Here is a 141,556-nt window from a genome sequence, read left to right on the forward strand (position 1 = left end):
CGACAGGTAACGCCAGAGATGCTCTTAGTTTGTTCAAGAGCTTTCAGTTCAATGCATCGTTTTTAACAAGTACACTTAGTAGCTCTGTTACTTTATGTCAAGGCTAACGATGGTTTTACAGAAGGGTAACCAAAAAGCTAATATAAACAGATAATTTCATTTTTTTTCCTCAAAACTAGCGCTGAACAGAACACAGGACGGCCATCAGTCAGAAGTTACTGACCTGGCATCTTTCTTAACAGTCTTTCTTAATAGTCATGTAAGGGCCAAATTTTGTTCTGTGTCTGTCTGTAAGCAACTAGGGCAGCGCTGATTCGTGTGCAGTTTAACTTGGTTTGCATAGGAGACCGTGCTCAAACTCACTGAAGATAAAGGAGTTGTTCTTGACTCCAATCTGCACTCTCTTAATTTGCACCCTTTGCCTTTTAGTTAAAATAAAATTACATTCACATTCACATCTTACATGAATACCTCTGATCTAAAGACCTTTCAGAGTTGGTAATTGTGCATGTTTTGCTTATTGTTTGATTTCTTAAGTTTCAGCTCTATATAATGACTCATACTGTACAAAATAGATATGTAATTTCCTTTATACTGCCTTAAGAAAACAAAGTTTCAAGAATTGTGCTTCATCTGTTACAGACAAGTCCACTAGTGGTGTTGTGCTTGTATGGCATATTAATTGGATTCTTAGTGGAAAAAAAAAGATAATCTGCTTCTCTCAGAAACAGCATGAAAGAAGTACACTTTATCAAGAAATATTTCATTATTTGTGGCCTTGCAAATTCTGCAGTTACCAGTTCTAAGTACCTCTAAAAACAGCAACTTTCACAAGATGAAAGTGGCAATCTCTGACATGGGCAGTGGTTTCAAGTCTTTTGAGCAGCTTCTCCTTTCCCATGAAGAGCTCATGACAGAGATGGATGTGAGAAGAGAGTGAGGGTATTTGTTACAACCTTAGTCATGATTGTCATCATGCTAACAACATGTTTAGTTATTTTTACTCTCTTTGGCTCTGTTCTTTTTTCAAGGTGAGCAAATTAGGCTTCAGAACAGTTGTGCCAATAACACAAGGGAGGGTTTTGCCACTTTGCTGACTTTGACACCAATACATCCACAGCACTCTGCAGCTGTGCTATACTCAGCCAAGACTTCCACTTACTGTGCCCAGTGCCACCCTGCCCTTGCAGTGTTTGTTGAAGCTCCACATTGCATGAAGCAGGAGAGCGTCACTTTGCATTACTGAAGTTTTACAACTGGTGTAACTCTTAGGGAGGAAAGCAAGATGCAAAATCTCTTCTTCCTAACAGAGTGTTGTGAACTTCCTTCCAGTAACCTCAGAATCCTGAATCCTGGCAGCTGAGGGTGCAATTATCCTCTTGGGTCATCAGTGTCCAAGTACAGTTACTCTTGTCCTGACCCTCCCTTGCTGTTTTTGCTTTTCTAGTGTAACCTATCTGAGGGAAAAATGCTGAGTCAGAGTGTATGCTGCTGCTGGCAGCTGTGAGGAGGTGCAGAGCGTTTGAGTGAGAGGGAAAGGATTCTTTGGAGGGTCACAAACCTTTTGGCCCAGTAGCAGCTGCTAGCTCCCCGCAGCCATTCCTGGCAGCAGCTGCTGGGGTGGAGCAGCATGCCCAGCCGGGAAGAGGTCATAGCTCTGGCAGCTCTTGGCTCAGGGAATTTCTTTCCTTCTTTGTCCTCCTCTTCATGTAGTTGCTAAAACCCCAGAACTCTAGACTGAGTACATGCCAGAAGGGCAGGATTTCAGAAAACCAGTGTGATAGCATCTATTTAAAGGTTTCCTTACTCAGTTTTATCATTCTATAAGGAGTTAATGTTCTTTTATACTAATTTGGTTTTGCCAGCTTTCCAAAGGAAAAGAGAGAATCTGCTTACTGCTAAAGAGCTTCTGGAAATAGAAGTTGGTAGAGGTAATGTCAGTCAGAAATCTCTGGGAGGTCCTGCAGAGAAGGTGCCCCAGCACTCCTCTGTGTGCACCAGGGCTGTTATGCACTGTATTTGTGTATACATTTGAAGGGTACAAATAGTCCCCAAAAGGCTTCTCAGAGGCTTCTTTCTGGTCCAGGGCTCCTCTTGCAGAAATTGTCCACAGAAGTTACGGGGGCTTAGAAGAGGCTGAAGAAGCAGTGCAGGAGCATGCAGAGGAACATTTATCACTGTTTTGTCCTCGCAGAATAGACCTTTACTGGCCTGCTACAACCTGAAGAGAAAAATGCCCCTGTGCTCCTGTGCTGTGCTCCTTCCACTGCACAGACTGGCTGAGGGTGTGATTTACTGGTGGCACAGGCAATGTCTTAATCTCCTGCTTTCCACCCTAAGTATGAGGACTGGCAGAAGAGGAATTGCATCTACCAGCAGTGTAAACGCACTATAGAAATGCTCCCATTCATCTCCCCCAGCTGGAAATGAGGGTTTGGCAACTAAGGGTGGAACTCAGGTCAGTTCTGCCCAGAAGAGTTCCAGGAAATTTGACAGGAAATTTCTGTGCTTGTCTGGCATACAGCCAAAATAGGGTTTACATCAGAACTGTGTTCTGAGGCAGTGAATCATTCAATTCACTGTAATGCTGTGAAGCTTTAAAAGTGTTTTCAAGATAACCACTCATGAAGTTTTTGACATGACTTTTTGATATCAGAATGCTGTGGGGTATTTTAGTTTATTTTATTTTGTTACTTATTTTGAAAGTCTTCTTTGGGTTTATGTGCATCATAGTGCCAAGCAGATCACTAAAGGCACTTGGTCCTTCCTTAGCTGAATGCCAGAGATGGTCTTTGCTGGCCAAAGTGGAGCCACCCTCCTACACTCAAAGACTGGGAGCTCACTGGCGTGGCTGAGACTGATATTGCTGCTCACAGGGCTGTGGGACATCTCTGCCATTTTTTGCCAGACTTTCATCCTAGGGTAGGAGATTTACAAATACTCTTCTTAAAAACCTTGTAGTCATGCTTAGAATAGAGAACAGGACATAGTAGGGTATCATAAAGCTTTGGGTATTGTGTAGTTGATCCATTTCTCCATTACCATTGCTGTAATAATGTCAAAGGAGCAAAGGAATCTGACATCTGTAGCAGTAATAAAATTGCAATGTGACTTCTGGACAAGTGACCTACAGCAGAAGAACACATGTCATGTATGGTGGAGCCAGTACTCTGTCTGCAACCCCAGCCAAATCTGACTCCAGTGTACAAGAGTCTGTTGTTCCACATTTTAAAAGTACACGTGGAGTTAATATTACAAGCAACAGGCAATATGTTGAAATAAAGACATGGGAGGTGAGCCATTCCCCAAGGGAGAGTCAGTCAAGTAACTCTATAATAAATATGGTGTTTTTTGCAACAAAGAAGAGACAGGAAGTTAGATTATGTAACTGATAGTGGGAGTTTTTCTTTATGGTGCTGCAGACTTTTCAGCTTACAGATGTTTTGCTTTGGGAGACCTGTCTAAATCTCGTGTGGCTGTAGATGTCATTCTTATATTTTTTAAAAAGTACTGAAAATATCTGCGTGTAGATAGCTAAAAAAAACACCTTCCCCTTCTCAGCAGTTTGTACATTTTCACAGACTCCAGCTGATTAAATTCTAAGTAGAAATGTCACCATTAAAATTGTCACTTGACAAATTTAATTAAAAACCTATCATACATAAGCTATTAAGAATCTTAAGAATGTTTGTTCTTAACACTTGCTAAATATTGGCACCATCTAATATAAATTGTAATTTATCAATGAATATATTGATAATTTTGTTATAAGGGAAATGTTGCTTTTATGGGCACCAATATGTGCTACATTATTCACAAAGAGACCAGACCATTCCTCCTCAATGAAACAAATAATTGAAAACATAGCAAAACATCATATTCTAGCCTTGAAGACCTGTTAATCCTTTCTGTGCTGGAGAGACTGAATGGTTGAGTCAGAGGAGAGAAGTTTTCTACTAGGATTTAAATGAAATATTTACTTTGCTTGTTTCATTAAAAAAGTAAGTTGAGTTAATTATGGTAAAATTAGATACAGCTTTATTATTTTAAGGTCTTAGGATTTTTGTTTGGATCCAGTTGGAGTTAGACAACCTCTATATAGAACTCTGTACCACTAGATGTCATGTGTGTTTCACAGAGATAATGCTGGAAGAATTTATCTTTCAGGAAGGGTTGCAAAATAGGTTTCCTTTGGCTCTGGTTGCTTGTCATCCTGCAGATAGTAGACATGAGACAGGTCATTGTGCAAATGCTTATTATTAGGCAGAGTGTTCATTCTAAAGACTACTGAATCACAGTCTTGGTTCCAGTGGTTTTCTTGTAACATGTTAAGTACTTTGTGGTAGCTGAATTACAGGCCTGGCTCCCACACGTGGTGGAACTGACAGCTAAATTCTGTGGTGCTTTAGGCCAGCACAGGTGGACATGAATGACACCGTCTGTCTACATCATGGTTTTATTCATATCAGTGTGAACAAGCACTCATTAGTGACATCCCTCAGAGTTACTGTCCTTCGGTGTATGTGTCGTGTGTTGTATGCTGTTACAGGACTGCAGTATTCCTGAGCTGTCGGAATAACCTTTCCCTGGTATTTCTTTGTCTTTTCAGGAGGCTGCTCTTTGCAGACAACTTCCTATGGACCCAGAAAACATGGTCCCAGTTCAGACAGCTGTGAACACCCCTGCCATGACACAGGACATGAGGCCTATTGCAAACAATGGATCTGATCCTTTCTTGAACAGGCAAGTTCATTTTTCTTCATTAGGCAATTGCTTCTGTTGCCTTCTCTAGGCTGTTACAGGTGTCTCTCTAAATTAGTCCCTATGTCATTTCTTTTTTTACTTTCTGTAAACAGGCGGGCTGAGTGGCTGGCCTGAAATCTTTCAGTTATGCTTCAAGAAGGAATCTTTTAAAAAAAGCAATAAATTGTAACAGGTGGTTTTAATTCTATTGTTAGTGTGTGTAGAAGACTAGGTAGAATAGGTATGTTACCCAAGCATAAATACACCCAACTTTTTAGGCTGTCAGAACTGATTTCAGCTAGAGAGTTATATATGCATGTGTGTATTTCAAAATTTAAGTGTGACCTCGCTTAAATGACTTTGTTGTTTGGGCTGATGTGGCCCAGATATTATGTTGGCTGATCAGTGGCCAACAGTTACAGGATGAGGCTTAATGACTCAGTATTTATTTCTGATATGTAACCTCGTGTGTTCTCTTCTAACCCTGTGCTCAGGAACTGTGTCTATCAGAGCATCTTTACTGAGTGTTTTTCATGTTTCAATTTGTAGTGGGCCATACCACTCCAGGGAACAGAGTACAGACAGTGGCTTGGGATTAGGATGCTACAGTATACCAACAACACCTGAAGATTTCCTCAGCAACGTAGATGAGATGGATACAGGTAGAATACTCAGATTTAGCTTAAAGTATAATCCATGTATTATGGCCTGTAATGTTTTATAATTGCAAAACTGAACGATAATCTCCAGCTTTCCTAATCAAGAGAACAGACTGACATTGTGGGAGAAAGTTCCTAGAAGGTGCTTAGTGCCCAGAAGGTTCTCAGCTTTAACTTAGATCCAGATTCTGCCCTTTTACCTCAGACTGATATTAACCAGAATAAATAATACCTGGAAAATGCAAGCCTTTGTTTCTATTTTCGTATTATTGTCCATGGTAGGGGTACTAAAAAGCTTGATATGGGTTACATGTACACATCAATACATTTTCTAACTCTGGGAAATCAGTCTTGCTTGTAAGTCTCTTACGTTGGCAAAGTTGCATTTGCCTTCAAACAGAATATATTTAGCTAGCTTACATTTTGATACATATTTATTTTATGTTAGTGTCCTCATGGTGTTTAAAATACTGAAATAATTTCCTAGGAAATCAAGGGTTTTTTCAGGGAGTGAAATTCTCAGCACTTCCTCACCTAAACTTTCTATTGAAGTACTTAGAAATTCGGTATTATGCAGAGAATGAAAGATTTATCTATTAAAGGTTTTCATGCTTGTCCTTATTAATTTATGGGGGGGGGAAAGAGTAATATTACAGCTCTAAATTGCTGTAAAGCACTTTTTTCAGTTATTTCCTACAGGCAGCATTGCCCCTGGTGCAGGGATCAGGATGGAGGTGTACATGAGGGTCCTTTGCTGCTTCCCAGGCAGACCAGGAAACAAACTTGAAACTGTTATGCTTCCTGCGTGGCAGACCAGAGCTGGATGCTTTGAGCACTGCTGGAAAGGACCTTTTGTGCTTTTGAGATCAAAGCAAGGATGTGAAATGTATTCTTAGGAGGATATGTACTCTATACCTAAAGCAGTTTTGAGATAACATTTGTGTTGAGTAGGAGTGCTCATGGGAAAGGGGGAATGCATTTTTGTATAATTCTGTTGTTTTAAATCACCCACAATAAGACTTTGGTACTTCAAAAGTTCTTCTTTACGTTTCCTAGGAGAAGCTATGGCACAGACACCAATGAGCATAAACCCACAGCAAACACGTTTCCCCGATTTCCTCGACTGTCTCCCAGGGACGAACGTTGACCTTGGGACTCTGGAGTCAGAAGACTTGATCCCTATTCTCAACGACGTGGAGTCAGTGCTTAACAAAAACGAGCCCTTCCTCACCTGGCTGTAATCAAGCAATGCTTGCTGGGCCTGCAGTGCAGTTCAGATCTCTTTTTCCTCTTGGGGTAGGCATAGAATATCTGAATATCCCCAAGAGATACAACATACTGCCGTTTTGACTTTTGTTACATCATCTTGATGGTCAGTTTAATATCTGTCTGAATCTGAGTGATACTAATTTAAGTATGAAATACATTTATATATATATATATATATATAAAATACATACATGGATATATATTTCTTTAAAAAAACCCATACCACTTTACACATCTGTGAAGTTTTTTACCTTTTCAAACCAGGCAGAAACACTTCACTTTTAGGACAGAAAGTTGCTGATGTTTGTACATATCCCTGACTGATCTCCTGGGTACTGATTGACATTGCAGACCCTTCGTGGATCAGAAAAGGTAACTCCTAGGTCACTTGGTTCAAAAGAAGTGCAAAGCATCAGGGAATGAGAGCATTTTTATTATTATGTTTATGACAATACTATCAGAAGCTTTTTTAATATCAACTTACTTAAGCCTTAAAAAGCTTTTTTAGCTCTTAGTGACTAACTGTTCTATATAGAATACAGTTCAAATATGATCCATATCAAGCATAATAATTCCCATTATATATTTGTGAAGGCACAAACAATACTATAGCAGTTTCTTTTTTTCAGTAAATTACTGTATAGTTTTCAGAAAATAATTACTTCTAGTCTCAAAGTACCAGAATTGTTTAGCAACATTTTTACACTACAATATTGTTACAAAATAAACCAGGCTGGTACTGACTGTTGCTTTTTAAAAACAAAGAAATGTATTATAAACAAGCATTTTTAAAAAAATTCCTAGATTTTTTAGTTTATTATATTAAGCACTACAGTTTTGTAACTTAACACATGAACAAGCAAGTTTTTATATATATAAAATCTGTGGCAAGTATCTTAAGTGCAAAAATATTCTTTTAAAATCAGTTCTGGAAAATGTGGCACAACTTGTTAATGTCACACATAGAGGGAGAAAAACCTTCCTCATACTGTTCTCAGTGATGTCTTTAACTGACAGTGTAAAAATACATGTAGTTCTATACATGAAAAAGAACCAGGAACTTTATCAGGGCACTGCTAAAGCAGCATTGGGACTCACCTGGTAAAGCTGCTTGGTTTTTATGTCTTTCACTTACCATAACTGGTGCACGGGACACGAGGCATGTGCTGTGTGGTTGTGCCTGTTATATATCCTACAAAACTTCCTTGTCAGAGGTTTGGGACTGAGAAGACATCAAGAACATTAAGTCTGCAGTTCCCCTGAAATGCAAATGAAGTCCTGAATATTCTTAAATGTTTTAAAATTATCTTATTTATAATTAATGGATATAAGCATTTTGTATTGAAGAAGAGGTGATTTTATGAAAGGCATTATAACTTTTCTCTAAGCTTAATCCAGGCTATGTAAAGAGAAGAAGAGATGTAACACTAAGTGTAAATGTGTGTTTGCCAGGTCTGATAACACTTAGCAAGATCTTACTGATGCATCAGAATATTGACCCTTAAAGACCTTTTTCCATCTGGTTGGGTGAAGGTAGGTGAAAAGGTCAGCGAGGAAGTGGTGGGAATACAGAGTAGATTTGGAAGAAGAATGGTGAGGTAATAAGTGTAGATCCTTGCTGGGAAGGATGGCTGCAGACAGGGATGCATAGCAAATGAATCTCTGCTGTTCAGTGAAAAACGTAAGAGAAGCACTCAGTAAAGTAAATGGCCGTGTCTGTGATGAACTTCTAAGTGTACATGGTGTCACAGGATGGAAAATAAAAAGCACACATCTGAAATATTGAAAAAAGAGATATTAGGCAAAGACCTACAGCTGTGAGGTTTTACGACATAGTAAAAAGTAGCTTTTAAAAAATGTTCTCGTTTTGTTTTTTTTTTTTTTTTAATAGAAAAAGAGATGCAACAGCAGAGTTGTGTCTGCACAGAATTTAATTGCTGAATGGGCATTGTGTTTCTTTTATTCTTTTGGGGGTTATTAGTTGTTTTTTTTTATTCTTGCTTTTTTGTATGCTAGTTTTGCTAACTGTTGAGATAGCATAAACTTCTTTTCAATAAACAGGGGACCGGGCAGGGCTGACCAATATTACTGTAATTAGTTTTAATCTCCCTCTTTTAAGGATTTCTTCAGGTTGTCAGCCTAAATGAAAAACAGATGGTCCTAAGGCTTTGTTGTTTAGTACCATGACTGATGTTGGTAAAGAATTGGAGATTCTCTGGCCAGCTCTCGAGGCCGTGTCACCAGCACTGCTCCTGTGGCAAAAGGAGCACCAGCCACTGGTGCTGGAAGGAGCCCCAGCAGCTGCGGGCCTGCGTGCTGGTGTGACAGGCTGGTAGTGCCTTTCAGCAGGTTACCTTTGGAGAGTGCAGTTTGTTCATTTGCTGGCAGCTCTGCACCACTGGATGTGTCAGTTTGCCATAACAGGAGACGTTCTGAGCAGGTTGGCTAGCAGCTCTGTGAGGTAGCTGGTGCTGATTCCTGCCCAGCCACGTGCATTGTTGTCAGCCAAAGGCTGTTCTGTGCATGGGGAAAACTAATGCAACCTTCTAGTGAAATCACATCAGGTATTTATCAGAATTGTGAAGCTGCAAGCTTGATTCCTTTTTTATTTGTATTTCTGGTGGTTGAGTGCCTTGGTGCAAAGACCTTAAAAGGATGAAGCAATCATAAACTGTGTTTGTTACTTCCATAGTAAACCAGCAGCAGATCTTAAACAGGAAGGTACTGTGTGGAGCAGTGCTTCAGGCTGAAACAGCTGCCAGAATCTTAGGTTAGATCTTTACTCAGTCATGAAACAAATCTTGGTTAAATTAAAAGTGATCCTTCACACTCAGCTTTTAATTTTTGTTACGGAGATAATGTATCCGATGAAGTGCAATGACAATAAAATCTATTTTTCAAAGTTATCTTTAAAAAAAGTGTCTGGCTTTAAACAGGCTTATGGCAGAATTTTTCAGTATTCAAAGCATATGTAATATGAAAGTAAATTTATTGTTGACAATCTTTCACTGTACTATTTCAGGTTTTGAGCATTTACTGTACTAAATTGTACACTGTCTATTGTAGTATAAACACAACCAATGTGCCAGCTGGACAATTTTGCTGTGACCATCCCTGAGGGGGCATATGTAAGTCTTGGTGATACAGAAGTAATGGGCCGTGGTTAATTACAGTTTGTATTCTGGTAATACTGTTAGAATGTAACTTGGGGAGGGATTGGGTTTGACTTTTTGTCAACAAGTGCTGTCTGGGGGAAGGGAAGGATTTAAATCTCAATTTTAATTACAGAAAAATGTGGGTGGTTGTCCAAATAAACTTGTTTCCTAATACATACATCCATGTACATGCTACTTCTTTACCTATTTTATTTACTTTTTTCATTTTTTATAGGACTTGTGTGAGCATTTCTTTTTAATTTTTAGAACCTTGCAATAGATTGTACTAGAGGCAATGAGATCAAACTGTTGTATCCTGGGTTTGATTCTGTTTTGGGTTTTTTTTAATTATTCCTTTGATATTTTACATAAAAAAATACAAATTAACTTAAAAGATTTTGAATGCATATTGGTTTTTTAAAATAATTTCTTTAGGGGAGGGGGTGGATTTGAAGGTTTTAGTATGGGCTTCCCAGGGAACTGTAAAACACTGCTTAGAATAACGGTGTGGACAAACTATTCTGTGAAAAAGGCATGCATTTTGAATTAAAATATTCAATTTTATACTGTATAGTCAATTATTCATATATGTATATACCTATTCAGTATATTTCAATTCAATATACTTTTGAATTAAAATATGGGGGCAAAGACCCTGCCCATGTCAGGGTAAGGGAAGAAGCCAACCTTCCCACCCTCTGACAGCTGGAATGGCTCCAGGGTTTGACATTGTTTGCCTTGCTCCTGGTTATTCCATGAGTGATGTACAACCCATGCAGAGGGAGCTAAAGCCAAACTGGAGGCAGGTGACGAACATTCAAGACTGGAATGCTGGTTCTGGCTCATTTACCCTTTTTCAGCACACCTGGAGGCCAAGGTGTGAATGCGGTCTGGGTCACAAGATGAAACGTGTGCGCCTTGTGTCAGCATCACTTATGTACTGGCTCCTGTTAGAAAGCCATCGTGTAGCTGGGTGTCTCTTAGAAACACCAGCTCATTGATTATGGTTTTAGGTGTCATAGCTTGCTGCCTGTTATTTCTTATACCATCTCCCACAAAGATTTGTGTTCTCTGCTTATTGGTATATCAAAGCTGTGCGCTGTGCAGCTACCCATCCCCTTGTTGAACGCTGATGAGAAACATTCCTTGTTCCCAAAGGCTTCATAAAAATCAAACAGGACAAATGTGAGATGAGGTGTAGGACAGCTGCTCTCCACAGATGAAAGAACAGATATGAGGTGGTTGCACAGTGTGTGTTGAAATAAAGGGTGCTCTCAAGTTCCTGGGCAATGCAGTAGAACGGGTGGGACAGGCAGCTGTTTCTGAAGTTTTTTTTTCTAATTTATCATCTTGTACAACATAATTCTCAGTACCTATATCAAACTGTTTAACATTTCTGCACATTGCTTAAGAGCTTCCAGTGCTTTCAAGTACTTCTAGATTCTTCGGATATCTCCTAGTGTAAATACACAGCACATGGACATGCATTTTCTGAAAGCGCAGACCACAGAATCATGATTTCAGGAGGAAAATTTTCAGAACGGATATGGCCAATATTGAGAAGCATTGAGACATCCAGCCTGGCAAGCTGGTATGTGAAAATTTGTTTCAGAATTTTTTAAAAGAAGCATATTAGTTTACTTGAATCCCTCAAATGTCTCCAATCCCTCCTATTTTCTCCTTGATTCCTTCGGGAAGTAGCTTTTTCTCTTAAAGTTTTAAAAGTTCTTTCTACAAGGTATTTTTGCCTTTGAGCTAGTTCTCTATTGTCTTTCCTCTCTCTTTCACAGTACTGTGCCAAATACAGCTAAATTGAACTTCTACAAAAAGATTAATAAACAGCATTTGTGCTTATATGTAGATTGGAAGCTTTGAGGATTTACAAGGTACTTAACTGACCTGAATAGAAATTGTAAACCAAATTTGCATTTTGCCTGAGAATATCCTCTTTTTAAATAGAAACTGTTTTACAAAAATAATTATGAATGTGAGAGTTGTATTTCACTTATTTTATTCCATGATGGGGATTTCAGGAAGGCTGGAAAGGGAGTCAGGGCTTCATAACATTGGTGCGAGGAGGAGCCCTTCATTCTCATCTTCTTAGCCAGAGCCAGTGCGCCTGATGGCTGCTTTGTGGAGCAGCTGCAGAAGGGATTCTCCCAGGATGAGGAGAGTTGTCTGAAATATTCCTATTTGTTAGACAGTTCCTTCTCCCTGGAAGAATAAAAACATGGAGGTAATTTCCTGGCTGCTGTTGCTGTGACTTTCAAAGGCTTGTATTATTTCCTAATGACAACAATGTATGGTTTTGGCAGCACGTTAGAAAACGTGATGGTGGAGCTGGAGGAAGGGCAGTTTCGTTTTTCTGACTGCCATCTAGAGGTGTGTGTGTAACTCATCAGTACACAGAACAGCAAAGGAGAGCCCTCAGTTGCTCACCCCACAGCATCCGCAGCATTTGCAGTCCCCGCAGATGGTTCCAAAGAGGCCGTTCACCACCTGGATGCCACAGAGCACTGCCTGGATCCCACTCATCACCAGCAGCAAGGAGAAGAGGGTCAGGTGCCATGGGACGATATTATCCGGTGATGTACACTTTTCCCACAACGTGTGGTCACCAAGGTAGTCCCTACATGAGAACAAAGCAGTTAGGAAGAAGACTGTGTTAGCTGACAGAGGAGTCTCTCACCACGGAGAGGTTGTCACTGCTGCCTCGTGGCCGAGCCTCTGCTCACTTCGGGGAATTTCCATTGTCACACTGCTGCTACTTGTCTAGAAATTGACTTCAGTTTAGCTTCTAGATAAGTTGAAGCAAGTGATTTGGAAAAAACAAGACATCAGAAAGGAGCAATTGGCGACAAGTGTGTGTTTGATACAATTGAACCATTTTTAGTGTTTTGGGAAGAAAATATCTTAGCCAAGCATGTGCCAAATGGGTTTTATCTGTTCAGGGTTTTGTCAGGGGCATTTTTGCTTCTTTTACTTGATTACAGCATTTTTTGTGTATGGGGGTGGGTGGGGGACTGTGATCAGGTCACGTAATCCAGTATCTCAAAATAGAGTTGAGAACAAGGGAGTACATTGTAGTCAAAACAACTGAATTATCAAAACAAATAATGAAATGATGCATGTCACCTATTGCCCACTGAGCTGAAAATAACAGCGCTTGCTGTTCTAGATGCCTCATCTAAAGTAAAGGTAATAACTTCCATAATTTTTACCTTCACATTTTGATTTAATTGTAAACTCCTTAACCGCTGTCTATATTTCATCTGCATATTCTTAGTGCTGACTTGTTTGTGTTCTTGTCAAGTGACTTCTGGGCTGCAATCAAAACTGTGTTTGAAACAGAGCATATTTCCAAAGACTCAGAATGACACCAAGGGAGTTGGTTTCTTGCCCTCACTGGCCCATGAAAAAATAATCCTCTACCTGTACTCTTCTTGTTTTCTTTCTTTTTTTTTTTTTTTCTCTTGTCTTTTTTCTTTTTTTTTTCAAGTAATTTTTTTTTTTTTTTTTATATTATGTAAGAAATGCCGCCAGGTCACTTTGACTGAGGCAGACTGCATTAAAGGTTCTGAGGTAATGAAGAGTTTATTGCAGCCCTTGCCATTCTGTTCTGATCACACCTGCTCTCTCAGTAGCACGTTGAGCCGTGTTTGTTGAACTTGTCTTGACTTCAGTCTGAGCAGTGGGATAGCTGGGGTTAAATGATAAATATACATGACAGTGAACATGTTTGAGTTGCAGAGCATGAGGAGCAAACAGCTTCCAAATGCCATAGTCAAAATGAAATTATATATAGATTATATTTATTAATATTATATATATTATTAGTAGTAATTATTTGAATACCATTAAATTTCAGTATAATCATAGAATCACAGAATGGTTTGGGTTGGAAGGGCCTGAAAGATCATCTCATTCCAATCCCCCTGCCAAGGTCCAGGACCCCTTCCACCGTCCTAGGCTGTTCCACACCCTGTCCAGCCTGGCCTCGAACCCTTCCAGGGATGGCCATCCACAACTTCTCTGGGCAGCTCGTGCCACTGCTTCACCACCCTCACAGGGAAGAATTTTTTTCCTAATAATTGATCTAAACCTATTCTTAGTTTAAAGCCATTATCTTGTCCTGTCATTACATGCTCTTATAAAAAGTCCCTCTCATCTTTCTTGTGGGCTCCCATCAGGTACTGGAAAGCCACAATCAGGTCACCCTGAAGCTTCTCCTCTCAAGGCTGAAGAATCCCAATTCTCACAGCCTTTCTTCAGAGAAAAGGTGTTCCATCCCTCTGATCATCTTGGTAGCCTCCTCCATCTGTGTCATTAATGAAAATATGAAATAACACCAGTCCCAGTGGGGATCCCTTAAGGACACCTCTTGTCACTGATGTCCAAGGATCCTGAGCCACTGACCACCACCCTCTGGATGTGACCATCCAAACACTTTCTTCTCCATCTGACAGTTCACCCATCAAATCCATCTCTCTCCAATTTAGAGAGCAGGATATTGTGGGGGACTGTGTCCAGATAAATGACTTCTGTAGTCCTTCCATTATCCACTGATGGAGTCACCCCATCATAGAAGGCCCCTGGGTTGGTCAGGCAGGGCTTGCCCTTGGCAAAGACATTCTGCTGGACCCAAATCACTTCCCTGTCCTCCATGTGCATCATCAGACCTTCTAGGAGGAGCTGCTCCATGATCTCCCCAGTCACAGAGGTGAGACTGACAGGTCGATGGCTCCCAGGGTCCACCTTTCTGCCCTTTTTAAAGAATGGGTGTATTGTTTCCTCTTTTCCAGACACCTGGGGCTCCACCTGACTGCCAGGACTTTTCAAATATGGAGAGTGGCTTAGCAATCACATCAGCCAATTCCTTCAGGACTCTGAGAGGTGTCTCAAGGTGTCATTGCTATTCATCAAAGTGGAATTTATCCCCATATGTTGCTTATCATCCCAAGAATAACCTAGGGAGAGGCTGTGCATTTCTCTTTATTGGCCCCCTTGAAACTCAGCAGTTTTTATTGTACTTGCTATTCTTTACATCCATGCTCTTGAACCTTCTGAAGTTTTGCTGTGTGCTGCAAGCACTTGTAAGAGCTTGTATAATTTAGACAAGCGATAGCATTCCCATTTTTATACAATGGATTTGGAATTTGAATCATCTAACAAACTTAAAACACATATATCTTTTTTTTCTGATTGTCTTGTCTTACCCAGCCTGGAAAGGGTAGATCCAATTTCCTTGACTTTGACATTTAGGGCCTTTGTTTAGGGCTACTGCTGACAAAATAAAGCAGTAGCCAGCTCCCAGAACTCCAACAGCAGCAAATATTATAGAAGAAAACATCTGATATAGAAGAGAAAAAGAAAATTATTTTGGTTCCCTAAGATCAGCTGTTCCCTGAAATGTTCTCTAAATTCAGCTGTTAATAGTCAAAATAGTCAACACCTGAACAGCTGAAGTCTATTAGTTTTCATTGCATAGTAAACGTGTAATGCATACTTGTATTGGTATTTTTAAGCTTTAGCAGCATTGGCCCTGTGTGTCTGAGGAGGAGGAGGAGGTAGGGGCTGGCAGCAGATGGCACTGCTCCCCTCTGGGGCCTCCTGCTCCCCCGTGGCCAGACCTTCTTCTCAGGACACTGCAAGCAAGACTAAAGGACCACTCAAGGCATTAAAAAAATCTACAGTATCCTTTACAGGTTAGCTTTGGCATCTTGGTTATATTTGGACCAAATAATTACAGTTTTCCTTCCCAAGTCTCCCTTTGGGTTTCATATTAGTATACTTTATTTCCTCACAGGTAGTTATCAGTGTAAGCTTTAGCAGTCCAATTGGAATGGATGAGAAATTATGTCTTTATTTTTCTGGTTTTCTATTACAGAATTTTCCATATATACTAATATATAAGCAAATCATGCAAGAACTAATAAATTCGCACAGAGAACTAAATTTTAATTGTGATAGTTACTAGAAGTATCTTGATATCCTTTTGCCATCCTGATAACAAAAACCAATGAGGCCATACTGCTGTGGTGCCTGTGGTAAAACATCTTACCACAGGCACCATACATAATACATAATACAGGCATAATACAATTTTTACAGCCTGCTATTTCTACTTCCTGGCACTCAAAAAACGGCAGGGCTGTTTGTCCCACACTCAAGACAGCCTCTGTCTAGACTCACAGTAACTGTGAGAGGAAAATACATATATCAGTAACAATTTAGCTTTTACTTTTTTTGCCATGTTTCCTTTCGCTTACCGCAAACCTCTTTCCACAGCTCCGATTACCACAGCATCCACAGCAATCATTATTCTGAAGGCCCAGAAATACCAAGGCAGGGAAGATCATCTGTGAGTGATAGAAATATAGTTTGAATTAGGATGAATTCAAATTGCATCTTCTTTTAAATATAGTAATTCTATGGTTTTTTGGTTTTTTTTATTTCTTATCATTAGGTTAAGTTACTTATTGCCAAACCTTTGGATGGCTTATAACTTATTTGTTTATCAAAGAGGAATTTGCAGTCCTGAGGAAATTCAGCAATGCAAGTCATGGCTGCAGGTGGGGGAAGGTAGAAATGTCTGAATTTAGACACTTACCAATATACCCGATCCCACGATCCCTCCAAAGTACCAAACTTCATCTGTAATGTGTGCACTCTCTTCGACTTTTCCTCCAGGGAAAAACAACAAAATGTTAGCAAGGGTGCAGAGCACGGCCAGGGGGATGAGAGTACCTCCCAGGCACTTGGCACAGCCACCAGTGCACATGCTTCTTTATAGGAATTGTAAGCACAATTGAAGATAAAATAAAATCTCTCAGATGTTCTCAGAAGTGATTTATAAAAAGAAGTTTCTCGTTGTTCTTTGCAAAATCCAGTTTCTGTGATGGTGTTAGAGAAGTTGAGCTTGTAGAATGTTCCTGCAGTCAGTCGAAAATGCACAGTGCTGGTTTCTTATATGTCCTTGCAGCTGTGATGTCAATTTTCTGAACGTCCGTAAACGAAATTATGTTCAGGGCAGCCTCTCATTTTACTATGACAACCCACAAAATCTGTTAATATTTTACTAAGGTGGCTGACACATTTCATAATCTGGGCTCAGGTCATGGGTTGATACCCATCTTACTTCTGGATCATCGTTTTTACAACACATGGTCTTTCTTCATACTAGAAAACACTTATTTTGCAAGGACTGACAAAAAAATGCATAATGAATCAGCTGATATGAATAACATATTCATAGTCCAAGTTTTTACATGACGTGAGACACTTCTGTAATTGGAACAGTAGAGAAACTGGCTAATACAAAGATGAGCCATTTTAGACCAATAAAGATAGACATCCACAAACCCAAGAAAGTTCTTGGTTTGCATCAAGATGAGAAGCACTTATTTATTGAAGTTAGATAGTTGGACTGTGCCTCAGGGCATGCGTTTCTTCTCTGTTTTTGGAATTAAAAGATTGATTTTGTATTTATTTTGTAGTTTCATTCTCTACATGATGGAAGACTGCAGGAAAGAATGAATTAGAAATGCTCTAATATTTAATAGCTGTCTTCACCAAATACTAAGTTATATGATGAAGATGAACAGAACCCTGACAGTATTTTCCATAGACTGTGTTTTGAAATTATGGCATATGCCATGTTTTATGATAACTCACACATTTTTTTACTTTCATATGAGAATACTTAATATCACAAAAACTTAAGCTTATTCAATAAAGTATGGCAAGAAATGATTGTCACTACTGCCAATCATATGCATTTGTTATTATATTAGGAAGACCAGAGGATGATTTTTTTGTGAGGACCAGTCCTAGGAATTGCAGGGTCTGTAGTGCTGAGCAGACTCATGATTTCTGAGGAAATGACACTAGTTTACTTTATAAAAGGTTTTATTCATTAAGAAAATTTTTTGAGGGGCTTCTGAAGTTGGCACATAATGCAACAGGAATTAAGTGAACAGGTTCTGGTATGAAGCGCAGATCTAGCAGAACAGCCTGGACAGTGACAGTGGTTGTTCTGGTGGACTGGAAGATCCCCATGAATCTCAGTGCATTCCATGCTGTTGGCACAGGAGCCTGCAGCTGATGATTTACCAAACAGTTTCTGGAGGTTGTACTGGTTTTGTTTTTCTTGGGTCATCATGGTTCCCCGTAGTGCTTTTGCTAGAGCAGCAGGTGCTGTTGGTGCAGTTTGAAAGCATGGCCCTTTGCAGCCCACACTGCTCAGCCAGAGCAGCTGTCTCTGCCAGGCACTGGGAGCTGCCAGTGTGTTGCCAGCCGTGTCTGGGTGTGGTGTGCCTGACCTTGCTGTTCCTCTGCAGAGAGCAGACAATGCCCACGGTGTTGCCACGGGTTTGTTGGTTGGTCCCTGAAGGAGAGAGGAGCCTCTGGTCCTGTCCGTGTGACAGCAACATACATATGGCCCCTGAGGATAGCATTTTGAAGGCTCATAAATTCAACTTTCCATCTCAAGAAGTAAGCTATTGTGCAATCAAAGAGCAAGCAGCAAAGAAGAAAAGTCCTGAGGGCACAGCTACATGTGGTATTCAACAGGATGTCAGTTGGGCCAGCGTAAGCAGTTTTCAAATTGCTCTTAACACATGTGACACAATGCATGCTTGGTGTTGTGCAGTCCCATTGAGGGCTGGGGAGAGGCTGGCAAACTGTGCACCAAGTTTCTTTCCTTCAAGAGAGTGCAAAGGAGAATGAGCTGAAAAATGTGTCCCTTCATGTGACCCAAATCTTCATTGCAGTGAAGGATCACATTAGCACAAGCAGTTCTTTGGAGAACTCCAAAAAGCCCTCCAGCTGTGACAGCTGTGTAGTAAAGGGGTGCATCCAGTGGGATGTACTGAGGGGGCAGACCCTGCTCCTCTTGCTGGAGATTCAGCCACTCCTTCCCTATGCAATGCATGTCAGTGAGAAGCTGCAAATGGGGCTATGTATGTACAAAAGTAAAAGCCATCATTGCACCCATATACACAGCTTTGGCATGGGAGAAATTCAGTCCCTTTCCTATTCCCAGGCTCCTCTGTCAGACCTGGGGCTGGCTGTATGTGAGGGACCTGGGAGCAGGGAGGGGAAGATGCCTAAGGAAAAGCCAAGTCTCATGGGTTTCCTCATGACAGGCTTTCCTGTCCCAGCCCCAGCTGCTTGTCTCTCCCAGGCTGTGAGGACAGACTGTTGGTGCACACAGTAGTTCCCTCATATCTTTTTGACCTTTGTCAAAGCTCAGATAAGAGCTTATGGCAAACATAGCTTGGACTGGGTGGTGTCCTCAGTGACACATGGACATCACATCACCATGAATACAGAAAAGCCAAGTATGCTGGTGACAAGTGTCTAGGAGAAGTGGGCTGGAGGGCACATTAGAACTATTGTATTCAACTGTACTGAACTCAACTTTATACTTTGCTGTTCTGTAGTCATGTTCTGTTTTACATGTCTCTGTTTTACACGTCCCCACTACCCATTTGCCAGCTTTCCCACAAACGCCCTTTTTGACACGGAGCGTGTTCTGTAAGGGTTTTAATAAAATTCCATTCCCTCATTCTCCTGAAGGCATTCTCTGAACACAAATCCAAAAGTAACTGTCAACCAGTAGCAAATGGGCATGTGGGCTCTAAGCAATCTCTGATGCTTCTCTAATTTATATTACTTTAAAGTAAGTAAAAATTATATAACTATATATATGTACTACCTCTCTTTTTCTACTGTTACATTTCTTGAATCTTGTGATATTTATTATTGTTCATTTGTATGAAAAGTGTGTTGTTATGTATTAATGAAATTGCCTTTTTTGTAATCCACAATGTCTGTAAGAGAAAAGAAAGGAACTTCAGAATTGCGGTGGACCATCTAAGCACCACTGAAGTACTTTTAATAATGAGGACAAAAATCCCACCTAAGGTACTTTCAAAAATGAGAGAACACAGGAATTGTTTCCTTTAGGGCTACCTGTTATTTATTTCTCTGTAGGGCTGTGTGATCTTTATTATCTTGTTACAAGTTTTTGCCAAGTTACACAAATTATTATTTACAGTGGTTATGCAGCATTTGCAGTTATATATTCTTCTTGTCACTATGCCTGCTGAAGTGCACAACTGTCCATCAGGTACCATCATCGTCTTGCTGTTATTTAGTTTTTCTTCTTCCTCTTAACTTTACAAAAGCAAGCAAACAAGCAGGAGATACCTGGGAAACTATGCCAGTTGCTTCAAATTTTAGAAACAGATGAATCTGCCTCCTATTTTTACCAGATGCATTTTGCAGGGAAGTGTAACAGGATGCTGTCACTGGGCTTGGTTTTCTGCAACTTCTTTCTCAAAGTGACCATTTGTCACTTATATGTCTTCAGAGCCCAGTGCTCATCCCGATTCAGTGTGCTTCTGAAGAGTGCAGCAATATACAGTGTCTCCATGTGTATTTTCCTCACAAAAACCCAGTGCTTTTCAAGCTTTGGTCTGCTTCTAGTTTCATTTTCTAGCAGTCAGTGTACCTGATGTTTCAAAAGAAAATTTCAGTTGTAAGTAATATTTGTACAAGGACTCTAAATCTTTGAAAATATGAGAAATTTAAATTACTGTTGCTTGAGTGAAATATTGGCTTCAACTTGAAATACATAGTTCCCATCATGTTCAGGGAGGGCAGATTTTAATTCTTATATTGCTGGTTTTGACAGGCTTTTTATGTCTGTATTTTGAAATTATTCTATCTCTGTGTCTTTTGCAACAACAAACATCTTTAAGTTTTCACATCACACCCCTGGACCTGGAATTTCCTCCTTTTCTTTTATAAGCACTCAGATGCTTATAGTGTGTGACAGGGCCATTCAGCTGGCTTTGTTCTCTCCCACTCTCCTTTTAAGGGCTCTTACAGACAGCCCAGGGCTTTGTCAGCCTTTCTGGTGCAAATACCCGATGGAATGGCAGGAGCTGCTGTGGCTACTGTGGCTGTGGTTGCTGCCTCCCCTGTTTCCAAACCATCAGTGCTGGTGCAGGTGGAGATTGCTTCTGCATTTACTGGGGTGCAAACATCACGTGTACACATCACCTTAAGGGAAGGTAGGTGCCAGAGATAAAGCCTGTGCACTCTTATCCCTGGCTAGATACCAGTGTAATTGAGATGAAAATCCTTTCATGAATTCATTAACTCACCAGAGCTAGGAACTTTATGTGGCCCCAAATGCAAAACAGGAAGAGTGCTGCAAATTTCACCCTGGAAGAGAATGCTTACCTCTCATCTTTCTTTCTAGTTTTGGAGGAGATGGGAGTAGAAGAGAACCAGCTCTTTCTTCCTACAGCTTGTTTGTGTTGCTGATGAGCAGCTTTCCCCATGTGCTGGTTCCTGTGGTAATGAGGAGATGGGAGCTCCACATCTGTCAAACTCAGTCTCTCTGTCCAGTTTCATCCTTGCTGCTTTGTTTCATATTCTCCTCTTGTGTTGTCCAGCTGAATTGTTCATGTGCTCCCTGACAATGACATGATTGTGGCTAATTGGCTCTTTGCCCTCTTGCTTCTCCAGAATTCTGTAAGGGATATGTCTGCCTTAAGGCTTGTGTGGGGAGGCAGAATGAAGAAGGAAAGGAAGGAAGGCTGTCTTTTCTGTGGGAGTAGAACTGTTTCCATTTTGGGTCAAATCTGAAAGGCTTGTTGCAGTTTTGAGTGTGTTCAAATTTAAGGATTGCTGTGGGTCATTCCAAGCTGTATGTCTCATGTACTTAGATGCAATTCAGTACAGCTTTTGGCTGACAGTAAGAATGTTATATGCACCATTCTCTTTAATCCACCTGATGAGAGACTGGGGTGTGTAATGCCTCCTATTTATCTTACTCATAACTACAAACATGCCTCCAGCTGGCTAGTCCACCCTCTGTGCTGATTTCACCTGGACATTTGTTAAGAGTGGGGTCATAGTCCAGGTTTACAATTTATTTCCTCTTCAGTTTTCCTTGTTATCCTCAGGCTGTATTTCTATTACAGAAAGAGATTTTTAAGACTGAGTAGTATGTTTTTCCATGCTGCTCTCCTCTGATAGCAAGAATCAAGAAATTCTAAAGGAAGCAGCGGGTTGGGTTATCTGTGAAATGCCTAGAACTCACAGCTGTGACTTTTTCTTTATTTTTACAAAATAAATAAAGCATTTAGTTTTTAGTTAATACATTAAGAACCTAGTTGCATACCTTGGATGTATCCATGGCTCCCTCAAACTTCTGTGGGAAGCCTTGCTGTAGAAGAAATGAGGAATTGGCTTACCCAAATCCTTCTTCACCCACAATATAAATGCTATTATTTTACCCAATATGCTCAAGTTGCTGGTGGCTTGACCTTGGAGTTCCTGGTTATCAGCAATAGGCTCCACAGGCTCATGGAGGGCAATGTGAGACTACAGGTTTGTGGCCTTGCCTGCAGTAGGCACTGCAGTAGTGGAGATCTGAGGATGAGCATTTGCTTTTGCACCATTGTAGTAATTAATTGATTTCTCAGTTGACAAATAAATTTAAAAACTGAGACAGACTGTGCAACGTTAAGTCTAATTTCCAACACATTTTTGTGGAAGTTTGTGTTCTTTTTATGAACTGGTTGAGAAAATGTGTGAAAACTTGGAGATTTTGTGAATTGTATGCTGTCTACTGACAGCCCCAAAGACAGCTCTCCAAAGAAAAGCCCACAGAGCAAAGACATGCCATGCTATTCCTGTTATCAGACTGTTAGTGCTTTTTTTTAGCTTGGATTTCTTAGTTAGATTTTCAGAGGGAAGATGGGACAACCTCTACACCTTCTCCCAGCATCTTTGTCCCTTCGGTTCCTTCTGTGCTGTTGCAGCTTTGAGAAGCTTGTCCTGTCCCTGTGTCTGCAGAATTCACAGCAGTGGCGTGCTTGCTCCATGCTGCTCCCCCACCTCCACTGCATCTCTTTGCAATCATGAAGTCTGCATTAGGTACAGCAGCCAAGTGGTGGCTCTGTAAATAGACATCCAGATGGTCTAAGGCAGCTGTTTTGTATTAGACACTGCTTGTGCCTGGTGATTATGGATTAGTTGCTATTAAATTTGCTAGGCTAGGAGGAGAGTTATACTGCTGGTTACAGTATCTACATTAAGCTTCAAATGAACCTTAGCAATGGAAATCTTGCCTCTGGGCATGCCCTGTCCCTTCTTACAGCATAATTCTTGTCATTGTTGCTATGCAGTGTCTTTTTGGGTTCTGTTGTTGAGTTGTTACTAAACAAAAGGACATTCTACCTCTCCCTTCATTTGATTACACCTTCCCTTTTTTTTTTTTTTTTTTTTTTTTTGCAGACCAAGTTTGTCCCAGCTTGAAACCAAATTAGATATTACTCCCTCACTGAAGGTCCATATGGTTTGTAGATGTAGTACGTCGTGCACAGAGTTGAAATGGGTTAACTTCACAGATGTGTTTTTTATTACACTCTATAGTTTAAAGTTTCTTTTATTTTCTGAGACTTACATGGACGATTCTGTTTTGTCAACATAATGAAAACAGGCATGATACGTGTTTCCAAAAGAATTGGACAGTCTTGATTTCAGAAGTGAAAATAAACTTTAAAGCTGTATTTTAAATCAGATATTTTTTTGTTTCAAAATGAGTAAAAATCTTTATTGTCAAGAACAAGTTATATTTGGTGGCTTTTACGTGGGTTCTCAAAGTTGACACAAGTAATTAATTCATTTTCACCACTTCAGTTTAAACTCTACCATGAACTATAAAAAAGTGGTGCAAGACTGTCTACTGATACCTTTCTCCCTAAAGCAGGGAATCTACAGAAGAGAACAGCAGGTTTTTCTTGTTGCGTCACTGAAATAATACCAGCTACACTCATTGAGAGGAAAAATTGCTTTACTATAATAGCTTAATTAATGGGAGTCTTTCAGCAGCTTTTGTTATATTGGCTTTATTTCCATGGCAACTCTTTCTGCTTCACGGACAGCTTTGTGTCAGCAAGGCTGAGCAGAGAGGAAGGTGGGCCTTTCTGTGCAGTTGTAAGTGGGCAACTACAATAAATTTCCATATCCCGAACAGATTGTTGTGTAGGAAATGTCATGTTACAGATTGCTGAGAATCAAATGTCAGCAAAAAATAAACAGGTAATTGAGAGTGAGCCTGTTGATAATGCAGGTTCATCCAGGCTAAAAGCTCATACAGGATCTCAGCTGCAGGAAACATAATGCAATGGTCTCTCTCTCTCTTTCTCTCTCTCTCTCTCTCTCTCTCTCTTACTCCCTTTCTCTCTTGAATTTTAAATGTGTTTAGGAGTGTGATAGAGCCAGGTAACTATTAGTCTAGTCTGGAAAATAACCTCTTGCTTCTGTTTCAGTTTGATGCTTCTGCATCAAATTTGATGTTGGCTACCATGTAGTTGGAAAACCCAGAGAGACATTTACCAGAATGCAGTTTATTTTTGAGATTTGTCATGTAGGAGTTAGTGGTTTATTTTGTTTTCTAAAGGCACAAAAGTAATCCAGTTTGAATGCAAAACACTGGGTTTTGTGAAATTGTTAGAACTGCAAACTCAGGGTTGGTTACAAAATTTTTTCTTTTCATTTCTTTTCAAGCAGCAAAATAAAATTTGGATCCTTTTCACATGTGTATTTTCTCACAAAACTATAATGTAGCATGTTTTACAACAATTTATGTGCTTAGTCGTGATTTATTAAACTTTCTTTCTTTTTAGTAAATGGTTAAAACTGTGGTCGGAGTTGACTCACCTCGAGTAGATTAGTTATCACTTGTGTTAATATTTAATGGTACGGTACCAGGCTGTACCCTGTTCCTTTCAGAACACTCCCATATTGTTTTGAGAGATAATGGGTATCCTGCATTTATACCAGGGATCTGGGATGAAGTGTGCTGTATGATCTCAAAGGTGCAGTGCTTCTGCTGTGTTTATCTTTATGTAAGAGCTGCCATGGATTCTAACAGTGCAAACATTCAGATTCCAATAGCCTAATTCTGGTCTTACAGTGATTAGCAAGAAATTAGGAATATTTTAGATTTTTTAAAAAAGAGATCATTCTAGTTAATTATCTGTATTTCATTGTGAAAAATATGCTGAGCATTTGAAGCTGGCCTGAGGTCAAGGGACTATGCAGACTTTAGAGTTCACATTTTCTATTTTTCCTGTCTGTCCCTTAAGCTGTCTTTTCTACCATCTCCTCCTGTCACCATGGCCAGAGATCCGTTGCACCCCTGAGATGTGGTGCCTTCTGCTGCCACTTCCCCGTGGCCATGGCTCTGCCTCCCCAGCTGTCTCCTGGTCATCCCCGTGTCCATCACACAGCACCATCACCTCTGCAAGTGAGACGCTCTGATGCAAGGAGTACTGCAGCAGGTGCCTCTGTTCTACAGAAACAGGGATCTGAAAAGATGCCATGACAATACACAAGCTCATCCTCTCTGGCACTTTGTTCAGACTCTCGAATTTACTCCCTTTGTTGTGCCTTTGGTACTTCACCAAGAGCACAGAAAGCCCATTTTTGGTAGTGAGGAGTGCCTTGGCGACTGCAGGGCTCCTGTCCTGGCCCAGGCAGCAGAGCTGGGCCTCCTTGTGGCTGGGAGCACAGCAGTGTCCCTGAGCTCCCATCAGCACCCAGAGGAGCAGGCACGGTGCTGGCATGGCGCCGCTGCCCCTGCAGATGGGCTGATCTGGCTGAACACAAGTGGTGTGAAAATTTGTCACTTGTAATTTCCACCACTGGGCTAGTTTTCATCCTCATTAGTTCTCTGATCCAGTCCAAGCAAGACCACAGGAATGCCAGGACCAAGATCAGGGAATGAGTGTGAACAGGATCTCAGAAGAATACAGGGAGTTTGCTGTTGGGGGCTGCACAGGTGGGCTGGATTGCATCCAGCTGTTATTGACAAGAGAAGTCCCTGGTTAGATTAAGTGCAAATAGTTTGATTAAACTCTTTTTGAGGTGTCCCTCTGTTTCAGTTTTCCCTCTTGGACTTCTAGCAGTCTGGAGTGATTTTAGGACTCCAGAATAAACTTACATATGTGGTACTAAGGGTCTGGTTTAATAGCATTTCTTTTCCAGTTCAATGTGTAGGATATTGCTATATGTTTGTCAGCTTCTTGGTAGCCAATTCTCACACCATTTAGAGGAGCTGGGAATAACACTACCTTTCTAGTGTGGAGACCAAAATTTTTTTTCCTGGTGAATATGTTTCAAAACCTTAATATACCTTTACAGCCTGGTTGTAGCAAAGTAGGTTCTTTTAGATCCTCACCACTACATGTCATAGTACCACTCCAGGTTGCACTTAAGTAGCCTCTCAGGATTCACCTTGGCTCCTCTGATGGTTGTTACTGTATGATCTTGTGCAAGGGCTTCAGCTCTTGTCACGCCCTAGCCTTTTTTCAGTAAACCTATTGTATACTATTGAAACATGCATATCGATACTAGCTTAAAACTACCTGACTTGCTACATGAATTGTCATCCTAATACAATGAGGTCTTTATTCCCAGCTTCATCTTTGTATTTTGCTGTTTTTACTGACTTATTAGTCTCTTTAATTACAATGTAGAGCTCATCCTGTGAATTTGACAACAGCTTTGAAAGTGTTAAGCCCTTTTATACGTTCTTTTGCATGGGATAAAATTGCCATTTCTCTAGCATTGAAGAGCAGAAGAAGCTCTGGCTGAATAGCTATTTCAGAGCCAGGTTTATGCCCACAGGTAGAACAAGTTTCTCCCAGACACAGTAGATATGCACTTTGGTTTTGTCAAAACTCCTGTCTTTTCTTAGTTTTTGTCTGTCTTTAAATGAAAGTCACTAAGGGACATGGGCTTTTCTATTTCTGATTTCTATTTAGGCAACAAAGTAAGTGACCTGAATTTCAAGATGCTGAAAATCACAATACACTAGTTGAAATCCCCTTGGATTTGGTGTGTAAACTGCAACCAATTTGCAGCATGAATAACAATTCAGCAGGACCATACAAGCTGTATGTGTTTCCAGGAAACACATGTAGCCCTCGTGCAGAGATCTTCCTCTGCAATTAGTGGTGTTGGTGCCTTGGTGCTTAGCCTGGCCCTGAGCTCCTTCAGCGTTTCTGCGCAGTCCCTGCGCTGTGCTGCTCACACAGGAGCATTCTGTTCTCTCCCTGAAAACACTGCCCTTTTTGCCTGATGCTCTTTGGGACAAGCTCAGGTGGTGATTTTCTGTCTGAAGCTTTGACTTGACAGATGGCAGATGTATCTGCTCTGCCTTCTCGCTTGTGGAGCCTGTGGAAATCACTGAGGAATTCCCATACCTGTTCAGCCATGTTATGCTGGAAGCAGTCACTAAGAATGCACTGTGCTTTTTAGATTTAAATGGTGAGAAATCTGCTGCTGACTTGATGGTGTGTACTGAGTGGGTATTTTCCTCCTGTTCCACTTGAAAACAAGAAATCTGAATAGTGCTGGTAGGAATGATACTTCCTTAGTGGTGGTGCATTTAGGTCATATTTGTAATGATGTGGAAACAGTGTTTTCAGAACTTCTGTTAGTCTTTAGAAAGTAACGAATATGGGAGTGTTAAGACAAAGGCTTTTTAAAAAGTAATCTGTTTTCTTGACTGTTCCAATCATTATCCCTGATAACAGGCATTTCTGCTAAATGCATAGCGGGTGTTACAACGTAGTAAGAATATTAGGAAAAAACTCCACAGAAAATAAAGACCATTATGTTTAGTTCTACATAATATTCTAGGGCATTTGATACACAGAGAGTTTGTTCCCAAGTTATTTTTCAGTTGGAATGCTTCTACCCCAAAGGTGTAGATATGATTGAATGTCTAGGTATGCCTGGTAAGTACTATACTTAGAAAAGCAGAGTTGCATTTTTAAATTTTTTGTTAGATATTTATTTCTGAATAGATATTTCAGTTTTGCCTGCTTATTCTTCCTAATATTCCTCATACTTGTGAAAACTTGTGCATTTCTGTTTTATAGTGAGGCTATATAATGATAGTTGGGTTGCAAAGGGTGTAGGAAAAGGGGAGGCTTTTATTAGAAGTTATGAGCTGCATTTTCTCAGCAGGCAGGTCAGCACACTCTGCGCACCTGCCTCTTAGATGCAGTACCCTGTGACACCAAGGGAGAGCATTCCATCTAATCTGGGGCTCGCTGGAAAAAGTTCTGAGTCACTCCTTCAGTGGCACACACATTGCCTATTAAGAGGTATTTTTAGAAAGAAGCAGAAGTCCACAGCATGGCTCACAGAGACTGTTTTGAAATACCTGGCTGCATCCACACCCATGCTTGTAGCCTTTACTTGAGGAAATTTTTTAATTACATCCATGACAGTTGTGTCCAGGTTGAGCAACAGAGGACAGACTCTTAAACATAATGGGCTACCTGTTGGGCAAGTGAATCAACTATTTTCAAAGAGGGAACATTCATGTGCTGAGCAGTACTAAAACCAAAACATCCAGGTACATAGCATCTTTGAAAGCAGACATAAAACTTCCCAAGATTTTTGTAGACTTAGCAAGATAATTTGGGTGAGCTTGAGGTCAGGATGATGTATGCTGGAAGAGGAATGGAAGTGCTTGGTCTGCCATGACATGGTTTGTAGTGACACCTGCAAAGGCACCTCAGAACTAATTTCCAGCAGGTGTGGGGATAACTGTGTCAGAGCCTTGCGGCAGGGAGAGGGAATTCCTTCCATTGGGATGGATTCAGCTGGCTGCTTGAGTTTGTTGTAGGCCAGGAGGAGTGAGTAATGCCTTGATCCTGTCAAAGAAATGAGGTAGATTTTGGAGGCTGGGGCAAATCAGTGAGGGCAGAGGCACATTTTAAAAGTGGAGTGAACATCACTGCTTTCAGAGGACAGATGTAGGAAAAGTTAGGATGCCCAATTCTTGACAACAGATCATTAAAACACCTCCTGAACATGAGGAAAGTCACGGGCCTTACTAGACCACATATTTTTGTCAAACGCTTTATCGGTAGGCAGGTCATGCTGGCTGTGCTGCCTTCTTGTGTGCCATCTCAAGTAGCAACAGGTTTTGAGTGGCGCCCAGTACAGCAGAGCAGGAGCAGCAACAGCCCAGGAGCTGTGTCCCAGGGCTCAGGACTAGACTAACAGTTTCCCACAAAGTAAAAGTTCAGGTGTGAATGTATTTGGCAGGATTTACAGGGCACCTGGCTTCTACTGATGTCCTCTTGTGAGCAAGCAGACTGGAACGCCAGGCTTTTTATTTTGTTTAGAGATCATACACTGAAGGTAAAAAAGGGCTTTTCATAACTGTACATATTTCTTATAAACTGTTTTGACTGTTACATATAAGCAAATTTCAAATGCGTTACGAAAACCACTCTTCAGTAACTCATCTGCAAGTGAAATCTATTCTGTGTGAAGGAACAAGATTTCCCCTCATGTAGGAATAATGAGAGTATTAGAACTTTCTTACATTGGACCGGGCAAATTGGGTTGCTACTGCAGAACAATGTGCTAATTCATAATGCTTACAGCTTATTCTAAAAGATTGATTTGGAGAAGTGGGGAAAGACTATCTTGCTTTTGGGAGTTTGTATTATGAAGAAATACATTCACTCTGCTGGCTTTAATATAAATTTCTAATAATGATTTTTTTGTTTTGTTTTGTTTAAAGCAGGAAGAAAAAGCTTTTTTTCCTCTCTGTAGTGTGTGAATGTTTGGGAAATGCCTCCAAATGGAGAAAGAATCATAGCTTTGACTCTAACATTTTGGAGAGTTCCAATGTTAAAGGTATGTCTTTTATATCCAGTAGGAAATTTCAGAGGCATGTATTTGTTTTTCAAGTCTGAGCAACTCTAAAAGTATGATTCAGATACAGAAGAATGAATCCATAAAAATTTTCAGCCATTGTTCAAAATGTTCAAAAGATGTTTTCCTTGACACAGGTGAAAGGCAAGGCTCCAGATCAGGTAAACACTACAATGAATAGTTTTCTACTTCTAATGAAAATGTGTGATTTCATTGGAGAGAGGTTCTTAGTATGAGACCATTTTGAATTTTGTGTTGAAAATACTATGTTTTGCAAGCTACAAAATAAACTTTAAAGAAAATTTCCAGTATGATTTAACTGATTTTTATAAAGAACTTTATACCTTTTCAGAATTTCTCATTGCTGCACAATGCTGTGAGCAATACGATGAAATTAGTACCTCGAGCTATGTGAATAATGTCTGGATACACAGTGTTTTTTACTGCTCTTCACTGTGCAGTAGCACGGGCCACGTTACAAGGTTTGGTAAATCTATTGCAATTGTAGCTTTGCTGCTGCTCCTTTCAGGTGCTGGGGCTGTGGACCTCAGCTTCACTTCACTCGGTCTGTGCTGACAGACAAGGTACCTGGAAAAACAGCCTGCCCAGATCTGATGCTAAGGGGTCTTCTCAGCTGGTTATTTCAGAGATATTTTCTCTTCCCTTGCATACTCTGTAGTATGAGGAGAAAATCTGTCACTGGGGATTCTAACCATATCTGTACGTATGATGGTTGTCAGACTTCCCTCACAAGTATTTGAAGTATGTCGCCGTTAAATAATTCAGCCAAAAAGTTGTTCATGTTTTATAACACTAGTCCTGGGATTTTTATAGCATTAGTCCATGTGCTACTTAAAAAAATTAAAAGTAGTTAGAAAAAAGAAAATAACTATTGTTAAAGTAGTAAAGCAGTAAAGACCTATTAGAAACAAATAATCTGTGTATTGTAAATCAGCTGAAAAAGTAAAGAAAGGGAAGAGATGCACTGATATCAACCTAATTTTAAGCAAAAGCTGGAAAGTGTTCAACTAATAAAAACTGCTGTGTGATGACTGCATATTTTCCTCTTGCCTTACAGTAACATAAAAAATTTTTCTTGGACAGTTAGAGAATAGTAAAAATGATAAAGAGTTGGTTTAAACCTTAGATCTCAGCCATGATGATCAGAGAAGCGAATGAATGCTAGGCACAGCTTGGAGCTCCCAAGTCTCTGTGTTTTGTTCAGGAGCTGGTCTCTGTCACATGGGGCAGCACGTGCAGTGCCAGCAGCACCCCAGCCAACATTTCTTCCTTGGGTGAAGGGGAGAAGAGGGAGACTGTCTTCAAGCAGAGAGGATTGCAGCTCTCCCCAGAGCTCCTCTGCTTTCTGCGGGAGATGTGCAGGCCCAGAGTTTCTGCTCCCAGCTGAGAGCTCAGCACAGCAGGGGCTGCACCAGTGTGTGTGGAGCAGAGCATGGAAGAAGGACCCCACAGTGAAGCTCTCCAAACACCCACCACACCATTCTGCTTCCCAACGAGCTGGCTGTCAGCAGTGATCGTTTTATTTAAGGGTTTTGTTTCGTTAGTGTGTTTGAAGGGCAGAAATGAAATATTGGAGGCTGATGGGGTTTGCAGTCAGGTTAAATTCAATAAGGTCCATGCTTAGTAAGGTCTTGTAGCTAAAAAATCATCTTAATGCTTTGCATGATGACAGCTTTATAAAATGAACTAAGGAAAATCCATGATCACAGTGATTACTTATGCAGCGGTAGAAATTACCATGTGTGTAAGTAATGTGTGTAAGGCTGTGTTAGTCTGGGTTTGTATACTTTAGATAGATGTGTTTACTTTAGTTTATTGTCAGGATTGTATTTGAACCCAACCAATTATTAGTTATAAAGTTGAAATGTCTTACGGATATAGGCATTATGTAGCTATTAGAGGACTTTGGCTCCATACAACTATTAGAGGACCTTGGCTTCATGTAGTATTTTGTCTTTCATATGATAACACCTATAATTTCCAAGTATCTATCTAAACCTTGGTGTGTCTCGATTGTCTCAGATTATCATAGAAGTATGGAATCAGTTTATTAAAGCCCTCTGGGACCGTTGAGTCCAGTGATTCCCCCAGCACTGCCAAGGCCACCCTAACTGTTTCACCCAAGTGCCACATCTACACAGCTTTTTAATTCTGCTGGGGATGGGGTCTCTCCCATAGGGCTGGTCCAATCTTTTGGCTAAGAAATTTTTCCAAATATCTCATCTAAAGCTCCCTTGGCATACATGAGGCCGCCGCCTTATGGCTCATACTACCAATTTGGAATTTCTCTCCTTAAAGTTCTCCAGTGCTGTACTAGTGTGAGACATCTAGCCTAATACAGTCCTTTGCTTTGAGAAAGTGAGTATGGATTAGGACCCTAATTCTGTCATTTGCCTGTTTGAATATATCCTTTGGTTCCAGTAGGACAGTTCACAGTACGGGGGTAAGTTTTGTCTTATAGGTATACAGTAGTTAATAATTAACTGACACAGAACTTCTGTGTGTGCTAAGTTTTATTTTCTGTGTTTCAAGCAGTAGGAAATCTAGCTTTAAAAATGTATTGCCGTTAGAATTGAGATGAATTGCTTTACTGTGGTGGATTCCCAAGCTAATGCCTTGAGGCCTGCACTCTGTTCAAACGCAACTGCGTGGGCTTTGGAACAGGACTGGTTCCAGATAGCTAAGAACTTAGACCAAAAGTGAGAAATACTTACCAGCAAAACATGTTCTAGTGTCTGTGAAGACTGTTTGAGAAGATGATCAGAGGGTCCAAACTATACTACTCTTACATGACAGGATAGTTAATTTTCAAATTTATAAAATATGTATTTTCTATTGATGTTAAGCTTTGCCTGACTCAAGGAACTTGTTTTTGTTTCACACAAAGCCTTCTTAATGCAAAAGGAGAACAGGAATGCAGTTCCAGCCTCTTCTGCCTGTTTTCTCATCCTGCAGAGCAGATGTGAAATTCCAGGAGAGGACAGACTGTCAGATGTGTGTTGGCAGAGTTCAGGAGGTGAGGGTGTTGCACACCTTCACTAGCCTCAGCAGGTCAGCCTTTTGTCCACAGCTCACAGCCTAAGCTCCACCTTGTGCCATAGCTCCATGCAGAGCTATGCAAATGCAATGCTGGTTGAGTTACCCTTGCAGTGCTGCGGCCATAGCTGAGCCTTTTTTCTTTAAGGCAAGGAAAGACAGAAGTCTCTCATGACTTCTAAGGTACTGGAACTCCTTATCATCAAAATAAAATGACTCCATTACGAGTGCAAAGTTATATGGCCCTGACAACTTTGTACCCTCTAACCAATGGTGGTTACTTTTCTTTTTCCTCTTTGTAAGTAAAATTTACAATGTTAAGGATGATCTTTGAGACCTTTGCAAGATGAGCTTGTAAATTTTAGGTCTTCATTTTATTTTGACAGAAAAGTAGAAATGTCTTATGTTTTTCAGATTACTGTTTTATAATCTTAAATAATTAAAAACAAAATCCAGATTCTGTCTTGGCAACATTCCTTCATTCATTCATGATCCTAGTGTTATCAGGATTGAGTTACTAGCCATAAAATTTAATAGAACCTTGTTGTTAGCATTACTTAGGAATGTACTGTTCAGACACTTGTCGTGGTTTAACCCAGCCAGCTCAGAGCTGCATGCTGACTCTACCCTCAATGGGATGGGGGTTAAAAGTGAGAAAACTGATTGGGGAGGGCTTGAGATAAAGAGTTTAATAATTAAAATAATAATAATAATAATAAAATTTTAATGAAAATGTACTGTAAACTAATTTCTGTTGGGATAATCTTTTTATTCATTGCACATTAATCATAGGCTGGATTAATCAGCAACCTACTTTAAAAGTCTGCACATGAAGAATGCTGCAATGGCTTTGTAATTGTAAAGATTTCACAGGACACATCTTAATTTTCCTTGAGCCCTTTGTATGTCTCTAAGTAGTGCTCCTTTAGTAACCCTATGTCTTCATCTTAGAGCAGAGTGTAATTAATTAAAATCCTGGGAGTCAATGGAGTATAAGACATAAAAGCCCAGGATGTTTTTCCTGACAGGCAAGTACTATTGTTGACATGGTTGCAGTTTCCTCTGCCTGACGGTGCCTGCCTTTTTGGAGGGAAGTTCCATCTGATTCAGTGCTGATGCTGGGGAAGGACTGTGGTATTTTGATTTTTTGAGGGTTTTTTTTTTTTCTTCTCACCTTTAGAGGAAACTTCTGGTTTGTTTTGTTTCCTTTGTCTTTGGGCTTATGGAGAGCAGAGAGCAGGACTACTTTACTGTAAAAGAAGAAAGTTGGTTTATTTTCTTTTTTAACTTGACATTTATAAGTTATACATATACATATATATATATATATATAAATATTTATATTTGGAAGAACTCTCTTTTGGAACTAACACCTGAACCAAATGCCACCTGTCCTGTCGAAACCTCAGGGTGTGACTCAGTGGGCAGGGTCCCTTAGTTCAGGTCCTCTTTCCTCTTCCCTTAAGAGTGCCTTGTGCCTGGCTCCTGTGCCACCAGGAGCTGTTACTGAGCAGTGTTGTCTTCCACCAAAGGCAGATGCCTCTCACCTGAAGATGGTATTTCAGGTGCTGTTGGGGGAGACTTGAGAGCTAGAGGTCACCGAAGGCAAAGGCCCACGAATGGCCCAGCAGAACCTGCCTGGTCACAGCCTGGTTATCACTAGAGGGAGCTGGTGGAATTCTCGGGGTAGTCCATCTTCTGAGCCCTGGCAGAAAGTCCCCTGGGCAGGATCTGACCCCGGGAGCCGGAGGAGATGGCTGCAGGACAGAATGCTGCTCTGGAATAAACACATCTGTATTTCTGCAACATTCAATTCCATGTTTTGGTACACAAATGACACAGCTACTTTTACCTGTAATGATAGTAGAAAGGAATAGAAAAGTCCTAATTCAGGAAATTAGTATTTCCCCATCCTCCAAGCCAATTGCAGTTCATTAGAAAGGCACCATATCTGTGAGTTTGAAAACCCTTGTGAATGGAGCAGCTGCAGGAGAGTGCTGTATCTAGTACCACATGGTAGATGTGTCTTGTAGATTTACAGAGCACACAGTCTCAGTTGTGTTGTTCCAGTAGGTTACCTTAAAAAAGACTAAGAATTAATTAAATCATAATCAGTATTAAATGTTATTTTCTTCTGCTTTTTTCTGTTAAATGTTGCTTGGATGAAAAAGGATCCTCTGTACATTAATTTGTTTTTTAGACATGTTTTTAATTGTTTCTTTTAAATTATTTTTTTAAATAATGTTTTGGGAGTTTTCCGAAAAATTCCATCCTACTAAAAATGTGTTTTATCTTTGTATAACATTTTTGAGACCCCTTGGAGGAACATGACTGTTGGATAGTTGGGTTTATCATTGACAGCCATTTTAAGGAACATCTTGTAGCAAAGATTCTGTGTGCTGATTGTATATTGTTGAATGGATTTCAGAATTCCAATCTGAATGATGATAGCAAAGATTGATGGAAGGGTGGGATTGCAGTTTAGGAAATCATCTTTTAGGAGTCTTGTGATCATGTCAGAATTGCTTTTCTGGTTATGATGTCTGATTCAACTGCTGCTGATGCTGAAAGATATGCAAGTAAAGACAACATGCTGGAATATCAGTCATGCTAATGTGAAACACTTGTTAAATTTAAACATTCATTTCCCGTCCTGCTGCTATGGAATCAATATGTAGACTTTTCCCACTCAAAACAACAGTTGTAGTATTGTTGAGCAGGTATAATTAAAACATTTAATTGGCATGAACCTACTAAGGGCCAATTCCAGATGCAAGACTGCATGATCAATGTATGAAGCATATGCTAAGGAAAAACACAGGCAAATAATTTGGTGCTTTTCAATTTTCTTTCCTTTTTTTGAGCTTATAGATCTAAAATACGTGGTATGATAGAAGTCGTCTTTTTGGTTTTTTTCTTCTGGATTTGAAGCTGACTACCAACAGGATCACTTCATGAAAAACACAAAGGTAATTAATGACTGGCTTTTGCACCACAAGACCCAAAGCCATAACACTGGTAATTTTTGTTCCATGTTTCCAATGTCTGTTTTTTGTGGTTGCTGCAGGAGAGGGGAGGCACCAGTGACACACTGCGAGCTGTAAGACCTTCTGTTCCTTGTGCTATGCTATGCAGACTTTGTATGCTGGGCTGATGGCAGTTTTCTGATCCATGCAGCCATTACAAACACAAAATGTAGAAGAGAGGATGCTTATATTACAGTGATGCTAACGCCTGTTTACCTATTGCAAGAACATCACAGTTTTAGGGATAGACTAGAAATCTAAAATGTAAACCTGTGGGTAAATAGTACAGTCAAAGGGAGACAAACTTTTGCTGGCCATTTTGCATGGCCAAGGTTTCACCTACAGGCTGTTGCAGAAGTAGAAAAAGGATTTTTGTCCTATGTCCTACTTTTATCATAATAACATTGTTGGAAGAATTAATGAATGTAGGCTACAGCATGGTTTTGTATGTCACCAGAAAACAGTGTTTGAAGTGGTTTATTTGATTGTGGTATTGCAAGTCCAGGGTCAGTAATAGTTGTTCTTAAGTAAGTTTTATGGGTTCTTCTTTAAAGAGAGGGATTTCTGTACACTCATATAGTGGTAGCTAGCTCTGCCCTGATTGTAAGCTTTCCAGCCTCCAAACTGGTAGGTTAAATGGAAAATCTACTTTTGTTGCATAGTTGCTGACTCCTTCTTAGGTCAGCATTATTACTAATAAACGAAACGTTCCCTGTATGTGTCAGTGTGTGCTGTGTGAAGTGTGAGCGCTCGCTCCACACTGACTTGTACGGTTCAGATCAGGTTTCTGTCTCAAAGTGGTGACAGAGACAGCAACCAAGCACCTGTATGTGTGTTACAGCTGTGTTAGGAGCAATTGCTCTCGTAACAGTAGGTAGTTGCTTGTGCTCATAAGTAGCTCATTAGTTCATCTGAGGAGTTGCGATCTAATTAATAAAAGTTAATCTGGAGACTTTCTTCTGTCTGTGGCCAGGAGACCATAGGCACCGAGGGCTTCATGATGAGCAGTTTCCTCTTGTGACTGTCCAGGTCAAGTTTGTCAACCAATGTAGGCTTGAGAGGTGGTGAGGACAGTTAACAGCTGCATCACAGTGTTTTTGTGGGTGATTACTGGAAAACATGGGTAATGCACCATTTGAATGTTGAGAAGTGGATGGCAGCATGGATGGGTCAAAGGGAGCTGGAGTTGTCCTAAGGTCAGCAGGAGCTCTGTCTGCCCAGCTGGCCAAGACCCTGCCCTTAGTTTAGCCAACAGGTGACCACACATTCCCACTATGTTCCCAACAATTGTCTGAGCCAGCACTGGCCTCCATGAGCAGCAACCTATTAAACAGTAAAAGACCAAAGGAGAACAGCTTGCAGGAGAATACAAGTGGGAATGAATAACCTGTGTAAATGCATACGTTGTGCTGCCCAGTCTTTCCAAATGAGTCTGTGAAGCCCATGCCATTATTTCCTTTGCTGTCTCACCTGCAGATCCCATGCAGTTACCACATCCTGTCAGTGCTTCTATGAGAGTCACTTTCCTCCATTAACCTTTTTCTGATGGTGGGTGGGACCACCAGAAATTCTGCAAAGAAAAGTTATATTCTGGTTAAACTTTCTGGTAGAAGCTGCACCTTAGGGTGTCCAAATGGCAGTGGCATTGGTGAAGCCCCCTTGATTCACACCTGACCAGAACTTTCAATGTAAAAAAATTGTATTTGCATCAAATACCATGTTTGTTTTATTTCTTTCTTTCTTCACACTGTTTTCAAGGTCATTGAAGATATTTTAAATTGATTTTAAATACAGGGTATTCTTGATGACGTAATTTTTTAAAAATGAAGTATTTAGAAAACCATTATTTAAGTTGTAAATAGAACAAATTTACAAGTTTTCAAATATATGATTAGGGCTAGGGTTTTAAATCCATGTCCCACAGGCAATATGTTGGTGTGGTTGTTGAGGTGGGGGGAAGGGTGTTGGGTGGTGAGTTTTGGGGAAGGAGTGGTTTGGGCTTTTAGCCCAACAAAATAAAGGAAGTTTTCAGTGGAGCGTCTGTCTTCTTCTGCAGAGGAAACTTGCAGAATAATGTTTAGGGTTGTTTTAGTCATTAGAGGTGAAGCACACAATAATGGCCAGCCTATGTTTGTACAATTGGAGGATATTTCTCATCGTGAAGGAAATCTCCAAGGTCAGCAACTACAATACCCGGAGAAGTTACATCACAAAGCCACAGCTGCACAAGCCTGCTCTCTTCCCTTGCTTCACCCCCCAGCCTTTATTTTTGCACCTTCCTTCTCAGCATAAGTGTTGCACACATCTCTTGCAAGAATACCATGATTTTGACTTGGACTTGTGTCTACCATGTTATTTAGCTATTAAACACACCCCACTCCACCTTCAAAAACGAAACCTGAATGGTTTTTTTAAAGTTTCATTATAGTCTTCTAATACCCTGTACATTCCCAAACTCCATTTGCCTAGCTTCTGGTTTTGCAATGAGAATTGCATTGTACTGTGATGATGGCAGCAGCAGCAGCGCCTGGATTTGGGCTGTGCATTTTAGTTACCTCTTGTCATGTGATGGCAGTAGGCATGGCAGCTCACACCTTTATGTTGAGCTGTGTCTGAAGAAAAAGTCTCTGGGCTATTTTAGAAAAATTTGCCGGAGGGAGAAAAGGCTAGGTCTTAATTTTTATAGTGCACTTTGTGTTTCCATTTACTATGGAAATTAGTGTTACTGGTACATAAAACACCATTTGGAAACTTTGGATATAATCTGTTTCTTTCTTGGCATTTTTCTTTTTGTGTGTGTCTCTATACATGATATTTCAGTGCAAGGACTCTCTTTTATAATCTTTGTTTAAGCAGTATTTTTCACGAGTGTTTGCTTGGTTTAGCTGTTACCAAACCATTTACTAATTGACTGCTAATCTAAAATCAGCTTGTCTTATAATGGAAAGAACAAGGACAATCCTAAGAAGCTTACCTGTTCCTTTTATTTGTTTTCCAACCTCCTGGTGAGGTTTTCTGTTGCTCCAATCAACAGGACAGCAAAGTGAGAGGTTGCTCTACATACGTCTCATTGCTGTAGACCTTTTTCTGTTTATACCCAAAACTCTGACTCAGTGCTGTTGAAGTCAGCCAGGTCTCTCCCTGGCTTCAGGTTGTTCTGAATCAGCCTATAAACCTAAAATTCAAAGCTGCTTCTAACAAAGAAAACAAAACATTTTTCCTTCAGTTCCTAACAGAACTTGTGTTGTGGTTTAAGCCTGTTGTTCACGTCTAATCATGCTCACCAGTGATTATTCCAAGCATCATATGTTTGTGTGCAATCACCTAGTATTCAGTATTTCCTTCATTGCGTTTGGTTCATCTACAATTAATGCATTTTAAAAGGGCGGTGGTGTTCTGCCATCCCTGCCCTCTCACTCTGCAATTGGGAATGGTGGTTAGGAAGGGCTGTAAGCGTCATCGAGGTAGTTAGGTAACCCCTGGTATTTAAGGAGGCGAGAATAAACACTGATCTTCTTTTAGGTGTGGACAGGTGTGAGATAGGTTGAATCGGACAAGTCGAAGGAGGATTTTTAAAGTTGAAAATATGTGTTTTGGAAGGTGTGCTAGATGTGTTGGTTATAAGCTGCTCATCCTTGCCCTCCTCTGCATTGTGGCCAACACTTTACTTTATTTTCCCAATGGTGAAACAAGATTTGCTTCAGAGCATCACCTCAGCAGATACGTGGAGTGCCTTCATGGCATTCTAGGTGGAGGCTTTCTGGTAAGTAATAACCTAGTGTCTTCTTTCAAGTTTATTTTGGAGGTACTTGGTACTGCTCTTTCTCTACTGGTTACCTGAATTTATTCATCAAATATCTTTGTCAACAGGTGTCTCTGTAGTTGTATAAAAAACCAGAGCTATATTATCCAATACCTATAATTAATTATTATTGATTGTGTTATCTACAACATTATGCCACTTTAAAGCTGAAAAAATCATAGGGTCAGGGGCACAAAATCCAAATGTAAAAGTAAAACCAAGCCTCTCAGCAGGTCACAGTTTGCATAAAGGGTTACCTCTTAAATTTCTGTTATATTATTGAACTACTTTCCTTTTAAATGTCCCTAAATAATGAACATTTAGACCCAATTCCTTAATTCCTATTATCTGACATGCTGACAGGTATTTCTCTGCCTTAGCTGTTTATTCAGAGGAATTGAGTGCTAGTTGTCAAAGCTTTGCATTTGAGTAACAGGATGCAAGGACTGAGTGTGTTCATTACAGGGTGTCATTAATCTGAAGCTCTTATTTTCTATCTTTTCAGTTTTGTGGACCACACTGCAGCATACTTAAGACCCCTAACTCCAGGCTTCCTTTTTCACCTTCTTTTAGAAGTCCTCTTAGAAATAGGTTATAGGTCCCTCCCAATTCTTAAAACTCTATGATTTTATGATCTCAAGGTGTCTGCAAATCACAGGTTGAAAACAACTGCATGCTAAGGTGTTTTGTGTTGTGAGAGGTTCTTAAAGCTGTATTACAGTTCCATTGGGACCTAGAGTGGGATTTGCAAAGACTGGGCTTTACTTGCAGAATAATACAAATGGAACCAATGGAACTTCTCCTGCAGTGCACTTGTACAACCTCCTCTGGACTTGAAGCACTGGGGTCAGCATCAGGTTTGAGTAAGGGTTAACAAGTGTGTGTCTGTTCAACAGGATAGTTATTATTCTAGTTTCATGTTAAGTAAGTCTGTGGCATTTGCAAATAACTCTCTACCCTTTCTTTATTTTTTTTTTTAGAGTACTCTTGGGTGTAGAGTCTTAAGTGGGCACTGTTAAGTGCTATTATTGCTGGTGGGAGGATCCTCTTTTTAATCAGCTCCTTCTTATTCATTCAGCTCCTTCAGTTCATTCTTGATTTTATGCTAAAAACTCTGGATGGTTTATGCTTTTCATGGATAGCTTCCACTTTGTTACTTTGCATTTCTGTCACTGGGAACTGGTTCTGAAATCTTGGAAAAAAGTAGATGTCTATAATGAGGTGTTTGTCTGAATTGAGCAAAATTTTACTAGACTTTCTACTCTAGTCAGACTGGTTTCTCACACAGGTAATGATGATTGCTCTTAAGTACAAGTATATTGGCAGCAGCTGTTTATCAACAACTTTATTTTGTAGTCCTCATTGGGATGAAGTTAATGCCCTTTTTTCTTTTTTTTTTTTTTTTGCAAAGCATTTTATTTGCAAATACAGCCTTTAATGAAAAGAGAAATTTTAAAAGCTGAAATACTTTAAATGTAGCAATACCCCCACAGTCTCTTTCTGTGCTTAAGTGCAATATTGCCACAGTGGCAATAGAAATATACCTGTCCTGGTGTTGGTGTTGTCAGTAGTGAGATGCCTACAGTGTTAAATAGGAGTAAAGCTGAATGACCTGTACAGCTGACTGCCAAGAAGCAACATAAATGAATGCAGTTTGAAGACTGTGTTATATCTGCCCTGTCTGCGCAGCCAAAAGGAACAGTGTGGGATTTTTGCTCCATACCCAGGTACTCATTGCAGCTGCCGTGTTCATTGGGCTGCACAATGACGACAGCTGTGGCCATGAGGGCTGTGGAAAGAGCTGTGCGGTAAGTGAGCCTGTACATCCCAGTCCCAGGTAATCCCAAAGACGAGGCAATGGCTGTGCTGAAAGCTCATGTTTATGTCTGCTCTGCAGATGCTGTCCTCAGTTCTGGCAGCCTTGGTTGGGATCCTTGGCTCTGGATACTGTATAATCATTTCAGCACTGGGCTTGTCCCAAGGACCGTATTGTCTTACCCACCTAGAAAGAAACTGGATCTATCCTTTCACTGACTCCTCTGGGGGGTAAGTCATCTGTTCATGAGGATTTTATCTCTTCCCAATGTACACATGGGCTTTATTCCAGTACCTTTCAGCAATGTTCAGTAACCATATACCAAAATCTACTCATAACTATCTATCCATAACAAATCTATCCTTCCCAATTAGAACTTAACAAATGGCATCAATTACCCTTGCTGCTAGAGTATAAAACCAAAGCCATAAAAAAAAAAAAAAAGGTGATTAAATCTATACATCATATATTGTCCATGTCCATGAACATCTCTAACAAAATATAAAGTTTTAGGACTTTGAAGGATTTACAAACTAGGAATAGTGGTTGTTAAGATATTTGTCTCATCATTTGTGTAAGAGTCTGTTTCATCAGTCTTGCTTCTGAAGCTGCTTTGCACCAGCATAAAGTGGCACAATGCCCACATAAGTGACAATGGCGTAGAATCTCATAAATGAAACTTGAGAAGATTTAAAAGAATCTTTGTACACTGCAGGGCAGAGAGGGCAAGAAGCTACTAATCATCCCTAATTAAGGTTCTCCTGCAAAAAAAGTCTCAGTGTGCTATTCTCCATTAATGCACATAAATCCTGATGTGGTTCATATCATCACATGCATTTAAAGTGTCTGTATGGCTGGCAGCCTCAAGGGTGTATCTAGCAACAGCTTATGGCTGATGCCAGACCAGAGGCAGTTGGAGTACTAAGAAACCACATAAAACTCTTTGCAACAGAGTTTGAGTTTTATATTTCACTTCTATCTCTTGTATATCTTGTATTTCACTTGTGTCATTCCTCCTTCTCCATCCTCCTGACTGTGACTGAGTGTAGAAGAACCAGTTTGAGTCCTTGCTGAAGGCAAGTGCTGATGTTCTCAAGATGTGAGTGAGCAGTAACAGCTGAAATGCTGCAGTACCTCACCAAATTTGTTCTGTTTGGCTTATCCAAGTAAGCATATGTGGGCCCAAAGACAGCAACACAGGAGAGAAAGTGAGCCATTTGCCTCAGATCAGTGACTGCTGTCTTTAGAAAGAACGCCCAATCCTGCAAAGCTCTTGTGATTGCTTTGAGAAAAACCTTTGCTCTTTCAGCTTTCTTGAGTTTGTGCCTCACTTAACTAACAATAGGAAATTCTGCCTTTATAGCTTAGATTATTTTTTTAAAAAGAAATTAAGACTTAGCAGAAATGTGTGGTTGATATTTCAACATCTTCCGAAACCAGAGAAACCTTGCATGGAGTAAACCATTGCTTTTTCTATTCCCTTAAGAATCTATTTCTAAGAGAACCTAGCCTATTAGGACTCCATAGAGTGAATATCCTCAATACAGTTACAGACTAGAAATAATTTGGTTATAGTATATGGTAAGTATCCTCCTCTGACACAATGTTAATATGCTTTTAATTGCTGTGTACAGGTACTTGTTTGAATATAACAAGTGGTCTGAATGTCAGGAACCTCAAAACATCGTGCAGTGGAACGTTACCCTCTTTTCCATCCTCCTTGTTTTGGGAGGAATAGAATTCATTCTGTGCTTCATACAGATAATCAATGGCATTCTTGGAGGACTGTGTGGGTTGTGCTGCAGTCATGAGGAGGTAAGTAGTTTGCAGATATACCCATGCTTCTCAGATGAACAAGTCACTTATTACTTATACTACTGTGGAGTTTTATCAGCAGTTACTTTATAGGTATTCTTAAGCAACAATTCCCTGTACAGCTGTTCCTATAGCCCTGTTGTGATTAGATTTGTCATGTAGTGTTTGATCACATGCTTTCAGCTGACTCCTCAGCTGTCACAGTAATGTCAATCTGCCTGAGATCTGGGAGCTAGAGGGTTTTTGTCTGTTCAATGACACGTGTGATCATCATCACACTGCATCGGTGATATAACTGAGATACAGATCTCCTGGTGTTGGTGGTCTTTGCCTAAACCATTGTGCCATTGTGTGGTGCTTGTTTAACGATATTGTATTAGCCTTGGCTTTTGTCCACAGCAGCTCAGAAACTACTGACCATATGCTGCATATAATGAAAACTGCAGCATCCTGGCCTTGCATAGTGGAAGTAAGATAAGAGAAAGAATTAAATTGCAAATAGCTAACAAAATCTGCAGACAGATCTGGAAGGTTTTTGAAGGTGGATTTTTTTTTTTTTTTTGAGTGAGGAAAGGAAATTTTCTCCAAATTCTTTAAAGCCTTGTTAAATAGTTTGGACATATTCCAAAATCAGTATCAGAGTGCTAGTGTTGGAATAACCATGGTTTAAAGTATGAACCAGATTTAATTTATATCACACACTATAGATAAGCATGCGTTTCACATTTTTAATTGACACAGTTGAGTGCTGTGGCTCTTTCAAAACTATTGCTGCTTTCTTCCTCCTGTCTTCCTTGCTCTAACTCCAGTATAGAAGAGCTATGCTACAGTTTTCTAAATGTGCTCAGGTTAATTTTTTGCATTTTTAGTTGGATACAATATCAGCATTCTTTCCGTTAATATGTTTCTTTCTTTTTGTTCCCCCCACAGACATATGTTTGCTAGAACCCTGACAATGTATTGACATCGGTGCATGTGTGTGCTGTCATGAATATACTGTGGATTTTTTTTTTTAATATTCCAGGCAAACTGAAATACAAATTGTTGTCAAACTGTGCAAACTGTTGCCATGAATTTAACTGACCTGGGGCCTTTGTTGTTGGAGTCATATGCAGGTTTTCCGCTAACCTGCCTGAACTGAAATGCAAAATGTATCCTGAATATCTTTTGTGCATTTCATCTTGGTGCAGGCAACTGCCTTAACACGTGTCACTAAAGTGGCTTTATTTATTTTTCTCTTTCTACTGACACAACAGCTCTGTACTTTGTCCTGTTTTCCCAATAAAGTTGCTTTTTCATTCCAATCTTGGAATGAACACAAACCAAATCCAGCCTGGCCTGGATACAAGGTTTTGGTCAGCTGGACCAAAACCAAAACAGCAGTAAAATGTGGATGATTGAGGGCTTTTCAGGATTTTTCTGAACTTCCCCTATATTTCACAAATAAAGATTTGTATTAAAAATACCCAGGAGGCGTCAGTGATTCCTTCCCTGCCCATGTTGAAACACTGCTTGCCTGGTCTTGGAGTAAAGGACAGCAGTGGCATGAGAACATGGATTTAATGCAGTCAGATTATAACCTGTTTTTCCTCTCCAGCAGGCTCTGCCAGAGTGGGAACTGCTTCCTTGCTTGGTTTGGCTCATTTAACTGAAACAGGTGTTTGTTCCTCAATAAGGGTTCAACAACAGCTCTGGGTCAGGTACAACAGCACACATGGAGACTTGATCCTGGGTCAGGGCTGGCAGTTCTCAGCCAGGGAGCTGAGGGGGTCCCTGCCCATCTGGGCCCAGCTGAGCCCCTCCTGCCCTCCCAAGGGGGATCACCTCCTGATTGCTCCATTACAGGCCTGAGATGAAACAAGATGTGGGTATGACTCTTGTTTTTTGCCTCAGCCACCCTCAGGCTTCACAGTGTTCAAGGAATACAGTCCAAATTCAGGTCAGTAAAGATAGATTAATCTGAAAAACCTGATTTTACCAGTTAACAGCCTGCAGGCATTACTGTAAGGTCCTGGGTAAGAACCTCTGAATGCAGCTTGTCCCACATTAGAGTGAATGTTTCATCACAAGTACATCTGAATAATGTGCTGGCAACAGAATTGCTGGCAAAGCCAGCATGGTAGGTAGCATTGCTGCTGGCAATGGCATTTTTCAAGGGAAAACCAAAATGCGATGTTCCTTTTCAAAGGAATGAGGCTCACTTTCGGAATTTAGCTGTTCATATTGTCTTTGAAAACAAGCAAGTTATTTTCTATTCATGGGAGAAAAAGAAGTTCCAATGGGTGTCAGTGCATCCTTACACTATTGGTAACTAGGAGGGTGCTCCTTAAAGATAGCCAGAAACTTCAGGTGTGTCTCAGGCTGTCTGCACAGTTACGTCTGCCCTGTACAAATGTACACCTGAAAAAAAAGAAGTGAACTGCGAAAGCAAAATTGTCCATGTACATCTACACCAGCAGAAGAATTCTCAGATGAAAAGAGTTTGTATCTAGAATCTCAGGATACCTGAATTTTGCAAGAGTATTTATTCATACCTAAATACATAGAAGTAGTTGAAGGACTTTAATGCCATTTCTTTGTGGTGTCTATCCTTGTCCTGCCCTGCTAGGGGAGGGAGGAAGGAGATTATGTGCATGCACATATGAATACACAGAAAATTCCTTGCAGCTGTGTGATACAGTGTCTTTGTGTGTGAAGATACAGTTTTGAAAAAAGATATCTGCAAGTTTAAATGGGGTGTGGAAGGAGAGAAAGTGGAAAAGAAAGTCCTCAATGAAATAATGCATAATTACCATGCAATTTTAGGATTTTCACCTGTGTTCTTGCATAATGGTTATATGTTTTTCTGGTACACACAATTACTTAAAGAACTGAAACAATTTTGCATTATATAGAATTTCTATGTATAGAATGATTAGGCTAGGGTTTAGACTTGAAACTTCAGCACAAATGCATGCAGCACCAATAGATTCCTGTAGCCCTAATGCACAGCATTACTACTCACTATTTATATTGTCATGTAAAAAATGGCCAGCTGGATTATTTTGTTGTCTGGTGCATAAGACAGTGTTTGGAGAGATTTGTCAGTTACATTGTGAAGAAGTGATTGGCTTAGGTTGTATTCATATCATCTGGCAGAGAAGTCACACAGAGTAAACATGACTTTTCGGGAACAGGCTTGGAATCAGTTCATGAATAATGCCAGCAATGGAAAAAGCAGTGCTTGCAACACTTGGCAAGATGCTTGAAAAATTGGCTTACAGGTTTGCTTAATTCTTAGTATAAAATAGTTGTTTCCTGTTCTAGTGGCATTGTGTGCCAGAAAAATAACCACACTGAGCTTTGCAGAGCTCAGTATAAAAACAAAGTCATGAAGCAGACTGCAGTACTGCAGAACAAATGCTGCTTCAGTCATCATTTCTCAAGTTAGCTTCTTCTAATCAGAACAGGTTATAATGGAAATGGCATCAAATTTGACTATAAAATAAGATGCTTGCTACTAATTTTGGCCTTTGCTTTTAAGAAAATATTTCAGCCAATTATATGATCTTTGGGTTCTGTACTAAAAAAATCAGTCATGGGGATTGGATGTGCGTGATTTTAATGCAGCTGTTTTCTCTGCTCTCTGTGGCATCCTGTCAAGGACATGAGTTCTGTCTCTGCCTATGAGTCTGGAAAGGCAGGTTTGCTACTAATTCTGATTAGAGGAAGACCTGAAAAAAGTATCCATGGTGGTGAGAGAGTAAAACAGGAAATATGAGAAGATCAAGAATGAGGACTTCAAAATGAAGCCTCTTAGGAAAAAAGGAGAGTCACAGCAGAGAACAGGTAGAAGAATGGTGCAATTGTGTGAGTACCACCCTGCCCATTTTCTTGTGTGATCTCATGTTAAGTGATAGTATGGAATTAGTTACAACATGCAATCCAAACAGCTCTCATGAGAGGATGAGAGAAGCCTCATGTGTGAAGAGCCTGAAACAGCTCACAAGGAAAATATGTTGGGATGTCATTGCTTCTAAAAATAGCCTTCCTGCTTTTGATAGAGACCCCTTTTTTTTTTGTTTTGTGGTGATTTTTTGTGGGTTTTTTCTTTTTTTTTTTTTTTTTTTTTTTTGTTCTTTGGCTGCAACTTTGCTATTGAGTAAAGCATAAGGTCATTCTTGAGTTACTTTTCTGGTGACGCACAGGGGCATAAGACTGAAGTCTTGAGTTGTGCTGCAAGTGCTCAAACTGCCCTGGCTCTTTGTTACTGGGATAGTGTTTAGATGCTCAGGGGTTGGGGAATGAGGACATTGGCTATGGGAAAGCTGTCTGACTTTGGCTTTGTGCAGTGCAAACAGCAGGCATTTCAAAACAACAGCCAGACCCTTTGTCCTGCACAAGAAGTCACATCTACATAGGTCAGGCTTGTAGCTGTGCAAGCTCAGCTGTAAGCACAGAATGAAACAATTGGAGAAATAGCAGGATTTAATTTGCAAAGCACTGGAGCCACATAATGCTGTGGGAAAGAGTAATTGATTAAAAGTGTGAAAATAAATCTGCCTTAAAGTTTCTAACCAGTGTTATTTGGGCTTCTGTAGTGTCTGCAAGATGGCCCAGACTCAGCCTGCTGCCCCAAGTCAGGAACTCATTGGTTCCCCCTCAGGGTCCTCTTAATAAATCCCTGTAGTATAAGGCAAAGTGTGGTCTTCTGTACAGAGACTGGGCATATTTATCTTCTTTCAACCCCCTTCCCCATGCTTCAGTAAGGTTGAAAAACCTTGCTTCTGTCACAAATTATGTTGCAGTTTGTGTTGTGGGGAGGAGGACATTTTTGAGCAGTCACTCGGAAATGAGAGCTTTGAAGTTCCTTCCTGAGTCTGACTCCTAGATATATTTCATTTGGAAGATCACAAAGGAGGATCTTTTAAAAGAAGGGAAATGACTACATAAAGACGTGTTTAACACAGGACAGTGAGTTTACACAGTGATATTCATCTTTTGTTCTGCTAACTGTTAAGCACTTCTGTTCCTGGAATCACACCCCAGTCACTGGTTCCTGTGAATATGAAATGCTGAATCAAGCTGGGGAGGTCAAAACATTTCTTATATTGAAGGTCTTGTAAACTTTTGTTCGCTTAGAAGAGCAAAACTTCCAGAGTTCTTGAGAGATGGCTTTGGAGGCATGTGGAAGCTGTTTGAGTTGCCTGCTGGTACCTCTTGCCCTTTGGAGTATAGTTGTGAACATCCTCCTGTACTTCCCAAACGGGAAAGCTCCGCATCCTGCCGGTTACCAGCTCCCCAACCATGAGTGGTATTTTGAAGGCATCTGTTTCTCAGGTGTGATGGTAAGTGCTCAGTCTATGGATTTTCAATGAATTGCGTTCTACCGCAAATAATATTGGATTACTCTTCAGTAATGTAATTGCTTTAGCAAAAGAACATATGGCTTGCTTCAACAAAAACCACTGTAGGCAGAAAACTCAGTCAAACTGAAAAAAAAGTTAGTATACTGAATGACAAGTTATGTATGTTATTAAGTGCAAATGATATTACAGGGTGTGTTGGGGCTTCTTTTCTGCTGTCTTTTTGTTTATGTAATTTATGCTTGTATTATGGAGGCAAACAGTATGTTGATTTAACCACCTGTGGAAGTTGAATTAGAGCTCTTTTACCCAAATGAAAAAAAAGAGCTTCTAATAATGGTTCAAATGCTTTTAAGAGCTGTAAGCAGTCCACTATTTAGAAGACGGAATAGCATTCACAATGTATCAGGTACTCCTGTTGTCAGACTAAATTTAGAGAATTGTCTCATTGTGATTAGCATAGTAGGATTTTCCCTGCTACATTTGTAATATGCTCATCTGCTGTAGTAAACGACCGTGGAGTTGCCAGCTGTTCATGCTCTTTATCATGTTCATAAAGAGCTGTAACCTCAGGAACAGAAAGCAGTTATGTGATCAAAGTTCATTGCACACAGTCAGTACTTCAAAGGGTTCATATGAAGGTGCTGAACTGTTATTAAAACATTAGACATTCTTTTGAAATTGTGTATTCTCTTTAAGCAGAAGAAAAACCTTCCGTTCTAGCAGAAGAAAAAATTACCAGACAGATGATTCAAACAGAAAAACAGTTGAAAATGGATTAAAAACATTAACTGCAACAATGGCACTGATATTTTGAAGAATTTTTTAGCCTTAAGATTATTAACAATTTATTAAAAATGCATGTATCATTCTTTTACAAACCAGTCAGCAGCATATGATAGTGCTGTGATTCAGGAATATTCTCTTCTCATACTTCCCTTTTCAAACCTATGCCTCTCTGAATGGCAGTTTGTGGTTCTGGAGCCCAGATCCTATTCATCAAAGTAATTCTAGGATCAGGCTTAAATAATCCAATAGTCTGTATAAATTAGTGTGGATACTTGGCAAATGAAAGTCCAGGTGAATGTAATCAAAAGTTTGTGTTATTGACTTTTTTCTAGTTGGTAAGGAAGGCAGTACTCTGATTTGTGTGCCTGTGTCAGCAAGAAGGTGTTGAACTGATGTGTTTGCATCAATAAAATATCCTTCGTTTCACTGGTATTGATTCTTTTGTTTGTGACCTTGGTTTTATAGTTTCAGCTTCACTGGTGTAGCTGTGCCCAAGGTCATAGCACTTTACTGTGATGGTAGAGGCTGTACTCTTTGTCTTTCAAGTACAAGACACAAGTGCACCAGCAGTCTACTAAAACCACTCCTGTTCCATGTATGCCTTGGGTAATTGTGCTGTCCTATGGATCAGCTTTAAAATATCAAGACAGCAGAAGAGATGCAGTTCCTTCTGCAGATGCCCTCTGCAGTCCCTGCAGATGCCTTCCAAAGGTGAAGGAGGCTTTGGCTTAGTATCTGCAGTTATCTCACTGACCTTATGATGCTCTCTTACAGATCCTTCTTTTGGCAGCAATTCTAATAACACTGGAGTGTAGTGTGTTCTATCGGTGCTGCCAGAGTGAGAGCTGTAACAAAACCTACAGGGTGAGGCTGTGTTTTATTTCTGTGCATCACATTAGTATTTGTTTCCAACGCCCTCCTGCTCCAGCACATCCTGCTGCCCTCTCCACTGCTCTGTTTTCACTTCCTTTCACAGAGGATTCTAAATTGGGTTGCAAGGTCACTGAAAGTGTAGCTTCTTTCATCTGAAGCATAAGCAGGATGAAAGAAAATTAGACACACACTTCCCCCAAATCCTTGTAAAATAAAATGAGAACATAGAATGAGGCACACCAGCTAAATAGCTTTATCTCTTTGCCTGTATTATTTGGAAGGTTTTTTTTTTTCAGAAAGTACTGAACATGCTCTGTCTGGGATGCAGACATATTTAATACACAGCTGCATTCCTCTGGTATTTTGTGAAACAACTTTACAAAAATGCAAGTTTAAAACCCCACCCCAATAATATATAACTTGTAGTTGTAGAACTGTCTTAAGCTCTGTCTTAATCTTTATTTTGTATGTGTATTCTTACTATTCTTTACCTGCTATTTTTCTTTCTGAGTTTTGAAGACTGGGAAAATCAAATGTGAAAATCAGCCCCAAGGAAGTAGCTAGACAGGCTGAATGATCATATTTGCTGTTGACACTATCTCCACAAGGTAATACTTCTCTCTCTCTCTTTACTTCAGAGTTTTATTTCTATTGTGCTAGCCCTGCTTGGAATTGCTTTCTCGGGATACAGTTGCATCATTTCTACCCTGCATTTGATTCAAGGCCCTTTCTGCAATTCATCAAGTGGATGGAATTATATTTTCAAAGACACTGCTGGGGGGTAAGAAACATTGGTGTAACTCTTCTGGAAGAAATTGTTAACCAACTCAGTAGTCAGAAACGTTCTTCTTACTTCAGTCTGGTGTTTCTCTAATAGGTACCTCACAGATTACCCTGCCTGGTCTAAGTGCACAGAACCTGCTAACATAGTGGAGTGGAATATTATTTTACTCTCGATTTTGATAGCACTCAGTGGATTGCAGTTGATCATCTGCATTCTCAAAGTAGCCGCTGAGTTGAAACGAACACTCTGTGGGACCTATTCTGTTTTTGTGCAGGTAACAAAACATCTGAGGTTTATTTATTCAGCATCTCCTTGTCACTGTAGCTTCAGCAATTTCTCTCAGTTGGGGACCTACCCTTTTGATTTATGCATTCTCTATGCTACGGCATATTGTTTCCAGAGAATATGTACTGATAATTCATTTGTTTGTTTTGATTCATCCACTAATTTCTTGTGGTATACAGAGGTTGGTGGCTGCTCTCTCTGACCTTTAAGACTAGGACTGAGAAGAAACAAAAGTGGTCAGGAAATTAACACAGATGCCAAGTCCATTACTGTTACATCAGCAGAAGCTGCTGAACACCTTTGTTCTAACGTTCTGTTTTACAGACATTTTACTATGTGTGGCTTTCATAGCAATGATGAGAAAGAAAAGCACTTTTTTTTTTTTACTTGCAGGCTGGGATTCTCTGAAAATGGCAAGGAAATTGTTGCTGCTTCTCCCCCTTCCCCAGAAAAAGAGAGAAATGGCCTCTCCATAATCCATAGCGGCAGATCTGAGTGCTACAGAAAAAACGATACCCTTGTCTTAAATCTCTGTCTGTCAAACTTCTCTGTTTTGGATGAAGTATATTTGAACTGTCTGGCATCTACATTTTTCTTCACCTGTCCTGTTGTGCCTGGCAGGGACACTTTATTTCTTTACCCTCCAACTTGTTGTGACAGTAGGGATATTTTAATATAATGGAACTGCTTTTGTGTTGAAATCACCTTATTGTTTTTTCTTAATAAGCTGCTGTAGAACTGCTTTGTACTCCCCTGTCATTGCTTAGACCATATGACTATTTGCTGTTTCAAAAGGGCCTGGTTCAAAGCCTAGTACATCAAGAGGGGTTGTTAGTGCACTGAGTGAAGCCATGATTTCTAAAAGAATGAATTTTAATTACAGACAGACCATGATGGCAATCATGGAAGGAGGTAGGCAGAACATACCCTCCTCCTTCCATCTTAGAAGTTCATAACTGCAAAAAGCAATTACTGAAAAAAGTCTATCAAGTCTTTCTGTGGTAAAAAAGGCACCTGGGCCTGATTGACATTTAGACACACAGGTCTGAACTCAGCTGTGCTAATTGGTACATATTAATAGCTGCACTGGGTTTCTTTTCACTTTACACTTAGAGGCAAATGTTTTCTTTTAGTCAAGTATGATGTGACTTGAGGGAACATATGAAGGAACCTTGTGAGCCCCCAGTGCTAACTTATTAATATTCTTCCAAGTGTCCTGACCTTGCTACAATGAAAGGCTAACATTCTTGACAATAATGATCCGATGAAACAGAATAATCTGTTTTAAATTAGCAGCTAAAAGGTATTTATACTTTCTCAGAGAATTATTTTTTCATTCTCAGTGAAAATTCAGGGATTCACAATGAAGTGGACACCTGGCTCATTTGCAGTTGCATGGGCAGCATTTGGCATTTGGCTGTATTTAGCACTCATGTTAGCTTTTGGTGGGTTTTTTGGGGGTTTTTTTTTTTTGGTTTTTTTAAAATTTTTTCTTCTGAACACTTAGAGGAAAGAGAAATATGTACTTCAGACTTGCAGTAATGCAGGTATGCCTATTACATCAGAACTAGTGCAACTCAGGTACATTGTCATCAAATACTAAACTCTGTTAGAAATGCAAACCATACAATAAGTGTACAATAAGCTTAAGTACAATAAGCTTTGGGTAAATTATTTAGAAAAAGTTAGAATATATCAGTCATTTCATTCTGTTTCAAGAAAATATTGAGTTTTTGCCTTCATATCCCTTTGTCAGGTGGTTTTGAATAGCTGATTTCTTCCTGTAGGATTTCAAGAATGCATCTAAAATTTTAATTGCTTAATTTCTTTTAAGTTGCAAGAAGTACAAAGTAATTAATAATATTTTAGAATGGGGCTAGTCTTTTGGGAGATGATTCAAAGTGGCATGGGATATCAGGGGTGCATGATACAAAGGCATGATAAAATGAGGACTGTGTGTCATTGCACACTTGTTTTTCTCTAGGCTTAAATATGTGACATATAATTTATCTTAAATTATAATTCTTCATTTTTATGGATTTGTGGATGTTTTTTTGTAGACCGAAGGAAAAGAAAACTTAAAAATCAACCTGTGCTCCTACCAAACATCTCAGAGAATCTTGCTGATTTCTTGCCTACAAACTCTGGATCTGTCTTTATAATTTTTTGTGTGATTGTGCCTGGTGAATTTACATTTCCATTACATCTCTTAATTTTGTAATTTGCATTACATCTCTTAATTTTGGGGCTTGAATTAAATAAAGAGACATGTAATGTAGTTCTTGTTTGGCTTCCTGATCCTGCAACCCTTTTTACCCAAAATCCAGAATCTGGCATCTCCATTACCGTAGCCAGCTTCAACTGCTTCTTGGTGGTTCTGCTTTTAAAGATGCAGTTTATTGATTTTGTTTATTGACATTGTTAAGAATACTAAAGGCTAACAGTGGGCTGTGTTTCCAAATTTAACAGCCAGTTTCACACAGGCCTTTTGGATGTAGGGCAAGGTTAACCTTGATCTAATCAATTTAAGTCCTGATTCAATTCTAAGTATTTTGTCTTTATAAAGTGGTGCTATGAGCTGTGTCTGGTAGCAGAACCAAGATTCCTGCAAGAATTTTAATTAACTGGCTCAAAATCTAGGCATAACCAACGACCCCGGTAGTGGTGTTGGAGGCAACGTGACCGTCCAGCCGCAGAACACAGACCTCACTCAGCAGCAGGCAGAAGTGGCCCTCGGGCCAGGACAAGGCTTGCAGCATGTTGGAATGTGGAGAAACCCTTCATTGCGCACGAGTTCCTGGACATAAGATGCTGAAATCCCCAAGTAAAACACCCCAGGCACAGGAGGAAGAAAGCTGCGGATATGAGTTTATGATCTCCTGGCAGAGAGGAATCAGTGCTGAATCTGCAGTAGGAATTCAAGCATTATTTGTCCCCCACAGCCAGTGCATTTTGCCTGAGTATCAGGATTCTGTGTCTGGGACAGTAATGCCATTCATTTAAAAGACTGCAGGTGGAAATCACAGTAGATATTCAGTTTTGTAGGAAAATACTGTGGAGCCCTATCCACACCTTTGCATTTTAGGGTATATTAATATTTGTGTAGGTAAAAGTGACTTGCAAAACTAGAATTTTCTGATTGTTCCCATTATGGATAGAGGGATTTTCCACATAGAGCAGCAGAGGAAAAATGAAGCTGCACCAGCTCTTTAAATGGTGTTTAACTGCAGAGGTTTACAGGCAGTCAGAGCAGCAGCATGGGCAGCAGGCAACAGACACACATCATTCAAATGCCAGAATTGTGAAATGGTGGGGGTTTGATTCAGCCTCGCTGTGCGATCTTATGAATTATATATATATATATATATATATGATATCTATCGTATGCATATCGTGTGAATATGAATATATATGTGACCTTTTGTCAGAATATTCCATTTGAGGGTTTATTTATTTTTTTCTTTCAAGGAAAATTTTTGAAGTAAAATATTTGCTTTATCTTTTCGGTGCAATTTTGGGGATTTCAAAATCAGAGTATTTCAGCATCCTTAATATGAGAAATGAGGTACTATGGTTTAAAACAATTAAGCAGTATTAATGATACCAAACTGCAGGCCCATAATTTAACCAATTAAATAGGGTCTTTTTATTTAGGTCCTGAGAGAAGTTCCTGCTTTTCAGACACCTTCTGAAGATAATACAGGCTTCAGAAGCTGAAATACTTTTGAGCTCCTTAAGAAAAAGATAAGAGGAGTGTGTTCAGGCATAATTTTAGATGGTCTGAAAGTTGGGGGGAGGTGCGATTAAAAGCAGGAGTGGAAAATATTGCCTGTCAGAAGTTTTTGTTATATTTTTACATAAAAAACCCTTCACTTCTTTTGCAATTCAAGGAAGAGCAATTTAGAATATTCAGGGGTGTAAGGCAAAGTGAAGCGTATATTTTTACCCTCAAATAAATGTGGAGATTTCAAGGGTATTGCTGGCGTTGTTTTTTCTCTTCCTCAATCAAATTGAAATCTGAACAAAAATATATAAAAAACCTACATACTCATGAACAACTTATTTGTGAAGGATTAACTTTGAATTAAAGTATTTTAATAGGAGGTAAAGGTTTTCTCATTTTTACCTCACTTAATTTACAAATGGGGTATGTGGAACCCCAATAGGCTGATCTTTACACTGCTCTACTTATCTTCATCTGTGACAAAGGAAAAAAAAATCCCTACAGAAATAATTTTGATCATGTGACATCAACCTGTGAAACTCCAGAGTTTCATCATAGATTCAGGCAGATTTCAAAATCTCACCTTTGGCGTTGTCATTTAGAGAGAAGTAGACTCCTTCATTTAATCCAGATGTGTAGAAATATGAAGAAATTAAATATTTTGACAGTGACTGAAAGGAATAGTGATTAAAATTTGTGAATTATCTTATACCGTAGTCCTGGTGAACAAGACTTAGATTTTTGTCATTAAAGGAAAACTGCTATATTTTAGTTATATTCTGAATCTCAGTCTTCTATCCAAAATCATCATAATTTTTCTGCCCAGTATTAAAATAGCTGCAAAGGATATCCTGCTTATTACAGATAATTTCAAGCTGCCATAAAATGGAAAATTGTAATTTTAGTTTAGAATGAGTGCAATTGTGTCAGTGCTCAGAGCACAGATGACATTTTTTAAGAATTCCCAAGTCTGTAAATCCATTTAAATCTGCTTTCAATTCAGGGACAAGATTTGCACTCTACGACAATCTGAATGCTATTTTGTGTGATTGTAGGTTGGCAGAAATAGAAAAAATTTCTTTGCTTTTCTGAACTGATGAAGTTACCAGAACCCTTTGTTTGCTCTTGACACACACAGACATTGTGCAATTGTTTTTATTGTTTCCACAAAAGCAAACAGGAGCAGGGAGGGAGAGGTAAGGATGTGGGGAGAAGGAGAGATAGGAACATATAAAAGGAAATTGCGTGTGCCCATCCTGTGTTTTTATTTCATGTTTTCCACAGGGTCCATGAATGCAAAATGAAGCTATTCCTCCTAATCTGCTTGCTGGTTTCTTGCTGTTGCCATGTTGGGGCAGTGAACCGGGAGTACTTTATTGGCATTACAGAGACTGTCTGGAACTATGCACCGGGCAATGCCAGTGCCATCTCTGGGCAGCTTTTTGCAGAAGAAGAGTAAGTAAAGCAGTATTGAGTTCTATTTTACAACTTCATCTGGTTTAGACACCAGGCTGTACTGAAAACCTGGTGAAGGCAGTGAAATGAGTCTTGGTGTCAGAGGATTTTCTGTCAAACATGTATGGGAATTTTGAATTTTTTCCTGGCTTGCTTAAGAATTGCATTCCAATGTTCTGCTAATTCAAAGCATTGGAATATGCAGTAGTGTGAATTTGTTGTAATGAAATATTTACTAAATAGAGACTAGAAGAAGCCCCTGAATGTCTAATGGTGTTTAATTTTGAATGTCTAAGGTGCTAGTGCTGAAGAGATGATTTTTGTTTTTAAATGTAGAATTGACAAATTTAAAAGCAAATTACAAATTTAAAACTTTCCTACTGAGCACAGGTTTTCTTTTTAGTTATTCAGTGTCAGCAGGGATGGTTTTCACTGGTGCAGAAGCACAGCTGGGTACTTTCACCCACAGTGGAGGAGTTGGGTTGCTCGTTACAAGGCAAAGAGGGTCCTGTGTAGAGTGAGAGCAGTAAGTAGGCTGAAGATATGTAGGGTGAGGAGGGGGGAAGCATTCTGGAGGTCTGAATAATCCATAAAGAAAATCCAGATATAAAAGGCATCAGAAAAATATTTGAGAGAGGAAAACTGTTCCTTTCTTCTCTTTTTTCAGTGCCTTTAAAATTATACAGGACTGTATCAAAGCAAAAATGATGAGAGAAATCAGAAATTAGAAAATCAGAAATCTCAAAAATTAAGTTCTCATTTAGTCTTTGGATGTGAGATTACAAGATTTCCTGTGGTTTGTTTTCTTTACTGAGAGCCTCAGCCATAACCTGCCACTCAATGAGGTGTGAGATGAAGCAGTTACCTTTTCATTTTTTCCACTCACATACTTTGTGAGGTGTAAGACACTGCCAGGGATTCAGCAAGCTAGTAATTCTGACTGGGGGTGGAAACAGGGTGTCCTGTCTGAGAATTGCAGAGCTGTGTTGTAATACTACAGGCCCCTGCTGTTCACTGCACTTTCACTGCTTTCCCCTGGTCTGTGGTGACGTGCAGCATGCTACAGTAATTTCAGGTTTTCAGTGGTTGTATGCTTGCAGTGGAGCCAGTCCCTTGTATTGTACTTTTCAGTTTCAGCTTCTCTGGTTCCCCTTCTCCTCCTGGACACTTTTTGAGGGTGTGCTTGTGTAGAGATTGATGTTTATAGGGGCAGGGGAAAACACAGTGCAGAAGGAATACTCTACAACTAAATGGTAGCTGTTTAAATGGTCCAGAAAGAGCTGTACCATACAGGTTCAATTTAAGCTGCAGCTCAAGAGTCTCATGCACTCAGAATTATAGTAACTGAGCCTTTTCTCTCCAAGTGGAGCTCTGGACTGGCATTTTAATTACACTTCAGACCTGCACTTGCCAAGGCACCTAGAATTCCTTCCCCCATTGCTCAAACAATACTCCACCTTGTAGAAAATGCTTTGCATTTTTGAGCGGTTTTAACTTATTTCACCACAAGGCTTGCATGTAGTTGTGCACAGTGCTGCAGAGACCTGGTCTTTATTTGAGACTATTAATTAAAAGCCACATGACAGATGCATTTGTGTATTTTCTTTACAGGCAGGCTGAAGTCTTTCTCAAAAGAGGACCACACAGGATAGGAAACACTTACAAGAAGGCTATCTACGTTCAGTATACTAATCACTTATATGATGTGATAGTCGACAAACCTTCCTGGCTGGGTTTTTTAGGTCCTATAATTAAGGGAGAAGTTGGAGATTCCATTACTATTCACTTGAAAAACTTTGCTTCCAGAAACTACACGCTGCATCCGCATGGTGTAAGATACACAAAAGAAAATGAAGGTAAGCTTGATTCCATTCTGGACCAGAATTTATCAAAAGTTAATCATTCCTCCAAGTGTAAGTGGTACTCTTCCGTCAGAGAGAAGACTGGTCAAGTAAAAAGTGATTTAAATTAGGACACAATCAATTTAAAATAGGAGCTAAGTTTGATAATTTCTCAAGAGTAAAATACAAAGCCAAAAATGGAATTTGTGAAGGAGGCAATTTTAGATCAACGTTTTACCTGAAATAAGAATATTTGTGTTTCAACCAAAATAAGGGTATAAAGGTATAAAAGAGACTCAGGTATGGAGGATACATAAAAATTTGGTGCTGTGAGGAAGACGTTGTTAACAATAATAATGTACTGCTCCAGATTCTTACCACTAAATTTATGTATATGGTATATAAAATACACAAGAATTTCTTAAAATGGGTAAATAGATACTGCTTAGTAATTTGTTTTCATTACAACTAGTATGTGCCTTGATAGAGACACACTCTGGTGGATCAAAACAGTGTATTATGTAGCAGTATGTACACTTTTCAGAATTTTTTCTGTTGCTATCATTCCAGCAACACCTATATTCCTTCAGGGCATATGCAATTTTTTAGAAAGTTTCCAGGATTAATATTAACAAATGTTTTACAAATATTTGAATTATTATCTTTTTACAAGAAGCACATAGTTCCCTCCAAATAAATTATGGACTAACTTTAATGGGCCATTAGTCAAAGTACTCCTATGGACTTCAAAAGCCAATGAAAAGATTCCTAAAGAGAAAGAAAACATCCACTTATCTGATTTAAAAGTAGTGGGTTTTTAACCTGTATTCAGATGTTGAGTCCATTTTGCTGCAGCACGGAATCAGCTTTCAGCATGGCAGGTACTGTCCTGACCCCGTATTGTGAATGCGTTGTGCTGATGCTGGCTGTGTGGAATTCTTCAGGTGCTTTTTATCCTGACACCACCAAAGATTTGCAAAAGCGAGATGATGCTGTGGAGCCTGGAGGCCAGTACACTTACACGTGGGATGTGACAGAAGATCAAGGTCCAGCTGAAGCAGATGCAGACTGCATAACCAGGGCTTACCACTCCCACATAGATGCTCCAAGAGATGTTGCCTCAGGGCTTGTTGGGCCTTTAATAATTTGCAGGAAAGGTAAACGATAAATAAATAAGTGAGTAAATAAATACATATGCAAGGTGATTGATAATTATCATTGATAAATATCAGTGAAATAACTTCCTGGAAGAGGAGAAGATTACAATTGATTTTGAAATAACTGATTTTGGTCTTCTCAAACAGCTGCCTTCAGCAGTGTAGGAAGTAGTCTGATTTCGTGTATGAGAGAGAATATAATTTGCAGAATACTTTGTTCACAAATCCATATGAGTGAGACATGCTATGCTAGCAATGTGCAAGGAATTGTAAATACTAATATAAGAAAGAGATTAACATGCAATATTTATTCTCAGTAATTTTATAGAATCTATCAAAAGGGATTTTTTGTTTCTCAAGTGTGTCTATAAGTTTATGTACACAGTCATGCTCAAGGAAAGTGTCAAAACATGAACTAAACAGGGTCCAGCCCTACTGAGACTAGAGTTAAAACTGACAAAAAATATTAATGTTGGTTACCAAGATTTTGAATATACTCCTTTATTTTTCAGATACAATGAATAGGGACACTGATCAACACTTTGATGCTGAATTTATCCTTATGTTTTCTGTGGTGGATGAAAATCTCAGTTGGTACTTAGAGGACAATATCAGAACATACTGTTTTGAGCCTTCCAAAGTGAACAAAGATGATGAGGACTTCCAGGAAAGCAATAAAATGCACTGTGAGAGAACATTATATCAATGTTGTTTGTCACTGATCTCATGAAGTAATATTTTTCTGTCTTGTCTCTTTTAAAGATGAATTGTAGAATTTTATTTTTTTTTTTTAATCAGGGATATTTCTTAGAGGATTCAGATAGATTCATTTAAATAAAAATATTAAAATGTAAAAGAGATGCCAAGTATTGTGCAATCAAATCTTTGGAGTTGTGGTATAAAATTCTTAGGGGCCATGAAGCTCTTCGTAGTGTAATTTTCTCAGGCATTCTAAACAGAGTTGTGTTATTTTGTACTGTTTCTTAGTCCTGAGCTCTGTACTATAATTTCATCGTTTAGAAAAACAGTTCTTACTCTTAGTGTAAACAAATAAGATATCTCTGGCTCTGAATGCTGTATTCCAGAATCATAGCTATGTAGAGGAAGCATGTGTCTGATACTGGCAGTGATTTTCAAAGGTGTGGAGGTTTCTTTTGAAGCTCTTTCTATTTTGAAGAATAGAGCAATGGTTGTATGATACCTGCATTTGAAGAAAACATCCTAAGGTCTGCGAAGTTAACTGTAATAAATAACAAATTTATTTTAGCAATCAATGGATACATGTATGGATACCTCCCAAACCTCACAATGTGTGTGGAAGATAAGATAAAATGGCATCTTTTTGGCATGGGTAATGAAGCTGATATCCATTCAGCCTACTTTCATGGACAGACTTTAATAGAAAGGCATCATCGAGTTGACACCATCAGCCTCTTCCCAGCCACATTCATTGATGCTGTCATGGTACCAAGGAGCCCTGGGGAATGGCTGCTCAGCTGCCAAGTGAATGACCACATTGAAGGTACAGTACAAGTTTCAGTGATCAGATTTTTTTTAGCTTCAGTTAAGAGTTTACTGAGTCCCTTGTGCAGGGCTCTTGACCTGGTGATATGCCAGGCAATATTCTCCTCTAGGTAAAAAAACTCTCAGAGTAATTGAAATGCCTACAAGTGCATTAGATGGGTTTGAGCCTGCAGCCACGGCAATCAAGGGGTTCTTTTCCCTAATGGACATCATCATCAGCTGACAGCAATTAGCCCAGCTGCATTTTTGCAAGCCTCACCTTTTGGCAAAAACCAGCATGATGTTTGCCTCCTGCTGGAGATAACTAACCACAATTTTCTGTTGGCCAACAAAAAAGTTGAGGCTTTGACAAGGGGCACAGAACAGGCAGGCTAACGTGGCTGCTGACAGGTACATGTTCTGGAAAGTGCATTCATGAATAACCAGAGATGTTCTTTTCTCTTCCCTGTATTATCCTGTATTTTCAGTTTTAATAGCCATATTAAATACTTAGAAGTTAATTCCAGGCTTTTGAATGATCTATATTCCTGTAAGTGAGAGAAGTGATATTTCACAGAAGTGGGAAAGAATGCAGAAGTGAAAATCATTCTCCAAGATTTGAAAACTCCAAAACAAAAAGTGTGTAATCTACAGATTCAATTACACAGAGGTTCCAAGCTCTATCAGATCACACAATATCCTGATATGGCTGCGGCATTCTGGTCAAGACTGAAGCCCTAAATATTGGCCTGATTTATAGCTGTAAAAGAGCTCTCTTCACTATATTATTTGTGCCTCCAGCAAGCAGATTTGCTAACTGCTTCCCTTAGGATGCAGACTTGGGAGTTCCACAAGTAAGTTGTTGATTATATTTAGATAGAGGATGGTCAGTCTGAACACCTTGGCCGAATGGTTCATGGACAGCGCTGTGTCCACTCTACCCTAATCTTCTTTGCCATGCCAGAGCAAGAATGCATGCATTTACAAGCAGAATGCCCTTTACCACGCCTGTCTGCCTGCTGTGGATACCAGGGCTGTGTTTCTACATCCTAGCTCAGCTGACACACCTTCTTTTATAGCATTTATCTTCCACTTTGTGATACCCATCAATGCTGGGGGAATTGTCCAGGGAACAGAAGAGCTGTTGGATGCAGGGAAAGAGAAAACAAAATGCAGTTCCTTCTCCCTAGGTTTCTCTACCTCTTTTTTTCCCAGGTGGTATGCAGGCCCTTTTTAAAGTAGAAGATTGCAAGAAATCCACACCCAGTCACAGTGAGAGTACAAAGATAAGACAGTACTTCCTTGCGGCTGAAGAGATCATCTGGAATTATGGCCCATCTGCAGTGAACCATTTTACAGGACAAGAATTAATTGTCGACAGGTAAATGCCACTAATTAAAGAAGTTTTATTTTCCAAAAAGAATTTATTTAAGCATGCTTAATAAGGTAAAGCATATGGTAGAACTGTTTTTCAAGCATAATTGCTCATGGTCCTCATCTGTGCTTAAATATTAGCGCTAGAATAATATCAGACCACATTAGGTCATTTGTTTTCCTTGTAACCTTACCTTAAATTTTTCTGCTATGTTCGTCATTTCATTGAGATTAATTATTATATCATATATAGGCTGTGACCCCTGATTATTCAAGATGGTTGATTATTCTGACTAAGGGAACAAAGCAGGAGATCATGACCACTGCCTTAGATGATGAAACTCATGCTAATGGCATCTCATGTAGGAAACAGATTGCATGAGATAGCTTTGCCCTTTACACTGTGTTTACATATTTACCACCTGGATACACTGAATACATTGATTCCTCAAGTTTTTCATCTGCTTGCTCTTCCACAAGCAATGAGGCACAGTTCAATGTTTGAACAGTGCTTGGAAAACACTGAAAGGTCCTTTCTTAAAAGAGTAGAAGGGTTAACTGAATCTTCTCACTTTGTATATAGATGTTACATATTCTTACTGTTTATATCTGCTCCTGTTGAATATTTGTAACTTCTAATTAAAAGAAGAGCAAATTCAAGGTTATGAAATGTTGACTAGAAATCATCATTGAGTCTCTAAGCATACTGGCTTTGTAAGGGCAGCTCAGCACAGTGGCTTTTTCTTAATGAGAAGTTAGTGAAGGATAATGGATTCCTGCACATCTTCTATGTCACTGCATATGGGTGTGTAACCATACCACTGAAAAGAAACCCAAAAGACAAACTCAGCATGCCATAGCTCTGAAAACAGGGTTGAGGTCCGACTGCTTTTTACAACTGAGAATTTTGACTTGAAGTGTTTGCATCTATTGCAATTTCTTTTACACAGTGAATCTCACATCTTTTTTGAACAAAGTGAGACAAGAATTGGTGGCTCCTACAAAAAAGCAATTTACAAAGAATACACAGATGATTCTTTCACTGAACATAAAAAAAGGCTTGCAGAGGAAGAACACCTTGGACTCCTAGGTAAGAGAGTCTAAAATTTTTTTGTGTCAAAGATTTATGAGAGTAAACAATCACTTCTACTGGTTAGTGAGCACTGCCTGCACCTCCAAGGAGAAGCCCTTCGCTCTCCCTTCCTCCAGCAGTCGCCAGTGCCTGTGGTTTCCCCCAAGCTGTAAAGAAGCTCTTGAATGCAACACTGTCATGGTACCCAGCTTCCCTGAAGGAGCATGCCATGGTCTCCAGAGATCAGGCACCTAATTACAAGGCCAGGCGAGGCAGATCTGGTTCTATTGATACCCTTGCTGCTCCTGGCACGGGTTGGTGCTAATGTCTGTAATTCGCTTTCCAAAGGGAGGGACCTGTCCTGACAGTCACTGGGCCTCCACGTGAACTGGAACAGCTGCTGCTGGGCTGTTGTGTGATTCAGGTCACGTGCCAGGGACCTGGTCTGCAGTCACAGAGGCCCAGGGGCATTCCTCATGCAAGGGAAAAAGCTGCCAGCCACTGAATGCCATAAATTCGGGGTGACCGTTTGATAGAAATATCCCATAATTAGACCGTGTACACTTTTCCAGGACCTGTGATCAGGGCTGAAGTGGGTGAGCGCATCAGGGTGACCTTCCGGAACAACGCCAGCCGCCCGTTCAGCATCCAGCCCCACGGCGTGAGCTACCGCAGGAGCGGCGCCGGGGCGCGCTTCGGCACCGGTGAGCCGCCACGGGGTGCCTGAGCACTCACTGTCTCACCTGCCCGTGTGCTACAGGTGAGAAAAGAAAGAATCTGCGCTTGGCGTAATTCCCAGTGCTGATTTCTGTAATAGGTACCGAATCTCCAGCCTCTCATGTGAGTCCCGGCACCACATTTACGTATGAATGGGATGTGCCAGAAGATGTGGGTCCCACAGAGCAAGACCCAGACTGTTTAACCTGGCTTTATTACTCAGCTGTGGATGCAGTCAGAGACACCAGTTCTGGCCTTGTGGGTCCTCTCCTAGTGTGCAGGAAAGGAGCTCTTCTTTCCTCTGGGAAACAGGTCAGTCAAAGAAGAAAAATGGAAACATTTGCATTGTCACCGCTGAATCTGCTTTCTCTTCTCAGACTGCACCACCTCCGGTCCACATTACAGTTTCACTGATGTCCTAAGGGGAATAAACAACATGAAGAAAGTGGGGTTGGTTTTCAATCTGGCTCCAGACAGACAATCACTGCTATGTGAAAACACCATTGTCATGAGCAGCTGCTGGCATTCAAGTCTCAGCTATGATGAGAATCTCTAGGAAAATGTAGAGATTTTAAAGATCAAATACAAACTCACTTCCAGAGGAGCTCCCTGCTGATAGAATGAACATTGGCAGCAGATACTTAGTTACCAGATACAGCAATTACAGAGCTTTGAGATAATCAGAATGAAGTATCAATGTATGCATTTACTCTATTTTGTGACTTGTACTCATAAATTGTTACAACATAGGATTTTTTCCCCTGACAATTTCTGTTCATTCATTTCTATTTTCCCTTCTACTATTTCTTCTCAACAGAAAAATGTGAACGTGGAGTTCTTTCTACTTGCCACAGTATTTGATGAGAATCTGAGCTGGTATTTGGATGATAATATTTTGATGTTTACACTAAGTCCTGATAAAATTGACAAAGATGACGACGATTTCCAAGAGTCTAACAAAATGCACTGTAAGAAAATTATAAGTTAGTGAAATAATTATTTCTGCAGTAAGGTTTTTACTTCAATGGTTTCATGTTTCAGGCAGGAAAGCTGTATAGTGCAGAGACATTTCATTCCTTTCCATAGGGAAAAAAACCCCAAACATTTCTGTGCAATTCAGTTTCAACCAAATGTGGTAGTTCAAAGTATAATGCCAGCTGTTCAAGGTGTTGTGTGGCAGTTGAGGATTTAGCATGGTTATGTGCCACTTTGAGCAGATAGAAGGAGGAATTAGGTCTTCATCCTGTATGCAGCACTATGAGTATAACCAGTCAGCAAGACAAAACTGACGTCTGCTTTGCAGATGGCTCAGTTGAAAGGAGGTTTTCATAGAGTTACAGAGAAATTGAGGGTGAGTGGGACCTCTGGAGATCATCTGGTCCAACACCCTGCTCAAGTAGGGCCACCCAGAGCCACTTGCCCAAGACCATGTCCTTATGACTTTTGAATACCTTCAAGGATGGAGACTCCACTGTCTCTCTGGGCAGCCTCTGCCAGTGCTTGGGCAGCTTCACAGTGTTTGCTGATGTTTGGAGGGAATCACACCGTGTGTCACTTGGTGTCTGTTAGTGTCAGCAGGGCTTCTGTCCCTATCACTGGGTACCACTGGGAAGAGCCTGGCTCCATCCTCTTGGCACTCTCCCTGAAGGTGTTTGTAGAGGTGGGTAAGATCCCCCAAGCTGCCCCTTCTTCAGGCTGAAGGGTCATCACAGCTCCCTCAGCTTTTCCCTGTAGGAAGAGATGGTTTCTTGTCCCTTCATCATCCTTGTGGCCCCTTGTTGCCCTCTCTCCATTGTGTTCATGCCTTCCATACAGGGAGCCAGAACTCAGCACAGCCCTGCAGGTGTGGCCTCAGCAGCGCTGAGCACAGGGCAGGGATCCCCTCCCTCCACCTGCCAGCTGGACTTTGCCTCAGAATGGCTCTTTGCTTCTTTAATAGGGCAGAACTGAGTTTCACACTGATTGTATTTTAGTACTGCAGAAATGTTTTTCAAGTTTCAAGTGAAAAAGACGTTTTTACCCTCAGGCCCTAACCCTGCCAGTAAGTCCTAATCTTTAAGCATATTTGTTTTATGCATTTTGAACAAATTTCCCCTCAGGGCCATTCCTGTTTATAGACTCTTGGCACTGAGCATTCAGTGGTACCTGAGAAGCCCAGGATTTGAAAGTTTTGCAAAGGACTATCTAGAAAGGGTTAGTAACTCAAACCAAAAAACCCTTCTGATTGCCTCCACTGTACAGCTGGAGGGTGTTGCAGGGTACAAAACAGGATCCTTTATGCATCCTGTATATGTGACAAGTAGAAAGCAGGGAAATTTCCAGTTGGCCAAGATAGCAATGTGCTGTGGACATCGAAAAGGGAAACAGTTGGAAATTAAACACTGGGGTTTGTAAGTTGTTTTGCTTGAATTGATTCTTTAGTTTTGTTGATGTGATGAACTATTTTATCATTGATATTTCTGTCAGTCTAAGGCATGACATTACATCTGAAGTGTTTATTAATTAATCTCTATTGCAGAATTAAGCAATATATTAATCAAGGTAGCTTTTGCTTTCTCAAATCTTCTATAGCCATTAATGGTTATATGTATGGAAATCAGCCTGGTCTTGAGATGTGTAAAGGAAGTGTGGTCTCCTGGCATTTGATGGGCTTGGGTTCAGAAGTTGATGTCCATGGGATATACTTCTCAGAAAACACATTTGTAACTAAAGGAACAAGAAGGGATACAGCAAATCTGTTTCCACATACAGTTCTTACAGCTATTATGAAGCCTGATTCTGAAGGTAATTGTCTTATTTAAAAATCCTGTTACTAATGCAGAAACTGTTACCTATGAATGCTTTGTGCATAGAGACAAGCTTTAAGTAGCTGGTCTATTGATCCTGGTGCTAAAACTGTGTACAGCTATGTTTGAAGGGCAGAAAACTGTAAGGACTTATGTTCTTAATGCCAAATCCTTGATTTTCCTAGCTCCTTTGTATGCTGAATTTTATTACTACAAGTAGCCATACTGCACAAAGATTTTGGACCTTATATGAGCTATAATCTGTGTCTCGGTCTCCTCAAGTCTTTGTTTCTTATATGACCCCTAGGAGTTTTTGAAGTGTCCTGCCTGACAGCGGACCACTACACTGGGGGCATGAAACAGAACTACAAAGTGAAAAAATGCCACTGGTGGAATGTAGATTTATCTATGTATTTGCATGAAAAGATTTACTACATTGCTGCAGTGGAAGTTGAATGGGACTATTCTCCAAACAGGACATGGGAATTCGAGCGGCACCAATACCATGAGGAAAGGTACTTTGGAATATACACAGGGGAAAAAAAAATGAAAAAAAAGCAAAGGAGCAACTCACTTCTCCTCTGAAACTTTTCCTCTTCCAGACATTTCTAGACACACTTTCTTTTCACAAATATATTTTGGGCTCACTTGAATTTCCCCTTCCCCAGCGATGCTGCCATGTAACTGAGCCAGACAGCATAACGCTTGAGAAATCACACAGATCTTCTGTGGGACAGGTGTAGATTTTAATGGATCCTGAATAATGCATGTGCTTTTGTTATTTACTGATCTTGGTAGTCCTTGATGTGGAAAGCTTAAAATGTTCATTGTCATTTTATCTATGATGACTATGTCCTGATAAACAAGGTCTTTGTCTCATGTTTATTTGTAGTCTGAGTAAGGTTCTTTTTGACCCCTCTCAATTTCATGAGCTTACACAAGATACGTTCATGACTGAATTCACTTACAATGAAGCTTGTTGTCTTGGTGTTTTATTTCCAGTATTTGAATCTCAATGAGAGAGAACTGATTGGATAAACTGATTCATGCCAATTAGCAGAAAAGGCTAAACAAGAATGATGAATTTCTGTGTTCCACCTGAATAATTTGAGTAGCAGATTATAACTGTATTTTGTTATTAACTTAATTGTATTTTCCTCTTTTTTCCTCGGTTCATAGTACATTTCCTTGCCCTGTATACCAGTGGACTCTGACATGGTTCTAAGCACAAGTAATATGGACTATGCTGTTGCCAGACATTTTCCTCCCTATTAAGTCCAGTCCCCATGCACTTCAGCTTTACAAGTTTTAGGCTTCATTTCAGGCGTACACTGAAGTTGCCAAAGGCTGTTTTTCAGTGTGCGAGTTGCTGTGTGTCTTCATGCAATTTGCAGCATTTGCCAGGCCAAGCACTCAGCATTTTTTCAAGTACCATAGACTTGATCTATTTATAGTGGGGTTTTTAACCTTCTAAAGGGGAACCCCCCAGCTTAACAAGAATGTTTTCATGTTGAAGATACTTGCAGTTTATGAGATTACTCTTTCAGTTTATGAGATTGCTACTTCTTTTGAGCCAGATTCTTGCTTGATAGTTAATTGACATACCTGCAAAAGATGTCCTAAACTACATGAAGGAATGCATTTCTTCCTTCTTTTGGCAGCCCTGGCAATCCGTTTTTAAATAAAGATGACAAATTCATTGGCTCAAAGTACAAAAAGGTGGTATATCGCGAGTACACCGATCTGACATTCAGTACTCCCAAAAACAGAGCAAAGGAGCAGCAGCACCTGGAAATTCAAGGTAAAGTCATCATGTTCAGTTTTGAAAATGCAAAAAATGCAGTCACAGAAATCAAAAGATACTATTTGAATAATACTGAGTACAGTTCTACTGACAAAAAATTGCCTCAATCTAAATGGAAAAACTTGGAACTGCTAATTTAATGTAGTGCTTTCCCTGCAAGATTACATTGCTTGCTCTACAAGGGAAAAAAACCCTTTTGGTTTGCTGCTTGGTCAGAGATTCTAAGTCAGCATAAAACCGGGCAGCAACATCCAAACTGACTTCAGGTACACAGTAGGTGCTCAGAAATTGAGATGTAGAGGCCTAAATTTATCATCTCAAGTTGGCATGTCATAGTGAACATTGTCTTTATACAGTTTCCATCTGACTTATAAGCCAATGTGAATTTGAACACAACAAGCTGGCTCTCTGTCTGTTCTGATGTTTTGTAAAACCAAGTTAATCTTTCTTTTCAATCCAACAGGGCCGCTGCTTGTGTCAAATACTGGAGATAAAATTATAATAGTTTTTAAAAACTTAGCAACAAGACCTTATTCTATCCATGCCCATGGAGTGAAAACAGACAGTTCTGTTGTTGCTGTAACTAACCCAGGTATCAAACCATCCTTTTTTATTTCCATCAGGTAACATAAAGACTTCTGGTAAGATTTAGCAAGCTTCCAGACAGCAGGAAAAACATCATTTTTGTTTGTCTTGCCTCAAGTTCTTAAATTTTTGATGCTGGTTATGACAAATATTTCTACAGTTCAAATGCCCCTCCTAATTATTTCTGTGTGTCCTAGTCCTTGACTGATCAGTAATTTTTTGACACAATGTGGCTGCACCTTTCGTGAAAGCAAACACATTTGGCTCCATAGGGAAAGCATAGCTTATACTATTACTTCTCAGTTTCCTCTGTGATCTTTACAAATATACAATTGACTGTTAATTATGGTGAACTGGACAGTGCAAATACACTCACACACACAAAACCATTGTCAAGAAGAATCAGGGATCTGCAGAAGGGGCCATCAGCTAGCCAGTGCAGTAAATGGGAAGGGGAACTCTAAGACAAATGTAAGCTGTAAATGGAAATAACATCTGCTTAATGATGACCACCTGATGTAAATCAGCACATTTAAAACTTCAAAAATTAATTGATACTTATTTAATTCAGGTGATACAAAAATGTATGTCTGGAAAATCCCAGAGAGATCTAGTCCTGGGAGAGGAGATTCACATTGTATTGCATGGGCATACCATTCAACAGTGGACATTGTTAAGGTATATTATTGATATCAGTTTTGTTTGTGTCTCCAACATAGATTTAGTCAAAGGAGATGAGTTTGAAACTTCTTCTGCTTTCTCTGCTAAGTTATTTCCCCTACTACCATACCTTTGAATTTATATGCTTCTTGAAGGCAATGGCAAGAACGTCAGGGCAGAAATTCAATGCTACAGACACTAATGATTTTGCTTCCTCGTTGTTCTGCTGTTAGTACAGATCATCTCACATTCCCTTCTTAAAGCTAACACTTTATAGCTTGCTCAATATCTAATCAGTCATTTGTGGGAAAACTAAAATGCAACTATGAACCACAATTCTGCCATTTTTTACCAAGCATGAATTAGCTTAACATAGTATTTTTAATGGAAATGAATGCATTCTTGCCATTGTCTCAATAAATACAAACAGTGCCAAGAAGTATATTTTGAATGGAAATCAAAATTATAAAAATTGTTTGAAAAAAGAGCAGTAAATTATTATGGAAGAAATGTTTATAACGAGACAAAAATGTGGTAGTCTTCATTGAACTTGATTCCTGGGTAGCATATAACAGTGGAAAAATAACTTTGTTTGACACTGGCTTCCCTTCTTCCCAAATACTGACAGCTGTGAAGATAGTAAAAGGATTCCTGTATGCCATTAAAAGTACTTCTGTTTAGCTATATCTTGCAATTATGTGGGTTTTCACTTATTTCAGGACACTTACAGTGGATTAATAGGCACACTCGTTGTGTGTCACAGACATTACCTGCCATCATTTCATACTAAAAAGAAAGTTCAGTTTGCTCTTCTCTTTATGGTTTTTGATGAAAATGAGTCATGGTACTTGGATGAAAACATTAAAACGTATTCTACCAACCCACACCGCGTTGACAAAGAGGATGAGGGATTCCTTGAAAGTAATAAAATGCATGGTATGTTTCCCAATTCAGTTCATATAGCTCTGTGAATTCTACAAAACTATGTATTTGAAAGTAGTGTATATAAATTCAACTTTCTCAGCCCCTAGAATTTCCAGTTCCAGGACAGAAGGCCTGAAAAACTTTACTCCAACTGTTTGAAAACACTGCTAATGCCAGTGAATGACTTTTTTTTCACAAGTTTAAAAAAACCCTTAACAACAACAAAATCCCCTGGTATATTATTATGTTGAAATTTTAGTAGAGAAAGAATAAAAATGAAATTTGAAGTTCTGATTTGCTGTCAGTAAACAACTGCTCTGGATATGCTGGAAAGGCTATGTGCATCCTGAAAGCATGTCTTTGTAAAGCTTACTCTTTTACAAAGATTGACAGGAACTGCAGATCTTTAAAAAAAGATCTGCAATTCCCACAGCTCTTTAAAAACTGCAACAATAGCAATGATGAACAGCAAGGAAATTTTCTTTATCTTTCTTTCTGGTTTAATGTGGAATATAAACACAACCATTCATCATGTACCATCCAAAACCATTACTTTTGTTTGGCATTGGCTTTTAAGTCTTTCAATCTGTATTATATTAGAAATAACAATACACAATACACAAATACTTTTTTTTTTCTCTATCTTACTTTCCTTCTTTTTAGCCATTAATGGAAAGGTGTTTGGAAATTTGCATGGCCTGACTATGCAAGTTGGAGACAATGTCAGCTGGTATCTGATGGGAATGGGCAATGAGATAGACATTCACACAGTACACTTCCATGGCCACAGCTTTGACTACAAGGTATCAGATCTTTTTCTTGCTGTATTAAGAATGAGAGGAAAGTCAAATATCAAGGACTGTTATCTGTGGTGACAAGTCATCTTGTAATATTGTACTTAGACCACAAGGGTTTGATGTTGCAAACCCGTATTTGATCAACATACAAGAGCCAGATAATATCTGCCAGTAGCATTCGCTCATTGGTAACCTCACAAATTAATTCAACAAGATAGTTGTGAATTTTTCATGGCTGTGGTAAGACAAAAGCTATAGTTTTCCTTCATTTCCACTTAGTTGCTAGTTTATTAAACTTCGGAGCATGAAGTAGATGTACAAAGTGATGTTTCAGTAGAAATGATACACAGATCATGTGTTTAACACAGTTTAACTGTTGATTCATTTTGTCTTGAAGCAAACAGGGGTTTACCGGGCAGATGTCTTTGATCTGTTCCCTGGGACCTTTCAAACTGTGGAAATGACCCCACAGAACCCTGGAACCTGGCTGTTACACTGTCATGTTACTGACCACATCCACGCAGGCATGGAAACGACCTACACTGTACTCCCAAAGGAAGGTAGGAGCCACCTAGCTTAGCAATGTTCGTTATGTTTTAAGATGCACAATGGGGCTCACAGACAGGCCAGCATACTTAGAAGCAGTTCAGGCACCCAGCAATATTCCATGTCTAGAAGCCAAGGTGTTGCAGGCAACCTGGTCATACTTCCTTCAGGGCTGCTCAGGAAAATGAAGCAGTTAAAGGACTGGATGATAACTGACTATTACTTCAACTTAGCATCCATGAAATCTAAGTGACAGATTTTTTTATTTAAAAAGAATTCTTCATGAGACAGAGTTTTTCTGTACCCAGTAGTAACAGACTTCATCTCAATCTTTGCTCTAAACAAGCACTGCTGATAAATACAGCTGAAATCATCATCCCCATACAGCTGAAGTACTGAAAAACTTAAAAAGTGTTTACTTTCTCAAGGGCATATTGTAGCTTTACGGTATTGCTCTAGCAATACCACCAGTGAAAAAACTTGAATTTTGAAGAAAAGTTCCAGTTTCTAAAAAGCTAATACAATTTTAAAACCAACATTTTTCAGTACTCAAAAGACAGAGCTTAACAGGTGTTGAGAGAAAGAGAACAGTAGAAATAATTCAAAATATGTGATATCTGTATATATATACAACCATATGATTTACATTTTAGCTATACTAAAAAATACAGAATGCAATGTAAACAGAAAATCTAATTCTATTTGATAAAACGCTGGAATATGAAACAGAACCTAATTCAATTTTATAAACACTAAAACTGATTTACAGAGTATGTTATGCCAGATGTCCAGACAATAACAAGGTTAATTTAAGAGTACACAGAAAGACATATAAAAACAGACTTTCAACTTGGATCAGAAGTATATCGGATTTTTTTATTATTAACCATCTAGACTGCATTAAAATGTAACCTTCACTGCATCTTAAAGTTGTTTTTAAATCTAACTCACAATGTCCAGAACATACTTGGATCCTCTGTGCTCATTTTGGACTCTGCCAGCTGCATGCACAGACTATTCTTTTGATGAAATGTACAATAAAGCTATTTTTCTTCTTCTAGACAAGCAGTCTCTGTTCCCAAGATTATTCAATCAGTTCAAGTGTAAAGGCATGCCAGGCACTCAAGAATGATGAAAGCATTTTAACACAATGATTCTCCAAGGTCTATCTTAATTTATTGGAAAATATTCTTCTGGACCACTCATCTCTACACAGTTTGGAAGATTTCGCACAGTGGCCATGGCTAAGAAAAGAACCACAGACTAAAATAGCTGAATGGATGTAACAGCTTATAAATAAATATTTCTGTAAATGAAACCAGTATCTTACAAGCAAAACATATTCTAGGTGATGGCTAATGCATATTATTTAGCAGCTGAGGAACATGGAAGAGCTAATGAAATGTACTTTTTTTAAAAGGTTGCAAATAACCCTGAGTAACAGCAAAATTTGGGGTATCAGTCATCCTACTGTCACATTTTACTAGTATGGCTGTAGTAAATGTTTAGAAAACAGGAATTTGGTTATCACATTATCCATAGGTTCACTCTGAAAAGATATATAGTATTGTATAATTGAGCAGTTAACAAAATAGTTATATTATTTCTATTGAATTTCTTTACAATTTTATTCAGTAGTAACTCTCAAGAATGTGCATTTAAAAGATTTGCTTTTCTGTTATGAAAATAATTCCAAGGCAAAATTAGGCTGAAATAAGCCTGATAAAATGCAGACAGAGAAGGCCAAGATTTGGTAACTATGGTACTGAAAAGCTTTGCTCTGATGACTCCTGCAGTGGAATCATTTTGCTGTTGCAGCTCTTGGCGAAGGAAAAATAAAGCAGCAGTGTTAGAGCATGGCTGATGCTACTCAAAAATAAAAACAGTAAGAGAGATGTGGTTGGTTTCAATAACCCAACTCCTCACATTAGATTTGTGCCAAATGAGAAGGAAAGATGTATGGGACAGGCAAGGAAAGCAAGATATCTAGGCTTTATGCCTGCAAGAATGAAATTGCTTCTCTTTAACAAGTCTGAATTGCTTAGGTCTTTTTTAACAGTTACACTGAAACCAGCATAATACCCATCAGTAAATTAGATAATTCATTTTACCTATAGCAGGAATGCTATGTGAGTAAGCTAAACCACTTTTGATTTATCTTTTTTTTTTTTTTGTTAATGTATTTTAGCTGAAATATAGATAGTCTCTTCTGAATGACTTCTACAGGTTTAAATAACATTGCAACTAGAGTGAAAACATTTTTATAGAGTAACTGTCAGCTAATTAGCCTTTAGATGGTTTAGATGGTTATGGGATCATGGGAGTTGTATTTTTGGTAATTGTCAAAAACCCCAAACTACTTTCAAAAGGACGTTACAAACATTGTGACAGCTTATTATGACTGAATTCCACCTCTGAAGGAGCAGAAAGATGCTTTCTGCTCACAAGACAGACAAACATCAGTACACACATGCACAAGCACCTGAGCTGCTCACCAAAAACCCTAGAAGAAATTCAAGGAAATGTCTGTGTTGCAATGTCAAGTCAGTTCCAATTCCACTTGGAAGAGTAAGGTACTCACTTTTACTCACACAGTCGACACATGCCTGAGCCTGAATTCCTCCCTAGGTCTGTGATCCAACTAACAAACACTCGAGACTGACTTTCTGCTTTACTTTCAGTGAACACTGTATGTTCAGTTGTATTGTAGAGTCTGCATTTCCTAGCTGCTTTGGCACCAGAATTAGCTTCAAACCAGATGCTTTGCCTCAGGAAACAGCTGTCCTTCAGTAGTTGACATGAGATGTATGTGAAAGGAGGCCCGCAGTACCTTATGAGGAGTTCTACTGCTTGATTCATTTACTTTTTTATTACAGCACACTGTAGTTGAGTGGACAGCAAGTCCACAGGTCATTGTTTTAAGTCAGCAACTTCCTCTGGCTGCAGTGAAGAAGATGTGGCAGAAAAAATGCTGCAGTTCCATCTTCTGGTAGAAGACTGAGGAAATCCCTTAGCTCCAGTTCCATTGCAACAACTGATAAAGTTTCTGCTCAGAGCAGGGGAGAAAATATTGTTTAGGTATTTTGAGTTTAGAACAAATAAAAAAACCCAAAGCATTAACAATGTAATTATTAAGTAAAGTCATCAAAATATTTAAATATTGCAACTGAAATGACATTTGAGACATAGCCATTTGTGCACAAACACAACTATGGGAAATATAAAAAGGAAACTGAAATTATGACTTTGATCAAAAACAAGCCTCTATCTCGACACATCGGGTCTACGCATGGCACTAACACAAATGAAGTCTGATCTAGTATTTCACGTGTTTTGTATGAAATGGAAAGCAAGCCCTAGAAATCTTATCAGTACCCTCACTCAACACTATCTGTAAAACTGGATGCTCTGCAAGAGGCTTCTCAGACCAAGCTGTGTAATTTTAGGTTCTTATGCAATTACAAGATAGTTACTGCATGAAAATAAATCTAAAGAAAAACTGCTGGCACCAGAAACTAGGACTTTACAAGAACTGTGCTGCACAATGCAACCCCACAATGCTGTTTTTCTCAGGCATTCCAATTGCATACTTTGAACAATATATGTGCTTTATTTAATACTCCTAATTTGTCAAAACCATCACACTGGCCCCTCAGCTATACACAATATTATTAATTTCTTACAAATGTGTAATGAAAGGACTACAGAACTACTAGGGTAGATTTTTCTACTTTAGTATTAACATACTGGTTTTTTTGGTCTATGACTTAATCATCAATATACACTTAAGCCTCCCCTGTGTTATCACTAACAGCCTATTACCTAAGAAAAATATAGTCATTTAGCCTAGAAAAAAACAATCAGAATTAGTTCTGTTTAGTAGGTTTTTTAATGGTGTCTATTCCTTACCTATACAGAAAGAGTATGATTACAACAATGTACCTGTTTTCAATACAAAATTAATGCCCTGATTTTTATAAGGCTACAGTGCCTACATTGCAGAACTCTGTGCTAATGCCCAAAAAGGTTGCTAAACTGTATTAGCTTTAACTGAAGAAAAACACCCTCTTTTTTTTTCAAATTATCATCTCAGTAGTCCTTAGTCTGAACAGTTATTAAGAATGTTAGCTGATGAACAAAGCCTTCTGGAGTTGAGTTACAACCAACTGATTTACCTTTGAGTGATGAAATAAGAACAGGGCAGTCATTTCCAGTAAGTCTAGCTCTCTTGCAAAGTTCAGGAAGCAACTTGTTCCACCACAGAGCCTAATCCACAAAGTCCAATAGCAAACGTATAAATGAACAAGGACTGAAATTAAGAGTATGAAAGACCTCCTAAAAATAACCTGAACTAAGCTCGGATGTGTATGAATACAGGTCAGTTATTATGAACTCAATAATTTGTTTATATAATGCTGTGAAATGCAGTGATTTTGCACATGTGTTTTTCAATCTTCAGTGTAACTTTTTTCTGCTCTTTATACAGTGTCCCTCATATCTCTATAGAACACAAATTTAAGAGACAAAAAGAGTCACCTAATTAGCAATACCAATCCAGTCAGAGAATTTTTTCTCTCAAACAGCTTGATGGAAAGTGGTGAATCGCATTGCTCTGTCTCCTGACCTGATCTGTCTCATGCCAACAGTAGTAAATTAGGTTTTGTGCACAATTTTGTAGGTAAGAACGGAGAGAAGGAAAGGGATTTCTTTCCTCCTTTAAAACTGGTAACTACTTTCTTTCACTTGTGTTCAGATGCAGTACTGCAACCTCACATTCTACTCTAATGTGGGAACAATCACAGAAACTATTTTCAGATCTGAATAAAAAGCTCAAATCTGGTTCTAAATAGAGTTCTAGTACATCTGTCTGATAGAGGTCACATTTCCTGACTCTGGTCAGCAGAGCTCCATACAATTCATTGAGTTGCTGTACTGGGAAATGGAAATAAACTCCTGTAGTCCTGGAACACTAGAATAAAATCAGTTCCAACACTAAAACTGTACAGAGGTGTAATGGGAAAATGGGATACAAAGATATAATCTTTCCGCTAGTGTACTGGTACCATTCTCATTGCTAGAAGGTCAGAAGATGTCACTAGAACACAGGAAGAACATATTTAAGTGCAATTTTTTTCAAGGGACAATGTTCTCTTGTCAGTTAGCTTATTACTAAGATTTCACATTATAAACATTGACAAACAATTCAGAACATAGTCAGTCAGTGAGAAACTAGATAGCTTTTCATTTACAGCAGAAAAAGAACATATCATTCTTTATTCTGATGCACTGTGCCATCTAAAAAGACTACGCTTAAAGTTTACCACATTGAATAGAGTAAGTGGCAAAAGAAACTGGAGGAAAAAATATTCCATTACAATTACTGAGGACTGAGTTAAGGAATTAAAATGCCAAGGAAGAGGAGGAACACAAGCTAAGCAATTTACTTTGCCTGAAAGCTAGGCTATGTGATCCATCCAGAGTCCATCTGTACATAGAGCATTTCAGTTTGGGAAAAACCCCAAATGCCAGCGAATAACTGTCGAAAGTAGCCCACCTGATTGTCACCTTTCAGCTCATGCTGAGCGTAGAACACAGCTGCATCAGGACACCTTCTGAGCAGCTGGTCAATGGCTTCCTCGTACTTGCCCAGACGGGTATTGCAGAGGACACGGACCGCGAGGCCGACACTGTCAGCCTCTGTCAGGGGCTCCAAAACAGGCAGGGCTGAAGCTATATTGATTGACTGACTGCATAAAAGAGACTGAAGACAAGAAGTATTGTTTGGATTTAAGACAAATGTTGCAAAAAATGCTAACCATAACCTTAGAAGAATAACCCTTGCTCGTTTGAATAATCCTGAAATACTTCCTTTAATAAATATTGCTGAAAACTGGGAAAGCAAGTTTAGAGTAGATGCAAATGTAAATACTGTTATAAACAGAACTCTTCAGTATTTTTTTCTTGCATCAGAAAAAAATATTTGCATTTTCAGTCAACCTTTTATTTTGACTTGGATAGCTTAGGGGGGAAGAAGGAGAGTCTGCTGGAGAAAGTTGTTCACAGGAACATGAATATTTGCAGAATGGATCTAAGATATAAAGCAGTAAGATGTAATACTTGTTTCATACCTGTAGTCTTGAGATGTCTTCATGGTAATCTTTGTCAGATGAACATCCCACTGACATTATGGAAGCTACCCATGGAACAATCAACCCAAAATGACTACAGGAATTTATCTATACAAGACAGAATTAAGTTGAAATAAAAGAAACATTTCTGTTAGTGACAGTTCCATATGAAACTCATTGTGAGTAAAGAAAATTTTAATCTCAAATAGCATAATTTAGAAGAGCACCTTGCCCTTCTTTCCTGATTTGTGCAATTTAATAACAAATAAACTGGAAACTTCTATTTATTTATAACTTCTATTAACATCTGTATTTCAGCTTTCCTGTTCATAATTCTTTTGAATTCATCATTTACATGATTTCCTCGTTTAGTTAGCTTTGTAAAATTGTAAATAATCCACCTGACAAGTTCTCACTGTTTTGTTTTAACACTTCTTTATATGCAGAGCTGACTCCTGTTGGAAGTATATTAGCAGATGTCCCCAAGGAGCAAGACTGGCCAAAGACAGAAATACTAATTTGTAACTGCACATCACCTTATTTTATTTCAGTCTTGCTTCTTTTATGAGATAAACTGTCTAGAATTAAAATATTAAGGATGGTACTTGGATAGATTGTGAAGGAACACTGCATTCCTAAAACTTCCTCTGTGTGGTTTACAACTTACTAGATCCTCTGTTGTTTTCAATGGCTTAGTCTCAGGAAGTTGCTTCTTTGATATTCTCCAAACATACTGAGAAGTAACTCTCAATAGGAGCTCCTGAAGTATTTTTTCCTGAGAGGACACTACAAGAAGAGCTTCCCAGAAATCCACCAGGAGCTGGGGAATAGTGTTTCCACTGCTATTACACAACATCTAAGAACAAAAACAATAGAAGAGAGCAAGTTAGACTATGGTGATTATTAGTAGCAAAAGTTATAAAAAACAGGAGGAACAATTTTTCACTTTTACTAGTAGCAGAATTTTGATTTTTGTCCTGTGATTCTATGTAATACACTGCTGTGCAAAGTAAAAAGTTCATTAGATGATTTTAAGGTAATCAGTTCTGACCAACAGATTTGATTTCTTCTTCAAGATTTACTCTACTGCCAGGAATGTCAGTACAACTGTCAGCAAGTATTTACAGACTGCTAATGAGGAGCATTTTTACATATGCCAATAGACAAGTGTCTTGAAAAGAAGTCTATAGTCCATTATAAGATCTGCTGTGCAGTTCAGCTGAGTATCATGGTAGGACCCACAAGGAAGATGATTTAAGATCTGCTGTGCCAGCAAAAAGAATTTTTACTTGTTTTCCAAATGGTTTTAAACAACAACACTTGTTCTAATTGGAACTTCATGACTTGCTCTTTTTGATACAGGTCTTTTACAGTAACAGATATACTTAAGACTGCAACACACGTACATTGAAGAACACATGTTTTAACCCAAGTGTTGCTATTCATTGTAGATTAAGAAAAAAATGTTTGTCTAGTCCCAGTTGAAAGAAAGAAAACTTCATGGACACTCTAGAAAAGCTATTAGTATTTCTTCTTATAAACTGCAGACTTATACTTTTCTTCCACAGATTTATACAGATCATCAGAACATTACACATGTTACGTATTTAAGCCACATTCTTTAGAAGCATGTTTTAATTCTAAAGATTTATTTAAAAGGAGATTATGGAATTAATTTATTTAAATTCTGTTACAATTCCATGGCCTGAGAAAGCTCAACTACTAGGAAGCCACGGAAAGGGTTCTGAGATCAGGGTATTTTCCATTCAAGCAAAGAACTTAATGGGTTGTTTTTTTGCTTTCTTTTTTTTGCTTTACTTAACCAGTATTTCATTCCATTAGATCCAGTTTCTGACTCTGTAACTATCTATCATGACTAGAATACCTCCACCCCTCATCTTGCTCTTTCTGAAGAAATGCTGAAATGTGAAGGAGAAGCTGAGGCTGCTTTTCTTTCCCACAACAATGTCATTATGAAAAAAATGGAAGCAAACACATGATCACAGGCCAACCTTGAAAAAGGTATCTGCTTCTTCTAGTTCAATTTTACTGTTCTCATGTAAAGCCACAGTGGCAGCCACCAGTAAACCAGGCTGCATCTCCTTCAGGTGAACAGCAAACTCAGTTGGAGTAACAATCCCTCCCTTACGCTGCTGCAGGAGCCGTGGCTGCCCAATGAAGCCGCAAGCCAGTGTTGTCTACAAACATCAATAGATACAAATCAGGTTAAGAATTCAATATATAGATTATTCTACTCAGTAAACTCAGTATTTCCTCTGGCAGTGAAATTTAGATGGAAGCAGTCATGGAAGAAAGCAAATCCTTTCTGCAATTCACAGAGTAGCTCTCCAGAGACAGAGATCCAAACCACATTCTGGAGCAGCGACTCCGGAAAAACAGGTCTTGAGCCTGAACACTGAAAGAAATATGCAGTTGAAAGATAAGGTTAGTGTGCACATGAGATGGATTTCACTAAGTAATCCAAGACGTTTGATGTACAGGGTTGTTTGAAAAATCACTGGCTGACTTTTCAAGAGGCTACTTTGCAGAAATGTGATTTTTATTTTGAAAATACCCCTGAAACAATGATCAAAATGTGCTTCCCTTTGTGTAACAAGAAGCTATTTTGAGCTATGTGAGTACTTATGACAGTGAGTATAGCATATTATTCCCATTTTAAAGACAGTGGCAAAATAACGCCTAAGTAAATAAAATGAATTACGCAAGACATATGAGGCAGACCTAGAAGAAATATCAAGATTAGCTTTCTGAAAGTGTTTTTTTTTCTACTTTGAAATAAAATGCTTTTTTAAAGATGAAGAGCAATTTTAACAGATCAGATTAGAAAGAAAGAAAATCCAACCAAAAACACTCAAGCCTAAGCCACCTTATTCTCAAAATAACATCCATGCAGCATGTTTGATCACAACATGGCAATTTCACTTGACTGTGCTGCAAAAGCAGGTGGAGCTGAATATAATTTTTGAAACAGACCCCCACAGTTCCGACCCTCCAACTCAAAACCAGCTAACTTTAAAAACTCTGCTGGACTTTTTCCACCAAAGCACGGTATCTAACTTTGAAACAGGTAACCATTTATTTCAAAAGTGTTTAGACTTCCAACATTCCACTAGAAGAAAAAGTCTCTGTTTCAAACTCTATTACCTTTTAATATTCCACAGTCTTGATCAAACTCAACAAGAAGTAATTTACAGACTGGTCTCACACAATGTAAACATCTGTGGCAGAGACAGCTCCACTAACATTTTTGCCCCCAATGATGAGGAATTCCTACTTTCATAGCTCTGAAGTAGGTTCTGATCTGGTCTTAATAAGAGTTAAGTGCTTTGACTCCACATAAGATGTGAAACTGTGTACAGAAACTTCAGTTTGTAAGCACAATGAACAAATATTCTGTACAAGAGAAATTTTATAATGGCTGTTTGCATACAGATGGTGTTTTGATGGGCATATCACATATTAATTTCAGGTGGAAAGATGTAGAAATGCTACTATACAATCCTCCCATGCAGCTGAAAAGCACTGGCAGAGTTGGTTACATCCCAGTAAAACAACATCTAATTGATCAAGAATAAAGAGCTTCAAAACTTGCTTGTTTTGTAAGTCTTTGCCAAGACAAGACTACCCTACCTGTAGGGCAAACTGTACAGTCCCAGTGTATGTCGTCCCTCCATTCTACTGTTACTGCAGACATTCAGTGGAGCCTACACAGTCTACCAGGGGAAAGAGGAGTGATTGGAAGCTTCTTTTACTGTAAAATGCAACTACACGTCAAGACATGCCCGGGACTTTGTAAAGAATAAACAGCTCATGCTCTTGGCATACTTTACCTCCTTATAGGACTGCATTTCACGTTCATACATTGCCAGGTCTCCCATTTTCAGAGCCAAGAAAGCCTTAGTAAGTGTCAGGACCACTGATGGCATAATCTTTTCTACTTTCTGAAGATACTTCACAGCTGTCAAAGGACATATGTTTCTCATGCTGGGACTGCAAAGGATATCAGGCAGCTGCACAGGGTCCGCAAGATAGAATATCTGGAGAATTTTATTTCCTGATTCCTTTTGAAATAAAAGCCATTTCACAGTTTAGACTTTTTCAGATGTACATTTTTCTATGACATATGAAAGTACGGCAGTTCTGTTGTTTTGTTTTTTGTGACAGGTTTGTTTTACTTTTTAAAAACAGACAAGTTCAGCTTAGCTATCAAATCACAGCATCTTTCCTGCCTCTTTCCTCCCTACTGGTAAAAGTAAAGGATTTCTAACTGGCAGTGATTCAAACCATATTCTGGCATGCTAGGAGAACATCTACCACCAAAATGAATTGTTTTTAGCAATTGGTACAATTTAGCAATGATCAAAGAAACAGCTTGTTTTGCTACAGAAATGGAAGATGACAGAAATTGGAGGCAGGGCTTTCCTAAAACAGAAGTGTCTCTGTGCAAGTGGGAACCAGATCATAGCAACATGCATCATGATAGCCAAACATGTAAGATGTTGCTTGAATGCAGTCCAAAGCATCACAGCCGCTGCTTGCTATTCAACAACAGTGGGAAAATAAAAATAATGTGAAAAAGAATAAGTGTAAAACTAAAAAAGCAGCTCAGCATTTTCAAAGGGAAACTGATTAATATTTGATACACGATTCTTAAAATCAGAACTACATTAGCAGATTACAAATAAACCAACTTATTTCTACCTTACTTAATTCTTCATTTGAGTCTTCATTAAGAGAATGAGTTAAGTAAAATATAAATCCTCTCTCGTATGTCTGTACTTCATCACCTTCTGAAACTAGTCTCTTTAAAACTTCAGCCATGGATAAACCTGACATTCTGTAGTATGGCAAAGCAAGGTGGTAATCCTTTGTGTCAAACCTGAAGGAAATAGAGAGGAAGGAAAAAAATAACAAAACAACTAAGGGCAGTGCTTTTACTGTCACTTGTAAGAACTAAAAGTACATCAAACAAAGGTGCAGGCACATCAGTTACCTGCATATATTATTCATATTCAATATAATTCTGTTGAATTCAACATAATTCTGAATAATTGAATTCTGTTTAATGACAATAAAGACAACCAGAAGAGAAGACTAGACTAAGCTGGTTTTGTAAAACAGAAAGGTTTGTATGACATATGCAATACTAATGTAAAATAGCAAATAATTATGGATTTTCATTTTAAGGTTACACCACTGGAAACACATGCCTATGCCACTTTGACACATAAAACATACTTGCTGTAGCAGTCTCCTAAGAAGGCACAACTTTCTCTGAATGCTCTTAGAAGATCTTCCTTCTCATCTGATTCAAGGAAATGAGGGTCCATTATAGCTGCTCTGACCAGTAAGTGAGCCTCACTTAGAAGATGGATGCAGCTCTCGGTTTTAACATTTTCGTAAGTTCTACTATATTCTACCTAGAACAGACACAGCATATACTTAGGCTGCTGACAAAAATTAAGAATATACAGGAACAATTTTAATGAGGACAGCATCTGCTTGAAATAGGATTATGGGCTATTCACAAGAAATATATTACACCATATTCAGCCATGACATGCATCAGAGATTAACTAGCAGTATTTATTTTTAGTTAGCAAATAACAAAAGCAGGAGTTGGGCAATACCATTTCTCTGTAAAGCTGAATTGTTGAAACAGTGTTGATAATATATAAATTCCAACCAGGCTCTGACTCAGAATTTGTTCTGGATTTGATGCTGTCAGCCTTTCTGGAACTAGAGAAAAGAGTTGAGTTGTCAGTGTTGAAATAAACACTATGCAACCAAAAAAAACCCACTCATTTTGTAATTCAAATGCATAAATAGGTATATCTGCAGACCAGTAAGTGCTGGAGAATTAAGCTGTGAATCCTAGTCATACTGGCTAATAACAAAACAGGGATAGGCATGTTCACACATAAGAGTCATCATCAGAACTGTCTACTACATCTTCTCCTGTGCATAACACTAGGGAGTATCAGGAATCATAGAATCATCAAAAGGTTTGGCTTGGACCTTAAAGATCATGTAGTTCTAACCCCCCATCATAGGCATGGGATGCCACCCACTAAACAGGTCAGACTGCCCACGGCCTTATCCAACCACACCTTGAACAGTTAAGTAATTTAAATTAGCTGTTTAATCTCCTGTAAGGATTTTGTGCATGGTTGCCCTGCAGCCCTATCAAAGTGCTTGCCAACACATGGCATAAAGAGGTATCAGAATACTTTTATTCTAAAACTTTGGCTTGGTCTATAAAGCCCTAAGGTTAAACACACTGTAAGAAAACAGACTCTTTTTGTTCTGTTTTTAAATTTTATTTTAACTGTACGGATGTAAAGATGTGTACATCTTTATTTTCAAATGATCGTGCTACGTAACTTAGCATTTGTCCACTACATTTTTAACAGGAGGCAAAAAGTGTATCTTCTTCAAATGCCAATTTGATAGACTATTTGAATATTTTAAACAATGCAGCTGGCAGAAAATGTGCTTTATACAAGAAAACTACAGTATTTGGAATAGTCATTTTTCCTGACAGGCTTCTCCTTATATTCTTCTGAATAATGTCTGCTCTAGACTTTATGAAATACTGGGTCAACTAACTCCTCAATCAACTAAAGCTGTCTCACTCTTGCTAATTAGCTTAAATTTACTTTAATAAATGTGGTTTCTGAATAACTGCTTAGAATAGCTCCTTAGCTGTTTTATGAAAAGCCTTCAAAAATGGAAAGGGAATAGCAATTTCCCTGTAAACCTGTAAAAAGTCCCATATACCTCTGGCTACACACGTGCTACAACTGTAACTTTGGGCAAAGTCTGACTTGGCAAGAACCCTTAGGCAAAGATAAGACATTTAATTTTGTGCTGCAACTTATTTTGTAACCTGTAGCTTTGGCACTACATATTTTTGGTACTCTACATTTTTTCTCAAGATATATACTTTTTAAAATCTCAGGATAAATTCTTAGTAATGCTATTTTTACATTTTGTTGATTTCAGGCATTTGTGACTTTATGCTCATTTCTTCTATGTCAGTAAATACAACAGAATTGAAAAAAATAAAAGCTTGATTGCTCTTCTCAGTCACTTAGAAGAAAATTACTTCTCCAGAGTTTTTCAACTAAGAACCACTCTTAAATTGCAATATCCACAAGTTCAACACTGTACACAGAGCTGTAAGTACCAACTCCCTAAGAGACACAAATTCTTACAGCATCCTTCTTGTAGGCTTTCTTCTTTCAGTAATATCTTCTGTGTCTGCCTTAGTCAAAAGAATTATATGGTTTTTGAAATGACAGATAGCTCTTGGTCCTATAAAAAGCTGCATTCTTAATGTACAGACATCCAGTGTGACAGGTGGACAAGCCTATAAAGGAAAGTGACTGTTCTGTAATTTCACTTCATATGTACATTGAGTTTTTAAATAAATCAGGAAAAAAAAATTAACCTTTGTACAACGATCTGACATTTAAAACATCCACTGGTTGCCCTAACTTTGAGTGCTTCATTTAAGCAAGAATAAAAATACTCATAAAGGCCTAACAAGAATTATTTAATAATAAGTGGAAAAAAATTATTTCACCCTTCAAAGCAACTGCACAGTTTCAGCTATGTTTCTCAAAATAATCCCAAAATAAATGAACCTGAGGTAGATGCCTAACGCAGAAAACTTTATACCAATTAGTTTGATTTTGGCCACTGATTATAGAAGTCTTGATTTCAGTTGCTTATAAAAAGCAATTACAGATAGAAATATTGTATTTGCTTGCCTGTTGTTACCTTACATAGCCAGTATTATTTTCCCGATTTGTTGTATATGCACTTTTCACGTAAAACATATGCTATCATCTATACTGGACTAGAATTTGAAAAAGGCAGCCTCAATTGCAGAGAAATATTCTAAATTTACAGCTTTAAAAAGATAAAATACTACACTTACAAATTAACATACATAGTGAAACAAGACAACACAGCGTTACATGAGTAATCTGCTTTTTGAAGGCACCTCAACATTTCTTGTGAGAGGTGGAGGCCTACAGTGCTGGTCTGGAGGCTCTAGACTGCCCTGGGCTTGTGAGACCCAGAATGAGGCAGCTATAAATCTGGTTTAAAAAAACAGCAGGAAAAACAGTAATGGCAAATAATAAAAATAACCACCATAACACTTCAAACTCCACACTGGGGCAGGGACAGCCATGAGGGAACCAGCCCATGAAGGACTCAGACCAGTGCAGGGACGTCCCTGCGGGACTGCAGCCCGTGGAGGGATCCATGCCAGAGTGGGTGGACACACTGTGGACGGCAAGCTGCAGCATGGAAATGTGTGTAGGAATGCAGCCTTCACACCTCTCCAGAACTCCTACAGACACAGGAGGCAGCCTGTTGACCGACTGGAGGAACTATGATGGATTTCAATGTAACCCACAGTAAAAAAGCAGAAAGCTGAGACTAGAGAATGGACTGGAGAGATTGTGTCACATGCTGGTATTAGCTATCCAGAGCAGAGAATACATGTTTGGCTCTTGAAAATTTTATGAAACTTCTACTATCCTATGGTTTCTTTATATCTGCTGCCTACCTGCTCAGAAGAAATCCTTAAATGCTACCTTAAAATATACCTCCGTCTATCTTTCCTACTACTTTTATTCATGTGTATCACAATCTTTACATTCAATAGATTTTTACTGATAAGGAATTTAGGGAAGGGGAAAAGTTAAGACCTCCAAGGATCAAAAGCCTTCCTCCTAAAAAACATGTCCTAGGTATCTGGTAGCAGACTTCATTGCCTACATGCCTCTTAGAAAAACTGTTTTTTCAAGGACATCTAAGAGAGAGAAATATCATGCAATAAAAGAAAACTCTGCACCCTTTGTTCAATTTTATACAGAAAAACAAGGAATTTAGTTTTAAAAATAAGTGATTTTATTGCTTTTCAGGTTTTTGAAAACATTCTATAATGGCTTAAAATTTTACATGGCAATAATAGATTGTTTTATTGAGACATCCGTAGACCACCAAAATGGCATTTATTTTGGATGTTATTTTATTGGTTCAGCCACCAGAAACGAACAGGATTTCAAACCTTAAGTCAACTAAGTGCCATAACACTACTTCCATTCTATTAGTGAAGTAATGAGAGGTGTACCTTCACAGTCGTGTCAATATATGGATCCTCACCACGAGCTGCTGCTGCACTGCATCGCACTGTGAAGCACTGCAGGTTCTGACTAGAGGAAAAAAAGAAAACACAACAATGAAGAAAAGAAATTAAGACTTGAAAAAGTCAGGTAGTCAAGGCTACAGTTAATCAGCTCTTTTTCCTTTGAAGAAATGGGCTTAAAAGCCCAAGCAGGAGGGTGTGTTGAACTAGCACAGGAGACTGCCCAGAGATTTCCAGGAGGCTACGAAAGATGTATCAGAGGGGAAAAAAAAAATTTCAAAGGACAGCAGCACAGAGAAACATAGTAATACTATCAGTAAAGCCATAAGCATAGTACCTTGTAATGACGTGTAGGAACTGTGGAGTGAGGACTGCCTGCTCTGACTTCTCTGAATATTGGTAAGTAGAAATTAGTTCTACTAACTTCCCGAGAGAGTAGAGATATCCAACATGAGGTAAAGAGAAAAAGCAGAAGAGACTCAGAAGTTTTCTCTTGTTCTCAGTTTCCTCATAGGCTGTTGCAGGAATTCCTAAATATAACAATGAGAAAGGCATTTTATGTGCTTCAAAAATAAAAAATTGGCAATTCCATTCCAAGCCTGATGCCTAAAAGACAGAATCAAACCTGCCCAAGTTGCAGACTAGTTTTCTTAGTAGCTAGTAAAAAGAAGTTTTATATGAAGCTCAGTGCACATGTCGAAAAATTGTATGACATGTAACCTCATTTGGAAGCATTTTCACAAAAATATGAACGTAGCACCTAGAGAAGAAATTCTATAGATGTAACAGCATTAGAGAGTCCTAAATTCACCAGAACCAAGCATCCATGGACCGAAAGCTTGATCTTAGACAACTATTTTTGAGCTGGAATGAATGCTTATCCAGAGCTGCAGCTCACAAAAAACTAGGTATTACTTAAGGGAAGGAAAGGCTGGAAATCACAGAATTTATAGGATGCCACTTTAGCAGGTAACATCTGCGATCATGTTCTACAGACCCTCTTATCAAAGCCTGTAAATCACACAAGAGCATAAGACAGCTGGAGTTAAATGGCAAGTAGCTCATTCTTTCCAGTCAGCTGCAAGTTAAATGAGGCATTGCTACTGAGCAGACAGTAAAGCATCTCAAACTGAGTGAGGAGTCAGTAAAATTCAAGGGCCAACCATATCCTGGGATGCATCAGGCACAGCATTGCTGGGGGGGCAGGGATGGGGTTGTCCTGCTGTGCTCTGCACTGGGGCAGCATTAGCTTGAGTCCTGGGGGCAGTTTGGGGCACTATAATACAAGAAAGATAAAAACCTATTAGACAAGAGACTAAGGGAGGGCTAAAAAGATGGCGAAGAGTCTGGAGGGGAGGCCATAGGAAGAGTGGCTGAGGACACTTGGTTTGTTCAGCCTGGAGGAGACGAAGGAGAGATCTAAGAGCATTCTACATGCAGTTCCTGAGGGAATGAAGCTGTGTCAGGGGAGGTCTAGGTTGGCTATTAGGAAAAGGCTCTTCTCCCAGAGGGTTGTCAGGCACTGAAACAGGCTCCCCAGGGCAATGGTCATGGCCCAAGACTGCCAGAGCTCAAGGAGGATTTGGAAAATGTTCTCAGGCACTTGGTGGGATTCTTAGGGTTCTCCTGCACAGGCCCAGGAGCTGGATTCTATGATCCTTGTGAGTCCCTTCCAACTCAGGACATTCTATGATTCTACAAAATCTGACTGCTAACATAAAGCATTAAATTCTTCCATGGATCTTTTGGGGCTTGAGCTAGTGAACCACTAAAATCTGCATTCATCCCTTCCCATTTTAATTAAGGCCCTTCAGAAAGGTAACCAGTACCTTAGTGATTATTAAGGTTTACTACCCTGATTTCCTCAGCTGGCTGAGTAGCAGTCTAGTATCTTGTAATACTAAGGAGAATTTTATTAATGCAATGTAAACAGTAACTGTTTTGCAACACAAAATTTATTGGTAAAGAACCAATAAAAGCTGATTTAGTCACACAGTGTGTTGAATTGGTATTTTAGTTCAAGTTTTATGTAGAACTTGGACGAATTAATACTTTTTTGTTAACAGAAGCTCAGTTTAAATCACTGAAAAGGGAGAAAAGACCTCAATTTAAACACAAATCAATTTAAAAACAAATCATACACAGTGCATAAAAGAGGATACACAATGAAGCTCTTTCCTTTCGCAAGCCTCCTGTGACACAGCCCATGGTGTATTCATGCATATCCATTTACCTGTCTGGTATACAGGAAGCAGTTGAACAGAGTGCAACTTCATCTCTTCACAAAACCCAAAAGGTGACTGGTCGGGTGCAAAACGCCTAGGAAAAAAGTCCAAAAAATCATGGGAAGTGAAAAATTATTATTATATACTTTGGACAAGTAAAAAGCACTGGCTACAAGAGGAAAAGCTCATATTTTAACACTCAGCAACAATGCACACTCCTACTACCAATGCCATTAATAGTAATGCAAAGAAGCACATGGCACAGTTAGATAGAACTCTATTAATAGAGTTCCTGCAACCTAAATCCTCTCTCTTTGCTTGTCTGCAAGATGCATGTCAAAGTTTGCCATTACTGAAGAAATCCCACAACTGATTTTGACCTCAATTTAACCTTTTTTTTTCCTCTTTCTTTTTAGTCCACTGAGCTATATGGAACACCATGCCATATCCAACACTATTTTTTTCCTACCATGTGTCATCCTTTACCCTGCTTTGCTTTGGAATTCACCATTGGACCCTGGCATCAATTCTTCTTTAGCTTTTGATAGAAATTTTGGTGAAAAAAGAAGACTAAATCGGCTTCCTGAGGAGGGGACCTGGAAACACAGGTGCTGAACTCTTCTCCATGGGATCCTGGGAAAGGCTCAAAGCTGTGCCAGGGGTGAGTTACACTTGATGTGAGGAACCAGTTTCTTACCAAGAATGGTGAAACACTGAACAGGCTTCCTAGAGAGATGGTTGACGCCCTAGACCTGTCACTGTTTAAGAGGCATTTGGACTGTGCCCTTAACAATGGCACATCCCTGAAGTGGTCAGGCAACTGCAGTAGATGATTGCTGCAGATCTCTTCCAAGTGAAATATTCTAAAATACTGAAAAATGGACTTTCCTCGTATCCCATGATTTCCTCAGTTCAAAAGAAACACCAAACCTTATAAAAACCCCAGAAGTCAAAACATCAGGAGTTTCCTTTCAAAAAGACAAAACACACAACGCAGTTTGGTTTTTTGTAGTAAATTAACCCATAAAAGGGAAAATACATCTGTAATACCTGAAAAGCAGATACTGCACTTGGAAGTGCTTTGTGTCTTCCGTAGGTAACTCTGTAGATTCCAGTGTCACAGGTATCTCACATAGCTTACTTTCTTCCCCAAGCAGTTCCACTGGCTTCTGACATATGATGAACTCATCTAATTCAAGCTGTAAAGGATGTGTTGAAGGATTTTCATCTTTCACACCTGAGCAATGAAAATGCTATCTTAATTGTTCAAACCATTCCATGCAGCAGTAAGAAAATAGTATGACAATATTGATTAAATACTCCAATTACAGCTACCCTGCTAGCATTGGCTTCCTCAAACAACAAGATTTGGTTTTTTTTGAAAACACCCATACTAGAAGATGGGAACAATTCATATTTAAGCCTTAACAGTCTGAATACTTAGGAGTCAAGATTTCTGGGGAAAAAAAGCCCTAACAGGTAAACTGTTCACTAGAAGGTGAGTCAAAGGCAACCAGTGCCACAAATGACTGGTCATCAAAAAATGCTGACTTTTGGCTGAAGAGGTTTTGAGCAGGCAAAGGCAGCTATCACAGGAAGCTGTGTTATCTTTAGCACACTTAAGTTCTGGAAAGCAAATCCTAATAACACTCAGAAAGTAACTAGAACTTTTCTATGTTGTTTTTAGTAATTAAAAAAAAACCACAGGGACGACACCATTATCTGAGAAAAGATCCATCTTCACTCAGTGAAGAACATTGCATTTATATTGTCCCTATCAGAAAAGTCTTATTTACCTGTAAATTTTTTCTAGGTACAGTTTCCATTTCTAAATGACCCTCCTTTTAAGTTTCTTCAATTATTAAAAAAGGACCTTCCTAAGGTTTGTTGGTGTTGATATGATACATCAACATATGTTTGGAAAAGTGGGAATTGATAATTGATTACATATGGATTGATATCCTGCAATATACAGGAATGAAACCTCCTGAGTACACCTGTTTCTGTGATTTCTATAATTCTAAGACAAGCCCCTGAATAAGATAAAGGACTGAAAAAGGAGAATTTGCTTGATTATGGCAGGTTCTGATCCTAACAGTTAAAAAAGTATACAGACATCACAACAGAAACATTCTTCATTGTGTAAGCCAATTACTTAGGCAGTGACGCTGACAGAATAATTTTTCTGAACACAGCACACTGAACTACTATTTCTTTAACTTGGCCCACTGTGGCACTCTAAAACAGGGACCTAATTCTGTGTCTGCAGAGGCTGTACTATCCTCTAAAGGTGGAGCACAATGGCATATTTGTTTGAAATGTTACCTCCAACTGCAGGTTGGTACAACTTCTCATGCTCTAGAATATTCAGCCGATAGTCAGTGATAGGACAATCTGGAAATATTTTATGAAGGGCAAAGACCTTGTTTGAGACTACTTTCAGAACAACGCGAATCAATTAGCAGATTCTTGGAGATTAAAAAAATTTAAAAATTTATTTCAGCACCTACCTCCATCCACAGCCTTCTCTGGTGCACTGACTCCCTGAGCACATTGCTCTGTCCTGTCTGCACTTTGCTGGACCAGATCCAGTTTCAGGATTAGAACATCCAGCTCTGTTGTTATAGCTATATGTCTGGCACAAAATGCAACTTCGGCAGGAATGAGGTTATCAATGTGCAAAATTAAGGAGCGTTCAAAATCTAACACAGTCAAATTCTGGTTTATGACACGGTATTTCAAACAGAATACAACTAGTTTATTCTTGCAGCCCACAAGTAGATCTCCATTCACAGGACAACACGAAATGCACAGCGGAGGATCTGAAAGCGGCATTTCAACAACTGACATTTGCTCTTTTAAGGCTTCACTGTATGACTCTTCCATCTTGTGACCAACCATCCGGACACACACGCGAGAACTCCCTGCAGACATGCATCGCCAGTTCATATATGCTCTTAGGAAAGTTGCTTTGCTTTTTTCTTCAATTGTCACCAGATAGTCTCCTTAAAAGAAAGCAGTCATACCGATAATCACTTAAAAATAGATTACAGTTTCTGAACCCATTATCTGCTGTAGTATGCTACAAAGAACATCTTCAAGTCTCAACTCTTACAAAAAATTCCAAACACAGTTTTCACCAATTTTCCTCTAATTGAATACAAAGCACAAGTTTCTTTGCTGGGGGGCACGTACTTCACACACCACTAAAAGTAAAGACGTACAGATGTAGGTTCAGAGTAACTCCTGTGTGAATCATCTCTGTAAGCTGTGATTGCACACAAGGTTCCTCCCACCTTCCCACCTTCTGATATCCATTAATGAGGAAATGTTTTGTTCTCTATAGACCACGGAAAGCAATGGACCAACGGACTCCTGAAAAGCTATGGAATGGGCTGGAACGACCACCCCACTCCGTGCTCTAAAAACAAAATACAAAAAAACAAGAAAAAACCCCGAAACAAACAATAACAACAAACAAACAACCCCTCCCCCCCAAAAAACCCAACGACCTCCCCCCCCCCCCAAAAAAAAAAAGAAAGCAGGGCAGGAGCACAGACCGCAACCGAGGCGGAGGCAGAGGACGAAGGGAGCTTGCGGCTCGCACCCTCCCTGCAGGCCCGAGCGCGGCCGGCGCTGGGACCGGTCCGCGCTTCCCGGCCCGGCCCGCAGGCCAGCCCGCTCCAGCAGGTGCGCCCCACCTCCGGCTCGGAAGCAGCCTGAGAAAGAGCCTAAGGGAGACGCGGCTGGGAGAACCAGAACCTACTTCCACGGCAGAGCCCGAGCGGCTTTGTTCGCCGCCCGCCTCCCGCAGCCCCCCGCCCCCTGCCCTGCTGGCCCGCCATCCCCACCCGGCGGAGTCCCAGGGCCGCTCCACGCACTCAGACCTGACGCGGCCCGGTCTCCCCGACCGAGCATTCGCGGACCCAGCGATGGCCGGGACTGACCTGCCGAGCTGTGCGCCATGCGCAGCACCGGACCCAGTGTGGCGAAGGACCCCAGGGCCTCGCAGCGGCCCTGTTCGCGAACGGTGAACACCTCCACCCTGCAGCTGGCCGCCGTGCTGGCCACGAACAGCACGTCTTGACCGCAGCAGAAATGCGCCGGTTCTTGCTTGCAGGGCACTACTCGCTGCGACCCGAACGGGTGCAGGTTGTACAGCTGCACCATGGTCCCGAAAAGTTCCGCCGCAGCAGCGGAAAGAGCACCCGCAGCCGGCCGGGGCGGGGCCCAGCACTTCCGCGGTGGGCAGAGCCGCCTCCGCGCGGCGCTGTGCGGGGCGGGCTCGGGCGGCGGTGCTTGGCTGCCCCGGCACAGGTACCCTCGTACGAGGTTCCGTGTGGCCTTGGCGTGACTCAGTTGCTGGGTGAGCACTCCCGAGAATCGTCCGTCATGGCAGAGCAGCGCCGTAGACTGGTGGAGCTGTCGAGTGGGAAGAGAAACTGGGAGAGATCCATGAGCAGCGTGAGACTGAGGACTGGGAACGGTGCCTCATGAATGGAAGACCTTGCTGACGGGTGTTTGGTCGGTGGTTTTTGTGCGGAGCAGCTTTCTCTTGGGCACGGCTTGGAGCTACTGCTGCCAGCAGGAGCGTGTCTAATGCATTAGGCTACTGAAACCTGGATTCTTTCAGTCTCCCAGCATCAAAAGCAGACTTTTTTCGTACTTAAATACAGAAATTCTTTCTTAATAGCCAACGAACCCCCCCCACCCCCTCACCAAAAGCCTAGTTATTTCACAGAATATTCCCACAAGGATCACTTTTAGCTAAATGGTCTATATGAGGATTGAAACCACAACCTTGGTGTTGTTAGCATCATGCTGTAACCGGCTGGGTCAGCACTTTTTGCACAAGCCAAATGTCCTATGATAGAGCTGCTTCCATGTGTCTCTAAAGCTCTATTCGTGTGACCATACTAGTAAAGATTAGATTTATTTTTTTTTTACTATGCTAATGTAGGAAGCTAAAAATTACTAAGTACTTTTAAAGCAGGGTAACAGATCTGCTACCAAAACCTGCAATCTCAAATTGTCCTTCCTTCAATGAATATGCACATTAATAGTGAAGAAGAAGAAAAAAAAAGCAGCAGTATAATCTTTGGAACTTTATTTGGAAGCACATTTGAAAACAAACAAACAGGGTTCTGCGATCTTTTTTTTTTTTTTTTTGGTAAATAAGATTTTTCCAGGCTTTAGTTTTCTCAATATTCATCTCCTTCTTCAGCCTCTGCTTCAACAGAGTCTAGGCCAACTTCTTCATAATCCTTCTCAAGGGCAGCCAGGTCTTCCCGGGCTTCAGAAAATTCTCCTTCCTCCATCCCCTCCCCAACATACCAATGCACAAAGGCACGCTTAGTATACATGAGATCAAATTTGTGATCAAGCCGAGCCCATGCTTCTGCAATAGCAGTTGTGTTACTCAGCATACACACAGCCCGCTGCACCTTGGCAAGATCAGCACCTGGCACCACAGTTGGAGGCTGGTAGTTAATGCCCACCTTCAAGAAAACAAATGAGAACTTTCCTTAGGAATGCTAAGGCTTTTAAAGACTCATTTCTGTTAACAAAAATTACCATGATTACAAATAAATAAAAAGCTTAATTTTGTACTTTATCAAAATATTTAACAGGGACATTACAACACTGTAGCATGACTGTCATCTCTGAAGACTACACAATTCTTAATCACTCAGATATGGAGTACTTAATAGGCTACATACCTTGAATCCAGTTGGGCACCAATCCACAAACTGAATGGTCCGTTTAGTCTTGATAGTGGCAATGGCTGCATTGACATCTTTGGGCACAACATCGCCTCTGTATAACATGCAGCAGGCCATGTACTTGCCATGGCGAGGGTCACATTTGACCATCTGGTTGGCTGGTTCAAAGCAAGCATGGGTAATTTCAGCCACAGATAACTGCTCATGATATGCTTTTTCAGCGGAGATGATAGGGGCATATGTTACCAAGGGGAAATGGATTCGTGGGTATGGAACCAGGTTAGTTTGAAACTCTGTCAGATCTACATTGAGGGCTCCATCAAAACGCAGTGAAGCTGTGATGGATGAAACAATCTGCCCAATTAATCGGTTTAAATTGGTGTAAGTAGGACGGCCAATGTCCAGGTTACGACGACATATATCATAAATGGCTTCATTATCTACCATAAAGGCACAGTCTGAATGCTCTAATGTTGTGTGGGTAGTTAAAATTGAGTTGTAGGGTTCCACTACAGCAGTGGAAACTTGTGGTGCTGGATAAATTGCAAACTCCAGTTTAGATTTCTTGCCATAGTCAACAGATAGCCTTTCCATGAGCAGTGATGCAAACCCTGAACCAGTGCCTCCACCAAAACTATGAAAGATAAGGAAGCCTTGCAGCCCTGTGCACAGGTCAGCCTATAACAAGGTGGAAAAAAAATGGGAGAAAAAAAGTTATTGATGGTTTTGGAGAAATCAGTATTAAAATAATCATTCAAAAGCATTTCTGTCATAAGTTTGCTGGTTTTACATTGTTATTATTTTAAAAAAATGTTTTTGAAAGGTTCTAGTTTAACTGAGTTTTTATTTAAAGGGGGGATGGGGCACACCAGGAAATAAAAGGTTTATTTTGTTTTGAACAATTAACTATGCACAAAATCGTTAACAAAAACCAGCAAACCATCAATATTGCTTGCTATAGAGCTGTATCAATTACTTTAAATACTAACTTGCAGCATGAATCCTTACCAGTTTGCGAATGCGGTCTAGCACTAGATCAACAATCTCTTTTCCAATGGTATAATGGCCTCTGGCATAATTATTGGCTGCATCTTCTTTCCCAGTAATGAGCTGCTCAGGATGGAATAACTGCCTATACGTGCCTGTACGTACTTCATCTACCAAAAAACCCAAAATACCATATCATAAATTTGATCTGTTCAGTTCTGTGTGTGCTGCCACTACACAAAAAGCACACGTGTCAAAAGAGTGTAGACAGCATCTCTGACTACACACAGCTTGTCTAACTAGTCTAAGAAATTGGCACAACTTTTGCCCCTTTGTTTCAGGGTAAACATCAGGCACACACAAAGCAGTATTTGTACTCAAGGAACATAGAGATCACTCAGAAAACTACGTTACAGGTACAATACTGGAGAGCACTCAAGCAAAACTCTGTATGCAGTGCAGCAGTCTAGAAAGATGATCCAGATCAAAAAAAAGTTCTCTTGTTTTCCAGATATTGTTACTGCTAGACCATTATTTAATTTCTTTCAAATAACAACCACCACAAATGTCAAAACAGCATCCAGACACAAGTTTTAAAATCTATAGTGGTCTAAACAAACAAAAAAAGACAATAGGGAATCCATAAAGGATCCTCACTTTTTCACTTAAGATCTTTAATGTTGGGTACATACCAACTACGGTTGGTTCTAGGTCTACAAACACTGCTCTCGGAACATGTTTACCAGCTCCTGTTTCACTGAAGAAAGTGTTAAATGAATCATCTCCACGTCCCATAGTATTATCACTAGGCACTTGACCGTCAGGCTGGATCCCATGTTCAAGACAATACAATTCCCAACATGCATTGCCAATCTGAACACCAGCCTGGCCAACATGGATGGATATGCATTCACGCTGCAAAGTAAAAAGAGAATGATAATGAGACATGGAGCTGCTTGCCCGTGGGTTGTATCTTCCATGATCTTTCTCTGCTGCAATATTCCCTGGTTGCCCTTAAGTCACAATTTAAGAGAACAAGTTGTTGGCTGCTGGCAAGACACTACTCACCATTGCTGACCTGCACTGACTTTGTGACTATTGGAAGATCCTAAAGACAACATAGTCCCTATGAACACATGGATGAATACAAATTCATTATCCCTTACAACGCTGCATATATAATCCATGTTTAAAATTCAGCCTAGTTTCTTTTTACTTTCCTTTTAGCTTTTGGAAGACCTCTTTATATAATATCCCCCCAGTCTCCTTGACTCATTACCACACCATATACTGGGTAACTGTTGCAAGAATCTTTCCTGCACAGGACCATTCAGTACATTTTCCTTTATAATAAGTATACCAGTATCTAGGCCCTAGCAATTAGTATATCTTTTTTTCACACATATTCCTATGTGAAATCATCTTAAAGAGTCCCAATCAAATATAATCTGCCCCCTTTAAGCTACCTCCTTTGATTCTAAGCAACTGTGCCATGTATGCCCTCAACTGCCTTACACCTAGGATGGAAATAAGCTGCTTTTCTAATTTACTGTTAGAGTGTATCTAGAAAAAAGCAGAGATGGAAAAGAATAAGCAAGGTGTCTGGGCTGCTCTTTCCAGTTTCCTTGGTAGCTTCATCAAATTCCACCGTCTCCGCTCCAGTCCCGCAGCTCCGCCACGAGACCCCACCGGGCCCCTCACCGCCGCCGGCCACTCCCCCTAGCGACTGGCCCACGGCACGCGCCGCCCGGCCCGGCCCGGCCGGCGGTCAGCCACACCCCCTCCTCTGATTGGCTATGCCCAGGGAGCGGCTCACGGCGGGCGCCGCCCGGCCCGACCCTCACCGTCGCTGTCCCTCGAGCACGCGCCGTGCCACCTACGGCTTCACGCGCCAAGGCGGCCCAAAACGGGCATACAGATCCGCCCGGCGGTCCCCATGCCCTGTCCCGCTATCTACCCGCCGCCTCGATAGAGGTTTCAGTTCGTCCCTCGCATTTTTGCGCGGGAGGTACCTGCTCCGAACAGAGTTACTTTGCACATATCTCCTCTTGCTAGCTATCGGCCTGTTTCTACGCCTCGCCTCCCCTAAAGTTAATAAGGTTTCATACTAATTTCTCTCCTTCTCCCCAACACTTATGCCTTAGAGCTACCACGGGGACTTCCGGCAGAGACTGCCTGCGAGTCCTGTCGCAGCACGTGCAGTCATGAACTCCCCTGAAGTGCCGCAACAGAAGCGGTCCAAAACGCCCTTTCTCCCCCCGAAGCTACAAGGATCCCGTCTCCCAAACGCCCTTTCTCTCCCCGCAGCCGCAAGGATCCCGTCTCCCACCATGGTGCCTCGTTAAGGTGACGAACTCCGACTGTGCCACAATACGTCCGCCGCCGCGACCGACCAGCGCCAACTGCCGACCGTTAACCGCCTCGGACCCCCCGCCTCAGGTGCTGGCTCCCCATTGGCTATTTCCCACGCGGACGGGGCGCGAGGAAAGGCCTTTGATTGGCCGAGGGTGCTCTTCTCCCGGCGAAGGGGAAGACTGCCACGAGGCAGGGGCGTATCCAGGGGTGGGGCTTGAGCGGCCCGGGTCGGGGCGCGCGCGGCCTGTCCTCTGGAGGCGGGAAACGGCCTCGAGCTGCCGGGGATCGCTGCCGAGGCCTGCAGAAAAGGTGGGGTGGTATCACAGTGCTGAGTTGTCTTCGTGTGTCAGCGTGGTCTGTACTGGTGTGGTGATAGACAAGTACTACTTCCTGTAGTCTCTCCTGATGGTAAAAGCATGCAGATCTGCTTTCCCAAGGGAGATTTATTTGATAGAAATACAAAACTGAGGTGGCATTGTAATTACAGTGCCACTCCATGAGTAGTGAGTACACTTTCCATTTCCTGCGTTTGACTAGGCAGATTCACTTTGGCACTTCTGGAGATTATGTCATTAACTCCTCAAACCAGCCGAGGAAGAGGGAGGAGACAGGTGCCTTTTTGCTTATATGCTTAGAATGAAATATTAGTAAGAATGTCAAATGAAGTGCCAAATAAAGAGATTTATTGCTCTTGAAAAATAAGAATACTAAGGTATTCCAAAGAAATAGGTCAAAATATAACATCTTCACCCCTCTGAACATTAGTGTTAGTTCACAGTTTTTGTAAGATAACAAGGAAGACACCTTTGCTGATTTTCAGGATCCAGAAGACCAATGAGATAGGGTCAGAACCTTTTTTAGAAGGTTGTTGTTTATTTTCCTAAAGAATACAGGATGGAAAAATTATTTGAAAATTGTTCAAAAAATTTTTACAGCTTAATTATTAACTAAGTATGGCTTGAATTTCTTTACTTAAAATATAAAGCAAACTTAACTGTAAATAATGTCACATCCATAGTATTATTGCTACTTGAACAGCTGCCACAGGAAAATTGCTTATTCCTGGTAGGCATTGTATTGCATACACACTTAACACTGCGCATACTGTACCGCTTTTCCAAGTAGGATTACTCTTAATAATATTAATAGGCCAGAATTTTCTGTAGTATGGGGCAGCTTGTGTTTTTATGTATTCTAGGCTATATCCTCACTGTGTATCAAGTGTTCTGATAGCATTTTGATCAGTGGAACTGTTTTGAAGTATGAGAGATCAGAATGTCTCCTGTATGGAAATCTCTGGGTTTAAGTATGTCTCTGTATTAGCAAATGATAAAACTCCTAAATTGTGTGAGACATTAGTGAGTAAAAGTAAGTTGGTTCTGAGCTCTGGTTCAGATGAAGAATGCACAGTTTGCTTGGAATCATGACTCTTCTTGTGATAACACACTGTGCACGTGTGTTTTGTAAAGCATGTATTTTTGAAGTCCACAGAAATGAAGAGGTTGGTTGTTCTATGGTTAAAAATAATTGTAATAGCAATTCGAAAGCAATGAACTGCGGTCACCAGAAGCTATTGCTCATTTAAATTGTGAAGCATGTAAACCTAGTTATCATCTGGCTTGTAAAAACTATTGGCCTGAAGTCAATCTATGGAGAGAGTAGCTGTCAAACTGAACAGTGGTAAGGCCTATCAGTATTTTCAAAAGCTTGTTCTGTAGTTCTTACCTTACTTTTTCCCTGGGGTAAAAGTGTGCAGCATTGTATGCCTCCACATGGCTGGGTGCCTCTTCACTGCTTGTGGGTGATGTGATGCAAGTCATATATATTATCGTGCTTAAAAGAGACCAAAGCTGTGTATTGGAAGTTGACTGTTGAATTAAAATCATGTCTACACCCCTTTTTCGAAGCTGGTAAATTTGGACAGTGAAACAGCTGTCTTGCTAAAGGGCCATCTTTATGTCCCTTCTCTGGGCTCTCTCCAGAAAAAGCTTGTGAATGAGTATACTTGAATTGCTCTTCTGAAAACTGTAGTATTTATTTTTCCTGTGTGCTTCTAAGATACACTTTTCCTTTTTGTTTGCCCTTTCTAGGGCAATATAATGGCATGGTAGTCTCACCATCTGTATCCAGTTCTGCTGCATTTACTCTTGGCAGTTTTTCTGACTCCCCCTCAGAACAGAGCTGCAAATGTTAGCACAAACCTGGCTGGTGCTCTCTATGAGGAACAAGCAGGGAGGCACAGGTTAGTCCCTACTTGTGCATAGTCAGTCAGCCTAAGAAGACAGAGGTGGAAAGGGTGTTCTGTCTGGCTTCTGGACTGACATTGCTCCATTGCCAGATACACAAAATTCTGATGCAGCTATCCCACTCTCTAGAGTTTCTGATAAATTTGAGGGGAACTAGTGGAGGAAAGAGCACTTGCAGAGGCCTTTTTCCAGTGCAGAGGTTCTTGATATATTTGTAGCAGTCAGTGTCCCTACTGAACTTTCTGGTGCTTTTAACATGGAGAGAAATAAACTGGGTTATGATGTGATGGAATTACCATCATTATATACTACTTGACTGTAAAGTCAAGTCACTTACTATGTTTTGCCAAGAAAGGACCATGGAATCTCCAGAACTACTGCCTTTGTCCAGTCCTATGTTGGTCTATAGATTGCTTTCACAGTAGTGAAGTCTGAACAGAGGTGGGTATGGGTTCTGCTCTTTTGAACTATCATAAGTTTCTAAAACAGTGAATAAGCTTTCTTACCTTCAAATTGATTCCTGATTGCCAAGAAAGTTCTTGCAGCTTTTAGCCAAAACTCTGACATCTAAATGTGCATCTATAAATTCCAAAGTTGACTCTGACATGCATCTACATGCATCTAAATTCCAAAGTTGGGGAATCCACTATTTCCACATGATGTGTATTTGTACTAGTACTGCATTTGATATCTGGGTAGTTTCTGTGCCTGAATAGTTACAAAGCAGTTCTCTCATAGTAAATAACATGGGAAAGTACTTTAGGTATCACCTTGAAAACAAAGCAGACCAACAAACTGCATACCCTCTCCCCAGAGCAGCTTGAGTTCAAGCAGGATTTTTCCAGTCAAGATAATGGTTTCCATTATTAATACAAATGAATACAAATAAGATGTGAAGCTGCAAGCACAAAACTGCTGAGTGAAAAGTTTGGCATGTCACAGTGTTACAAACTTGGAAATAATTTTATCTTTCTCATGTTAACCTAAAAGCATTTCTCAAAGTTGGAAAAACTTCTTGGTACTTAACAGCTTTGTCTCACCTTCCTTTCAGTTTTCTGTTAAGACTAAATTTACAGTTGTGAAGTAAGTGAAAATCCTATGCAGAAGTCACAATAAAGCTGTAAGATCTCTATAGTAATCTGTCTTTGTGTTATCAACTGCATTCTTACAAAAGCTTGCCAGATGTGCATTCAAACTTTTTTCTTTTCTTCTTCTAGCTGTTCATTGTGGGACTTCTTTGTCATTTTCATATGCTTTTACCATAAGTCTTCAGTATCTGTGCTGGCAATGTTCAGCTGACTTTTGTGTTTTGTTTATAATTACAGTACTAAAGTAGAGAAGGGATCCATAAAGATGTGAGCTTTTTATTAAAAAAGAAAAAAAAAAGTATATGAGCACTGTTAGGAGGTTGTGGTTTGTTTTCCAGAAAACATTTTTCAGATTTAATAGAATTCATTTATTTTGGCTTGTCACTGGAGGATTTTGGGTTTGCTGCCAAATCAGGAGTGGCTCATTCATGCACTATGTTTGGAAAACTGTTATTTCAAATTTGTCTGTGTTAAAGAGTCTGCCTCTTGAAAGGATATCTTTATTGCTGCAATAAATTAATGTATCAGACTATGACTGCTAGTCTCTCTAATTGGCTAGCAATTCATTCCAGATTAGCAGCCCCCAGTATTCATGTGCTTTGTGAGGTCTGCTTTGTATCCTCTCTAAAGATGCCTTGGTTCTGTGGTCAGATTTCTATATAAACAGTGTTACCTAATTTTAAAGGGTTGCTTCATTAGGCAGAAGTTTTTCATGTCTGTCATTTTGGCCTCACAAAGTTGTCCATTTCTATAGTGCACACATTAAATTTTCTGAGTAGTCTTATGAAAGTGCTATTGTGTAAATTTTGCTTTATCTAGAATGTACTTCAGAGAAAAAGGCTTTTGGTGTTAAATTATGTCTCATTTCATTTGTGTCTGTTGGGGAAAAAGAGAAGATACCCTGTGTCTGGTCCTGACAAAGCATATTTCATCAGACTGCTATTATTTCTGTGCAGGCTTTGAAGAAAAAGGTTAAAAGGTTATTCTTTTGTTTGTCACTAAGAAAGATATTGTCTTTGAAAGATGGTTTATTTTTCTCATATTTTAAGTAATCTTACTCTCATAGCGCAAATAAATCCTTGCTTTAAAACCTTAAGATACTTATTTCAATATAAATATGCTCAGAAAGAAGACCAATTCACTTTTAAGGAAGGCTGAGTATTTATAAAATGTGCAGTGGTTAGGTCATGTTAATGTTCTTGCAAATAAAATATTTTGACTGTCATGTCAGAAATGAGAAATTGTGTTACAAGAATGAATCCTTGAGAATGTTTTTACATCAATATATTAAATGCATAAAAGGTGCTTTGAAAAGGTGGTATTTATTATTCACTATAAATAACTAGATTTAATACATTTCTTTTAATGTTGTTTGGCTTTTGCACAGCCAAATGCCCTCTCCGTAGGAATGAGCTTCAAGTAGACAACTGCGTGGAATGGTCCCCTAGAAGAGGAAATAGACTCCAATAATGGAAAGAAGCCTTATCAGGAGTGGATATCTAGCTCAAAGGTGCATTCTATTATGTTTTATGTAGCTTTCATTACGGTTTTGTAGAGCATACTCTATAATTGTGTAAATATACTGAAGATAATGTACGTATGGATAACATACTTCAAGTTATTTTTAGAAGTCTGTCAAGCATGTCTAGCCAGCTCGGAAGAATATACGTACTAAAATTACACCACAAACAAACTGCAATTCCCTTGCAGCAGGGAAACAAGACAAAAGGAATACCAGTTGTAAATTAATGCTGGTCATTGTTCAGTACATAGATGTGCGCTAGTTAAATAAAATTTCAGGTAAAGAGCTTTGCTTTTTGTTTCAGTTTCTGAAGATAAGCAGTTTTATAACTGAAACTTATTCAAATCTTAATTTATTTTTGGAAACAAAATCTAAATAAATAATTTCTTAAATCTTACTTAAGCAATATATATTCTGCTCTAGAGGGGACAACTAAATGGGTATATATTCAATTCAACACTTGTCAGAAAAAATATTGCAGTATTGTTATTTTACTTTGTAGACTTGTTTTTCAAGCTCTGCCACATCATTTTTCTTCGTCTCACCTTCATTTGCTGCCAGAATTTGTATCTTTCTGCTTGTACTTTGACCTTTTCATTTTGGGGTTGCTTTTCTGAAACATTAAGTTTTTAACTTTTAATGAAGAGATTGTTCTTTCAAATGCTGGTTACAAATTTGTTCCTTAAAAATCTTTTTGAGGAGACGTAAGAGCTAATTTCAGACATTATGTTCTTGAATAAATAATGATTTTTATTCTGTTTACCAGTTTAGCTGGTGCAGTTACTTTCATTCTCTAGTAGGTTGTTCTTTATGTCATCATAGCTAAACTGAGAAAACTAGCAGTGTTCTTCTGCCTCAAATCCCATTCCTTGTTTCTTTTGTTCCCATGTCAGTTCCAAGAGAGATTCTGGTGCCTCCTTATTTCCCTGTCATACCCAGCCAAGCATCTTGCATACCTTATTTGCCTCAGTATATCTGGGGGAGGCCTTTCTCACTTCCTGAGTATTGCTATGGTAGATCACTTGCCTTGGGGCTGTCCATAGCTTAAGCCTTATTCTCTGAAGTTCCAGTATTTTTTTCCTATTTTCCATATACCCTGGAGATAGGGGACTTGCAGACTTTTGACAATGTGAAGTATGTCTGGAAAATTGGTTCTGAATTCTCTTTCCCAAAGCACTCTCAATCACCCTGTAGTTTGTGACTATTAAAAATGCTGAACCCTTAGTTTCCTATGGAAATTAGAAGAAAGCCTACTCACAGAATTTAAGATTAGTTCATTTAAAAGGTATTACTGAACAGTGATTTCTCTCAATTGATGTGAACTTTATCAAAGCCATCTGTAGGAATGGATTCTAACCAAGTCAAAATAAGTTCCTTTCATTTCAGATAAATACCTAATTTGATTTCAGATAAATGCTCTTATGCATGCTTTAGTAGAACTACAGAGGAATAAGTCCAGCTGCTAAATGTCTGGTTGTTTGTCAGTTCACAACTTTCTTGTCACTGATAGAAAACTGTTTGAAGTAAGTAGAACTGATGTTATTTTCAATAAACATGATGTTATTTTCAATAAAATGTCCTTTAATGGTGTTTTAGAAAGATCTCTCAAAGAAAATGGAATTTTAAATATGCGGAGGTCAGGATTTTAATGTATTTATTTCCTATTGTCACCCAAAATGAATTGTTAAATTCAACATTTTTACTTTCTCTTTAGAGAATCCAGGCTTGTGTTTATTCATTTGGATGGGTCAATGGCACAGAAGAAAAGAATGAAAGCAATTTGTTGTTTCCAAAGCAACCAAGCAGGGTCCTGAACTATAATGCTTTTGTCTCTGAAAGTGGGTGGAGTTGGATTAAATGTGACAGCAGCTTTCCTAGTGTGTTTAATGCACCCTGTGGTAATGGGTTGTTCATAATGATATGGCCTAATCTAGGTGAAGCTTCTTTGGTGTTTTTCTAAGAGGCAGAAGGAAAACCCATCTGAGAAAGAATGACACTGATGAGTATCTGTTTGAAAGACAAGTAGAACTTTTCTTCATTTGTTTCCCTAGCATCTTCTTGTTTTAACACTATATTTTTGTGCTGTCCATTTATTTACTGTAAGTGGAAAGAATGCTAGTAGTATTACTAACAGAGAGGTATGACGTCTTACAGCATAGCATATGCTATCTGTTCATTCTTTATATCTCTCTTTCTTTCTGATACTTTTGAATGAGTCTTTCTGTTTGTTGTTTATGAACTTCAAAAGCGATAAAATGGAATTTGAGAAACAGTATATATTTAATGTAGTATTTGTCTGCTCTAGTCTCTTCCGCTATTACTGAGAATTTATTTATAAATTAAGACATTAGTCTGAGGTTACCTTTTGTGGTCATGGGAAACTGGTAATACTTACATTTAGAGAGTTTTTTTCCTTTCATTAAAGCACTCAGAAATGCAAAATTATTTGTAAAGAATAAAAATGTAAATTACCTTTATTGATAAAAAATTAGTTTCCTTAGCAAAACGGATTCATGTGTTGTGCCATTGTACCAAATTAAGGGTTTTCTATTCACTTCCTGCCTTCCCCTGTTCACTCCTCTGCTGTAATTCCCAAGTTTTCTGGCAGTTGGAAACTTTAACAAAATCTGCACTTGAAAGAAACAGAGTAAATTAAAACAATAGTTTAGCTTTGGACTTGGGCATCCATCACCGCCAGTCGTAAAGAAAAAGTACTAGCTTGGACATCGGGTCATTTTAATCTTCTGTGAAGATAATGAATGAGGTATAATGAATTCATCGTATTGTGGCAAGCAGTTGTAAGAAAATAAGCTAAGCATTGCTAACACCAAGTCATCTACAGTCTGTAGGTATATCTAACAACCCAGGGCCAAATATAATTGCTGCCTTTATAGAGCACTGAACAGCGACCTCTTATCCTGCTGGTAGCCATCCTGGGATGGTAACCATCCCAAGTGGCAGTGGTTGACTGCTTGTGTTTGATGGAGGAGCAGTGGGCCCACATGATCCTTTATGATCTCACTTTTGAATAAACAGTGCTGAATGAGAGTCATTCATGCATTAGCATTCCTTGAAATGCACTAGCAGCAATAATAGGATTTAAGAAGCCGAAATACCAGTGGAGTAATCAGTTTTTCAAATTCTATGGATTTATTGTAGAACTGTAGCTTGGAGAGCTGTATTCCTTCTCTGAGAGGTATAATACCACAGTGCAAGGGAGGAATATTTATCCAACTAGATTACTTTCTCCCTCCCCCCTCTTTTAAAATTGTTTGTTTGTTTAAATACAATCAGAGATGCAGAATTCTCACCTTTAGTAAGAAATACGAGCCTTTAATGTGAGAGTATCACAAGTATACAGATGTTTCTCTAAGGCTCAGGTTTTTAAATATTTTCCAATGTAAAATACAGTATCCTTTGTATGAGATACTGCAGAAAGGTACAGAAGTACTGTAATTCACTTTTTCTGTGCTGGACTGATGAGAGAAGAGTGAAAGTAGTACACTTTTGTCTTTCTTGACTACAGCAAAAATAGAATGGAACATTCTTCTGCATGTTTGGGCTAGGTCTTTCCTCCAGACATCATGTTGTTCTCATACGGTGAGATTAATGATAGAACAGTTTGCCATATATAGCTTGCAAGGAATGTTCATCTTGCAGTGACAAATACATAATTTGTTGCTCTTTTGCTTACTACCATAGGTTGGAGAAACAAGACCTGTTTGGCTTTTATCTTGCAGCTTGATGTCTCTGTGTGTAGGCATCAGAGGTTCTTAGAATCTAAAGCAAGTCATTAAGAAGAATTCTTAGAAATCTGCAGTATGTGTGTGGGTGACGTGACAAGGCCACTGCACAAAACTTGCTTATAAGAAACAGAACATTAATAGAGTTGATGTAGATTTAAGTATCTATTTTCTGAGAACTAGTAGTACTGTACCTGTAGCTAGATGAAACATGCTGGGAAAATGCAGAGCACAGACCTGGCTTTTCACAGATCCTCACATTTAATGTTACATCCAAAGTATAAGTAGTAACAGCTACACTATTGTTTTGTGTTCAGCAAAATTTCTTGTTTATCTAACATGGTGATTATTGTATATACTAATGAAAGCATATGTGGGCTTTCTTAACAGTCCAGGTTACTGTTAAGTAACTGCCTGTGTCCAGCTGATTTAGATTTTGCCATCAGGAAATGAGGCAGTTAGTGTATGCAGTGTTTGTTTCAGAATTAAAATAACAGGATTGTTTTGATGTCTCCTAGATTCCTGACAAACTCTGTTTTTAAAGCATTTACCTGAAGTTCCTGCTTGTTATGAACATACAACCAGAAGTTCTAAAATCTTTCTTTATAGTGGAATACTTAAAGAATATTAGGCAGTGAGTAATTCATCTGCAGGCAGTATTTGTTGAAGATGATATTGATGGTACAATATCTGCTTTATGATACCATGTGCATACTACTATGAGTTGAAGGGAGGTTATTTGACTTATTTATTGCTGCTACTAATAGCTTGGAATCCCACTGCAGAAGACCAGTGTTTTGACAGGTGTCGCATGCTGGGTCAGAAGCACAGTGCTGTTATTACTAAGGTCAGTTAAAAGATAATCCCACCAGTTTTCTGGTTATGAATAATTCTTTTCCAAGAAGCTTTACGGTATTTTAAAAATAATTGTGCCATCACAGTCTCACCAGTAAAACTAAATTGTGGGGTGACTGTTGAAGTGTGCTTTGGATTGTAAGATTTTAATATTAGAAATTAAAAGTCTGGAGCTATTTGGAGTGACTCAGATGGGGTAGTACAGCTGTTGGTTAGCCTGGCTATTACAGTTCATTATCTTGAAGGTATGTAGAATGCTTTTGTCATTATCATAGCAGCTTGTTTAGCTATGGAAGAGCAGCTAGCCTGCCTCATTAATATTCCATCACAAAAATACTATTTCAAAATTAAAGCCAAGGTCTCTTCTAATAAAGGTAGCAAATAAGATATAGATATCCTCCCAATAAATGTTTAATACAAAAAAAGCACAGAAAAGCTAAAAGACCTCATCTTTTCCTCCAATTGCTTTACAACCCTTTTCTCTGTGTTTACAAATTAATAACTAAATAATGTAACTATACTTAGGATACTCAGCCCCCTATCATTTTTTCCCAGAATACCTAAACTTCTCATCCTAAACTTTTATTTAGAGAAAAAAACCACCTTTATTTCAGTGGTTTGAGTGGGTTTTTTTGTTTTTTCTTTTTTTTCTTTTTTTTTTTTTTTTTATTTTGATTCATTGTGAAGGATTGAGTAGAAGAAAATATCCTGAAAATTCAGAACAAGAAGAGGGAACTTGCAGCAGGAGCCTTTGCTACCAAAAAGCCTTCAGCAAGTGAAATAAAACAAAAAATATTTAATGAAGTTAAGGCTCTGATTGATTTATAGCTTGCTCTTGTAGTATTTTGCATAAATAACATATTTAATATTTTGGATAATACTTCTCTTCAGGTTACATATCCCATGCTAATTTTCAGTTTTGCTGTCTTTGTGCTCAAAATATAAATGCTTCAAATAAATTATAAAAACTGATTTGCTCCTAAATGTTAATTTTGAAGCACACAAACTTCTGGAAATTTTCCAGTGTTCATTTCTTCAAAAGGTTGCTTGTTAGTACAATGCTCAAAAGCACAAAAAACCCCTCAAAACCAAAATGTGTATTCATGCATTCTAACTGATGCCTTACCAAGGCTGACCAAGAACATAGGCTGGATGGAGTTAAAAAATAAAGGAGGAATTTATTTACAGGCCTCAATGCATACACCTTGGGCAGCCCAAGAGCCCAGCCAGGGCTGCATCCAGGATGAACCCAAAATGGTCACTAAAAACTGGACCACCAGTCACAAGGTCTCTCACTTTTATAAGTTCTGGTCCATTTGCATATTGGAGTTAATTGTCCAATTATAGCTTTAGGTTATGAAGTCCCATCCTTCTTGTTTTGCTCTCTCCAGCCCATGTTGTTCATGCACTTGGGCCTGAAATTTGGGTGGTTGTCCTTGCTTCCAAGCTAAGAAAGCAATTGTCTTGTCTAGCTACTCTGTGAAGAGAGCTTACCATCCCTTAATATGAAGCTCAGAACTACACACTAAAGCAGCACAGAATCTGAAAAATATAAAAACTAAAATCTAAGGCATCATTATCTGCAAGCATTTAATCTCCTTTTAGAAGTGAAAAGGTAATAAAAGGTAAATAATGTATCTTCTCCTTCAGACAAAACCCTCTATAAATGAATTAGTTTCATGTTTCTGTCTTAGTATTGCCTGATAAACAAACAGATCAGCTGGACTGACTGTTTCAGAAAAGGTGGTCAGTGACACTTTGTAAGAATTCTTACTTTTGCAGGCTGTGTCCAAAGATGGTATTTAATTCAAAATTTTAAAAGTATTTTTTACTATTTCTGAATAATATACAGGTGCAGGAGGGTGTTCCTCTGATAATTACTTTCCAGGACTTAGTAAAAAGGCAGTACTTAAATTTGTGAAATACTTACTTTTAATATTTTACTTAACAGAACTCCAATGATTTTTGTAAAAGTAAAGGTTTTTTTGATAAAATGCTAGAATCATAGGCATGTATTGCAACATGCTATTTAGTAATTTCAATAGACACTTTGAACAATAAGACCGTGCTATATGCAAAGTAGAATCAGATCCACTCATGTGTCAGTGAATGGGGTAGGCTCTGCAAAATAAATTGAAACAAATTATTTTATAGCTGCCAGCTTTCTAACAGTTTTCCTTTACTGCTTTTCCACTTGTAGTGGAAAAATGACATGTTTTTCACTTCCATACATATGTCTTAATGGAATGCTGATCTGCATGCCACTTGACTTATGGAGGAAGGATTTGGTAAACTACACCTGCTCATGTACAGAGTAAAAAAAAGGCACTGAAGAATCTCGGTTGAGCATTAGCTGAATATTTATGGCCGTTCCTTTCTTTCCATTTGATTCCTGTCTTCTGATCTGTGTTTACCGAACACATCTTCTACTCCCTTCACTGTGATGCTCAGACTTTGAATTGGAGTCATAGATTGCCATATCTATGTCCTGTTTCGATTTGGGAAGTGTACTTGACAGCAGAGAAATGGAGTCTGTAAACTTGTAAAGTCTTTCACCTCTTACATCTGAAAATATCAACCAGCTGATTATAAGATGAATTGCAAACATAGGAAGTGGAAAAAGACTGAGAAATAAAGGGAAGATATCTACTATTTGGGGCAAGTGAGCTAATGAAAGGAGTGAGAAAGGAAGTAAAAACACGCAAACTATCAAACTGATGCCATCCTTGGAGAGTCAGCACCTCAGCTATGGAGAAAGGCATACTTTAAGTCTGTTAGAAAAAGAATTACAAGGACACAAACGATGGAAGACAGCATGAACCCCAGTATCTGATTGCCCCTGGAAGGCTGGAAAAGAACAAGAAAACAGCCAAACCTGATTGAAGTTGGGTTTTGAGTGTCTTTTTTTTTTTTTTTGGGGGGGGGGGGGGGTGGGGGGTGGTGTTTTTTTGGTTTTTTTACTTTGTTTTGTTTTTTTGCATAGAGTTTATGTAAGTTAAACTTTCTTTGTGTTTTGCTGGTATAGATTTTGATATTTAGAGATAAGCTGGAATAATAATTTGCAACTATGAAGGGGGGATTTGGCCTTTTTTTTGTTATATCCATTTTGCAAGTAAGAATTTCACAAGCAAGAGAACCATTTCTATGGCTAGTCAAGCTACACCATTACTTATGTGAACATATACTGACATTTTGTAAAATAGCTTAGTATGATTATAAAAACAACTAAAAACAATGACTAGTATTTTTTTAATCTATTATTTCCATGTTCCAAAGCCACATATAACTCACTGAAGGTAATACTAAGCTTTATGGTCTCTCCCAAGAAAGCCATTAATGTATCTGAGAGAAAAAAGGTAAAAGCTGAGCACAGAAAAGTCCTGTCTGATTTGATAAAGCTGTTCAGTAAGCAAGTGGTTAAATACCTTGGTGTTCTGACTGTTTGGATTTTTCTTCTGCTTTTCATGATCTGTAAGTAGTCTGGCTTTTTGCATTCTTTTGTGAAGTTTGAACGGTATGTTCTAGGAGTACGCTTTTGGAATTATTTTTAATTCCAAAGATTGAGTTAGTAGTCTGTCATTCTGATTTTGGTTGGGTTTTGTTTGCTTGTTTGGGGGTTTGGGTTTTTGTTCCTTTTTTTTTTTTCCTTACCCTATACATAAAATAAGGATGTATATGGAAAAAATGCTTCTTAAGCTTTTAAGAGGTGCTCTGAGTTGTCACCATTTAAGGAAAACCTTAGATTATAGGCTTCATTATGGCAGATGAAGTTCCAATATTTGAGTTGCAATCTAAGCAGTGCTGTGATTCTTCTGAATAATGATGTTTAGAGTATAGTGCTGTTTTTGAGTACATTCAGATTAGAGCAGAAAACTGCCTGATGTATCAAGTGATGCTATTGCAAGGGAAAAAAGGGATTTCTACTTTTCTGCAAAAGCTGCCTACAGCAATTGTGAAGGAAATAGTGGCAAATAATGACATAAAGGTCATTTTATTGAAAATAAGCTGCATAGAATTTGGTATAGATGTCATGCCTTTCCTGAGGCTGTGGTAAACACTTGATCATAGTATGAGTTACAGAGGCTACAGCAGAATTCTTTTCACAGGTTATCTTTCTTCACTAACGGTATTGCTAACCCAAAACATGCTGGTTTTCATCTTATTCAGCATCTCTCCTTATCTTATTGTATTAATGTAACAAAACATACATGCTAAACCAAATTTTCAGGCAGGTAATAAGTATCACACTTTTATACTTTCTTGGTTCTCTAAAACTAAGTTTAAAAAGAAGTAATGTCCCTACTCTCCAGTATGAATACAGACAAGGGGAGGACAAGTTAGACTGTTTGGCTTTAAAAGAGTATTTTACCATTTTCCATAGAGTAGTCTTTGAGTATGCAGAACTCTCCAATATTTGTTTGATAAACTATACTTTTTTCATTACAGACTGTAACTAGTAATCCCTCCTGCTTTCACACAACTTCAAATTTATCTGTTTAAAAAAAAAAACAAAAACAAAAACAAACAAACAAAAAACACAGCAAAAGAAAAACTCATACAGGAAAGGGCTAGTTACAACCTGGAGTTCAGATACTATGTTATTTTAAGTAGCTACAAGCTACTTTGGTTTGGACCTCATCTTTTAGCATTTTTTCTAAATGGCGAACAACTAAATCATAGAGGAATTAAGTAGTAAAAACAAGTTAAAATAGACCAACCCTTATACTCATATTATTTCTTCTGCTTTACCAGCAAATGATGAGAGCTTGTTGATCGTTTATTTTATCTCTAGGCTCAAGATTTAGCACCATCACTAAATTCCAGCTAAAATCCTCCTTTACTAGGAAATAAGGAATTTATATTTTCTTAGTGTTTCTGGATTTGTGCAAGGTACAGCTGTAAAAAAAAACACTAATTTTGTTCTGTTTAGACTTTTTACTTAAGGATAAAAAACCTTAGTACAGATGATAGCCAATCTGTCATCAGCATGCTTTATTTTTACTGCTTTTCCATGTGTCTTGGAGTACATGTAGCTTGAGTGTGGCAAAAAAAGCACTTTCTTTACTGTCTTTACACATGGAAAAAGTAGTTTTCCTTACCAGGGTAGGTACAGTTACTTAAGCAGCTACGTAATCTTTCTTTGCCAAAGTAGTATCACAGTTGTTTTTATGACTAAGTTCATTGTACAGGGCTTACATTAGGGATGGTGTTTCTTTAGTCACTTGAAAGAAGGATGCCTTCTTCCCAAACTTCAAGTTACTAATGTAAACAGCTTCAGCAGGTACTTCCTCATGTGCCCTGTCCTATATTTATGGCAAGTTAATACGGGGATTGGCCCTAAACAACTCCCTAGCAAATCACTAAGTACTTCTAAATAATTATGAACTAAAAGCCGGACATTTGCTAATGAGAGCTTGAGTAATATCAGCAAAGCTTAAGGGATATTTATACCTGTTGAATATTTTAGTTAGACTGCTTTAAAGCTCCTTTTTTTAATTGCTCAAGAGTTTAGGGAAGACAGAAATGCATGATAACTTTTTATTTTTGTATCAAGTGCAACATTGCAAGGAACAGATAAAACTCAGTTTACTAGTCCCATAGTATACAGAACTGAAAAACGCATTCTGCCATGCTGCAGGCACTGTGCGTAAGAACCTGGTCAAAATTTCAGTGCAATTGTGACTGGAAGAGCAAAGCAGTGCTATTACTGTTACATGTATGTATCCCAGTGTCATTAATACATTTATGGTAAAGCAGAATGGCTACCACTCCAGTGTATGAGCAATCCCATGAATTAGATTTTACATCTAAAACAGCAAGCAAAGGAATCAATGCTAATCACCTAATGAGGTGAGGTAACAAACCCAGTTTAAAGAATATGTTGAGCCAATTGATCAAAACAGAAGAAATTTTAAGCTGAAAATACCTGGCTTTATCTAGTATGGAGAATTGGAAATTGGGCAGTAATAGGTGGCCCAAGGATTCTGCTTCCTAGCTTTTGCTCAGTCTTCATCTGTAGCACTGCAGAGGCCTTCAGCCAAGTTTTTCCTCAAGCTACTAGCAAGTGTAACTGACCACCATCTATACCTTTCTAGCTGTTAGTTCTGGAACAAGTCCTTGCATCACCACTGTTTGAGACAGGCACTTCTACTGAAGGTAGGTATCAAGTTTCTTCTTGATGTTGTCAAAGGAATCCACTCCCATATAGTCAGCTTGGCCTTGTTCCCACCGTTCCTTGCGTTCTTCTGAAGATTCAGTTGGTAATAGTGGTGATACTGATACGTGGGACACTGCCTCTGTAACTTCTGCCTAAAAGGAAAGGTAGAGTAAAAATATCGAAATACTTTGTACAACTAAAGCGAGCAACAGGCCATAGAACGGGACAACAAAGTTGATGTTATCATGCGCAGTAGCAAGCATTGCCAATGGGTAGGGATTGTGCGGCTTTCCTAGCAAAATAACAAAGCAGAGTTACAGAAGTTAGCAAGGCGGAAAAAAAGGAAAATTTCAGTTCTTCATACCTCTCTACAGAAGCCACAAGAGAAAGCCAGAGTATAGACCAAGCCCGATAGCTGCAAATAGTTTGTTAGAAAGATGCAAGATTACCAAGAGAAGCACATCTGAAGACATCAATAACTTTGGTCTTAGAAAGGCTGAGAACTTAAACTGGTCCACGTACTAAGCTAAGACTAAGATGTCCGCAGTCAGATGCGGGCTGCTAGAATCTGTGAATGAGAACTACAGTTAGAAGCATTAGTTTGGTTGTCCTAGGCAATGTGATTCACCATGCAAGATCTATATGTACATATTTGCATGCTGAACTAGGGTTCTTCTGCTTGAGAACCTTATTAGCTGCAACACATTAAGACGTAGACCCTTCTCTGTATAAATTAAAGAAGTTACTACATCAAAGAACTTACTACAGTATAAGACCTGGTGCTACATTAACTATGTACATAGTTTGTTTTAGGCGAGCATACAGCCGTGTCCAAGACCTGTCTAGCATGCTTCTCTTTTGTAGTATTATTTATTCCAAGCTTAAAAGGACAAAACTAAAATACCCTGCATCCCACAAACTAAACCACACCCATGCTTTGAGACGGACAGAGGGAAGGGAAATTGATGCATTGGTAAATAACCTGTCATCCATACTTAGGTATGGATGCACAAGACCATTAGAGCACGTACCATATTTACCCCTGTAGTGATTTCTTTAACAATTCCATGCTGTTCTAGTAATGGTAAAACATCAGCTATGTAGATATCCCACCACATGTTGAGGAATTCTGGGTGAACTATTTTAGGGTCATCCATGTTGCCCTTTATGCTTTTTGTTCTGGAGTCATATGTATAGTTCCACGGCTTTGTGCTTCCCAGGAAATGCACCACCTTAGTATTGGCACCAAACCTGTCGGGCAGAAAAATTTTAGAAGTCAGTTTGTACATGTGTTTAGAAAACAAGTTTTGACAGGCAGACATAACTTTTTTTAACCTGTTATTTCCATATTTGTCCAGAAAACAAATATGAATATATTTAGGTGGCTAAATGCTAAATGATCAAACTGCCCATGTCTATTGGGACTGAAAGCATTGCGATACAACTGAAAAAATGCAAGCTGAATTCTACATTGCACTAGTCAGAATACAGCCAAAACCTAGTGGTCTGGGCTATTTAAATACTTACAGACAACTCAAGTCTTTAGGGTCATGTCCATAGCTCAGGGGAGAGCAGTCTCAAGCAGCCGTTGCAATCGGAACTGGTTTTAAAAGTGAAAAAGATTCTACTCCAAAGTCAGCAAGCCAGAGAGTTAAGCGTTACAAGTATTATGTAGAGAACAGTCAGTGTTGAGTTACTCTTTCAGTTTATAGCCCTGTAGAAATGGATCCTTGGATGGCTCTGCTGCAAGGAGACCATGCCCCTGCAAAATAGTAACTTTGTATAACCAAGCCCTTTCAGAACACTCCTGGTCTTGGTGCAGCAGGGTCTTGCTAGACAACCCTTACTTCCTAAATAACCTTAGGGCAACCATGGGTGGGTTTGGTAGCGGGTTGTTTTTGTTTCTTTTTGAAACCTTTTACACTCTATTTTCAATATGGACTTTTAGCTTTGTCCCAGCTGTTATCAGTATGTTCTTCTGTATTAAAAGTAAAGATGAGATGCACCTCTTTTCAAGTAAAGAACTTAACACTGAAAGAGACAAAATTCACATCATTCTCCTATAGCTCCAGAGCTGGGTTTTAGCTTGATTCAGTCTTGTGACCAAGCAATACTGGTCTGTCTGCTAACAGTGACTATCTCACCTAGTTCAGTTTGCATCACATTGGACTTTCTTGTCAACATAATATGACTGAAATGGAAAGTAACATCAAGTAGCTTGCCTAATGTTCTATTAGGCAGATGCTGGTCATTTTGACCGGGACTCAAGTGTTAAAGAGTTTTGTGTATGGAGACAATATGGGTGTGTTTCAAAAGCCATAGAATATTCAAACCAAGTATGCATTTGAATGGGGTTGTAGGTTTCATGCTATTTTAAGGTCCCTAACTATATTTCAATGTTCATGTTCAATGTTTTCAATACAACTGATCTTATTGCAGAACGAAGACTTGTGTGTGCATGAAAGGCCAAGTGTTTGCTTTAACTGCATGAAAAAAAAAAGTGCCCTCAAGAGGTCAGTTACTGGGCTTTAACTTTAAATCCCAAAAGTCTTGATTTAGCGTAAGGGTACTACTTTAGTTTTATTAGCTGTCAATACTAAACCTGAGTTTTCTTCATCTTAGGCTGCTGCTGTTTTAAGGAAACTTATTGTTAAAAAATCAAGGGAAGTTAAGCTAGAGAATAGAATGCATAAGAAGTATCATGACCTTTGTTGCAAATGGAGAAGTATACTCTTGGTATCCTGTCTACTTACAGTCAGAACAACAGATGCCAAGCTTCCACAATGTTTTCAGCATCTGCTTTCTAGATACTTTCTGGACCTGCAATACTTTATTTGGGCATTTAAGCTCAACTTTTAGGAAGCTTTATGTCCACACTGGCCTCAGCAACTAATCTGTCTTTCCACATCTCCCAGAAAAGTCCTTCATCACTGTTTTGAAGTTAGAGAGCATTTGTCATGAATTGGCATTTTCCTTTGGAAAAAGGATTACTGAGAGTGCTGTGAAATCTAGTCTTGCTGTACAAAGCTGCAAAAAACTTAGCTATTGCTGTCAGTAGGTTTAAATTTCACTATATTCTAACTGTTGATTATCAGGAGTGTAGCTGCTGATCTAACCAAGGGAACTTGTTCCATCTATTGAGCAGGCAATGTTACTTACAAGGGCTGCACTTCCAGCATTCTATTTTTGAAGGTCTGATGAATTCAGTTAAGCAACTGATTCAATCAGTTAAAGATATTTTTGTCAAGAGCTCCCAGATCCAATTAGTGTTCTGTGGCAACAAAGTAATTTGTAAAAATAAGGTCATGAGACTAACAGCCAGCCATGGAAAGAGGGCATACTTTACAATAGATGTTAGTTTATCAAATGCTATCCAGCTACTTAGTCATTCTGAGGCTTGCATATATTTCTTTAAATAAGTGTTCCACTTTTAGCATGACAAGATTCCAAATAGTATTCTGATCACAAGACATAGTTTGATCTTGAGCCAGCAAGGCCTGCTTATGCCAGCTGCTGCTTTAGACACTAGTAACCTGATGTCATTCAGAGATCAGATTGTTTTTATGCACTTGGCACTTTCCCTCTTCTTGCCTCCAACTTCTGTAGCTCATAATAAATAAAGAGTTTCTGTGTAACACTTCAGTGTCCATTCTTTCCCCCCCTTGCCCCACCCCCTTTCAACTGGATTGTTATAACACTTTGAGCAGCCCTGCCTCTGACATACAGTTTACTCACATGCCACACTAACACTGCTAGCTAGGGAGGATACAGGCTTTGTCACAGAGGAAATATGCAATGATATGTGGTTGGCTGTATTCTTTGTTCTATCTTGCTGTCACTTAAGGAACTGACGGAGGTCTAGAAAGACTGTTAGGAGAGAATTCTACCTTGATACAAATCTTTGTTCAACCACACTTATTTGAATGGTATAGGTTGATTAGGTGAAATTTTAACTACTGGTTGTTAAACACCCTAAGTAACTGGAGTGAAGAAAGGGCAAGTTGTCTAAGTGGGAAGGATACCACCAGTGACATGCTGAAGGTCAGCTCAAGTTGATTAAGGAGCCTACTGCCATTGGTTAGAACTGTTCTAGACTGTATCCTATACTGGAGGAGTGGTTTTTCCTTTTGCAAGTGACCTGTCAAATGTGCTTGCTCAACTTCAGTGTTATCACCAGGGATGAGTGGTTTAAGCTGAAGATACAGCAGAATTTGACTTTCATCAATTAAACCTTTTTCTTTTTAAGAGAAGAAATTATGATATTTTGAGTGGCAGGAACAGTCTACTTCTAAAAAACCTGTGTAAGCTCACATCATGTCTGTTCATTCTGTTACAAGAAATTAGTTTATGTAAGCTCTGAAGGTCTTCTTGAAGTTTTCAACTTACGCTTTAAATGCTGGAAGGTAGGAATATACAGAAGTGCTGCTCAAATTATAAATAAACGGTAGATGTTTGCTCATGTCTGTTGTTGCCCAGCTGCTGAAGAAGGTGTTTAATAACCCCTGATCTGCACCTAAAAGAGAAAGCATTAATAGGCTACAAGCATCAGACAGCTATTTGAAGATCTTTTTCAGTCACTTTACTAAGTAAGAGTTGGTAACACAGTTATCGTGTCCTGTAGAAGTCTGGCACAGAGCACTACATTCTGTTTGTGAACAGCCCTGTAAACCTTGCAGCCTTTGATTATTCCAAAAATGCAGAGAATGAAATAGTATATATGGGGTTACTTTTGGTAAAAGATAGGAAGCTGCTCACAAACTCTGACATTCAGTTTCTTTTACAGCTTAAGTTCAATCTGTATAATGCAGCAATAACACCCCACAATAAAACAGTACAACTGAGCACTGCTCAGCTGTAGCTCTGAAGATCAAATGGCAGCAATAAGTTTTATTACTTATGCTTACAGATGCATGACCAACATCATCTCACTGACAGGGTATCAGTGGCCTGTTAGACCTGCAGTCCCAGATGCATCTACCTCCACACTGATCTGATAAGAAAAGCACATGTAGTCTTGTTGACCATTCTAGTAAGACTCCATCAAATTCCTTAAAAGATAATAGGTGTTCCTAATTCTGTAATAAAAAGCTCCTGACTAACCATTAAATGAGGATAACAATCTGTATTCAGAAGGGTCATGTCTTAGTTTGCAAGTAGAGGTTGTTACAAGGTTAAGGGAATCTGAAGTTGTTTGGTATCTCAGTAGTAAATTAGCTAAAAAAATAAATATAACCTTCAGGCCAGAGTAGACTAGTTTATAAGCAGCAACTGAGAAGTAAAAACCTATTTATCTACATCCATTCATTCATTCCTTATCACAAAGAATACGATTAGTCTTTAAATGGTAATAATCCCTTTTATCAAGGAGATTGAAGGGAGTCCTCTGACTTTCACTTGCTGTATTCTTTCACCTATCACTGCATGCACAAGTAGCATTACTAAGGGGTAGGTAAATGGATAGCTTAGGAGACGACATTTCATTTTAATCTTCCATTTTCTTAAGCACTCAGGCCACTAAAAACCTTTTCCTGAGTCAGCAGAGACTATGATTTGATTTAGGGCAGTATTAAGGTTTATACCATCAGTGCTGTTTGAGCAGAATTTGCTTTTTGCAAAAGCTGAAGTATCTGGACGCTGAGCATAAACTTAGATGTACGGACAGTACACTGACAAATATAAATTCTAGGTATCCTGTTACAGCTGTCAGCATACATGCAGATTGCAGAGTAAGAAACAGCCGGAGACTCAGTCCAGCAATTTCAAACCTCTCACTTGCCTCTCAATCCATAAAGGAAGGAAAGCACTTTTGAAAAACTTATATCCATCATAAGAGAACTGAAGGGGCAGCAAGAGTGTATTTAACTTACTCTACAGGACTTTGACTTGTTTAGATTGGTTTACATCCTTGGCCTTTTTTCAGATTGCATGCATTTGTGCCAAAGCAGACAATGAAAGCAGTATCTAGCTGTCCTATTTCAGACTTCAATGGGAGTATTGTTATATAAACAGGATCTCACACATCAGGTGAAAAACCAGGCAGTACTTAATATTAACTACATATTTACAGATACATATCAAGGTACAATACAGCAAGACTATTTTGGATCCCAGGCTAAAAAGCAAGAGGATTGTCTAAGCAACAGCAACATTCTTAAGGTAGCTGTACTACCAGATTTCTTCTAAAACCAAACTTCTCTCCTATCCACTACTTTTAGATGGTATCTAGAGTAGTTGCATGACATATTCTTTATTATCTACAAAGGTAAAGTTTAGAGAGACAGAGGAGATGTCTACATAAGTAGCCATCATTCTGCCATTTCTGGACAACAGTACTACATAGGAAGCAGCTGTCTGCTATTACATACAAGAAATATTCTGGAAGGTCTTCTATGCCCTAGTTACTCCTACTGCAGACAAGGCACTTGCAGCTTGACTTCAACTACACATAGTTTGGTAGGTTGTTAAGTCTGCATCCCTGTGTCCCATTAAAAGCAGTGACCCTTCACAGGTTTCTCTTACTACATTTCCTAGGCCCTTTTATTACTCTCTAGGTCAATTTAATTTTCAATTCCCTTTCTCCCTACCAAGTTCGTGAGCTCAGCAGTAGCTTATACAGATGGTCTAGGTCTCCATGGCATCATTACTCAGATCAATGCTATCATTTAATAAAAACTAAGATTTTGAAGCTGAAGTACAAATTACAGTTCTAGAAATTTGATAACTAAACAATTAGCCCACTGTTTTCGCTCTTAAGTGCTGCAACAATTGCTTTGCTTTTAGGACAAAGAAAGTTCCACTATTGCATGGCTTTAGTATTCAAGTCAGAAAGCATATTGTAAAAACAGTTCCATTCATTTGGGGGTTTTTTGCTTGGTTGCTTTTGTGGGGTTGAGGTTTTTGGGGAGGGGGAGGAGAGGGTGTTTGGTTGGTCTTGGGAGGTTTTGTTTGTTTGTTTTAATGCAACAATTCAGAATTATGCTACAGATTTTGCTATAGCTGGTGATCAATTTGCACCTTTGACCTTTATTACATGGCAGTATTCATTTTCATTAGGTAGCATTGAGCATGCAGCTGCGACCAATGTTCTTGAGAAGGCCACACACAAGAGTACCTACAGTAACAAGGATTATTCTGCAGACTAGGATTGACATCTGAATATTTTACTTTTCACAAAGTACTGAGAGGTAAGTCAGCATTACCTTTTATCTGAGAGTTTCGTTTTATGGTCTTATTTACATAGTTTTCTATATTTTTTTCAGTTAGAATTTGTTTTCTACCACAGTAGTTACATGATGAAATTAAGTGACAGAAGACAGTGATATTCAGAAGTCTTTAACTATAGCTGTCTCCAAGCAACATAAGCTTTTACTGCAACAGTAACAGATTTAGTAGACTTACAGGACATCACAACCTGGCTTCTCAAGCTTAAACCTGATACAGTGGTGGATCCCAAGTAACCTATAGTGGGAAGCAGCCAAGGCTACTACATGCGCTTGATATTGGAAAAGAGACAGTCACTATCCTATAATGACAGGAAGCCATCACAGCATATGAAGAGATAGCTGTATCTTCAAATGTTTGATTCTCTGAAGCTGTGCTCAAGTTGACCAGTACTATTTTTTCTATAGCAGCTTGAGTTAGTATAGAACATCCAAGCCTTGAGTGTTAGGAATGTCTGAAGCACAGTACTGGAGTTTCATTTCTTGTTATATGATTCTACACTGTTAGTCTGGAGGCCAAACTCAGTTTTTATTTCATTAATCCTGAAAAAAGTAATTTTACTACGTATTGTCATGATAGCCTCTATTTTGGAGAAAGACACAATTTTTGCATACTTACATGGAGAATTCCATAATACAGAGTCCCCATGAGATGTATGCAGCTACTGAGCCATCCCAAATACTGTTAGACCATTTTGGTCTAACTTACACTGGAATACAAGTTAATACATACCATCAAAGCTGCCTTTCTCTGTGGCAAACTGTAACAGCTGACTGTATGTTTCAATGGAAGGTCGGTAAACAAAAACTCCTGAATTAAAACAGTCGGGCCAGCCTGGATCTGGTGCTGCAGATAGCTCTTCTCTCTCAAAAAGTTCATCTATATTTGACAAAACCTAATTGTAAAGGAGTTTAAAAAAATGCTTTTAGGTTAGGAATTGTGGTATCATGTTTTTCATGGATTTTGGCATCAACACTAAGACATGAAAGGAAGTTCTTTTATCAGTGTTCATCTTATAGAAGACAATACTTGACAGAAATAGTCCCCACAGACTTCATAACAGTTAATTTAGTTTAAAAGGCACACACAGTCTTACTGTTACTAGTCCATCTATTACCCCTACTCTTAAAAAAAACCCACAGAAAAAAATCCAACAACCCTGATACTAGGCCTTTGAGAAGTACCATGAGATACAGCCACTTACCATTGTGTCTGCATCCATGAAAACACATTTTGAAAACTGTGTCAGTTCCCAGCAGTGAAGCTTTGTTAGTGTGACGCCCAACTCAGGTCTTTTCATTAATGCCAAGTGTGCTGAATCCCCACTATCCAAGACATTTACCAATATGACTTCATCAAAGACTTTTTCCAGCACTCTCCTGGGGAAGAGTCAATTGGCAAGATTTAGTTCTAGTGGTACTCCAACAGCAGACCGCATGACAGATTCCGTAAAGAGAAGCAGAATAACAGGAAACCTGGCAACATTTCTTGTTGAAAAGTAGTAAGAGTTGACTGCATATTTTGGAGCACACGAGTACACCTGTCTGCCATAAAGTTTGTAATGTGCACATTTTCGGGAACAAAAGTCTTTTGAGGTTTTGGGTTTTTTTTTCTTCCACAGAGTTTTAGTTGGCATTGCTATCAAGTTCAGTAAGTCATACACTAAGCTTTTTTTTTTCATCCAGACTCTGAGATCTAGCAACTTATAAGACTACTCTGAGCAGACAATTAAAAAATGGGAAGCTTTTAGACTAGCTTGAGCAGGACAGTAGCTGAATCCAAAACAGCTGAGACACAATTTTATGCAATACTTACACTGTTCTGGATTTTTGACATCTGGGACATTTGAGACACCTGACTAGACCTAGTTGGTAAAACTTTCTTTATCCCATGAAGTCTTTTCAAGATTGACTTAGTTATGGCTGTGGGTACAAAATGTTTTGAACCAGTATCATATTCACTAAAGAGTGACAAACTTTCAGGCAGTGTAGTGAAATTTTGTGGCAGTTACCCAACCTTTGCTTTACCATCAATAGAGCATTACCATTAGTTCAAGAGATTAAGGTGTTCATGCTGCTTAAAATAGGAAGCATCAATAAAGTCTTACTGTTCTTCAGCATATCTTGAATGCTCAGCAACTGCCAGTACAATTTAAGCCACAGAACTTTTAAATGAGTTTTGGAACTCTGCCTTGCAAGGCCATCTTCATACTGACAGTTGGTGGGTCAGTGCTTCTGAACTTCGGGCATACTTTGTTAGGGGAGACAAGGTGAGATTTGCAAGTTCCAATTACATCATTAGGTACATAAGTATCACTGGTCTAAGGGCACAGTACTAGGTGGCTCGCACTAGCACATAGATACATTTAAGGTTCACCTTCGAAGAGCACGCTCACCTAGTAGGCTGAAATGGATGATCCTATATGCAACATTTTAATAGCAATACAACCATTTAGCTGCCAGGAGACTCCAGGGAAAGTCACTGCATTTACTTTATTGAGTCACCTCTCTATTGTGTCTATATATTGATAACTTTTCAGAATAATTTCCCCATGTAGAGAATCTTGACCTATCATCTGTAGTTCCCATAGTTATCAACTGTTTCATTGTTTTTTTTTTGGTTTTTTTTTAACCCTCTTACATGTGGAAAGAATCCAGTCCACTCCATAGTGAGACTATTCTAAGGAGGCTCTAGGAAGCAGTTGCCTCTTAATTTCATTTGATGTACTGTGGTGACCTTGTTAGATGCCTCTGTTGAGCTGCTGATTTGACATACTTGGTGCTACTTCAGTTCTGCTTGCTTCTCCCATGATAAAATTTGAAGTGTCTGCTAGATTTCAATAGAGCTTGTGTTATATTATGTCAATTGGGAATATTTCTGCAAAACAAATAAACACTAATTCCCTGCCCCCACCTCCACATGCATACACATAGCACTAACAAATGCACAGGCAATATCACATTGTTGGACAATTCTAAGCAGGACTACAAAAGAGCAAAGATCCAGCAGAAATATCAGTATCAAGTCATGGTTTAGAGCTCTAACTGCAGACTATTTGTTTAACTCATCGTAGGGAAGAAAAAAGAAAAACACACCAAAACATAAACAGTTTCATGTTTGAAGAACTTACAGAACTCCAGATAAGTTGAGTTCTGCTGAAATTAGCTGTTTAGCTTCCAGAGCTTTGAAAGGTTACTATTAAGAAAGTTAACTTCCATTTTTCAACCTGCACATCAGCAGGAACTGTTGCAGTCTGAAGCATGTAAGTGACCTTACCTCATAAGATCTGAGACCTGAGGAGTTATGAGTGCAGTCAGCTTCCTCGTTGTTCTATACTGTTGCAAGGATGAACCAAGTACTAGTGCTCCTTTCACGTAGGAGTCATTTGTGGCTAGAGTCACAAAAGACTGGTCTGGAAGAAATGAAGGTGGACAAGTTAGCACCATCCGCTACTTTATTCTGAGACAGATACATTAGAAACCTAGTATTGTTAGGTAATCTTGCTGTGAGACCTCTAAGATATGCCCTTTAATTCTGTGTACAGGGCCTTCCTATGTGACTCAATGAAGCAGATTGTTTGCATAGCTATATTTGCTATTGGTAACTTGACACATGGCAAAATGCAGTAAAATGACCCACAAAACCAAGACCATTTCAGGAGAGCACCAGTTCAAATTTGCCCAGGTTAAATAAGTCATGCCAAAAGTAGAGACAATCCAAAAGTCTAAATAGCTCTACTTGGGCCACTAATATGCTATTATGCAAAAAGCGTTTGGAGTCTGTGGGCTTGCTTTTGGCCTAAACTTAGTGGAGTTTTGTAGAGTTTCTGTAGGTTCAACTCTCAACCCTGAAACTAAAGCAGCATAAAAGTTGCAATTCATTTTCAAATGAAAGTAAGCATTGAATTATATCTTAGACAACAGTTTTAAGTTTTGCTAGCTCAGGATTTTGCAGATGAGTTGTTCTGCAACCCATGATTGCAGCTCTGTCACAAGAATGCAAGATTTAAATGGGAAGTAACTAGTAATACAAAAAGGAATTTAGAACTTGCAGGAACAATTTTTACTCTTTGAGCAAAAAGAGGTACTATAATCTTCTGCTCCAGTTGAATCTTAAATGTAGCTTAAGACAGATTGTTTTACCCTATAGTACTTATTGAAGCCGTATTATACAAGCTTTGCCTTCTTTCATGTTGTTTTAAACTGCCAGAGGGGGACTCTCAAAAGCAAACAAGTAACTTATAAAAGTTCTTCAGTTCACTGTTAACTATTTTAATGTAGACCTCCTTTCAGTTATATCACTTTACAAAGCATGTCCTTTTCTACCAATCCATTTTCACTCTATCAACCAAACAGTTTTTTCCTAAGAATTTCAAGAGTCAAATTTATTTTAGCAACTTTGATTTTTTTTTCTTTACAAAAGGTGTTAACTACGTTAGATCAGAGTGAGAGTTCTGGGTACTTAAAGGCTTACTATCAAGCCTAGTAGTAAGATTAAAATACTGACTCCTTTCCGAAAAATTGCTGTTTGGCACAACGCCTAAGTTCACGAGGCAGCCATCATCAATATCTTTTTAACTTAATACGCCCTTAACAGTTGACAAGCGACAATCATGTACCATAACTGCCTGTAAGCTCTGCAAACCTGGTCTGCAAGATCTATAGACCAGCTACAAAACCTTCTATTTTGCTTAGCAGCAAAACCAACTAGTCCCAAGGGATTTAGATTATAGTGGTCAATCACAAAGATCAAAGAAGCTCCTATAATGCCAGGAATAAAGATATTTTGTTTCAATTCACTTTTAGCTGCCTGTTTGTACTAGTTCATATTCAGCAAGTCTGCAGAACAACTTTATGTTTCTTTGAAAGGGGAAGAGTGTAATATTTTAAGTTGTATAAACAGCCTCCTCCTAATGGGACAGGGTTTTTCACTAGGTAGTTTGCATGTTACTATTCAATACATGGAAGTCTGACACTATGCTCTCAGACTAAAAATCCAGTGGGATTGTGCCCAATATTCATATGAATGTTGTTTGGGTTTTTTTTCCCCTAGCAGTGTAGCACGAATTCTTAAAGTGACCTTGCCACTGAAAGACAGATCTTTTCTTCATTGACCTGTTAGCAGGTACACTTCTACTCTGTCTCATCTTCTTGAAACTGAATAATCACACACACAAAGGTCTTTAGGGAAATAAAGTCAATTTAATGATGGAATAAAGGCTAAGAAACCCCCTATTGCATCCCAGCTCTAGGAGGAAATGTTACAACTGCTTGACAGGAGGTTAATATTGCCAACCTGGAGACCATTTAAGTCAGTATAACTTAACAAAGTTTCAAATAAGCTATTTTCTGTTCTATATCTAAAGTTTCTATTGTATCTACTCTATATCATCCTGTTTGTGTTCAATATCGTCTATATATCATACCTAAGTGTTCTATTCTATATAATTCGTAAGTACAGGAGCTCATGCTACAATTTAGGCAAGACTAGTTGGTGCTTACTATGGAAGCTTTATCTGCAAAAGACTAGTCCATTCTACCAAAACATCAAGTATTTCAGCTGTGTGGGTCCCCCAATCATCCTTTTCCCCTTCTATGTAAACACTTCCTTCACATAATCTTGTGTTTACACAGCAGCCACTGCTAGGCCTGAAACATAATGAACCCTTGGTGAGAGTATGTCCTCGAAACCACACAGAATGAGAGGCAGTTGCACAGCTTCCTAATTGACTTACCCAGACAAAACCATGCTACTTCAGAGAACTCTTTGGCTGCCCACTTCATAGGCTATAATATCTCTTTGCAAGAGTTTTTGTGCTAGCCCTTACACACCCACTAGCATCCTAGAAGTCTGAGCTAGAAGTGATCTTTCATTTGATGGCATGCAGAGGTTACTGGAGTGCTTGCCCCAGATTATTTAAAAAATTCCCCTGGAAGATTTGTCCTAGGCATAGCCAGAGTTCACAGGTGCTTGCCTTTTCTCCTATTCTCTGAGTTAGGCGCTAGTATATCTCATTTGTTTTTGAGTACAGGATTCCTAGAGAGACAGGAGCATCTTATCAAGACATGCATCGGAGGGCAGACTTCCTGCAGGCTTCCAGACCTGAAAATGAAACCGACTTTGCTGACAACTTTAGGTGAAAATCGGGGGGAAAGAAAACCAAACAAACAACCCTCAAAACAACAAACAAGCAAAAACCCTAACAAACAAAACCCCCCAAACAACAACAAAAACAAAAAAACGGAAGAAAGAAGTGACACGTACGTGGAGAGCCGTAAGGACCTACTCACTGCAAAGTATCAAAATCAGAGAAATCACAAGCTCTCTCCGGCGTTTCAGGAGAGGGCTGGGTTTTCTCCTGCGAGCCGCTGTACCCCTACAGTGGCCTCTCCGGCCCATCCTGCTCCCCGCCACGCCGGCGACACCCGTCCCGTTAGGGGACGGAGCCTGGGGCAGAGCATTGAGCTAGGCGCGGAAAGAGCCGGCACCGAACGCGTCCTCTCAAACCGCACAGCGGTGCCCGGCGGGACGGCTCTGAACCCCCCGCGAGCAGCCCCTGCCCCCAGCAGCCGAAGCCAGGTCGCCGCCGGGACGGCTGCCTAAAAATAGGCGCGGCGGCGGCGATCCGGCGGCGGCGATCCCGCGGCGGCGTGGCGGCTCCGCGAGCGCGGCCCGCGGCCCTCGCGAAGAGCGGCGCGAGGCGGGCGGGCGCACACTGACCTGCCATGGTGCCCGAGCGCAGGTCGGTGCGGGAGACGCGACAGCCGCGGTCGGGGCCGCGCTGAGGCCGCCCCTTATATAGGGGCGGGGCCAGCAGCGGCGCGTCTGTGGCAGCCGGAGGACGCCCCGCCCCGAGGAATCCCCGCGGCGCCGCGGGCGGAGCCCCCGCCATGGCCTCCCGCGGCGGCGGCACGTCACCCCCCTCCTTCCGGGGCCGACACCGCGCCCTCTCCGGGAGGCCTCAAGGCCCCCCGCCCTCCCACTCCCGTGTCTCTCGGGTAAAGCGGAGCTTGAAAATGCTTGCAATACTCCGCTCCGCGAATAGAGGGTAGGACCGTCTTGGGGTGCCGTGGCTCAGGCTGGGAGCGGCGGTGGTACACAGCAGGACCGTTGCTTCTGTGGCCGCTAAGCCGTGCGGGAAGAAGGACCAAAACTACTGGGAAGAGCTTGGCCCCGTCCTCTTGGCGCTCTCCCTGCAGGTGTTAGTACAGGCGGAGGGGATCCGCCGAGCTGCCTCTTCTCCAAGGCTGAACGGTCCCAGGTCTCTCAGCCTTTCCTCCTAGGAGAGATGCTTTCTTTTCGCTTCATCATCCTTGTGGCCCCTTGTTGCCCTCTCCAGTGTGTTCATGCCTTCCATACAGGGGAGCGTGAACTCAGCACAGCCCTGCAGGTGTGGCCTGAGCAGCGCTGAGCACAGGGCAGGGATCCCCTCCCTCCACCTGCCTCGTGCAACCAAGGATACCATTTCAGCAAGGGCACATTTAGGCTCGTGTTTAATTTCGCGTCCCCCAGGATGCCTAGATCCTTTCCTGTGGTCTGTTACCTTCCTCAAGATAATGAAATGTAACTGCTTTTTGATCACGATAAATGGAGGGAAGTTTATTAGTAAGGGGATTTCTTTCTGACTTGAAATGGCAAATGAGCCACGAATGGATTTTAAAAAAATTTTTAAAATCTCAAATGCAAACTCACGAACAAAGAGCCCTCCAACTCCTAATTTCCCCAGTATGAGAGATCACATTTGAGCGGAGACAATTTTTGTAGACCTGTTTTGAAATCAAATGATGTACTTCTAAAAATACCAAAATCAAGGAAGTGTTCCTTGACCAACCACAAAATAACAACCCCAAACCAAAATATGCATTTAGAGCATACCATTAATTTGTAATTCATGCATGGTATGCATAAAAGCATGTGAATCAGAATTGTAGGCAATGCTGGTAATGTTGTACATGTATAGGGATTACTAATATTTGATTTTTTTATGCTACTCTTTTTTCAGGTATCTGTGGCTTTGACAAACTTTCCCTGTGATGGTATTAGGCATGGTTTGTGTCTGTCTCCGATGAAAGTTTTGAGAAATTTTTAGCCAGCACATTTCAGCTGTGTCTAGCTTGTTGCTTTGCCAAGTTTTTGAGAGAAAACAATAGAATAGCCACTGTTGGTGACTGCCCTCCCCCCTTCCCTTGCTTCTTTTGTGTTATGTCAGAGTGGAGCAAAAGAGCATAATTCCTTCTGGTTTCCACATTAAACAATCAGAAAAAAAAATCTTTAGGATTGCCAGTGTTCAGCTTGATAGTGTGTCAGAGAAGTGCAGCATCCACCCCTATGCTAACACTTTTTTGCACATGCACTTTTGCGATTTTTCTAATGTTCATAGTTGAACAGGCTGTAAATTTTATGGTTCCCTTGTGTGACTCAATTGCATGTACATCTGTGCCTTTGCACTGACTGTTTATACTTCTTTCTCCATAACCTGAAGAGAAGTCACAGGAAGAACCTGAGAAACAGGTATCCCATTGGCTTCCAGTACAAATGGAAGAAAAGATCATGTGACATAAGGATAGAAGGAAAAAAGCTCACAAAAAAGAGAAGAATGCTCAGGAAAAGTTTTTGTGAGGTGATGGCTAGGATTGGAATGCATCTATGCCTAGGATAGGCTAAGCAAAAAAAAAAAAAAACCAGCTAGGCCTCAGTTTCTATGGAAGGGAATGAATTTAAGAGTAGGTAAAAGATAAGTAAGATATGAGGGTGGGAACCAACCAGGGAAGCTGTTACTTGTCAGCACACAATAAGACTTGATAAAAACCTAGTGAGGAGGGAGACGGAATAGATTTTGCTGGATTAAGAGGCAGCATTCAGAAAGAATGGACAAAGTTCTGCATAGCAGCTCATTAGGTGAATAATGGCACACTGAACAAGGTGCAAGTCCTATGGAAAATGATCCTGCAATTAAAAAATTTGATCATTGTGCATGTCACAGAAGTCCAATTACCCTTATACATTATATAATGTCCTATTTTTAATAACTAATAGTGTTATTTTAATAGGAACTTCTTTATAATGTAATTTAAAAGGCATTTCAAAACACCAAGTATTGAAAAGTAGCTTTGAAATATAGTTAGGATTTACATAGCAGTAATAGAAACTGCTATCCCTGTAACAGGACTGTTTAGTGTAAACTTCTAAAGTACATGATTAGCCACTTAAATTGATTACAATTTTAGTTTTGCAAATGTGCACAGTGAGTGCAACCATTAAGTTAATAAAACATTGTAGAGAAGGTTTCAGATTTAAACATTATTTCTGCCTCTGCAAAATCCAGGGGGAAAAATTTTAAAAAGCAACTCCGAAGAGTCAATTCAATATATCCAGCCAAGTTGAAAGTATTAGAATTCAGTTTTTACAACATCAAAATGGTAATCTGTCTGGTTGGGAAAGAGGCCTCAATGGAGTGAAGTTCATAGATAGGTGAAAAGAATATAGCCCAATTCAAGACTGTATTTAGAGATTTGATTTCATTTTTGTCCAGCCATCTCTGTCTTGCCCTGAAGTTGTCACAAACTTCCCTGATGACAAAAACTGTATTGGGTAATCCCCTCCGCTTTTGAAGCCCTTCTCACTTTGACCTTACTGTGAAGTTAGGCTGAACAGTTATTGAGTAATTTAGAGTAGTCTGCATAGAATTTTAAAATGTGGCACAAGTTTTTCCCACTGCTAGGATTTCAATGTAATGTAACTTACTCCAATAGGACTGAAAAGGCTTTCATGTTTCTATTTGAATAATCAAAATATTATATAGTCACTCTAACTTATTTCAGCTTTTCATATTCTGCTTTCCTAACAGATATTCTCTTTGCCCATCCCAAAGCCAATTATAGTTCTGGCCTTATTTTCTTTAAAAAAAAAAAAATCCACCTGCTAGATAAATGTGATGGTCTTCTAAAAAGATAGGCTCTGTAATTTGCTTGGTTCATGTTATTTATGCATTTCGGTGAACAGATGTTTAGTGGATTGAGGAATTCTTATAATTTCTTCTACTTAGCACAATAAAATAAACATTCCTATAAGCAGGGAAGTGAGTAGATCTCAGTTTCTCTTGTATTGTCTTTTGGGTGGATTCTCAGTGATCTGCAATGCAAGAAAGCTACAGTAGAAGCTGTTCTCCTGGTTGCATGATTAACTTGGCATCTATTAAGAAGAAAATTGGTACATTGGAGAAATAGTTACTTCTCTCACCAGTCTTTACAAGTCTTCTTTACGGTCTTTACTGTTAAAAAGTTCTAATGCTGAGACCTCCCGCTGCTTTCCTATACTTAATGAAAAAGTTTTAGTATCACTGAGGAACACAGAACCATGTACAACTGATTTATAAGCCTCCTTTCCTTTGGCAAATAGGCTAAACAGGGCAGATGTATGTGTGTTTATCTCCTAACTTGCCCTCTGTTTCACCTTTGCCTTATCTCCTTTTCTAGTGATTCTTTTGGGATGGGAGGCCACAAGACCTACTGTTCAGGACATGTGGCTTAGAGCAGAAAGCACGGGCTTATTACCAGTTCCACTTGTCATTTGCCATGGTGATAAGTACAGGCAGGACAGCTATGTATTTCTCTTTTTTTGCTCTCTTTACCACTTGATTTGAAACAGTAAAACACTCTCTTGCTCTATATTTGTACAGGGGAGTTGCAATCATATATCCAAATTCTACCTCCACAGACCAGAGTTCTAAACTCTCTCAAAATAGAAAAATTCTAGTATCTCACCTGAACATGCGTGTTCTTCCTTACTACAGGAAGTGCTAAAACTTTTAATACTTAAAAAACTAGCAGGTCATAGAATTCCTGGAGAGGCAAAGTTCTTGAGAAATTTTAGCAGGGATTTGAGAAGAAGCAGTGGCAATACTTCCACCAAGTGACTCTGAATTACAGCAATGCTTCTGTTCCATGCTAGATTTTTGTTGAATTTCAAGCTAGTACTTCTTCCAGGCTAGGCCAAGCAATTAACTTTGGGGTGAATCATATGCAAAGAAAAAAAAAAAAATTAAATCAGGGTGATATACTGGGAATGGCATTTATGATTAATAATAAGTGAAAACAGTTACTCCCTTTTGAAAAACCAAGTTGAGATGCTTGGACTCCTTCCCTAGCTAAAGTGTAATAGCATCAGGACTAGACTAGACTAGAGTAGTTCATTTGGAAAGGATCAACACTGATCATCTAGTTCAATTGCCTTACCACTTCAGGGCTGAAACATTGTTAAAGTATAATATTAAAAACACAATCCAAGTGCCTCTTAACACCAACGTACCTGGAGCATCAACCATCTTTTAGGAAGCCGGTTCCAATGTTTCACCGCTCTCTTGGTAAAGAAATGTTTCCTAATAATGTCTAGTCTGAATGTCCCCTGGAAACGATTTGAGCCATTCTCAGGCTTTCTGTCCCCAGCTCCCAGGGAGAAGAGCCCAGCACCTTTCCCTCCACACCCCTTCCTCAGGAACCTGCAGGGAGCAATGAGGTTGCTCCTCAGTCTCCTCTTTGAACTAGACAAAGCCAGAGTCTTTGTGTAGGATTAGATGATTACTATAGTGATGATGCACTAACAATAATGCTCATCAATAATAGTTGTCAAAAATCTACATAAGTATTAATTCCCCATCTCTGAGCATTTAACCATTACCACATTCATTTTTTACTGAAGTGATCATAGGTCTCATTTAGATTAAATGGGCAGAGAGTTTGCAGTTTCTGCTAGCATGAAGCAACAGCAACATTGCTTGGGAGGTCATTTTAATTGACCTCAAAGAAATTGTTTCTGCATGATCCCATCAGTTTGGGTAACGCTGGTCTTTCTTACACTAATTCCTCAGGACTCCACGGAACATCAGCAGTATAGATCTGTGCGTGGTGTAACAAGTTCCGCACCTGGCCTCACCGAAATCAGAGCTGAGTGGTGCGAACCTAGAGGTACAGATTCCTGGGTTCTTGACCTAAGAATGCCAGTGTGCTCAAGGGTTAGTTAGTAAGGTCTTCTTTAAGTAGAGTTTTGTCTTAGGATGTGTTTAGGTTTGTCTTAGGTTTGCATTAGAAAAAGGCCATTAGGATATAAGATGATGATCAGAAGTCCTTGTTGTCAAAACCATCATAGCACAATATGGTCTGTAGACATGAAATCCCATCTCTGCTAAATCCGATGCCAGAAGTGCTGAAGGACAGAGGTTTTGTCACAGTACTAAAAAATACTTAGGCTGGGCATAGAAAATGTGTTTGGTGAACTGTTAGAGGAGTGCCGAGTCAGTCTTATGAGAGCCTCAATCCCACTAATTGTGTGCTGTAGTGCTGTAAAGTTCACTTAAGAGATAAAGAATTGTTTTTCTGTTTAAATTCTGTAGAAAACAATTTCTTGCTCTGTCATGTTGGCTGTGCTGGGTATGTTTGCTATCTCAGGTGCATCATTCCAAGAAAATGTCCACATGTTAAAAGGTTAATCCTTAATTTTACACTCTCTCATAGTTACAATAGCTGTCAAATATATCTGCCTTGCAGTATGTTAAGTGGGTTTCTTAAAAATATTTTGAGACTATGTTAGGAAGCTGGACATAAGTAGTTTGACAATGCCTTCTCTTATTAATTGATCCATGTGTATCAGGTGTGGTTCAATGATGATTTTCGAGCAGCATAGTTCATACAGGCCATAGCATTATTTATCCTGTGCAAACATTGAAACAACACTCATGCTTTTCTCACTGTACAGCCCAGTTATTTTTTCATTGTCTTTTATCAGGATTTTCATCAATGTTTCCCCACAGCTTCCAGATTGTTCACAATGCAGATGCAGCAGTTCTGTTCACTGGTCTGGGCAACAGCAGTCACAATACCCATGCCCTGCATTCTTTAGGTTAGTTGCTCATAGGAAGATAAATTTAATAGTACAAACTGGGGATGGAAGGACACTTTGCTGGTTGTTCTAAAATCCATGACTGACACAGTAAGAAGGCCTAAGCTCTATTTGCTTTTTTCTGACACTTTTGCTAGTGACTTTATATTTTGATGCAGCTATTGCCTATGAAGATCAGTTTGGTATAGCAGTTTACACTCATGTAGTTCTTTTGGGTGACACTTAAGATGCAAAGCAGGGGGATTTGAGTGCATTTTGAACCTAAGAGTTTTTCAGTACAATTTTTGTGGCTGAATTTAGATTTTCCATGATTATTTAAATTTTTTAGAAGCCCTGCAATGCTTATGATTATAACATCTTAGGTAGGAGGTAAACTTCAGTGGTTAACTTTAACATTTTGTTAGCGCTAAATCAAGGCTACAGAGCTTTCTCATTCTATATTCCTCAGTATCTTCTGTAGAAGCCCTGATTAAAATGAAATTTTTAGTGTTTCAGGAAAACTTTAAGGGATATTTTTTGTTATTTAAGGGATCCCATATAGTCTTCTAATAGCCATTATCAAGGGATGTTCTGAATATTTTAGATCCCATAGGGATGACTGCTATGAAGTTTCTGGATTCTATTCCTGTATTCTCTATTATAAAAGGAATAAAAATTTTGTAGTAGAAATTCCCAGCCAGTATATTTCTTTTAAATGCTTTATTGGGTTTTTTTTTTTCTTTTTAAAAAAGGTATAGTACAGAATTATTTGTGGCATGATTCTTGCTTGAAAAAAAAAATACTACAAACATCCCACTTTGTACATAAGTTGAAAATTGTTTTATATAAAGGTTAAATGGGTATAATGGTCCAGCTGAGAGACCATTGCATTTAGCTTGTAGTTATTCAGCACTTAACATCAACAAAGGTTATGTTCGAGAAGCCCATTTGGATAAAGCACAGACTCATTACTGTCAATATGTGTTGAGAAAACATGTTTCATTGAGAAAAAGATACATCAAAGAGTAAACCTCTCTTTATGTAACCAGTAACAATTACAAATAGCATAGCAGAAAATGTTTTGGTTCCATTATCTTCTTCATCCCTGGAATATTTAATGTCCTTAAGTTCACTTAAAATAATGCGTTTCTTCTTTCTAGCATCTTAGGTATATGTGGAGCCACTGGTAGTCTTCCAATATTATACAGAAACTTGTAAGGACATCCTTCTGTGATTACTTGTATTAGAGATGACAGAGCTTTGTTCTGAAGTAATAGAAATGAAGGGAAAAGCACTGCATTTCCTAAAAATTATTATTTATACACTGGTTTTCTGTTTTGTATTGCTTCTTAACTGCACTTGGAGTGTTAAGACAGATCAAAGCTATGCATTGGTCCAGATGAGAAGTGAAAGAAGAGCAAAAGAGCAAGAAATGAGGCAGCAGCAGGAGTAGCAACTGGGGACATCTGTGATAGGTGGAAGGATTGGGAGATGTCAGGTAATCAGTAAGAGTGCTCTGATACCCTGCAGAGTCATGCTGGAGAATGTGGCCATTAAACTATTAAGATGATAAATGGAGATGGACAGGACCATAAACTATATATTGAAGTAGGGGTCTTCCAATTTTTAATCTAGCTTTTTATGAGCTGCTTATATGAAACAACTCTCATAGGGAAATCTCTATAATCTTGTTTTGTTGCTCATCCCATCCTTCAAAGAACTGTGTCCAAGTGTGTTTTCACAGCTAATCATGGCTGGTACAAAGAGAGTTTTAGTGCCGGTCGCAGTGTGTGGGGGAGCAAGCCGTGGAATTCCCCTTACTTCAGTATGATGTCTGTGACACTGAAATGTGACTGTGGACAATACAGCAGGACATAAGAAACAGAAGTCACAGGTAGAGGTCTTTACTAGATCAGCTGATTTAGTAAAAGAAAGTAGACAAGCTATTGGACACAAGACATTCTTTAGTCTCAAATAAAACCATGGACTCAGTAGTAGCCTTACTACTGAGTAGTAGTTTTATTGCATATCACAATAAACCTCCTCCTTAACTTCTCTGTTAATGAGGCAAACTACCTGTTTCTCTTCCCTAACAGTGTCTCCAGTCTTACTAACTCCTCCTTTACTTCAATGCATCCACTCTCTTTTCTTTCAGAGATGATCTAGCTGATATATACCTAGCTAAATTCTAAGCAATTGCCTTCAAGTTGTCTATAGGTCAGCTAATTTTATTTAGGTCTGCCACATCATTTTTGAGCCCAATGAAGACCTCTGAATGTTTTAAAAAGCTTGTCTTCCTTTTTTTTTTTTTTTCAGCGACTGGTTTGATGCAGCCTAATACCTCTTGTCCCAGTCCTGTAAGTGTTCCAGGCCAGGTTGGATGGGGCCCTAAGCAACCTGTTCCAGTGGTTCACATCCTGATCATGGTGGAAGCGAGGCAGGGTTTGGAACCAGATGATCTTTCAGATCCTTTCTAACCAAGCCACTCTATGATTATCTGCAAATCTAACAATTAATTTTTGAGAACATGAATGCAGAAAAACTTGAATGCATACTAGATCCACTGTACTGAAAAGAGCAATGACATGAGTTTTACTGATTTAAGAGCTATTATATTTTATGTTTCTCTTCAAAGCCTTACAATTCCTTACCATATAAGCAAGCAGGCCAGAAATGCTGATCTTCATAGCCCCTAATATAGGAATGTCTTACTCTGCACATTGTGAAGGCAGAAACATTTCCAGGGCCATGTAGCTTTTGTAACAGATCTTGGTATCACTTTCTGGTCTAAGTGCATTTCTCACCTTTTGTCTCCTTATGCATATTCATTGATACTTAGACCTTTGGCTGTATGCTGGTGAGCTTAGTGGGACTGAAGCTTGTGTTTTTTGCCTTCCCTCATGCGTCTTCTGAAGTCTTCTGGGATATAAGAGCAGCAATTAGTGCAATTTCTACATCTTTGTTTCTCTCCTTTGTAGCAACAAGGTTATTGACCATCCCAGGTTTTCTAAAGCTCAGTACTGTTTATTCAATGACACTATTTATAGGAGTAAACCTCCTGTAAAATAACAAACCTTTATTAACATTTTACCAGGCAGGCTCTCAGTATTTGTACAGATCATCTGTCACCAACTCCTGGCAGCAGCTAGGTGACCCTACTTCGGTTCTCAAGTACATTATGAATAAACCTGGAGAAGCAAACACGTGCAGTCATGTGAGGGCCCCCACTGAGGTTGTTTCCAGCCCTTCTTGGTTGCCAGACCTTTTGAATCAGATCAAACCAGTAAAGTGGGCATAAGGCATAAGTCATATATATTTCCAATGTTGTTTTCCTTCTGTCTGCTTTTCTCAACTTTCTGTTGGGACTCCACTGCAGGATTTGTAGTTCTTTGAAAATTCATTTCACTCAGTTGAGTCTGCTAAGAATACATTCAGTGACAAACACTTATGATAAATGTATCCTTTATGCTATCAAACCAGAAGTGTTTTCTTGTTTTGAGGTCTCTCAGAATCTGTTATATTGCTGTGTTGCAGTCTTTGAATGACTCAGGATGTTAGGACATTGCACCAGGAAGATTTTTATTACTGGTTTAAAAGTGGCCCCAGTTTTAATCACAGGGAGACATACGTCTCGCTCTACCTTTTGCCCTTACAGTTTCAGCTGAAACTCTCTGTCTAGATTTCTCAATGTTCCTTTTCAGAAAAGACAGAGAACAAAACTAGCAGATAATAGTTGCTGTAGGTTGTCAGGCTAGCTGCCTGACTTCTTTTATTATGGAATGAAAGAGAGTAGCTAGACCAAATAACCATGTAGCTCAGGTGAACTACATGGGCAGAGACTTGGTTGCTGGACTTGTGGTGGGGCAAAACCCATTCTCTCTGCATCTATATAGTGAGGGAGAATGCAGGAAAAGCCGTAAAGGAAAGGATTGTAAAGGACAGGAAAGCTTGAAAGAAAAAAGGAAAAGAGCAGAGCATAAATGAGAATAAGTGAAATTGAAAGGCACAAAAGGCTGAAAAGAACTTCAGCTCTGAAGAGATTTTAGAATTGGAAGAAACCTGCAAAAATAAAAACAGTGTTTCTTCTGGGTTTTTGGCAAGGAGATGACAATGATCTAGTGAAGTGGGGAGAGAAAATCAGGGACTTTGGCTGAAAATCAGGGACAATAAGTGAGATGAATTTTATAAAAGGCTTCAATGCTGAGAGAATAAGAAAGCTACAAATTATTTGGGGGAGAAGTTTGAAGACATGTTAGAGTGCTTTCTTAGCTATGGCTATTTGGCAGTATTTCTTGAAACCTGCCCTGAAGACTTGTGGAAAACAAGAGCATTAGCCGAGCCTCCTTATAGCAAGACTTTGCTAGGAACCCATTGGACTGCAATATGTAAGAGGGAGTTACAGTCAGCAGTTTTGCTTGGACTGGCATACAGCCACTAAGGCTGCACGATACTTTACATCCCACTTTGCTTCAATTAGATTTTTCTGCTCCATCTTTCCTTAACAGAGTTACTTCTCATTTTCCAATAAATGAATGGAATTAGCTGAAACAATTCTTGGTGGGTCTATATGCAGCACATCTTACATTGCACTTGCTTTTAAGATGATGCTAAAAACCCTCAGTACTTAGATAACATTGCCTTTCTTGTGCTAATGGCTGAAATAACAAGAAACAAGTATGCCTCTTGTCTGTCTCTAAATAAATCTTTAAACATCTGAAAATTCTTCTTAGATTTTCCTAAGTGTTCATTTGCTCAGCCAAGCTATGGGTCTGAAAACTGACATGAACGGACATAGTCACTTTTAAAATCATACTTTTACTGAGGACTGAATCTTTCCTTTTCCATTTTGGTAAAGAGGCTGTCCTGTGTCAATAACAGTGCTGCCTCTAGAACTGTAAGAATTCAGGAAAAAAGTGCTTTCAAGCCACCCTGTAGTTACACACATGGTATAAAATGTATCCCATGCAGAGGGGTAACTTCTGTCCATCCCTGTGGAGGCAAAGGAGGCGATCCAGTTCTGAACAGCACATTTGACCACTCCAGAACTTCCCCAGCCATTGCTCTTTGTAAGAATTGAAGCATGTGCTTTGAGAAATTTAGAATTTGACTCTTTTCTTCAACTTTATTCCTTTTGTATTGGATTTGGTATGCAACATTGACAGATTCCATTAGCTGGGTTCAGATGATATTAGTTGTCAAAGCTTCATTTGTGTTTAAAAAGCAGACTGTAGAACATGAAGATGATGTCACAAGCTCCTACCAGAATCTGTCCTCATAAATCTCATTTCAATGACCAAAGATTGGAGTACAACTATGTTTAAGAATGGACAGAGAAAGCACTGTTAATGAAGATGAATTATCTTTGTAAACCTTCTTGTTATGTTGCTGTGTGATGTTCTTGTCAGAAAAAGATTCTCCTTTTGCTTTGAAAAGCATTCACCTGTTCTTGCTTTTCTTTTAAATACTGACCACTGTCATCTGTTTATTGTGCAAGATTTGGTTTAATTATTTGATACAGCTTAAGGATGTTAGATTTGGTTAAAATATTGCACAGAAGAGTAGCTGTGCTTAAACCATATGCTGTTCTGTATTTTCATTCTTGGCTTTCTGTGCATACTGTTAATATTTGGGGGAAAAATGTAACTCAGTTCACAGTAATGCATTTCTCAAACTTCTATTCATGATTTATGCAGTTAAGTTGCATATGCTGTATTCAGACTGACAAGTAGAAGGCAGAAGAGGCTGCCTTAATCCTCAAGAAATCTTGTATGATAGAGAAAAAAAAAAAAGAAAAAAAAAAAAAAAAAAGAGGAGTCAGGTCTCAGTTTACCTCACCACCTCACCATGCCCAGGAACTTGCTCTCCTCCTTGATTTGTGTCTGTAGAGGACCAGACCTAAGCATGTTTTGTCTCAAACATTCTGAGTATTGCTACAGGAAAGGTGATCAGAGGAGAGGGTCCTGCAGAGGTGGGCAGCGTGTTCTGAGCCAGCTTCCTGCTCCACCCTGGGACGCGTGGTCAGTCCCGTTCCCTCGCCCCCGACTCACTCCCTCGAGGGCTCAAAGGGCTGGCTGCGCATGTGAGAATTGCATGAAAAATCTAGTTTGCCTAAGAGGCATGCATAATTTTAACTGTAAAAGGGAGCGGATCAGGCCCGCTTGCTCCTCGTGTCTCTTTTTTCCTCGCTTCTCTTTTTCTTTCTCTTCCTCTGTCTTGCAGTCTCAGCTTCGGACTATTCACACAGCAGGAGCACCGTAGGATCTAAGGACTGATGAAATTCTTTGTGTTGTTCCCATGCTTTGCCTGAGCAAAATACAGCTATCGTATTCTATGCTGTACTGAACTCTTCTTGTTCAAGTGGGGGAGCTTGTGGAAGTGTGTTACGGTTTGCGAGACAGCACCTTTGCTTCATGGCGTATTGTGGCTCGCTAGTCATCACCTTTGGGTATTAGTGGTGTGGCTTTTGAGCCAGCATCTTTGTGGAGTTTGTTGTGGGAGTTGAGAACCCATTGAAGTGAACTCTACAAATTCACGGCTTTGTTAGCCACACCTTTTGAGTCTAAACAGTGAGCTGGTTGACAGAGTTATGGTGACTAAAAAGCAGACTGTAGAACATGAAGATGATGTCACAAGCTGCTACCAGAAACACTTCACAGCTGAAATAACTGTGCAATAGCAATTTGAAGTCTAATGTGTGGGGATTTATATTAAATTTTGCATTGTTTTTTTCAGTTGGGCAAATGGGTTAGGATAACCAAGATCTGACATGAAGTTTTGGGATTAAAAAAAGGGAAGAGAACTTTGCTAGCTTGTTGCAAATTTCTGCGGATACCTTTGCAACTTTTAAACTATTTTCTCTCTGCCTTGTTTCTAGTTATCAACTTGCAAGAACTCTTCAGGCACATACGGAAGGCACTGCAAGTAGGTGCTTCCTCTCCTTTCTTCCCCTCCCATTAGATCAATTCAAAGCTAAATGAGTACAATACTCCTTGCCAAGATTCATAATACTGAACATTAGGGTTGAACATGAAAGCCTTACCCAGCAGTGCTTTTTCCATCATCAGTAGGATTATTCCGAGGGGGAAGTGATTTTACTTCTCCGTAATTAAT

The 141,556-nt window shown here is 39.3% G+C and overlaps 8 protein-coding genes across 20 annotated transcripts in view; 4 read left to right on the forward strand and 4 right to left on the reverse strand.

Moving 5' to 3' along the window:
* WWTR1 (WW domain containing transcription regulator 1) overlaps nucleotides 1–10,004 on the forward strand; it is a 43,754-nt gene extending 33,750 nt beyond the window's left edge. For both annotated transcript variants that reach the window (XM_059855951.1, XM_059855952.1), the window contains exons 3-6: nucleotides 1–6; nucleotides 4,610–4,743; nucleotides 5,293–5,405; nucleotides 6,459–10,004. The exon at nucleotides 1–6 is cut by the window's left edge. In XM_059855951.1, coding sequence (XP_059711934.1) covers nucleotides 1–6; nucleotides 4,610–4,743; nucleotides 5,293–5,405; nucleotides 6,459–6,643 — 438 coding nt within the window. In that variant the 3' untranslated portion in view covers nucleotides 6,644–10,004. The remainder of the gene's footprint in view (nucleotides 7–4,609; nucleotides 4,744–5,292; nucleotides 5,406–6,458) is intronic.
* A 1,810-nt stretch (nucleotides 10,005–11,814) lies between these two features.
* Nucleotides 11,815–16,743, reverse strand: TM4SF4 (transmembrane 4 L six family member 4). Its single transcript, XM_059855954.1, has 5 exons — nucleotides 16,437–16,743; nucleotides 16,096–16,185; nucleotides 15,043–15,176; nucleotides 12,266–12,455; nucleotides 11,815–12,040 (listed from the first exon to the last, which is right to left on the reverse strand). Exons 1-5 carry the CDS (start codon nucleotides 16,605–16,607, stop codon nucleotides 12,023–12,025), a joined length of 603 nt encoding a protein of 200 aa, XP_059711937.1. The 5' UTR covers nucleotides 16,608–16,743; the 3' UTR covers nucleotides 11,815–12,022.
* Nucleotides 16,744–39,084: 22,341 nt separating this feature from the next.
* Nucleotides 39,085–44,580, forward strand: LOC132331981 (transmembrane 4 L6 family member 1-like). Its single transcript, XM_059855972.1, has 5 exons — nucleotides 39,085–39,445; nucleotides 41,212–41,292; nucleotides 41,382–41,530; nucleotides 42,935–43,115; nucleotides 44,046–44,580. Exons 1-5 carry the CDS (start codon nucleotides 39,269–39,271, stop codon nucleotides 44,058–44,060), a joined length of 603 nt encoding a protein of 200 aa, XP_059711955.1. The 5' UTR covers nucleotides 39,085–39,268; the 3' UTR covers nucleotides 44,061–44,580.
* A 1,898-nt stretch (nucleotides 44,581–46,478) lies between these two features.
* Nucleotides 46,479–53,469, forward strand: TM4SF18 (transmembrane 4 L six family member 18). Of its 3 annotated transcripts, none has more exons than XM_059855970.1 (6): nucleotides 46,483–46,943; nucleotides 48,237–48,442; nucleotides 50,024–50,113; nucleotides 50,761–50,903; nucleotides 51,000–51,180; nucleotides 51,585–53,469. In XM_059855970.1, exons 2-6 carry the CDS (start codon nucleotides 48,266–48,268, stop codon nucleotides 51,597–51,599), a joined length of 606 nt encoding a protein of 201 aa, XP_059711953.1. In that variant the 5' UTR covers nucleotides 46,483–46,943; nucleotides 48,237–48,265; the 3' UTR covers nucleotides 51,600–53,469. The 3 variants fall into 3 exon arrangements, with proteins under 3 accessions (XP_059711954.1, XP_059711953.1, XP_059711952.1); XM_059855969.1 differs by having other exon boundaries at nucleotides 46,484–46,964; XM_059855971.1 differs by lacking the exon at nucleotides 50,024–50,113 and having other exon boundaries at nucleotides 46,479–46,964.
* Nucleotides 53,470–56,169: 2,700 nt separating this feature from the next.
* Nucleotides 56,170–91,006, forward strand: CP (ceruloplasmin). Of its 7 annotated transcripts, XR_009487721.1 has the most exons (20): nucleotides 56,170–56,370; nucleotides 57,982–58,226; nucleotides 59,156–59,368; nucleotides 59,881–60,054; nucleotides 60,636–60,890; nucleotides 62,087–62,252; nucleotides 63,196–63,335; nucleotides 63,890–64,021; nucleotides 64,135–64,346; nucleotides 64,852–65,002; nucleotides 66,606–66,818; nucleotides 67,128–67,335; nucleotides 68,482–68,621; nucleotides 69,088–69,216; nucleotides 69,781–69,887; nucleotides 70,589–70,805; nucleotides 71,457–71,596; nucleotides 71,988–72,150; nucleotides 83,473–85,466; nucleotides 90,093–91,006. XR_009487721.1 is itself a non-coding variant. In XM_059855959.1 (19 exons), the coding sequence occupies exons 1-19, from the start codon at nucleotides 56,216–56,218 to the stop codon at nucleotides 90,098–90,100; spliced, it is 3,168 nt and encodes a 1,055-aa protein (XP_059711942.1). In that variant the 5' UTR covers nucleotides 56,170–56,215; the 3' UTR covers nucleotides 90,101–91,006. The 7 variants fall into 7 exon arrangements, 6 of the variants coding, with proteins under 6 accessions (XP_059711942.1, XP_059711941.1, XP_059711940.1 ...); XM_059855959.1 differs by lacking the exon at nucleotides 83,473–85,466; XM_059855958.1 differs by lacking the exons at nucleotides 83,473–85,466; nucleotides 90,093–91,006 and adding an exon at nucleotides 81,755–81,876.
* HPS3 (HPS3 biogenesis of lysosomal organelles complex 2 subunit 1) lies at nucleotides 71,271–93,927 on the reverse strand. Of its 3 annotated transcripts, none has more exons than XM_059855963.1 (18): nucleotides 93,624–93,927; nucleotides 92,187–92,678; nucleotides 92,002–92,070; nucleotides 90,727–90,913; nucleotides 89,685–89,770; nucleotides 87,789–87,981; nucleotides 87,437–87,518; nucleotides 85,503–85,657; nucleotides 83,916–84,024; nucleotides 83,524–83,705; nucleotides 82,987–83,164; nucleotides 82,116–82,346; nucleotides 80,277–80,462; nucleotides 78,932–79,120; nucleotides 78,265–78,372; nucleotides 77,691–77,897; nucleotides 76,312–76,402; nucleotides 71,271–75,182 (listed from the first exon to the last, which is right to left on the reverse strand). In XM_059855963.1, the coding sequence occupies exons 1-18, from the start codon at nucleotides 93,844–93,846 to the stop codon at nucleotides 75,055–75,057; spliced, it is 3,096 nt and encodes a 1,031-aa protein (XP_059711946.1). In that variant the 5' UTR covers nucleotides 93,847–93,927; the 3' UTR covers nucleotides 71,271–75,054. The 3 variants fall into 3 exon arrangements, with proteins under 3 accessions (XP_059711946.1, XP_059711945.1, XP_059711948.1); XM_059855962.1 differs by having other exon boundaries at nucleotides 92,187–92,681; XM_059855965.1 differs by lacking the exon at nucleotides 92,002–92,070 and having other exon boundaries at nucleotides 92,187–92,681; nucleotides 93,624–93,926.
* A 747-nt stretch (nucleotides 93,928–94,674) lies between these two features.
* Nucleotides 94,675–98,136, reverse strand: LOC132331978 (tubulin alpha-3 chain-like). Its single transcript, XM_059855966.1, has 4 exons — nucleotides 97,079–98,136; nucleotides 96,408–96,556; nucleotides 95,397–96,077; nucleotides 94,675–95,174 (listed from the first exon to the last, which is right to left on the reverse strand). Exons 1-4 carry the CDS (start codon nucleotides 97,332–97,334, stop codon nucleotides 94,878–94,880), a joined length of 1,383 nt encoding a protein of 460 aa, XP_059711949.1. The 5' UTR covers nucleotides 97,335–98,136; the 3' UTR covers nucleotides 94,675–94,877.
* A 14,034-nt stretch (nucleotides 98,137–112,170) lies between these two features.
* On the reverse strand, nucleotides 112,171–128,480 carry GYG1 (glycogenin 1). 2 transcript variants are annotated; one of them, XM_059855967.1, is made up of 7 exons: nucleotides 128,294–128,480; nucleotides 124,850–124,985; nucleotides 122,778–122,952; nucleotides 122,306–122,468; nucleotides 118,739–118,865; nucleotides 115,384–115,603; nucleotides 112,171–114,500 (listed from the first exon to the last, which is right to left on the reverse strand). In XM_059855967.1, exons 1-7 carry the CDS (start codon nucleotides 128,463–128,465, stop codon nucleotides 114,318–114,320), a joined length of 1,176 nt encoding a protein of 391 aa, XP_059711950.1. In that variant the 5' UTR covers nucleotides 128,466–128,480; the 3' UTR covers nucleotides 112,171–114,317. The 2 variants fall into 2 exon arrangements, with proteins under 2 accessions (XP_059711950.1, XP_059711951.1); XM_059855968.1 differs by having other exon boundaries at nucleotides 112,171–114,504.
* Nucleotides 128,481–141,556: the final 13,076 nt, after the last annotated feature.

The sequence above is a fragment of the Haemorhous mexicanus genome, chromosome 10 (genome assembly GCF_027477595.1).
Source record: "Haemorhous mexicanus isolate bHaeMex1 chromosome 10, bHaeMex1.pri, whole genome shotgun sequence".
Classification (NCBI taxonomy): domain Eukaryota; kingdom Metazoa; phylum Chordata; class Aves; order Passeriformes; family Fringillidae; genus Haemorhous; species Haemorhous mexicanus.

Coding starts and splice junctions, on each gene's coding strand:
- GYG1 (XM_059855967.1), bottom strand. CDS start 128,465: ATGGCGGGGGCTCCGCCCGCGGCGCCGCGGGGATTCCTCGGGGCGGGG. Junction 118,866..122,305: donor AGAGAAAGGCAGCTTTGATG/GTATGTATTAAC, acceptor TTTCTCTTTTAG/GTGCAGATCAGGGGTTATTA. Junction 114,501..115,383: donor TCACTACAGGGGTAAATATG/GTACGTGCTCTA, acceptor CCTTTTAGGCAG/AAGTTACAGAGGCAGTGTCC.
- LOC132331981 (XM_059855972.1), top strand. CDS start 39,269: ATGTGTTTTGGAAGGTGTGCTAGATGTGTTGGTTATAAGCTGCTCATC. Junction 41,293..41,381: donor GCTGTGGAAAGAGCTGTGCG/GTAAGTGAGCCT, acceptor TCTGCTCTGCAG/ATGCTGTCCTCAGTTCTGGC. Junction 41,531..42,934: donor TTCACTGACTCCTCTGGGGG/GTAAGTCATCTG, acceptor TGCTGTGTACAG/GTACTTGTTTGAATATAACA.
- TM4SF4 (XM_059855954.1), bottom strand. CDS start 16,607: ATGTGCACTGGTGGCTGTGCCAAGTGCCTGGGAGGTACTCTCATCCCC. Junction 16,186..16,436: donor TCGTGGGATCGGGTATATTG/GTAAGTGTCTAA, acceptor TATCACTCACAG/ATGATCTTCCCTGCCTTGGT. Junction 12,456..15,042: donor ATCTACCCTTTCCAGGCTGG/GTAAGACAAGAC, acceptor GTTCTCATGTAG/GGACTACCTTGGTGACCACA.
- TM4SF18 (XM_059855970.1), top strand. CDS start 48,266: ATGGCTTTGGAGGCATGTGGAAGCTGTTTGAGTTGCCTGCTGGTACCT. Junction 50,114..50,760: donor GCTGTAACAAAACCTACAGG/GTGAGGCTGTGT, acceptor TCTTTACTTCAG/AGTTTTATTTCTATTGTGCT. Junction 50,904..50,999: donor TTCAAAGACACTGCTGGGGG/GTAAGAAACATT, acceptor TTTCTCTAATAG/GTACCTCACAGATTACCCTG.
- LOC132331978 (XM_059855966.1), bottom strand. CDS start 97,334: ATGTCTCATTATCATTCTCTTTTTACTTTGCAGCGTGAATGCATATCC. Junction 96,557..97,078: donor CCTAGAACCAACCGTAGTTG/GTATGTACCCAA, acceptor GTTTTTTGGTAG/ATGAAGTACGTACAGGCACG. Junction 95,175..95,396: donor GGTGCCCAACTGGATTCAAG/GTATGTAGCCTA, acceptor GTTTTCTTGAAG/GTGGGCATTAACTACCAGCC.
- HPS3 (XM_059855962.1), bottom strand. CDS start 93,846: ATGGTGCAGCTGTACAACCTGCACCCGTTCGGGTCGCAGCGAGTAGTG. Junction 92,682..93,623: donor CATGGCGCACAGCTCGGCAG/GTCAGTCCCGGC, acceptor CTTTCTTTTAAG/GAGACTATCTGGTGACAATT. Junction 80,463..82,115: donor AAATGCAGTCCTATAAGGAG/GTAAAGTATGCC, acceptor TGATGTTTGTAG/ACAACACTGGCTTGCGGCTT.
- CP (XM_059855956.1), top strand. CDS start 56,216: ATGAAGCTATTCCTCCTAATCTGCTTGCTGGTTTCTTGCTGTTGCCAT. Junction 60,055..60,635: donor GGAAAGCAATAAAATGCACT/GTGAGAGAACAT, acceptor AATTTATTTTAG/CAATCAATGGATACATGTAT. Junction 70,806..71,456: donor TGAAAGTAATAAAATGCATG/GTATGTTTCCCA, acceptor CCTTCTTTTTAG/CCATTAATGGAAAGGTGTTT.